Source organism: Patella vulgata, chromosome 1 (assembly GCF_932274485.2).
Source record: "Patella vulgata chromosome 1, xgPatVulg1.2, whole genome shotgun sequence".
Classification (NCBI taxonomy): Eukaryota; Metazoa; Mollusca; class Gastropoda; family Patellidae; genus Patella; species Patella vulgata.
In genome coordinates this window covers 10,546,862-10,653,994 of record NC_065879.2, presented here as the reverse complement: position 1 = coordinate 10,653,994, position 107,133 = coordinate 10,546,862, and the positions used below count along the sequence as shown (strand labels likewise).

Below are 107,133 nucleotides of genomic sequence, written 5' to 3'. Positions count from 1 at the left end.
AAGCTCACTACAAATATATATTTTCAAAAAGTCAATTCTGTTCGCCCACAACATAATGACAGTGGGAGTATTATGTGGCGGACAGCATAGGTCGATACAATTTCAATTCAGTATATCTTTGTAAATGAAATGAAATGAAATGGGGTTTAACGTCCTACTGTTCTGCTCCTAAACTGGGCTAATGAAGACGGGCATACGCCATACAGTGTGCTATGAGGGAAATTTTGCCTCGGTTTTTCGTCCCATCCGAACGACTAGACAGCTGTCCTTGCCAGGCCCTCACGTCCTGCATCACTGACAAGGGGAAATCATGTACGCCATGCAGTGTGCCGTGGTGTTGTTAATTTTGCTCTAACAGCGACATTACGGCCAGCTATTATTTCGATTTCCAACGCCGGAAAATCTGGATGAACTTTCTTGGCCAATGCAGGGATCGAACACTCGACCTCCAGGCTAGCGAGCCAGCGTCTTACCCACTTGGCCATGTTATCCCCCTCTTTGTTAATACTAAACGGAAATGGATATTCCTGTTAGAGATTCATCTTTCACAATATTGTAGTTTGCAAGGGATTCATATTGCACTAACATGACGTAATGAGACTATATATAAAATGTTACATAATATACGTCAGCACCAACCGGGTTACATTACTCCCAATATTTATTGATTAACTTTACACAATTAGCAAAAAAAAATATCACACTCGATTAGTAGAAACAATTAAAATGTGTATTTAAATCTCCTTCAGACTCTCGCTATAATATGAAAATATGTGTCAACCATGGACACATTTGTCGAAGGTGACGAATTGGATGATTAGAAGTGCCGCATTTCATCCCTAATTATAATGCAATGCAATAAGCTAACTAATTATTCTTATAACTTTTGATAACTTTTTTTTTATCAAATGTTATCTTCTTTCAATGCAGAAGTAGGGGGCGATTGGTTAGTACGTGCACGCTGTATCATAAGGTCTGTCATTGAGTCAACAGGCGTGGTTTCGATTCCCGCTTGTACATGACAAGGAGTAAGGTCGCCTGTCCAACCTCGTGGGTTTCCTCCAGGTCCTCCGGTTTCCTCCCACTGCTAAAAGACCCCTACGCGCAAGCGAATTATTGAAATAAAATTAAACCATATGTTAGTCTCAATTACGTATAAACGTAATGACCAGTGAAGTAATACAAGGCGGTGGTGTATACCTACTATTTTAAAACTATGTCTTTATCCCATGTAATATTTGTTGTGCGTTATAGTATTAGTCCACGCTTGACATCCCACCTTTAACAATAGTTTATTTTATTCCACGCTAGCTACATCTATATTTGTTGTGCGTTATATGTCTTTATCCCATGTAATATTTGTTGTGCGTTATAGTATTAGTCCACGCTTGACATCCCACCTTTAACAATAGTTTATTTTATTCCACGCTAGCTACATCTATATTTGTTGTGCGTTATAGTTTTAGTCCACGCTTGACATCCCACCTTTAACAATAGTTTATTTTATTCCACGCTAGCTACATCTATATTTTTTGTGCCTTAGTTTTATTCCACGCTTGGCATCCCATCTTTCTAGTTTGTTTAGTCCACGATCGGCGTCCGATCTTTTACAATTTTTTTTAATGAACGTCAGGCATTCCATCTTTTACAATATTTTCTTTTAGCTTTGGCAGTGTTTTATTATTTACGATTTCTACCTTAAAATACGAGGATATTACAGCCACCATAGTTCGCATTATAACATCAAAAACTTCAAGAACTGTTAAAACACTTGCACCAAGAAAAAAGCCCATGAAACCTCCCATACTACTCACTACTTCGTCCAAAGTTAATTCGGGAACGTGACTAATGTAGGTTACCATCAAACTATTGAATTTTATGGTTATCCTCATTAAATTGCGTCGAGCATCTTCTAAACTTGAAGCGAAGTTTCCAGCAATCAAAAATTCCACTAAAGATTCAGCTGGAAAGAAGCTGGCCGACAAATCCTGATCGTACACCACATCTGAACAAGGCCGAGGACAATCACACAACTCTGTTGCGTTACCAGAATATGAGGTATCAAAGTAGAATTTTCCTACGAAAGGCGTCACACAGAGTCGTCGCTGTGTTACGGTGCAGTATTTATCTGATGCATTCTGTACTTCGTACTCTGTAATGCACCCACACGTTTCCAAAACCATATCAGTGAGACACTCCAGTAGACACCCTCGATAAGAATAACGGGGAAAGTATTTCAAATTCTTCTTGAAGCTGGAATGTGATGTTGTTACGCAATCCGCAGATTGGTATGAATTATAAGGATGTGGCAAGTACGTGTAATCCTGGACGGTTAACGACACTTCATAAGCTTGGCCTGGTGACAGAACACTGCATGGAGTTCTCACATCAAATGGTTCGTCCGATGGATGGATGCACAACAACATACCAGCAGTATGAGATTCAAAGGCGTAGAGATCTTGATTTATATTCACATACATTTGTAATTGATCGTCAACATTAGACATCCTCCGGTTTACATCTTTCTGTATCCATTGTCCATTATATGTGAAGCATGCATACATAGACCACCTGTAATTCATTTGGAAATAATTGCTAGGATTGGCGTAATACTCTGCTCCATGAGTGACATACAAGAACATGTCACTAGCATTGAAGATTACACTTTCAAGATCTCCCGGTGTCACGACGATGCTGTTCCATTTCGGACCAGAGAAATAACTGGCGTTGGTTACACTAAGTGCATTTTGTCCGTACAAAAATTGATACAAATCGCTGGACTTATTCATTTTGATTTTATTAAAGGAATGGGAATTGCACAAGGTGATCGCTGGAAACTCCAAATTATCGTAAAATTTGATATTAGTTTTAGTTCGGTAATTATATTGTTTGTAAGTCGTATATAAATAATGTAAATTCATAACCAGTAAAGCAAAAAACACAATCACTGACAAAAACCAAAAAACTCGACTCACCACATGTTTATTTCCATGTGTTAAATAATGACACCCATGGAGTGATGTATCACTTAAAAATCCTTTCCAGATCCGTTTGACTTTGGTTCCAGCGTTGTTCATGTTGGAAACTACCATTACCGTCTGTAACCAGGTTCAGATCGACTACTGAGTATACATATATCAGTTATCAATTATATGGGTTTGTTTTAGACGGTTTAACTGCCTTCCTTTCCATTAACAGATCAAAAAAAACTTTGTTTAATAATTGTTTAAAACACACGGAATGTAATACCACGCTGTTTACAATATGATATAGATGACAATCGTTTAAATGAAATCGATGTTTTCATATCGTTGTTAAGGTGATGAATGCACGATGCCTCACCAATCATAGTGTTAAAAATAAATTATGAAGCTACAATAGAAGTATTTGACTAAATGAATATACTATAGACTAAAGAGAAAATTATAATAAAATACATTAATTTTAAATATAATATCATTCATTACATCCTTACATTCATTTAATCATGGGGATCACATGGCTAAGTGGGTAAGGCGCTGGCTCGCTAGCCTGGAGGTCGGGTGTTCGATCCCTGCATTGGCCGAGAAAGTTCATCTCGATTTCCCGGCGTGGTTTCCCTTGTCAGTGATGAAGGACGGAGGGCCTGACAAGGACAGCTGTCTAGTCCTTCGGATGAGACGAAAAACCGAGGTCCCGTGTATACATTGGAGTGCACGTAAAAGATCCCTTGGCAGTTGGAATTCGATATAAGAGTAGGCCGTAGCGCCGCTGCCCGGGCAAAATTTCCCTCATAGCACACTGTATGGCGTATGCCCGTCTTCAATTAGCCCAGGTTAGGTGCAGAAGAGTAGGACGTTAAACCCCATTTCATTTCATTTCATTTCATTTAATCATCGGAAATCGGTTATACAAACGGTTAAAGGGACATTCCCACTCCCTGCACAGGCACTTTAGGTGTATGAGATATTAGATTTATTTAATGTTCCTCCTCGTGTTACTTTAATCACTCCCAATAGCAGTGTAGAAGTCGAAGAAAAAGTTAACGCAACTTATACATGTTCAAATCATTCATTTAATAACAGCCATATTAATATTGTTAAATCGTCTAAAATAGGTACTTATATTTGTCGAACTTCAACAAACAGTGTTGACCATGCATAGTCTATTGTTAATATAACTGATTCTTTTAATTCGTTCTCTGATAACAGCCTTCAGTCTACCACACTGTTATCGGCAATTAGTGATGAGGGTAATGAAACAGATGTTGATACTTATAACATGAGAGATTCCTTTTCCAATCCATTCATCACTAAACGTCATGGATTCAAACTTTGTCATCTAAATATCAACAGATTTTACAGTGAATTTGATGAAATAAATGATTTTATTCTTGGTGAATCTAATAAGATTGATATTTTAGGTCTAACTGAAACAATTTTACACTCAAAGATGAATGACGCATATATAAATATTTCTAATTTTGAAATAATTCGGAACAAAAAATGCATAAAATTTGGATTAGGATTAATTATGTATGTAAAGTCTAACATCATAATTAAAAAACGGCTAGATCTATAGATTGGTGAAATTGGAACAATATGGGTCGAAATTACACCAAAATATAGAAAATCATTATGCTTTGGTTACCGACCATTTTCAATTATTTTTGAACATATATTACGGTGATAAAGTCGAACGTTTAAATACGCTACTTCAGTTCTAAATCGGATGGTTCTTATGCTATAGAATTCAGTCGGAGTGCCCTCCTGCAGTGCTATGGCCTTTGCGACCATATTGTATCTTTAACTTATTATTGGGCAGAATCTCAAGTCATGACGTTAATAAACACAAACCAGCTATTTAAGATTTAGATATCATTGGGTTCCTAGACCATATGATTACGGTTTTCTGAATCTAGCCAGACTGGTTAGACTTTTACAGGAGTTGGGGTTGAGAGAAAGACGTTAAGTATGCTAATGTAATCCAGTGCCGGATTAACCTTGTCGGGGGGGTGGCATACCAACTGTGCGGGGGCCCCATTGTTGTTTGTTCAAATTGTTCGTACTGACCGCGGATCGTACTAGTATATACTCCACCCCCTTGAGTGCCTGGGGTGTTTTCCTCCGGGAATTTGTTTTTAAAATTAGGATTAATTTCAGTGCATTTAGGCAGCGATTTCATTGACGTTTAGAATTCGTTGACAATTTGAGTATTTTAAACAGACTCTTTCTCTTATGATGTTTTCATTTATTTGTCCCACTTGCCCCCCCCCCCTAAATCCGGTACTGATGTAATCTTTTATGCATTGTAACCATAGGTATCCAGCTTGACGTAAAACTGTAGAGCTGAACTGTTGCATTGTTATTCCTAATGACAAGATATTCATCTTATCAGCTGAGATAGTAAGAACAAAATAAGTGAAATGAAATGAAATGGGGTTTAACGTCCTACTGTTCTGCTCCTAACCTGGGCTAATGAAGACGGGCATACGCCATACAGTGTGCTATGAGGGAAATTTTACCCGGGCAGCGGCACTACGGCCTACTCTTCTATCGAATTCCAACTGTCAAGGGATCTTTTACGTGCATTCCAATGTATACACGGGACCTCGGTTTTTCGTCTCATCCGAAGGACTAGACAGCTGTCCTTGTCAGGCCCTCCGTCCTTCATCACTGACAAGGGGGAACCACGCCGGAAAATCTGGATGAACTTTCTCGGCCAATGCAGGGATCGCACACCCGACCTCCGGGCCAGCGAGCCAGCGTCTTACCCACTTAGCCACGTGATCCCCGTAATTACTTATATATCTTTTCTTTAGTCTATAGGGGGGTTGTTGGATGGCTGAATGGTTAGCGTGCGCCGGCTGTATCATAAAGTCTGTCATTGAGTCGACTGGCGTGGTTTCGAATCCCCGGTTGTACTTAAAATAAAGACACTCGCACGTGCTTTGCAATGAATTACAACACAGGGGTCCAAAAGTTTAACTAGTATAAATAATGCACGCTTGGCATATTGCCCGTACCATTATTTGAAATATGACACGCCAACATCAAAGGATGACGTCACATCTGTACTTTAAAGATAAAGATAACACATTAAAATCAGAAAGAAAATAAACAAGGATAATTAGTATGTCCAATAGTGCTTTGTTAGCCTAAAGTATGTACAAATATTGAATATAAACCATTAAAATCAGAAAGAAAATAAGCAAGGATAATTATTATGTCCAATAGTGCTTTGTTAGACTAATGTATATACAAATATTGCACATACCGTATCAAGTACACAAAAAGGTGTACCGGGCAATGAAACATAGTGTTTGATGTTTATACAGAAAATTGAATAACCTATACATAGATGTAGGTGCTCTTTAAAACAGTAATTATAAAAGAACGCCTTGTCTCGTCATATAAGCGGTGCATTCGTTTTGCCAAATTGCCAAAACCGCCAAATGCCAAAAATGTGTTATTTATTGTGTTACGTCGTATGTGACAACACATAAGTATAAATATTCTATATTTAATGTTATAACGTATGAAAGTGATGCATAAAAATATGAACAACACATATGTATACATATTAAAATATTAACACTGTACTATATTTAGTACTATAACGTGATATACAAAAATATGGACAACACATAAGTATAAATATTAAGATATTATCACTATTCTATATTTAGTGTTATAACGTGATATATAAAAATATGGATAACACATATGTATAAATAGTTAAATATTAACACTATAACGTGATATATATAAAAATATGGATAACACATATGTATAAATATTTAAATATTAACACTATAACGTGATATATAAAAATATGGACAACACATACGTATAAATATTAAAATATTATCGCTATTCTATATTTACAATCTGATTAAAATACAGATCTATATTTCGTTTCGTTTTTTATACTTTCGATGGCCTACACTACATGAAGATCTGACAAGTTATAGCGATAGGTCACGTCACGTGATCCCCCTCTTCGTAAATACTAAACGGAATTGAACCATTTTCGGACTAACATGCCTATTAGAGATTCATCTTTCACAATATTGTTGTTTGCAAGGGATTCATATTGCACTAACATGACGTAATAAGACTTTAAATAAAATGTTACATAATACATGTCAGTACCAACCGGGTTACATTATTCCCAACATTTATTGATTAAATTTACACAATTAACAATCAAATATTACACTCGATTAGTAGAAACAATTAAAATGTGTATTTAAATCTTCTTCGGACTTTCGCTATAATATGAAAATAGGTGACCAAACAGGGATGGTCAACCATGGAAGCATTTGTCGAAGGTGACGAATTGGGTGATTAGAAGTTCCGCATTTTATCCCTAATTATAATGCAATGCAATAAGCTAACTAATTATTCTTAGCAATTTCATTATTTCTTGCACATCTTTTTTTTATCAAATGTTATCTACTTTCAATGGAGGGGTGGGGGCGATTGGTTAGTACGTGCGTGCTGTATCATAAGGTCTGTTATTGAGTCAACTGGCGTGGTTTCGATTCCCCGGTTGTACGTGGCAAGGAGTAAGGTCGCCTATCCAACCTCATGGGTTTTGTCCGGGTCCTCCGGTTTCCTCCCACTGCTAAAAGACCCCTACGCGCAAGCGAATTATTTAAATAAAATTAAACCATATGTTAGTCTCAATTAAGTATAAACGTAATTACCAGTGAAGTAATACAAGACGACAGTGTATACCTACTATTTTAAAACTATTTCTTTATCCCACGTCATATTTGTTGTGAGTTATAGTTTTAGTCCACGCTTGACATCCCACCTTTAACAATAGTTTATTTTATTCCACGCTAGCTACATCTATATTATTTGTGCCTTTGTTTTATTCCACGCTTGGCATCCTATCTTTCTAGTTTTTTTTAGTCCACGATCGGCGTCCCATCTTTTACAATGTTTTTTTCAATCAACGTTAGGCATTCCATTATTTACAATATTTTCTTTTAGCTTTGGCATCGTTTTGTTATTTACTATTTCTACCTTGAAGTACGAGGCTATTATGGTCGCCATAGTTCGCATTATAACATCAAAAACTTCAAGAACTGTTAAAACACTTGCACCAAGAAAAAATCCCATAAAACCTCCCATACTACTCACTACTTCGTCCAAAGTTAATTCGGGCACGTGACTAATGTAGGTTACCATCAAACTATTGAATTTTATGGTAATCCTCATTAAATTACTTCGAGCATCTTCTAAACTCGAAGTGAAATTTCCAGCAATTAAATATTCCACTAAAGATTCTGCTGGGAAGAAACTGGCCGACAAATCCTGATCGTACACCACATCTGAACAAGGCCGAGGACAATCACACAACTCTGTTGCGTTACCAGAATATGAGGTATCAAAGTAGAATTTTCCTACGAAAGGCGTGACACAGTCTCGTCGCTGTGTTACGGTGCAGTATTTATCTGATGCATTCTGTACTTCGTACTCTGTAATGCACCCACACCTTTCCAAAACCATATCAGTGAGACACTCCAGTAGACACCCTCGATAAGAATAACGGGGAAAGTATTTCAAATTCTTCTTGAAGCTGGAATGTGATGTTGTTACGCAATCAGCAGATTGGTATGAATTATAAGGATGTGGCAAGTACGTGTACTCCTGGACGCTTAACGACACTTCATAAGCATGTCCTGGTGACAGAACACTGCATGGAGTTCTCACATCAAAAGGTTCGTCCGGTGGATGGATGCACAAATACATTCCGGCCGTAAGAGATTCAAAGGCGTAGAGATCTTGATTTATATCCACGTACATAACTAATTGATCGTCAACATTAGACATCCTCCGATTTACATCTTTCTGTATCCATTGTCCATTATATGTAAAGCATGCAAACATAGGCCACATGTACTTCATTTCGAAATAATAACTAGGATTGGCGTAATACTCTAGTCCATGAGTGACATACAAGAACATGTCACTAGCATTGAAGAATGAACTTTCAAGATCTTCTGGTGTCACGACGATGTTGTTCCATTTCGGATCAGAGAAATAACTGGCGTTGGTTACACTAAGAGTATTTTGTCCGTACAAAAACTGATACAAATCGCTGGACTTATTCATTTTGATTTTATTAAAGGAATGAGTGTTACATAATGTGATCGCTGGAAATTCCAAATTATCATTAAATTTGATATTAGTTTTAGTTCGGTAATTATATTGTTTGTAAGTCGTATATAAATAATGTAAATTCATAACCAGTAAAGCAAAAAACGCAATCACTGACAAAAACCAAAAAACTCGACTCACCACATGTTTATTTCCATGTGTTAAATAATGACATCCATGGAGTGATGTATCACTTAAAAATCCTTTCCAGATCCGTTTGACTTTGGTTCCAGCGTTGTTCATGTCGGAAACTACCATTACCGTCTATAACCAGGTCAGGATCGACTACTGAGATAAAAATATCAGTTATCAATTATATGGGTTTGTTTTAGACAGTTTAGCTTCCTTTCGTTCCATTAACAGATCAAATAAAATTTGTTTAACAATTGTTTAAATCACACGGAACGTAATACCACGCTAAACTATCTGCTTACAATATGGTGTAAATGACAATCGTTTAAATGAAATCGATGTTTTCATATCGTTGTTAAGGCGATTAACATACGATGCGTCATCAATCATTGTTTTAAAAATATATTATAAAACGACAATAAATATTTGACGTGCCAACTTGATTTTAACTAAATAAATATATAGACTAAAGAGAAGATATATAAGTAATTACGGGGATCACGTGGCTAAGTGGGTAAGACGCTAGCTCGCTGGCCCGGAGGTCGGGTGTGCGATCCCTGCATTGGCCGAGAAAGTTCATCCAGATTTTCCGGCGTGGTTCCCCCTTGTCAGTGATGAAGGACGGAGGGCCTGACAAGGACAGCTGTCTAGTCCTTCGGATGAGACGAACAAACCGAGGTCCCGTGTATACATTGGAATGCACGTAAAAGACCCCTTGACAGTTGGAATTCTATAGAAGAGTAGGCCGTAGTGCCGCTGTCCGGGCAAAATTTCCCTCATAGCACACTGTATGGCGTATGCCCAGTTCTTCATTAGCCCAGTTCGGACCAAAACAGTAGTACGTTAAACCCCATTTCATGTTATTTCATTTCTAAAGAGAGGATATAAAAGTAATTACATTTGAATAATGTCAATCACTATACCCTTGCAGTCATCTAATCATCGGATATAGGAACGGTTATAAGGAGGGGAGTGGGGTGGATATCCAAATGATTAGTACCCGTGAGCAGTACCATAAGGAGGGGCATTGAGTCAACTGGCGTGGTGTCGATTCCCCGATTGTACGTGACAAGAAATAGGGTCGCCTGTCCAAGCTCAAGTTTTACTCGGATCTTTGTCTCCACCTATACTTCCCATTGAATTCTAACTACAAAGGGCTCGGGTCGGTACACGACAATACGTGCATCGCAATATCAGAACGATATGTAATCTTGTAAGCAACAGTTGTTACTCTAGCCAATCCAAAACAAAACTGTATTTCAATATTAATGAATATATTGTTCTCTATTCTTTGTTAAAGAGCAGAACAGTCGAACGTTAAATCTCATTTCGTTTCTTAGTTTTTAAGATTGCATCGATTGCTATATAGCCACGCTTTTCACTCATGACCAATTAATTTCCTGTCAATACCAACAGATATGGGGCTTATTATTTGTTATCAGATTTATCATAGTTGAAATCCAATACACTTTGTTTAAATTGCTATTCAATGTATATCTATCTAAAAGTTGTTCAACATCAATTATTTGTTCAAACAGCGGTATTCATTAATGAAATCTGGATGAAGTTGATATAATGATACTGATGTCGCATGGGGAGTTATATCACTATTGTCAATTACTATTAAAGTATATTTTATACATTAGATATCAATTCTTTAACATAAATGTCAAGTCATTGACTAGCTTCGGTCACCCAGAACCCTCTCGTCTTCAACGTACGGAGGGTCTGGGATCGTTGTCCATATTTTGATGAAACGTTCCACTGCCCATGCGTAACCGAGAGTTTGGTTTTTTATGTGGTTGACTATTCAGTATTATTGAAATGCAATGAAATGAAACGGGGTTTAACGTTCTGCTGTTCTGCTCCTAAACTTGGCTAATGAAGACGGGCGTACGCAATACAGTGTGCTATGAGGGAAATTTTGCCCGGGCAGCGGCGCTACGGCCTACTCTTATATCGAATTCCAACTGCCAAGGGATCTTTTACGTGCACGCCAATATGTACACGGGACCTCGGTTTTTCGTCCCATCCAAACGACTAGACAGCTGTCCTTGTCAGGCCCTCCGTCCTGCATCACTGACAAGGGGAAACCACGTTGGAAAATCTGGATGAACTTTCTCAGCCAATCAAAACAGTGGATAATCGAGACTATGCTGTTTATATTAATGATTTTAGTAATGATGACCCAGACTATGCGAAAATTTCACCCGCTTCGTTCTCGGCTCATAGTGGATCAATTTGATTGAAATTTTCAGCAAATTACCTTTACACTATCTAGTTTTTAACTATTAACTGCCATCTCTTTATCTTATCTCCCATAATGTATCTTTAATTCTACAATATTGCGACTGTGACTTTGGAGATGAAATGAAATGAAATGAGGCTTAAGGCCCTACTTTTCTGCACTGACTGGGATAGTGACTTTGGACAAACTAGGTAAATTTGTGAAAATTAATTTTGTTGATTTATGGGCTTCTAACTTTGGACAAACATTGTAAATTTGTTAAAGTTAATTTTGTATTGTTATATTTGATATGTGTGATCTGTGACTGAGTACAATAGTTTATGAAAATAAAGTACATTTTTTTATATTGGATAGTGAACACAGCTAGTTGATCGTTTGTGAATGCAAACTCCGTCTGTCTTGGATACAGGTGGATGCAGATCACCATTAAATTTCGCCATTTCGGTACCATTGTATATTTTTTGAATGGTGGCATTATCCCCCCTTTCGCATGCCCATTTGTGTTGATATTTTGATCTAGAATGGACGAATAGGGTTTTAATTAACATTTTCTGCCAGGTTTTGGTTAATATTCATGATTTTCAGGCGGAAGGATCACAGTGTTATCAGGTTGGTTACGGCAATATGTACAGCGAATAGTTACATGTTTTTATTATACTACTTCAAGTTTGTATATCTGAAAGTGTCATTGCCATTTGTATCTCTGACTGTAATGAATAACATTGAGCTCAACAAAAATTTGGAGAAAGTTTGGACCGGACAGAATAACACTGATTTCAATTTGGGAAATTAATGGTGGTCTGTATCCAAGTAAAGCTCGATTATCCCTCTTTAACGGAAAACTCTCGAAATCATAGGGGATACTCGATTGAACGTTCCGGAATTTAATCCCCAAAAGCGACAATCGAGTGAAAAGGGGGCTTTCGGGCTAGAACACATGCATCCGACTGAATAAGAAAATATCTCAACCAACCATGACAGTTGAAACATATTCGTTGTGTTTAATTACGTCACGATTCTACTCACACCACCTTAACTGTCGGGACTGACAGAACTGTGACAGGACTGAATTCCGCATCACTCGATTGCGATTCCGTCAATTCGGAACGTTCTGGCTGACAATCAAGCATCCCCATAGACATTTGTAATTGCAGACACCATCATATCGGTACTCATTTACAGCTGGGTAGACTGGCATATGGGGATGAAGTAACTTATACAGGGACACAATAACTTGATATACAGCTCGGGCCTCGAACCTGCCATCACCAATTCACCCCCTTCCCCCAAAACCGTTGCACAAATCTGTCTCTAAATGTAATTTCCCGTGGTCCTGAACAAGTGTTTTTAAAACATTTGATTTATTTATACTACATGCAGAGTACATGAAATGAAAAGCCTAACAAGGCGAAAACATTTCAAGAAAATGGTATTCCCGAAATGCTTGAAACCATTGGTAATTAGCCCATTGCACCGACAACCCAGCAGTCGACTGGTCCAAACAGAACAAATTCGTGCACGAACAAGTGAATTCATTGAGATATGGATATATCGATAGCCTGATAACGCGAAGACAACAGCATCTTATTGTTATTGTCGGACTGGTTGGGCTTAAAGACTTATGGTTGTAAACCTGAAAGCGGCAGAAGCTGAATAGAAGGGGCACAAAACACTTAACTTTCGCAGAAGAAATGAAATGAAATGAAATTGGGATTAACGTCCTTCTGTTCTGCTCCTAAACTGGGCTAATGAAGACGGGCATACGCCATACAGTGTGCTATGAGGGAAATTTTTGCCCTGGCTGCGGCACTACTCTTATATCGAATTCCAACTGCCAAGGGATCTTTTACGTGCACGCCAATATGTACACAGGACCTCCGTTTTTCGTCCCACCCGAACGACTATACAGCTGTCCTTGTTATGCCCTCCATCCTGCATCACTGACAAGGTGAAACTACGCCGGAAAATCTGGATGAACTTTCTCGGCCAATGCAGGGATCGAACACCCGACCTCAAGGGTAGCGAGCCAGCGTCTTACCCACTTAGCCACGTGATCCCCAACTCGAAGAAGAGACAAAAGAGACCATGACACCATGGGGCTAGTATATTTCTTTTTACGTTACGTTTGATTGAAATTGATCTCGGAGGGAGATACTGTGCAGTCGGAATTCCGTCATAGCAAACATCATGACACACACCCGTCTACCTTATCACGGTTACTTCGTATCTGTGTAGACCAGGTTATAAAGGACTTAGCCTAATCGGCAGATTGCAACAATCTGATTAAAATACAGATCTATATTTAGTTTCGTTTTTTATACTTTCGATGGCCTACACTACATGAAGATCTGGCCGGTTGTATTGGAAGGTCGCGTGAGGGGTCGTACTAGCGGCTTTTGACCCTATGACGTCATACATTAATTAATCAATCAACGTTGACGTTTCTAGTGGTTTACCCACAGACCGTTTCATTTGGCTAATCCCTCACTTCAACCAGAACGCCAGTAATATAACAACTCTTTCAGATCCTAGTGTAGTAAAGACAAGTAAAACAACATTTTGAACTATAGAAACGAAACGAAATAGGAACTGTGTTTTAATCAGATTGAGATTGCAACTAATTGTAAGCAAGTTTCCCTCATTCCATCGAGGTCAGAATCACTAGATAAATGTACCAAATGATACAATATTACCAGAATAAAATAAATCTCCTGTGTCAATATTTTAATATTAATTATTAATACAAAGAAATTCCGGTTTTCCGTGGATTCGTTATCAGTTCAGTCTAATTATTATTGACTTCTATCATGAAACGTGTTTCACATTTATATTGATTTTCAGTTGAGATTTCTCGTCACTCTTATGTTGCCGGCAATACATCATAGTCAATAATCTATGTCCGGAGTTAAAGGATTCGAGAACATGCCGCGGATTAATATTTAAAGCGGTATTAACTCTTTGGAAATCTTCACCGATCGCTAAAATAATTTTCAGTCTGCTGCGATTTAACTAGATTAGATTTCATGAAAATCGAGACTACACTCTTCTGCAATAGACGTAAGCTCCACTCGGAATGAAGTAATTTGACTGAAATGTTCCACATATTCATTATCTATTATAGCGAAAACTGTCAGCTCTTTATTTAAATTTGTAGTTAGCTGTAATTTAACTTGATTAGATTTCATAGCAATTCGAAGTCAAACCTGGTCCGCCTATTGCTGACTCATGGACGGTTTATATGAGTCTTACAGACTATTTCGAGGTTCACGAAGTTGTGCGAACAAGCAAGGCAAATCACTCACTCTCAATAGGCCAGTGCTTAAATTTTCGATAAATATATTATATATAGTTATTTTATGTATATTATATGAAATATTTGCCCCCTAGCCTCACTCTGTGGCCCACCTGGAGCTTAGTGGTGATCACTGGATGCCATATTGATTGCACTATATGTCAAATCGGAATCAGACCGCTAGTCTGACGAAACCCCCTAATCTCCACAACAATGAAAAGATTCTATAATAGTGCCTTGGTTCAAAATTTAGTTGATACGGACACGGATGAAACCTGCGATTAGTTCAGAGGTAATCATGCACCCACACAATACATTTTCTTTCGGACTTTCAGCTGTATTTATGGTAATGGCGTTCAGGTCATAAATACCAACGACAATCTGTATAATATTAGCTCTAGTATCTAAACTTACGCGTCCAATAATCAAAGTTCTAAAGTCTGGCCAATTAACACATTCTCGATATGTCAGCCAATCGTAAAAGGGACGACATTGCCACTGAAAATTAACAAATTCAATAAATTTCTGAAATTGAAGTTCAATTTAAAAGGCTTCTTTTTCAGCTGATGTGGGTTCTCAGCTGACAAAATGCCACCTCTCGATCTATCCCCGTCTCCCATTTTAATACCATTACACATCACATAATACATTTAAACTATTTAACAAGGCAGGAGGGTAATGGAGTTTCAGTTACCTAATATTAACAAGTACTTAACAATTCTTTAATGGATCTGGCGTGTAAATAAAAGTCTAATTAATGATATGTATAATATTTGAGGTGAAACGAACGATCTGCATTAGGCAGATTTAACGTTTGAATAATGCATTTTGTAAACAAACGATACAGGATTGAGACCATTCGTATCCAGTAGACTTTTGGATTAAAGATTATTATTCTTGGGCCTAGTGACGAACTAACATGTCATTTTTTACGATGTTTTCACACATGCAAGTTAAAGACAACACAGGATTGTTAAACTATTGAACAAAGAACGCATCTTAAATTACACCGTTTCAATATATATTATAAATAATTTGCTTGTAAAATGTCAACCTGATGCTACAGTTATAAACCCTTGCGACAACCCTCGTAGAATGCACAGACGGATTTGGTGTTGTGGGCGTGTCTTTAGTTGCATAGCAACCAATCTTGTCAAATTATTTTGCGGTTATTTCAAGCACAGTTCTAACCATGCAATTAGGCCACTCAATCGAAGCTTTTATGAGATTTTTAGTATTATATCATTATTATAAGAATGTCAAACATATCCGGATGTATATATTACTAATGCTGTTTAGATAAATAATTGACATGGCGCAGCTTTTATATATACCATAAATACCAATTAAATAAATATAATATTTGATGACATAACACCTAAATATGTTGATATCAGATATACAAGTTAGATTGTATAACATTTAAATGTGTTGATATAAGTTTAATTATTCGTGGATGACGAGAATTGCGATGTTGAAATCTATGTAATCTAAAATGAGTATACTACATTGATCCAAAAGTCTTTTATTTCATCCCTCCTAAATAAATATAATATGACACGCATTAAATACTTGCACAATTATCTTTCTAAAACATCGCACATTCAAGTTACCACTCCGCAAAACCTAAAAGAGAGAGGGGGGGGTAACGTCCACTTGACACAGACTAGGTCATTTCGGGACTAACACATGGTTCAATTTTATTTCAATAATTCGCTTGTGCGTAGGGGTATTTAGCAGTGGGAGGAAACCCGAGGAACCGGAGAAAACCCACGAGGTTGGACAGGTGACCCTACTCCTTGAATCGAAACCACGCCAGTTGACTCAATGACAGACCTTATGATACAGGCGCACGTGATAACCATTCGGCCATCCAACCCCCCACACACCGCATAACCTAAGAAGGAAATGCACATTATCTAACTTAGTCAAGGAAGTGATATAATGAAGCTATAGCCATCCCCTAATAATTAGAGCGCTTAGTCTAACCAGACAATGATCATCATAAGGCAACCACCCTAACCTTATTATATTTTGAAATTCCATTTTATATTAAAATAGAAAACAGATTTTGTATCTTGACCCCAGTTTTAAATCCAGTTGTCGAATGTCTCGTTGTATTTTATAAAATTTAAAGGGACATTATTCTAGAGCTAAATCTGACTATTACAGGTCTTTCTTTAGGCCTTAAATTTTATATAAATTAACATGCCAAGACAATAATCAAGTCTCCATGCCATCAGGTCCTATAGATTTCCAACAGATTTAAATACAAATTGTGGTTAATGATTTAATTCACAATTGGATAATCGAGACTTTGTTTATTATCGTAACAACGGTAGCAATGACAATCTTGACTACATTATTCTGCAATCGACAATAATCCCGCCCAGAATGGGGTAATTTTACTGAAATTTTCAAAATATTCCCTTTCAGTCTCTATATTTTTTTAACTACTATCCCGAGAACTGACAGCTCTTTATCTAAATCTTACATAATTCATCTTTAAGCTAGTTTTAAAATATCCCATTAATGCTCTTATCACAAAATCAATTTCCTTTAAACGATTTTATTCGATCCACGATTGTAGACCCTATACCATGCATGAAGTTCTTGTATTCTTGCACCACCTTTGTTTGATTTATTTAATGAAACGAACGGTTATAATTCCAAAAACAAACGCAGATCACTTAACTAGCGGATATCAAGATTCATCTTATCAGTACGCGATCCAGACCTGAATCACCTCATTACATACATTAACGGTAGTTTCTAACACGAACAACACCGGATCCAAAGTTAAACTGTCTAAAACAAACCCAGATCACTTAAATAGTGGATATCAAGATTCATCTAGTCAGTACGCGATCCAGACCCGATCTACATACGGTAACGGTAGTTTCCAACATGAACAATACCGGAGCCAAAGTTAAACTGTCTAAAACAAACCCATATAATTGATAACTGATATTTTTATACTCAGTAGTCGATCCTGACCTGGTTATAGACGGTAATGGTAGTTTCCAACATGAACAACGCTGGAACCAAAGTCAAACGGATCTGGAAAGGATTTTTAAGTGATACATCACTCCATGGGTGTCATTATTTAACACATATAAATAAACATGTGGTGAGTCGAGTTTTTTGGTTTTTGTCGGTGATTGCGTTTATTGCCTTACTGGTTATGAATTTACATACTTTATATAAGACGTACAAACAATATAATTACCGAACTAAAACTAATATCAAATTTGTCGAGAATTTGGAATTTCCAGCGATCACCATGTGCAATTCCCATTCGTTTAATAAAATAAAAATGAATACGACAAGCGACCTCTATTATTATTTGTATGTTCAAAAAACAATTGATCTAGGAAACCGTAGTTATTTCTCGGATTCAAAATGGAATACGACAATAGTCACACCGTCTGATCTGGAGAAAGTAGTCTTAAATGCCCGGGACACGTTCGCTTATGGCCATCATGGACGAGGAGGTATGATTAATGAAAGTCATTTTCAAATGAATTACAGACAGCCTTTGGAAACATGTTTTACTTATAATGGCCAATGGAAACAGAAAGATTTAACCTCAAGAATGTCTAATGAGGACGATAAATTGGTTCTGTATGTGGACATAAATCAAGATCACTACGCTTTTACGTCTCTTACCGCCGGAATGTCGTTGTGTATTCATTCGCCGGATGAACCTTTCGACACAAAAACGCCATGCACCTCTCTTTCACCAGGTCATGCATACGAAGTGAAATTATCTATAGAGGAATACACGTACTTGCCGGACCCTTATAATTCTTACCAGGCTATGGACTGCACGACTGCCCCTCAATCCAGTCTCAAGAAAATTTTGAAATATTTTTACCGTTATTCTTACCGTGGATGTCTCTTGGAGTGTCTGACCGATACCATGTTAAAAGAATGTGGATGCATCACCGAGTATGCAATTCAAAATGCATCAAGTAAATATTGCAGTGTGGCACAGCGAGAAGGTTGTGTATTGTCTGTGAGAAGGAAATTCTATACGGATACATCATATGCCAGTAATAAATCAGAGTTGTGTGACTGTCCTCGGCCTTGTTCAAATGTGGTGTACGATCAGGATTTGTCGGCCAGTTTCTTCCCAGCCGATTCTTTCCTGGATGTGTTAAAAGCTAATAACTTCTCGAAGAGTTTAGAAGATGCTCGTAGTAATTTAATGATGATAACCATATCTTTTAAAAGTTTGATGGTGACTCACATTAGTCACGAGCCCGAGATCACTTTAGAGGATTTAGTAAGTATAATAGGGGGTCTTATGGGGTTTTATGTTGGTGCGAGTGTTTTGACGGTTCTCGAAGTTGTTGATGTCATAATAAGAAGCACGTCAACAATAATAGCTTCGTACTTTAGTGTAGAAATCGTAAACAACAAAGTAAAGCCGGGGTTAAACAAGGCTGTTGTAAAAGATGGAATGCCGAACAATGGCTAAACCAAATTATTGTAAAAGATGAAATGCCGAACAATGGCCAAAACAAGCTATTCTAAAAGATGATATGCCGAACATTGACAAAATAAGAACCAATTCAAATGGAGGTATGTATTGGCTCCCTTCATTGTGTGTCATCTTCTATTGCACGCCGCGTTTATTCGAAATAAAACTGAACGGACTACGTTTTTACTTCATGTATGAATATTTTATTTCAACATGGCGATGTGTGACACGTGTGGATATTGTAAAAAGGGTGGTGGCGCCACAGGGGCTCAGTACACATAATTTTCGTATATATACGTTTTTGTATTTAACTATCCATTTATTATTTTTGATATTTTGTATTTATCTATTCATCAATTTATTATTTTCGATATAATTTATGTTTATTTATCTATTTATTATTTTCGATATTTATGTCTATCTATTTATTATTTTCGATATTTGTGTTTATTCATCTATTTATTATTTTTGATATTTGTGTTTATTTATCTATTTATTATTTTCGATATTTTCTGTTTATCTATTTATTATTTTCGATATTTGTGTTTAGCTGTCTATTTATTATTTTTTATATTTGTGTTTATTTATCTATTTATTATTTTCGATATTTGTGTTTATTCATCTATTTATTATTTTCGATATAATTTGTGTTTATCTATCATTTATTATTTTTGATATTTGTGTTTATTTATCTATTTATTATTTTCGATATTTTCTGTTTATCTATTTATTATTTTTGATATTTGTGTTTATTCATCTATTTATTATTTTTGATATTTGTGTTTATTTATCTATTTATTATTTTCGATATAATTTGTGTTTATCTATCATTTATTATTTGTGATATTTGTGTTTATTTATCTATTTATTATTTTCGATATTTTCTGTTTATCTATTTATTATTTTTGATATTTGTGTTTATTTATCTATTTATTATTTTCGATATTTTCTGTTTATCTATTTATTATTTTTGATATTTGTGTTTATTTATCTATTTATTATTTTTGATATTTGTGTTTATTTATCTATTTATTATTTTCGATATTTTCTGTTTATCTATTTATTATTTTTGATATTTGTGTTTATTCATCTATTTATTATTTTTGATATTTGTGTTTATTTATCTATTTATTATTTTCGATATTTTCTGTTTATCTATTTATTATTTTTGATATTTGTGTTTATTTATTTATTTATTATTTTCGATATTTGTGTTTATCTATCATTTATTATTTTTGATATTTGTGTTTATTTATCTATATATTATTTTCGATATTTTCTGTTTATCTATTTATTATTTTTGATATTTGTGTTTATTTATCTATTTATTATTTTCGATATTTTCTGTTTATCTATTTATTATTTTTGATATTTGTGTTTATTTATCTATTTATTATTTTTGATATTTGTGTTTATTTATCTATTTATTATTTTCGATATTTGTGTTTATATTTATCTATTTATTAGTTTTAATATCTTATGTATCCAACTATATTATTTCTGATACTTTACTGTGCAAGTCATTTTTTTTTATTCTTCAAACTACATACGTGACAGCAATAATAAATTGTATGATATTGATCCATTCTAAATATTTTGCTCTATGAAGCAATTTGCTATAGGGAGCAATTTGTTATATAAAGCAATTTGCTATAGGAAGCAATTTGCTATAGGAAGCAATTTGCTATATAAAGCAATTTTGAGGCACCTAGTTGTTTTAATGGAAATGTAGATGAATGCAGATGCAGAATTTAACAGGAAATTTGCTGAAACCCAACAATGTATATAATCAAACACAAGGATTTTAATTAATAACTAATATCCAAAATCGATATTTCACCATAATCTTGACATTTTCTGGATTGTTCTGTTGTGCCGTGTTGTATTATGTGTAATGCAAAAAATAAAGTATATGATTATTTTAAAAGTAAACAGTTTGTGTTCATTATTTCACCAATTTATCCAATTATTTTAGCGAGACAACGAGTGGATAGTGATTAAAAATTGGGTCGGTCCATTCTTCTGTCAAAACTCTTTTAAAGATGCATTATGTAAGATTTAGATAAAGAGCTGGTGGTCCTTGCTACAATAGCTCAAAAATAGATAATGCAAAATGAATATAATCAAACTAATTGATTCTGAGCTAAGTTATCATCGTTTGGATTCTTTACAAGATGTGGCATAGATTGTTTATTATAGTAACAACGGTACTTGTTATTCGAGACAGATAATCGAGACTTTGTTTATTATAGTAACAACGGTACTTGTTATTCGAGACAGATAATCGAGACTTTGTTTATTATAGTATCAACGGTACATGTTATTCGAGACAGCCTTGCTTCGCCATCTTTAAATTAAATCATCAACTGGCGAACAGTGTTTTAATCTGTTTAAATTTCCGCCATTGGATGGTCAATTCGGGTTCGATTCCCGAAATGAACACCATATACCATTTGTCACAACTCATCAAACACCTTTAGATACAATGTGAAATGTATAGTTGTCTGCATTATCAAAAGAGTATGAAATAAAATGAAATGGGGCTTAACGTCCTACTGTTCTGTTCCGACCGGGCTAATGAAGAGTGTGCTAAGCGCCACGGTCTACTCTTATATCGAATTCCAACTGCCAAGGGATCTTTTACGTGTTCGCCAATGTATAGTCGTGTCCTCGGTGGCATATTTTACGTGCCCGCCAATGTGTACACGAAACCTCGGTTTTTTGTCCCACCCGAACGACTATATCAGAAAAGTATCACGTTAAACCCAAATTTCATTTCTAACTTCCAATATGCTGATAACACATGAATAATCTCACAATATCCTCTACAGTGAATTACTAATAGGAAAGAATTCAATCTGATTAAAACACATATCCGATTTCGTTTCGTTTTTTATAGTTCAAAATTTCGTTTTACTTGTCTTTACTACACTAGGATCTTGAAGAGTTGTTATCATTGACGCGTTTCCGGATGATGTGAAGGATTAGCCAATGAAACGGTCTGTTAAGACGAGCTTTTGGCGTGTGGTGCAGGGAAGTGTGGGTAATCCACTAGAAACATCAATACTGATTGGTTAATCACATGTCTGACGTCATAGGGTCAAAAGCCGCTCGTATGCCCTATGACGCGACCTCCCAAAACAACTGGCCAGATCTTCATATAATGTAGGCCATCGAAAGTATAAAAAAAAACAAAACGAAATGTAGATCTGTATTTTAATCAGATTGGAAAGAATTCTTACCACAATCAAAATGAGATGAACAGCATACCCTGGTTCGTGCAAGACACGCCATAACTTGTAGTCGTAAGTCAATAAGTCGTTATAACGTTCGATTTAAAGGACAATATTGGTGTCAGTCATTATCACATATATGTGATAGAACTGGTTAAACACGTTCCAAATATAATTTTAACACAGAGATCATTGCTACGATACATGAGTAATACAGGTGTTATGAATCGGAAGTGACGAACGCCAAAGGAAAACGCGAACCATACCTCAATATTACTGACTGAAGTGACGAGTGATAACAGATATACGGCCGAATTTCTGCTCACTAATAATTCCTTAGAGGGATAACTCGTGTTTTCCTTTGTCGTTCGTCACTTCCGATTCATGACACCTGTATTACTCATCTATCGTAGCAATGATCTCTGTGTTAAAATTATATTTGGAATGTGTTTAACCAGTTCTATCACATATGTGATAATGACTGACACCAATATTGTCCTTTAAGAACAAAAAGGCAAACGGTAACATAACCAATAACTGTCCTATTAATCCATATGCATTGCCCCGATGGTTTTTCAGTTGAGAAGACAGAAATCATCTTTTGCAAAATTCAAATTTTAATATAATTTCAACATTACAAATCGATATGGTTGTATCAACAATGTTAGGCATATATTTATTTGTCTTAAACAATGTAATGAGTTCTTAAGTTTCCACATATGACTTGTTATAACAATGTTATTAATTTGTCTTAAACAACATAATATATTCTTAGTTTCCAGATATGTTGAATTTGGGTACTGCAATATTCCTTCCGCCATCAACCAGAACATTTTCTCCAGTTATAAAAGAAGCTTCATCTGAAGCTAGAAACTTGACACATTTAGCTATGTCATCTGGTTCTCCAGCTCGGCCTAATGCTGTTAGATAACTCTGGGCTTTGATGTACTGAAAGGAAAATATTACACTGTTCAAACTTATCTTCAATTAAACATTTTAGCCATTGTGATCGGGGATAATTGGTAGCTACGCAACCGGTCTTTTAGCTAAATCTCGTGCAAAATTCAGCTCTTCCTGTTTTAATACTTTCTTTAACTGCCGATCTGATGAAAATAGATCTTTATTTCGTTTCGTTTTTGTTATACTTTCGATGACCTAACTACACGAAGATCTGGCCAGTTGTACTGGGAGGTCGCGTCAGGGGCTCATACGAGTGGCTTTTCACACTATGACGTCAGAAATTGATTAATTAATCAGCTTTGACGTTTCTAGTGGTTAAGCCACAATTCCTTGCGGAGTACGCTAAGAACTCGCCGTAACAGTTTCATTGGCTAATTCCTCACATCAACTAGAACGCCTGTTATATAACAACTCTTTCAGATCCAAGTATTGTGAAGACAAGTAAAACGAAATTTTGAACTATAAAAACGAAACGAAATAGGATCTGTGTTTTAATCAAATTGAGCAACTACGCGCCGGACTCTTATGGGCAGTTCCGTCTTCATTGTGAGCAGAAAAGACGAACGTTAAAGCCCATTTCATTTCATTTCTTATGGGTAGTGGAAGGGCACCCGCGGGCAATTCGCCTTGTTAATAAGACGATCTCCCTCTGTGTCGTCTCCGACTGTGAATCTAATTCACGACCGCAATTAGAACAGCGTATTCATCCATTCAAGGGACGACCCCAACAAGGACTGAAAAGTGCTCTTTATAGTAGTCTTCAAGATTAAAACAAAAAACTTGGTTATATGCCATGTTCGTAGATAGAAATTACGTATCTTCGAGCGTTGGTTTATGATCTTAATAGACGGCGGCAAGAAATTAATGGGAAATTAGATGCCACAACTTCCGTTAGGTACTCGTCGATGATTACGAATTTAGGAAAAAAAACTTTGCTACTTACATCCTCTAATTGTTCCTTTGGCATCCCTGCTCTAAGTTGAAGTTCTGATCTAGTAAATCCAGGACTGTAAAGTTAAAGTATATGAAACTTAAAATATAACTGTGAACAAATGAAATGAAATGGGGTTTAACGTCCTACTATTCTGCCCCGACCGGGCTAATGAAGACTGGCATACGCCATGCAGTGTTCTATGAGGGACTATGGCCTACTCTTATATCGAATTACAACTGCGAAGAGAACGTTTACGTACACACCAATGTATACACCGGACCTCAGTGTTTCGTCCCAAATTCGGAACGACTAGACAGCTGTCTTTGCCAGGCTATCCGTCCTGCACCACTGACAAGGGGAAACGAGAGAGAGAGAGAGAGAGAGAGAGAGAGAGAGAGAGAGAGAGAGAAATGGGGTTTAACGTCCACTCGACACAAACTTGGTCATTTCGGGACTAACATATGGTTTAATTTTATTTCAATAATTCGCTTGCGCGTAGGGGTCTTTAGCAGTGGGAGGAAACCGGAGGACCCGGAGAAAACCCACGAGGTTGGACAGGCGACCCTACTCCTTGTCACGTACAACCGGGGATTCGAAACCAGAGAGAGAGAGAGAGAGAGAGAGAGAGAGAGAGAGAGAGTCTATGTCAGTTCGGGACTAACATATGGTTCAGTTCGGGACTAACATATGGAGTTAAATTTTATTTCAATAATTCAATAGTTCGGTTGCGCGTAAGGGTTTTTAGCAGTGGGAGGAAACCGGAGCACCAGGAGAAAACCCACAAGGTTGGACAGGTAACCCTACTCCTTGCCACGTACAACAGGAGAATCGAAACCACGCCAGTTACAAGCTGCCGTAAAAGATTAATAGATGTGTATACGTACCTCACCGAATTAACACGTACTCGATGGGGTCCAAGTTCTGTAATCAGATTTTAAAAAAATTTGTAACAATTTTTTTTTTTAAATAGAAAGTATAATTCTTTTTCTTAAATTCTTTAAATTCCAATGGCCTTTAAAAAATGGTTTATATGTAATACAAAGTAGGTTGTCAAACCTTCAACAGGAAGTATTTATTATTATGCAGGATTGGGTGAGAGACCTTGGACAAACATATACTTCATATAGAGAGGAGTATGTAAATAGACCTACTTCAGCTAACTAACTCTGTCAACATCAATCTCACTTATTAGATCAACAAGATTCAAAATAGCATTTACTACAGCAGATAACCGTAACAATCGTTCAAATCTGGATACAAGCACTACAATTTGCATGGGGGTCATTTATTAAGAAAATGACGTTAGCCATTTTAATTTTCAAAATGGCGGTTATTTTCCAAAATGGTTGCCATTTTGGGCTATTCCTTCACAGAATTTAACCAAAGACTGATCAAAACCAGGGAAGTAGCTCTTCTATTACTTCGACAGTATATACATACCTGCTGCTAATAATTTTGTGAAATGGTCAATGGACGATTTACCCATACAATAAGCTGTAGCTTGGGGTATCTGCAGAATGAAATAAGATTAGACAGATATTTTGTGATTAGGTTGTCTTTTGGGATCGTTGGTACTATTTCATTCATCTTTGTATTAATTTGTATTTTGTACAGCGAATCAGTGAAATGGGATTTCATCGTTCTATGGGCTAATGGGGGGTTTAGTTGGATGGCTGAATGGTTAGCGTGTGCTCGCTGTATCATAAAGTCTGTCATTGAGTCAACCAGCGTGGTTTCGATTCCTAGGTTGTACGTGACAAGAAGCAGGGTCTCCTGTCCAACCTCGTGGGTTTTCTCCGGGTCCTCCGGTTTCCTCCCACTGCTAAAGACCCCTACATGTTAGTCCCGAAATGACCTAATTTGTATCGAGTGGACGTTAAACCCCATTTCTCTCTCTCTCTGGCTAATGCAAACGGGCAATATGTCATGTAGTGTTCTATGAGGGAAAATTTGCTCTGGCAGCGGTGATTCATCGAAAGGTTCTTTTACGTGCACCTTACTCACAGAATTCAGAAAGCCGTCTGGCCCTGTTCCGAAAATAGTAAGCATAGCATGCTTGTGCACGACATACAACATACACCGAATTTCAATTTTATGCTGATCAAGTAAAATTTGCATAGTGATGCTTAAAGTATATGTAACAATGAAATATATATAGTTTACCCCTTTCTGTCCCAAAGCACTGGAAATGTTGATAATTGTACCTATAATACAAAATGTACATCATAAATAATATTATGTTATTTATTTATTTCTTTTTTAACTGAAACGTGTTATATGGTGTTCTGGAGGTCACGTTGGTCGAGAAAGTTCATCGGTATTATCACCCCCTTCTTGTCAGTGGCGCAGGGCAGAGGGCTTGGCAAGGGACAACGTATAGTTTTTCGCATGGGACGCAAAACCGAGGTCCCGTGTACATATTCCTTTGCAGTTGGAATTCGATATAGGAGTAGGCCGTAGTGCCGCTGTCCTGTCAAAATGTCCCTCCTAGAACCCTGTATAAGGTTAGTTCTCTCATGGCCACAATGCTTCTATCATAAAGTCTGTCATTGAGTCAACTGGCGTGGTTTCGAATCCCCGGTGGTACGTGACAAGGATTAGGGTCGCCTGTCCAACTTCGTGGGTTTTCTCCGGGTCCTCCGGTTTCCTCCCACTGCTAAAGACCCCTACGCGCAAGCGAATTATGGAAATAAAATTGAACCATGTGTTAGTCCAGAAATGACCTAGTTTTTGTCGAGTGGACGTTAAACCCCATCTCTCTCTCTCTCTCTCTCTCTCTCTCTCCACAATGCTTCACACCAAATTTAAAAAGAATCAGTAAAACCCCATAGCCTCGATCGCGTTCACATGTCAATGCCCTGCAACGGAGCAACGGACGGAAGGGCAGACAAGAGTGTCTAAATTGGGGGCACATAAATTGAGTTACCTTTTGTTTTTATGAGATGTGGTATAGCCAGCTGAGCTAATTGAAACGGTGCCCTGACATTGATCGCCATGATTTCATCAAATTTGGGCATCTGAGTTTCTTGCGTAGTTTTATAATAATTTATTCCTGCATTGTTTACCTTAAGACAAAATATATTAAAATTGTGAAAACCAGGGGATGTAATATGGACAGCAAGAATCGAATGAATACTCAATGTACTCAAGTGAATTCTAGACACTGTATTTCGTAAAAAGGCAACGCTATAGAATTTCTTAAAAACTCGGTGCAAATTGTTTTTCAAAAATAACAAATTCGATGTAAATTATTTATGGTTTTTCATTAATTTATGTCGATTTCAAGCCACCATCATTAATCAACTGTAACTATCCACTTAAGGGCAGTATTTATATATCTACCATTTTTGTTTAAATATTCTAAATTGCTGTTTCAAGCATATATTTATTAAAAGTAATGACGTTTCTTTTATTGGTCTTGTGTAATCTTGTCTGTTTACGGTCTATTAAATCTTTTTTTTAAAAATTCGACAAAGGCAATAAACTGTATTTTTTTTAAAAAAGAAATAAGAAAACATTTATTTATTTCTTACCAACACATCTAATCCATTAAATTTTTTGGCAGTGCCATCTATCAAGTTTTTCAAATCTTCATCTTTTTTAATATCGGCTGTTATGGTGTGAATCTGAAAATATTTTGAAATATACGACCATCAATAAGTGGTTAACTACACTTTATGTAATTGGGGGTTTGAATGGCCGAATGGTTAGCACGTTGTATCATGAGGTCTGTCATTGAGTCAACTGGCGTGGTTTCGATTCTCCGGTTGTACATGACAAGGAGTAGGGTCGTCTGTTCAACCACCTTTGGTTTTCTCCGGGTCCTCCGGTTTCCTCCCACTGCTAAAGACCCCTAGGCGCAAGCGAATTATTGAAATAAAACTGAACCATATGTTAGTCCCGAAATGACCTAGTTTGTGTCGATTGGACGTTAAACCCCATTTCTCTCACTCTCTCTCTTTGTGTAATCTTTTTTTTTTATCAAATCAACTATTGTACCCGAATGTTTCTGCATTTACCTTTTCAGCTGAAAGTCCCGCGTTTTGACATTTTTCTGCTATTTTGTTCAAGTTTTCTTTATTACGTCCGGTTAAAACTAATTTAGGCTGTAGAGGGGCGAGATGAACAGCGATCCCTGCACCAATACCAGCACTGGAACCTAAAACAGAAATATGAATAGTTCATTACCGTCCCCTTATCTGATGACATCTCTTTATTACCGGTAATCAATTTTATTTACTGCACGCTGCACCACGATATCATTATTTGATGTTCTTTTTCAACCAATGAAATCGGTACTTTTGAAGTTTAACACAACACGCCATTTTCTCAATTTCAGACACAAATTATTATAATAGGTGGGATACTCGGCTTCGCCCGGAGCCCAATACATTTATGGAGACATGCTGGTTAATCTGGTACGACAGGGGTTGATGGGCGAGCATGCGCACAGACATCTTTGATTTTATTTATATAGAATAGAAATATCTCGCGTAACCGCCTTCCGAATGCCACCAGCGTCGAAATCATGCAATCCACGGAGTTGAACTGCAGCACCCTTTTGGAAATCACTGTTCATGATAATCTAGAATAGTCTACCATGCCTAGAGATATGTCCATCAATGTTCAGAACTTTTGATTCGACGTTTTTACAACACAAATGCCCCATTTTCTACTCATCCCATGGAATTTACTCCTCCCTGAAGCAAGTATACGCCGAAAAAAAACGAACATGCACGATACCATATATACGCGTATAGCGTGCCCCTATACGCGTATAGTCCGATGTAAACCGCTAAGCAAATTTCTGTTGTTCGAACACAAGTATTCGCGTATACCTCTAAACGTATACCGAATACCTTATACCCCTATGAAATAGCAGCCTTAACGTATCCGCTTTAGTCCCTGCATTAGTCGAGATAGTTCAATGGGAATTTCCCACGTGGTTTCCCCCTTGTCAGTGTGGCAGGAAGCAGGGCCTGACAAGGACAGATGTTTGGTCGTTCGGTTGGGACGAAAAATCGAGGTCCCGTGTATACATTAACATGCACGTACAAGATCGCTTGGCAGTTGGAATTCAATATAAGAGTACGCCGCGCCACTGCCCGGGCAAATTCCCTCATAGCACACTGTATGGCGTATGTCCGTCTTCATTAGCCCAGTTCGGAGCAGAACAGTGGGACGTTAAACCCCTTTTCATGTCAGCCGCCAACCCTGAACAGACAGACAAACCAACGACAGTCACAAGTATTAGTATAGATGAGGTACATGTAGACTGGATGAAGATAGTATACGTTTACATTCAAGGTCCTCTCTCTCTCTCTGAAGAGTAGGTTTAGCCAAGGGGACAGAGAGTAGGTTAAGGTGTTTATTATATCTTATATATACACAGTAAACACAATAAGGATATGATATGTCCACGTTCTATGAAGCAGTAGCCTGTAGGAATGGCCAAGTATGTTACAGTCATACTCACGTGTAAGAGGAAGTATGTGTCAGTGTTGTGCTGATAAATAAAAGTTACTTACCGGTTATAAGGATAACTTTGTTAGCTAACGAAGCCATAAGCACAGCATCAGACAACACACCCTTGTTTATTAGTCCGTGTGCAATCTCCCCGTAAAGTGCAATATAATATTTTAAAATACAGATGTGACGTCACCCTTTGATGTTGGCGTACCATTATTTCAAATAATCGTACGGGCAACTTGCCAATAGTACTTTATTCATACCAGTGAGATATTGGACTAGTGTGACGTAAAAGCTCGTGCGGAGTGTCAGTATTTTAAGATGTTTAATGGTCTCGAGCTTACGACATTGCGTAATATATTGTAAAAACATTCGGGCCTACGGCCCTCATGTTGTTACAATATATTACTTAATGTCTCGCTCTCGACCAATAAACAATACATAAATAGGGCAACACATGAAGTATGGAAGCCCGATCAGGTTATGACAAAAGACTAAAGGTAATAAATGAAATGAAATATGAGAGAGGGAGAGAGAGAGAGGGGGGGGGGGGGGGGGTTAACGTGCACTCGACACAAACTAGGTCATTTCGGGACTAACACATCGTTAAATTTTATTTTAAAAAATTCGTTTGTGCGTAGGGGTCTTTAGCAGTGGGAGGAAACCGGAGGACCCGGAGAAAAATCACGAGGTTGGAATCGAATCCCCCCCAGTTGACTCAATGACAAACCGTACGATACAGCGCGCATGTGCTAACCATTCGGCCATCCACTCCCCCCCCCCCCCTGAACTGAAATGGGGTTTAGCATCCTACTCTTCTGCCCCAACTGTAAAGGTAATAAATGTGCATATGTCATATTTCGAAGGATAGGTGGTGGGGACAGTCCATGCGCGGGCGACTATTGGTAAAGAGGGGGGTTGGGGGTCCTCCCCCGAAATTTTTTGAAAACTAGACGCTCTAAAACGCACTCTGTGGATATTTTCAGCATCATTTTCTGGCAAACAATTCTAATCCCTGAGGCAGCAAATGATACGAAATCTAATCTAAAGATAAATCTTCAAGCCACCGTTTACGATTTATTCTCTCATGTACACTACAAAAACTAGAAATATTTACACTAATGAGATTCCATCTCCGCCTCCATTCCCAGTAGTGGACACACAAATGTACAGGCCTACAAATCTTTTAATTTATATAAACTTAAACAAGCCACACACACAGCTAAACATATTGATATTCAATCTCAATTGAAATAAATGTAACATTTTACTGTATTATTCATTGGTGATTCAAAATCCGATGGCAAAGGCGAATTTTCCCACGTTAACATTCAAAAATGGCGACCACATTGAAATAATAACTTTTCGCCTTTTTTTAAAGTTAAATCTAGCTGTTTATATTGGTCCCATAGCTATTTTAATGATTCACATAGTACCAGTTGTATTATATTATCTATTTTGAATGTGACAGTGGTGATGTTAGAAATTACGTGTTTGGAATTTTATAATTTGCGTGATTTATCATCCAGTATACCATATAAAAACAAAATCTCAGTTATTTAATACCCAGCGTATCAGATATACACACCTACATGATATACATATTATTATAATCCCTAAGGAATATTTTAATTATTTACTGTTATAATATGAATTATCACATATTCCCTGTTAAATAAAAATCGGTCACCGGGTGCAGCTGTACAACTTCAAGGACCCTGGCCTCAAGTGCCTGGGACCAACTCTACACATTCTGAAATGTCAATAAAAGCTCTGGAATGATTTCAATTTCAAAAACTAAACAGTAAGCAAAACATCGGAAATAAGTGGTGGGGACAGTCCCGGGACACAGTATATCATGTCTCCACCACTAAAAATATTGGTGGGGACGCGTCCCGGTGTCCCCACCGGGATCTGCACCCATGGTACACGCTGTTCCTTCGCGGGCCAAAATCATGAATTATATGTTGGGTACTGACCATCTTACTGAAGACTCACTTATTTCGAGAATGCTATGAGAATTGGACTTTCTGTTCACTGTGTATATAACTATTGCCTCATTGCACTTTTAGCATGCTTTTGGGTGGATTTGGCGCTCTACAAATGTACAGTATTATTATTATTATTAATGTAAGTTTCGTGTATCAACCATACATGTAGATTAGAGGTGGGTGGGGGCAACATGGGTTAGTCAGAACCTGCCTGTCACTATCCCAGCGGTCCTGATTTGTCATGAGAGGATGAATTCTATTGACAATCAGCGTTCCGCAAGCTTTCGTTCCAGAGTTATGCCCTTTTACCCAAAAACTCTGTAAATGCGAAAAAGCCCACAGTATTTGACAGATCCTTTTTAGATTTGGTGTGATACATTAGGTTCATGCGATGACGAGCCCATCAATATTGAGCTTACTGCAACCTTTCGTTCCGGAGCTACCCGCCCCCGCCCCCTTTGCCGAAATCCTTGGCGTTACTCGACTGAACGTTGCAGAAGTGAAAAGGGTATTTGGGGCTACAGCGCATGCGCCGACTGAATGAGAAAATTTATTAATTAAACTCTGACAGCTGAAACATATTCTCCGTTTTTAATTACGTCACGATTCTACTCACACCACCTCCATTGTCGTGCCTAGCAGAACTGTGACAGGACTGTATTCTGCGTCACTCGATTGCAATTCTGTCAATTCGGGAAGGCAGTCGAGCACCCCTCCTCTGAACGTCCTACTGTTTTGCTCCGAACTGGGCTAATGCAGACGGGCATACGCCATACAGTGTGCTATGAGGGAAATTTTGCCCGGACAGCGGCACTACGGCCTACTCTTATATCGAATTCCAACTGTCAAGGCATCTTTTACATGCACGCCATTGTGTACACGGGACCTTGGTTTTCGTCCCATCCGAACGACTAAACAGCTGTTCTTGTCACCCCCTCCGTCCTGCATCACTGACAGGGGAGAAATACGCGGAAAATCTAGATGAACTTTCTCGGCCAATGCAGGGATCGAACACCCGACCTCCAGGCTAGCGAGCCAGCGTCTTACCCGGATTTACTTCAAATTTGGAGTGTAGCATTGAGGTCATGAAAGGACGACACTATTGATAACAAAAGGACGTAACTATGGATGTCGTTACTGCCCCCCCTCATGAAATGAAATGAAATGGGGTTTAACGTCCTGCTGTTCTGCTCCTATACTGGGCTAATGAAGACGGGAATACGCCATACATTGTGCTATGAGGGAAATTTTGCCCGGGCAGCGCCACTATCGCCTACTCTTATATCGAATTCCAACTGCCAAGGGATCTTTTACGTGCATTCCAATGTTTACACGGGACCTCGGTTTTTCGTCTCATCCGAGGGACTAGACAGCTGTCCTTGTCAGGCCCTCCGTCCTGCATCACTGACAAGGGGAAACCACGCCGGAAAATAGGGATGAACTTTCTCGGCTAATGCAGGGATCGAACACGTAGAATTCATGACGACCATATGAAAACTTGGGCTATAAAACAACCAATATATTTTAATTTATAATTTGAAATATCAGTAACCATTTATTGCCATCAACATGAATATTTTGAAATATCATCAGTAACCTTTTAATCCTTTTAATACGAAGTTGTTCATTGGTGGTGTTTGGAGGGGGGGGGGGCTAAAGCATTTCTTCCGCCATTAGCAATAGCTATTGTGAACATTATAATCATAATGTTATTATAGAAATCAAGTTTATATATCGTACTAATCATATGTTTTTATTGGAAATATCAGTAAGGTTTTCAACCAAGGTTGTTTATTGGGGAGCTAAAACATGTCTTCCACCATCAGCATGGATATTTTCTCCAGTAACGAAACCTGACTCATCTGATATCAGGAACTTGATAATCTTGGCTACTTGTTCCGGTGTTCCAGGGCCACCTAATGGTTGTAGGCGATCTTGTTCCTGCAAATACTTAAACAAAAAAAAGGTAAGATTAAGATAGAGATAAAGGTTTATTCCCACGATGGCGCAGTTATTGACCGTAACGGATTAAAGGAAGTCGTTTTCGACGCCTTCGTGGGAATCCAGCTTTCAGGGATTAAAATGGATTAATAATGTAACAATGGAGTTATAGATTGTTATGATAAAAATTTATATTTTCATAATCCCCAATGTGACTAAATAACTAACATTTTAACATATTTGGAATATGACTTTAAGAAATAAAAACAAATTAATTTAATTTCACCAAATAAGGCACAATGTCTAAATACTCGACTAAAGTTAATTCCTCTTTTTTGTGTCTTCTTTTTAATTCCTGGAACTGGCTTTGGATTTGGGCAAATTTATGAATCTTGGTGATTTAAGATTCATATTGAATACTTGGATGATATGATGATTTTCATCATTAGTTGTCAATTTTGAGTCAACATAGTTATTCATAAAATCTTTAACCCCGTTAATTGGGTCCTAATAACAACATGTCTCTCTTCAAACGAAAGCCGACAAGTCCATATCTGCGCCTTCGTGGGAAGGATTAACACTCTGTAACGGCGCCGTCGTGGGAATACACCGAGATAAACACTTTCACTATCAAGTAAACTCAGTCAATTTTGAATAGTTCTAATTACGGGATTCTGTTTTCAGTATTTAAAGTCTAATGGCAAAATAATATAAGATAATATTATCTAAAGGGGCATTAGATAATGGATTGACATTTCTCGCTATAACAGTTTAAAAAAAGATAATGAAAACAGAGTATGCTGAAAATTTCAATCATTAGCGATTCAAATTTAGGCCAGCCTCGGTCGTCATTACTAACGTTGGTACGATAATAAACAAAGTCTCGATTATCCAAAGTACGTTGGTTTCGAATCCCTGGTTGTACGTGACAAGGAGTAGGGTCGCCTGTCCAACCTCGTGACTTTTCTCCGGGTCCTCCGGTTTCCTACAACTGCTAAAGACTCCTACGCGCAAGCGAATTATTGAAATAAAATTAAACCATATGTTAGTCCCTAAATGACCTAGTTTGTGTCGAGTGGACGTTAAACCCCATCTCTCTCTCTCTCTCTCTCTCTCTCTCTCTCTCTCTCTCTCCCAAATTACGTTAAATTATCCATCACAAAATGTTTTCAAATCCACTAAATATAGCATGCCTGTTTAAACAAGAATATAAGTTTGATATTATTTAAAGACACAGTATGGGAGATTAAATAAAGAGCTGACAGTTCTCACTATAATAGTTAAAAACTAGATAAGGTAAAGGCAATTTGCTGAAAATTTCATTCAAATTGATCCACTTTGAAATTTTCGCCTAGCCTCGATCATCATTACTAAACAGCATAGTCTCGATTATCCATTTAATCGTTAAATCGTGAAGGAAAGTTATGCAGTAAATCGGCTCATAATCATCATTACTAAAGTCGGTTGATAAAAAAACCAAGTCTCGATTATCCATTTTTTGATTTAATCATCATTGAGCGTTGAGCAGCACATCGGGTTGCATTCCAGTAAATATCGCAGGCTAGCATAACCATCTAGAGTTGATTATGGTCTGGATAGGTTAATTAATGTCTAATTAATAATTTAGATAACATTTCAGGCCTAAAGAAAGACCTGCAATAGACAGATTTAGCTCTTGCATAATGTGTTTTTAAACAAGAATACCGACAGGTGGTATTATTAAAACCATAAAACGATGTGATATTATATAAACAAGAATACGACATGTTATTATATAAAAAAGAATACAGGGTGATATTTTTTTAATAAAGAATAGAAGATTATTTAATTTAAACGGGTATACGAGGTGACATTATTTAAACAACAATACTGAGTGGGTGATATTATTTAAACAGGAATATCGGGTGGGTGATATTATTTAAACAAGAATACCGGGTGGGTAATATTATTTAAACAGGAATACCGGGTGGGTAATATTGTTTAAACAGGAAGGCCGGGTGGGTGATATTATTTAAACAAGAATACCGGGTGGGTAATATTATCTAAACAAGAATACCGAATGGATGATTTGTTTAACCAGGAATACCGGGTGGGTGATATTATTTAAACAAGAATACTGAGTGGGTGATATTGTTTAAACAAGAATACCGGGTCGGTTAATATATTAAAAAAGATAAAGAGTAATATTATTTAACCAAGGATACGAGGTGATATTATTTAAACAAGAATATTATTTAAATATTACTTAAACAAGACTATTATTTTAATATTATTTAAACAGGAATATTATTTAAATAAGAAAATTTTAAACAAAAACATTGTTTAAACAAAAACATTGTTTAAATATTATTTAAACAAGGATATTTTATGGATTGATATCTTACCGTTACGTATCTCTCATCACTCATACCAGCTCTCTTCTGGAAATCTGTTATAATAACGCCTGGACTAAAACGATGACCAATATTTTATTACTGTATAAAGACATCAACTATGAATCGTACTGATTATATTGTCAAAACATGGAGAGAGTGTCCAAACTGATCTTAAACCTTCACCTCTTTGTATTAAAGTTTAATTGCGTCTTTTTAAGGGTAGTCAATTGATGCACTGTTAATAATTATATGCGGTTTCAAAATGGTCTGTCTGAAATACTTCCGTTCATTGATATAGAGCCTATAGTTGTAAGTAGAAGGTAGATGGCAGAGACATTTTGGGGAATTTGGTACAAGTTATAGGTCGCGTAAAAAAGTAACTGCGGTTCTTTATTTCCCCGCTACTTGTGTCTCTACTGGCCATTATAGGCTAGTTTGAAGGATCACGTTATAGCCGAGATATGGATCACAAATTAATGTCACGTATAATTAATTACCATAATCAGATAGTGTAGTATTCCTATCACAATATATCAATTGGTGATTGATTTATTATTTATCAGATATCAAATATTACCTGACTATATTAACTCGTACTTTATCTTTAGCTAGTTCTGTAAAATAAAATAAAACAGATCTTTATCTTTAGTTAGTTCTATAAAATAAAATATATTCTTCCTTTATCTTTAGCTAGTTCTATTAAATAAAATTTATCTTTAGCTAGTTCTATAAAATAAAATATATTGTTGCTTTATCCTTAACTAGTTCTATAAAATAAAATAGATTGTCTCTTTATCTTTAGCTAGTTCTATTGAATGAAATAAATTGTTCTACAAAATAAAATCAAAAACATAGTGTTTCTTTAATACGTCATTATTACCCATGGCTAAAATTCTAGAAAAATGGTCGAGTGCTGCTTTGCTCATACAATAGGCCGTGGCTCCCTGAAACTAAATTATAAACCTGCGTGATGAGACATCAACATAGTTTGGGTGGACTTTTTGCGTCTACAAATCAAAGCCACGACAAATCGGACTCTCCGAAATAAAGGGCACATGGTGTATGGGGAAAATAAAATAACGATAGTCCCAAAACCTTCTCGGGGAGCATTGAAACCAAAATGTTTGAGAATCCGAGATAAGAAAAAAGATTAATAGGGATCACCGTAGTTTTCAAACGTAAGTACTTAAACTGGAGGTCGAGGAATTGCTCCTGCTGTTGGCCGAGAGAGTTCATCGGGATTTTCCGGCGTGCGGAACGGAGGGCTTGACAAGGACAGCTGTCTAGTCGTTCGGATGGGGCGAAAAATCAAGATCCGGTGTACACATTGGCGTGTACGTCAAAGATCCCTTGGCAGTTTGAAGTCGATGTTAGAGTAGACTGTACCGCGGCTGTCTGAGCAAAATTTCTCGCATAGCCAACTGTAGGCATATGCCCGTCCTCATTAGCCCAGTTCGAACAGAACAGAAGGACGTTAAACCACATTTCATTTCATTTCATTTCTTAAACTATTTTAAGTTTCTGCATACTAACCGCTCTCTGGCCTGATATGCTTGATATATTTATAATACTGCCTGAAAAAAAGGGGTAATACGAAATCGTGAAAAACATTTTAATCACACAATTCGTCACAATTTAAACCCAATTTTTTGACATCTTAGAGTCAAATGATTTTATGAAACGCAACTTATCTGCCCTGTTAAGTTGATTTGCCGACATTTTAGTTTACGAAAATATATGGCTGTATATATTCTGACATTTCGCGAACAATCCAGAACAGTGGTTCTTTCCTTAATAATCAATCTGCATAAATGAAACCAAGCTTCTAGATTGTAGTTCGAGTGACAGGGCCCTAACCACATAGAAGATTTTGGTGCCTCCAATAGTATACAATTCAAAACATAAACAATATTAAATACAATTCAAAACATAAACAATATTAAATACAATTCAAAACATAAACAATATTAAATACAATTCAAAATATAAACAATAATAAACAATCCGTCAAGGACTTAGAAGATTTTGGTTTCCCCATTATAGTATACAATTCACAATATAAACAATATTAAACCATAAACAATCCGTCAAGCACGCGGTTAGAGTATTTTTGAGATTTATACACGTCATAATATATTGAGACAAAGAGGGTAGCAGTAAGAAACGACAGAAAACAATAAAATAAAACTCATTAAGAGTTCCTAATTAATGTTCAAATTAAATATTTTGCTTAATGGTTAATCCAGTCCTGACGAGTGATAATTCTGTTGAGCATAAATGGAACCAAGCTGTGCGAGGGTTAAGTTGTGCAGGTACCAAGGGATGAAGAAAGATGTTTACCTTGAGTTTTAATTAAATAAGGAACTGCGAGTTGGGTCAGGTAAAATGGAGCTCGTACGTTAACTGCCATTGTATTATCGAATACAGCTAATGATGTGTCCATTGTTTTAACATAGGTTCCACCTCCAGCATTATTAACCTGTTAGTCAAAATTATTGTTAACGTTATGGAGCAGAATTCACGACACAATTCTAACTCTTAACCCAGTAATCCGTATGCTATTCTGGTGGTCGGGTGTTCGACCTCTTCATTGGCCGGGAAAGTTCATCCAGATTTTCCGACGTGCCCCCCCCCCCTTGTCAGTGATGCAGTACGGAGGGCCTGACAAGGACAGCTGTCTAGTCGTTCGGATGGCACAAAAAAACGAGGTCCCGTGTATAGTACACATTGGCGAGCACATAAAAGATCCCTTGACAGTTGGAATTCGATATAAGAGTAGGCCGTAGTGCCGCTATCCGGGCATAATTTCCCTCATAGCACACGGTATGGCGTATACCCGTCTTCATTAGCCCGTGTATAGTAGAACAGTAGGACGTTAAACCCCATTCCATTTCATTTCCATTTCCGTATGCTATTATGATTACTTCAATGTAACTTCTTAAATTAGTGCTTTGAGTTAGGGGACCGTGGTGACTCAGTGAGTAAGACGTTGGCACGACGAAGGGCCCGACAAGGTACAACGTATAGTCGTTCGGGTGGGATGAAAACCCGAGGTCCCGTCTAGACATTGGCGTGCACGTAAAAAGTAGGCCGTAGTGCCGCTGTCCAGGCAAAATCCCCCCCCCCAATAGCACACTGTATGGCGTTTTTATTAGCCCACTCGTTGCAGAACATAAACCTATAAAGTCTTATTTTTAATATAAAGTCTTCGTTTAGGCTTTTGAAGTAATACCATTAAAAACCATGTCAACAGTTACGCCATGATTTGTGTACAGTTTAAAGATGCATTATAGGAGATTAGATAAAGAGCTGACAGTGCTCACTATAATAGTTAAAAACTAGATAACGTAAAGGGAATTTTCTGAAAATGTCGGTCAAATTGATCAGCTGTGAACCGAGAATTTAGCGATTGAATTTTGGGCCTAGCCTCGATCATCATTACTAAAGTCGATACGATAAAATACATAGTCTCGATTATCCAATTCTTGATTTAATCATGAATGTGCGTAGACAAGCCGATCGGATCCTAATCCAGTAAATATCGCAGGTTATGGTCTGGATAAGTTAATTTATGTCTAATTAATAATTTAGATAACATTTCAGGCCTAAACAAAGACCTGCAATAAGCAGATTTAGCTCTTGCATAATGTATGTTTAAACACGTCTGATGACTGAATCTTATGAATATACATTTAACAATTGCATGTTAATTTTTAACGTATGGAGATTTCAACTTACCAAGGAATCCAACTTCCCAAAATATTCAACTGTTTTATCTAATATATTCTTTATATCGCCATCTTTCTCCATATCGCCTACTATGATAAATATCTACAAAACACTTATAAATATAGGTTGCCTGGAAACAAAAACATTCGCCAACAACAGCTAAGTCGCCCGACAGTCTACAAGGGTTGTAGCATATTTATTAGTTTGTAAGTAATGGAAGCATTTAAAAGACACTATAAAACTGATCAAGAAAAACTACCCATTGAGTTCTTCCAGATACTAGTATCATTTCTTATACAAAACATGTACCGGTAAAGATGATAAATTTAGCTGTACGATCGAGTTTACGATAGCAAGTTTCATGGCGATCTTACGTGAATTAGATGGTTTTAGAAGAGCATCGCCGAAAGACCAAAAAGAAAATTATTAGCCTACTAAGTGTATGCAACCAGTTCCTCGTTCAAAATCCTCTTTGATACGCATACACCAAAAATGAAATAACAGCCAACGCGCGACCTCGTTTTTGCCTGAAAAGCGACGCAAGTCGTCGACCCTTTTGGACACGAAGGCGACTGGAATAGACCACCATAGTAAATAGAATATTACCAAACCCTAACTTACGTCTTTTTCAGGTAATCCGAGTTCCTGACATTTTTTGCTGACCTCTTGCAATCTTTCCAATTTTCTACCAGTGAGGGACAGGCGACATTTTGCTCTAGCTAAATATAACGCTGTACCTTCACCTATACCCGAACTGGCACCTTATAAAGTAAGCACATCAAATTCATTTAAAATCAAATGTACCAATTATAAAGTAAGCAAACACATTTAAAATGAAATGTACCAATTATAAAGTAAGCAGAACAAATTCATTTAAAATCTAATGTATCAATTTGCATTTAGTTATTATTATGAAAGATTCAATTGGGATTTCTACAGTCACAGTAATCAGTCGTAATGTCGGGACATGTTAATTGGCATGGAAGCCACGCTGGATAAGACGCTGGCTCGCTTACCTGGAGGTCGCGTATTCGATACCGGCATTGGCCGAGAAAGTTCATCGGGATTTTCCGACGTGGTTTCCCCTTGTTGGTGGCGCAGGATGGAGGGCCTGACAAGGACAGCTGTCTAGTCGTTCGGATGGGACGAAAAACCGACGTCTCGTGTACACATTGGCGTGCACGTAAAAGATCCCTTGGGAGATGGAATTCGATATCAGAGTAGGCCGTAGTGTCGTTGCCCGGGCAAATTGTCCTCATAGGTCACTGTATGGCGTATGCCGGTCTCCATTATCCCAGTCGGAGCAAACAGTAGGACGTTAAACATCAACAAAATTTCATTTAATTTTGTTGATTGGCATTATGGTTGACGCCCTAATTAACAGATTATATGGTACAAACATTGGAACGCCAGGGTGGTCAGTTAGGTTGGAATTGCTTTTCTCTAGGGGTGGAAAATGGTGTTGATATTACAGAAGAGTTTTGCGATCGCTTTCACCCCAGGGGCTACTTTGTTTTGTAGGCCTGTTATCTGCGCTTGATTATTACTTTACGGTTATAGGCTTCCATACATGTTGGACACACGCGTCGGTGCAATGTCACACTTGTTGATAATAACAATTTGTCTTGTTTGTGATAATAGACACAATTTATTCTAAAATATTTGAAGCAAGCAGGAAATGTCATGAATATAGACCACACTTACCTGTTATAAGGACAACTTTACCGGCTACACTACCTAACTCAGCCATATTTGTGTTATCAACGAAAAGAACTTGACCTAGAATTTAATGGGAGACAACTCCTTATTTGTTTAAATGGATGCAGCCCACTATATCATCTAGCGTTGACTTCTTGCCTATTTGCCTGGCCCAACATTTATACAAAGTTTTCGTTTGTATAAGCCGCAGAAAACATCACTGCAACCAACGAATACAAACTCTATATACCCCCACCCGGAAAGTTGAAACGATGTATTCGTTATTCCGAGTTAGACGTTCATATCGAAAAAATGGAAGAAGTTTTTATCAAATGGACATATTATTTAGCCTATTTAAACGTGCTGAACTCATTTTTGTTTGGGAGCCGCGGTTGTTCGGTGAGTAAGGTATTGGTTTAATAAGCAGGAGTCTCGGGTTAGCTCCCGGTGTTGGATGAAGTTTCTCCGATTGCAGGATGGATAGCCTGGCAAGGTACAGCGTCTAGTCGTTCGAATGCAACTAAAAACCTTGATTCAGAGGGGGGGGGAACTAATGGTTAACGCATGCGCGCTGGATCATAAAGTCTGTCATGAAGTCGAGTGGCATGGTTTCGTTTCCACGCTTGTATGTGACAAGGAGTAGGGTCGCCTGTCCATCCTCGTGGATTTTCCCCGGGTGCTACAGTTTCCTTCCTCTGCTAAAGCCCCCTGTGCACAAGCGTATTATTTAAATTAAATTGAACCATATGTTGACCCCGAAATAACCTAGTTTTGGACTGAACGTTAACTCTCTCTCTCTCTCTCAGGGGGGTTGGATGGCCGAATGGTTAGCACGTGCGTGCTGTATCATAAGGCCTGTCATTGAGTCAACTGGCGTGGTATCGAATCCCCGGTTGTACGTGACAAGGAGTAGGGTCGCCTGTCCAACCTCGTGGGTTTTCTCCGGGTCCTCCGGTTTCTTCCCACTGCTAAGGACCCCTACGCTCAAGCGAATTATTGAAATAAAATTGAACCATATGTAAATGACCTAGTTTGTGTCGAGTGGACTTAAACCCCATCTCTCTCTCTCTTTCTCTCTCTCTCTCTCTCTCTCTCTCTCTCTCTCTCTCTCTCACCCTCCCTCTCTTCAGTAGTAATATTCCCTGATTGATAAGTCAAACATAAATGGCTGAAGTCTTTATCAGATTTAATTGTTGTAGATCAGTGCCATATATGTCTCTACAAAATATTAACAATTATTCCAAAATAATTTACATACATACTTTATACAAATATTTCATCATTTTCACATAAATAGTAAAACACTCTACATAAAATAATTACAATCTAATATTCTCGTCAATATGTAAGTTTTTACAATAGAACCATCTACCAAGGGAGGTAAGTCTATTTAAAAGTCTCTAACTCAATTTGATTAAATGTAGTAAACACTTTACATAAAAATAATTACAATCTAATATTTAAACTATCTATTCTCGTCAATATGTAAGTTTTAACAAGAGAACCATCTTCCAAGGGAGGTAAGTCTATTTAAAGGAGTTAAGTCTCTAACTCAATTTGATCAAAAGAGAATACAAACACAGTAATAACAGATTTTAGCACAATAACGATTGCCTTTAATTGTTTTAAATAACAGTAGAGCTAAAAAAATCAATATATTATATTTTCTTTAATATTCGAAATTAAAAACACGAATTAAAATTCAGTATTGATCAATTTCTATCAATATTGATGTTGTTATCGTGCTGTGAAACTATAGGATCCTATTATCCAATATTTAAGACACAATTAACATTTTATAATCAGTACACGAGTCGTGCATTCTATGGCTTCGTGTGCCATTTGTAAATGAACAAATAAAAACATATCCTACAACACAATGTGAAGGTAATTAGTAAAGGCTGATTCACAAACGACAAAATAATAATTTAAAAAACGTGTAGAATGTAGTAAGCAGGCGTAAACGACTGCCGTTCAATTTGAACTGTTCACGTATTTCACCGAACGTAATTGATTAGAAATTACAATATTTCTTTCAAAAATTGAATATAAATCTCTTTACATACATTCATATTACATTAATATGTGCTTTTATAACCATTTATGTCTATTTCAAGGTTTAAAAAAATAGAGCTACACACCCTTTAAAGTTGCTATACCTAAAATGGCGCCTATCAAATTTACCCATTTTGTCTCGATAATCCCAACCACCCCGGGATCTTGTTTGAGCATATACTCTTATTGTGCCTTGTTGATAAATCAATATCATGAAATACTTAACTGGAAGATGGTATGGACGAATATCTCAAATAATAAAAGCAAATACACTTAAAGAAGGTGAAATAATTAAACATTACACAAATCAATCAATAACCAATAACAACAGTATAACAACCTTTATATATACAGAAAAAAAAACTCTAAAAATATTAAGTAGAAACGGTTTATTATAAATGTAAACAGGTGCTTGGAAACAGTATACAAGCACTCTCTATATCAATCTGATCACAATACTATGTAAATTGCGTTTCGTTTTATTTTTGATATCAGCACGTCATAATAAAATAAACGAAACGAAATTGTTATATATATAATCTTTAATTAAATTATGTCTTCTACGTTATGAAGTTTGTTGAGACAATACTCTTCGAAACGTTGACCAAATACAATAGTAGCTATTGTCGACAAGTATGTGTTATAGTGTATTGTAACGCTTTATGAAAACCACAATAATACGACTGTCGTTTGATGCTTATCAGAAATTGGAACTATCTTCCATACATAACTATATTCAAAATACAACAATAACCACAGTCTAAAAGGGGCACTGTTCATTACCCTACGAACCCTTTCTTAGTATCGAACATATAAATTTACAAGATACATACAGGAATAGAAATATAAATTCATTAACAAAGCATCAGAATCGTATCAAAAATAAACCCTAAATGATCCATGGTCTGCGTTTTATAAATGGGCCATTTTCTTGCACATGTAAATAGACCGAAAGACTACATGTTTTTCATTCACTATATGTAATGTCGAAACGTCGCATTTTTAATTACGTGAAATATTAAAAGATAAAAAACATACTCTCAGTATAATCACGTAAAAATAACATTTTTTAAATATCAGCTGTTTTATATTCTAGCCATACTATTATTAACATCCATTTTGAAGACAATCACAAAAATACTTCTTATTATCTGTTTAATATTAAACGTCAGTATATATGTAAAGATACATTATGTAAGAGTTGGATAAAGAACTGGCCGTTCTTACTATAACAGTTGATAATGAAAAATGAATATATTGATAATTTCGGTAAAATTACTTCATTCTGTGCGAAGTTATGAGTGGTTGATTTTTTTCAAAATATAGTCTCGATTGTCAAGTAACATATATTGCTACGATAACAAACATCGCGATTATCCATTTTAACGTTAAATTATTAAATAGCGATTGGGTTTTAACCCATTCAATATAGCATTGCCATCTGATGGCCTAGAAGATTGCATGTGAATGTGAATAAAATGTCTAAATATTATTAATATATATAACATTTGAAGCCAAAAAAGGCCAGAAATAGGCAGATTTAAATCTTACATAATGTATCTTTAACATAGGTATAATATTTAACACAGTATCTAGAAAATAAATATATTCTTATATTTACGTCACTGGGTTACTCCCCTTTGAACTTGAAGAATAGATACACTATACAACTTAAAACATAAAAGAAATTCTGCTGTGAACCCTTTAGGTTTAAATAATTATTGGAAGCCACAATTAATGAATACAGTATGGAATTCATTGTTAATCGGAATTCATTTACATTATCCAAAGAGTAACGACGACAATGATTATGAGCTACAATACACCGCACACACTACATGTACACGATCTTTTTTTTTTCACGTGATATTTCCGCTGTTGTGGTAGACCAGTGATTCTCAACCAGTGTGCCGCGGCACACAGGTGTGCCATGAGATCTTCCTAAGTGTGCCGCGAAATTTTGAACGGCACACTAAGAAAATGTGAAAAAAAAACCACGTGATCCCAAATGAGTATTCACTGGTGTCTACTGATAATTTCATAGCTGTGTTTTTCTTTATTTAGTTTGTGTCATTCTATGTGTCTATGACTAGTCTGTGTCTACGGTTGTATTCCGTCGGACTTACCATGTTTTTATTTTGTAAAATTCAAATAGTTTTCATATATTTTTAGCCAGGTGTGCCGCTATTGTTTCATGCGTTCCAAGGTGTGCCGTTGGCTAAAAAAAAAGGTTGAGAACCACTGTGGTAGACAATCGAAACACTGAATAATGCGTGACGATGAATTTAGAATTTGACGATAAAAAATAAAGCCTAATCATATAATCTGTGCAATCCGACAAAAATCGTTTAGTGTGGGGTTGCCTTTATTGCAATAAGCGGAAGTTTAGCATGTAATATAAATATCAGCTTAATTGCATGTAAAAAGAAAATACTGATTAATACGTGACGGAGAAATTAGGATTTGAAGCCCAATCAAACAATCTAAGCAATCCGACAAAAATCGATTAGTGTGGGATTGGCTTTATTGACATTAGCGGAAGATTTAGTATATACAATAAAACTAAGCATAGCAGAACTTTTTAGCAAAAAATATTCACATTTTGAAAGTATCAACACATGCGCATTTGGAACAAAACAATAATCGGAAATATATCTTGCTCTTTCGCACACAGAAAATTTATATATAACACACCAGGCATATACCCAAAACGTCTATTATAACCATTATGGTTAACGTATATGACGCTTCTAACGTCAATGGCATTATAACACGTCAGGCATATTGAAAACGTCACACGGTTAACGTATGTGACGCTTATAACGTCAATAGCTTTATAACACGTTAGACATATACTGAAAACGTCAAATATGGTTAACGTATGTGATGCTTATAACGTCAATGGCTTTATAACACGTCATACATCTGAAAACGTCACATATATGACGCTTATAACGTCAATGGCTTTATATCTCTGTTTGACAGGTTTTTTTTATAACGCTTTTTGTTCATATCACACATCTTTGTAAGGGTACCGCGTATATGCGGTCATTTGTTTTATAAATTACCACTACCAATCTAGCTTGTCCCTTTGGAATGTAAACCTCTTACTATTTTTAGAATAAAACTGTGAGAACCATCTTTTATGCCTGGCTGTGAGGCTGTCTTCAGAGGATTTCACTAATAAAGGTTTACTTTCATAACGTTTGTTATTCCATATCATAATGTCCCTCTCAACCTACAAATATAAAGATATTAAATAATAAGTGGCTATCTAACGAAAGAGAGAGAGAAAAAAAAAGTTGCCAGGCAACGAAACACATGTCCTTGTTAACTATAGTCCAAGTATTAATTACAACACAGTAACAACTGATCACGGGCAATAACCCATGAAGTAATTATCTGAACTAAAAAAAAAAATTCGATAGTCTTCTAGTTCTTCTTAGCGATAAAATAAACATAAGGTGTACTACAAGGGTTTTTTTTTCGGATCATTAATAGAAACGCTGTGTATAAAAGTCAAGTCAATCGGGTGATAACTTTGGCCCGCTAGAGCACCCCAAAACAATTGTGAACGGCCGACCAACCGACAGTAAGGGGTGACTACAAACACTTCCACATTTCACCTAGATGCGGGATAAAGGTATAAATCCATACCAGTAGTTGTTAGTATGGCCCTAGTTTCCCGAATGCATGAAAATCAGGAACCTTATTTCTCAGAAATATGTTTGGATTAATCATATTCTGTGACGCGACGTGCTAAATGAGCGAGTTATTTCTTATCTTGTCTGTATTGATCTTGCAAATGGAAGTATGAACTCTGATTATCAAGGAAATTTGAATTACATCTTGTTCTGAGATGCAATCTGATTAAAACACAGATCCTATTTCGTTTCGGTTTTTTTTATAGTTCATAATTTCGTTTTACTTGTCTTTACTACACTTGGATCTGAAAGAGTTGTTATATAACCCGCGTTCTCGTTGATGTGAGGGATTAGCCAATGAAACGGTCTGTTGCGACGAGTTCTTGGTGTGCAGAAATCTCCACTAGAAACATCAACGCAGATTGGTTAATCAAATGTCTGACGCCATAGGGTCAAAAGCCGATCGTATGACCCCTGACATGACCTCCAATTACAACCAATCAGATCTTCATGTAATAGAGACCATCGAAAGTACAAAGAAAACGAAACTTAATCAGATTCTATTTTTGCACCCAAATGACAATTGGCCTGACTCCACCCGAGGCAAATAAAAGTGTGGTCTACCGTAAAAAGAAAACCATCTACATACCTGTACGGCTTCTCCCCATAAGAAAAACTTTCCAATAAATGTCGGTATAGTCCAATGAACATAGACATTATGTACGAGTTTCTGTAGAAGTGGTTCAACAGGTGTTAAACTCTGTATATATACACCTTTACAGAATGAACTGGTGAACTCCATATATACAATACCTGGACCTATCTGTAATATACAATAAATACTATATTATACTCATATATACAATAAACACTACATTATACGCATATATACAATAAATACTACAGTATACTCGTATATACAATAAATACTATACTATTCAAAAAAAGTAGGGGATATTTGATTTTTAAGTGTTATTAAAGTCACCTAATGAAACTGACGAAGAAACAAATGACAAAATGAAATGAAGTTCACATTCATCGATTTATTCCAAATGATCGTTAGACTAAGTAAGGCACAGACTGACCATTATAAGGGTAAAATGATACCCGGGGTCAAACAGCAAAGTTACCACAGCATCACAACCAAGTCAGTAACGGGTAAATCCTCCTCTGTTTGCCAAACAAGCATTGATCCGACGTGGCATACTCCTAACGAGACGCCTAAGGTCATTTTGGTCCAGATTGTCCCATTCCTGTTGCAACGCAGCAGCAAGTTCTTGGACATTGGCAGGACGTTGTTGACGTTGACGTAACCTCTGTCCAAGCATGTCCCAGACATGCTCGATGGGGGAGAGGTCGGGACTCAGTGCTGGCCAAGGTAATGTGGTGATGTTCTGTTGTTGGAGGTAACCTGTAACGATCCTGGCCCTGTGACATCTTGCGTTGTCATCCTGGAAGATGAAACGGCGGCCATGACGTCGTGCGAACGGCACAACATGGACTGTCAAGATGTTGTCCCGGTAGTACTGGCCTGTAACACGCCCTGCAACAACATGTAAAGCCGTTCTTCCAGCAACAGTGATGCCTCCCCACACCATAACAGAACCACCCCCAAATCGATCATGTCTGATGACGTTAACGTCTTGGAAGCGCTCGTTTCGACGACGCCACACCCTCCTACGTCTGTCCAAAAAATCAACAGTGAACCTTGACTCATCTGAAAACATCACATTGCTCCAGCGTCGATTATCCCAGTGTTGACGATCCCTACACCAACGACGTCTTGCCTGAATGTGATGATCTCTCAAACAAGGGATCACGCGAGGACGTCGGGCACGAAGGTGACCCCTATGCAGTCGATTCCGAATCGTCTGGCCACTCACTCTCACACCAGTGTCTGTTTGAAGACGAGCGCTGATCTGATTTGCTGTGATGACACGATTTCTCAAGGCCAAGGTACGGATAAATCGATCCTGGGCTTGAGTTGTCGCCCTTGGTCGACCTGAGCGTGGTCTGTCCTGTACAGATTGTGTATCACGGTATCTGGACCATAGCCTGCTTATGACAGACTGAGAAACATTCATCGTCCGCGCCACAACCGCCTGTGTTGTGCCGATCTGTAGCATGCCAAGGGCATGTAACCTTTCATTTTGGGTAAGCCGACGCATATCAAAATTTGTTTTCTGATCACTAAAACAATTAAACTGATGTTTCCACCCTGGAATTCAATGCCACAATGACTGTAACATTCAAAGTCAGAGTCGTGCAAATCTTGGGTTGGACCCCCATGATGATCCCAAGCATCACCTGCATTCCATGCGGTAGCTATTGGTGCGTTTGGGCGTCACATGTAACTGGAAATGTTTCTTCTGTTAGGTTCTATAGTGACTTTTTTCGTAGTCATTTGCATATTTTAGTATTATGCCCCCAAAATCAAATATCCCCTACTTTTTTTGAATAGTATACATTACACTGCATCAAACGTTATATCCAGAGTTGAAAGAGATCCAAGTAGTCATTTCTCAACTAGCCGGAGCTAGAAACTCAATATACAATACCTGGATCTATCTGTAAAATAAAATACTACACTACATTTATCCTTTGTATCTGAAACGGGGCCGATTGTTGCTCGTCAAGGCCGATTGCTGTCTGAAAATTTTTATTTTTTAAATTAAAATAATTAGTCCTTTTGTGACTAAAACTTTATTACATTAATCCCGAAGTGTGCCGATTGTTGATTGCAGTCTGAATTTTATTGTTTTAAAGATAATAATTAGTAACTTTGTAACTTAAATATCTCGATTTTGTTCCTTAGCGTAAGAGACTTTGTAATGTCGGTGAAAGCTCGCGTTTTAAATTTTATGAAATGGGACATAACTCTTACAGTATTATCCACAGTGAATTTTTTCACAACGTGGGGTATTTTAGGTTCACATATACGGTGACCAATGTGTTTTTCTTAATTTATAAGAGCAGACAGTTTTAATAAAAATCTATAATTACGTATTTATAAGAACCTGTGATATTATAATTTTAAAAAATCGACACGTGTGACGTCACGGACGAGACGGCTGCATCCACATCTGTTATGAAAGTAACGCGTTAATTAGAGCCTCAGAGATAACTAAACGCTGTCTACACCAAGTGATACAGACAAATTTCATATAAATTATGGTTTTAATTAAAATACATCAGCTGTGAAATAACCTTATCCAAATTAAAACGAAAGAAAACCAGTAGTTGGGACGTTTAGTGAGACGTACTGCTATCTCATTAAAATTTGATTAAAATTTCGTTTCGCTATTTTTTCTGCTTTGTATACTACATTGTAATCTACCCTGCTTTCCATGAAACCCGTGTATAGCCAGGGATAGTTTTATGTATAATGAATATTGCAACCCGAAATCCATCAGGATGAAATTAAAATGCACTTGATTTTGTTATGAACTATATTTGCCACAAAACTAAGTCCGTATACAAAGAATTTAATTTGCCAATAAGGACGTATGATCTGATATAGTACAAGAAAAAGGATAGGTTTCCAGGCAATTAAACGTTCAACAAAGCGGCAACGTCTTCCGCGGCAGTCCATAATATTTGTTCATTGTGACCTTTTAGCGAATAAACCTTTTAGCGAAAAAACATAGTTCTTATAAAAGATTGTTCTAAGTAAACACTAGTCATATTCTAGATGTAAGTATAGGAAATCGGTAAAAAATCAACGGGTTTCCTCGTCACGAATTCTCAAAGTAATCAAGAGCAATAACTCTGAAAGTAGTTATCTTTGAAAATAAAGTTTTACAAGGGCCATATACATACGACCACACTTCAATGTAGGCATGTACAAACGAAAAGTAATCCTGACTTCTATCAGATTGGAATTGCGGGACTTTTCATTTTAACCAAAAATAGTTTTAATCCAGACGTCAAATTACAAAAGACATCTATTAAACCATTTTGTATACGATGATTTTTAAAGCTTACATACTACTGCCAGTTTAAGGTGACCCTGTCCTAACATGTTGAACAACTTTTGATAAATTGTAGCACTATCACGTACAACCCAAACAATCCAGTTAGGTTTTGATGAAAGAATTTGGGCTGTTTCGAAAAAGACGTCGACTTTGGTTCAAGTTGACGCAAAACAAAAACAATTTGGATTACACTGAGGCATGCCCTTGGCCTTCATTTCGATTATGTGGTATCTTGATATCGGGGGCTTGGATGTCCGAATGGTTAGCATGTGTGCGCTGTATCATAAGGTCTGTCATTGAGTCAACTCGCGGGGTTTCGATTCCCCGGTTGTGCGTAACGAGGAGTAGGCTCGCCTGTCCAGCCTCGTGGGTTTTCTCCGGGTCCTCCGGTTTCCTCCTACTGCTATAGTTAAACCATATGTTAGTCTTGGTACGACCTAGTTTGTGTCGAGTGGACGTTAAACCCCATCCCTCTCTCTCTCTCTCTCTCTCTCTCTCTCTCTCTTTCTCTCTCTCTCGATATCTCACTCGATATCGACCAATAACACTAAAGATATTGTTGCTAAGCTATTTGAAGTTGACGCCAAACAACAACACTTGGTTATACACTGGCATGGCTCAGCATTCCATATATGGGCCTTCGTTTCGATTATGAGCTAAGAAGAAGGGCAAAGAAGGACCTTTCTGCTCTGAGAATATGTTTCATTTAAAATCGACCAATAACACTTCGGGATACACTGCGTCATACCATTTATGGACTTTCGTTTCGATCATGAGAGAAAAGCTAAAAACGAAAGGGACTGTTATGTTCTCAAACATATCTCCGGGTCAAAACGTCGAACTTGAACTCGACCAATATACTAAAGAAATTGTTACTAAAACTTCTTAAAGATAACAGTCGACTCACCTGTCTGGCCGTAACATTCATTCCTATTATGGAGAAGAGATTTCCAAAACATTGAATACTGTGACCTAGTCGCATGACTCCAATATGTTCATTTGGTGCCGATTGAGGTTCCCATTCGGCTTGCCACTCATGATGTCCGAAGCCCCAAACTTTACTCCACATGTACCGTAAATCGACACCGGCCCCTAACAAGGGTCCATGAACGTGCGCTAAGTGAACGACATCGGCGCCATTTTGTGGGATTTCCTGAAAGTAACAAAGAGGTAATAAGTGAGTGTTTATTTTCCAGGTTTTGCAGTTTCACTCACGACCATTCTACACACACACAGATACACCTAATTCATTCTTCGAGAATAAATCTCTGTCCTGAACGGCCGCCATATCCAATACCTAGTATATTGTTCTGTAATGAGGTTCTACTGCGTTTCGAGTCTGGCATACACACAAAGGCTAAATAAACCTATTCAATTTCATTAAATGGAAGCAGAATAAATACTTCTCAATATTCTCGAAGCATACTTAGTGTTTTCGAAAATAGTTGATTTAGGACTTAAAAAATGTCCGTCAACTAGCGTAGTGTCTGTTCTCAAGCGTGGCTAACTGTAGACGAAATGAAATGAAATGAAATGGGGTTTAACGTCCTACTGTTCTGCTCCTATGCTGGGCTAATGAAGACGGACATACGCCATACAGTGTGCTATGGGGGAAATTTTGCCCGGGCAGCGGCACTATCGCCTACCCTTATATCAAATTCCAACTGCCAAGGGATCTAATGTATACACGGGACCTCGCTTTTTCGTCTCATCCGAAGGACTAGACAGCTGTCCTTGTCAGGCCCTCCGTCCTGCATCACTGACAAGGGGGACTAACTGTAGACAGAAAGCCTAAGTTTACTATACCCTCGCTGCCTTGTACAACTGGAAGAAGCACACACAGGGATGGACAGAGAAGGGACATGCGAGTATGGTAGACTCGGGGGCCACTAAGGAGTTATTGTTCTCAGGAGGTTAGGGTTATGGAGTATACGAAAAAGTCTGATACCTAAATATAGTTATTTCTTGATATATTTTATGCTTGATGGTTTGTAGTCTCTGGGGGTTTGGCACTCAGGTAAAAAGCACCATTATGCAGTCTGTAAGTCAAAAAATATGCCCCCCCCCCCCGCACCCGGACACCCGCTAAAGTGGGGATCCCGTAGTCCGTCTCTGTGCACCCACAAAGGCATATAATGCTAAATCCATTGTTGGTCGTATTTTGGGGGGGTGGGTGACCGAATGGTTAGCACGTGCGCACTGTATCATAAGGCCGGTCATTGAGTCAACTGGCGGGGTTTCGAATCCCCGGTTATACGTGACAAGGAGTAGGGTTGCCTGTCCAACCTCGTGGGTTTCCTCCGGGTCCTCCAGTTTCCCCCCGCTGCTAAAGACCCCTACGCGCAAGCGAATTATTGAAATAAAAAATTAAACCATATGTTAGTCCCGAAATGACTTAGTTGTGTCGAGTGGACGTTAAACCCCATTTCTCTATCTCTCTCTTTATCGTGATCTTTTCCCAGTATTCACTTCATTATAAAAGTATTATATATTTGTCTAGACGGTGATGGTAGTTGATTCATCTTATTTACATTAATTGTTCATATTATACACGACTATATATAAACGTATTTAATACACTGCAACATTCTTTGAATATTTCTAAATCTGTTAATTGTAAGGCGAGACAAATAAAGATGTTTTATTTACACCACTTCAAAGCAGGCTTAGGCCCATAATAATCTAATTATACCGCTTGAAAGACTGTCATTCAACGCCCAATTCAAAAGACTTGAAGAAGAACGATTTCTTAATTGATATTATCAAGGTTATGACTGTTATGTTATTGCACATCGTAAATAAACATAATCCATCACCTAGGGGACTTTACCTGTCCGGGGTGTCTTGAATTACAGATACATCATGTAAGAGCTAAATCTATGTATTGCAGGTCTTTATTTTGGATTCAAATGTTATATAAATTATTATTTAGACATTTATTACCATCCCAAGCCTATAATCAACTCTCTAGACCATCGGATGGCAGAGATCTAAATGGATTAGATCACCCACTTCAGAATCAAGTAATGTGAATGAAATTTTCAATATATTCATTTTCGTTATCTATTTTTGAACTATTATAGCAAGAACAACCAGCTCTTTATCTACATCTAACATAATGTGTCTTTATACAACCATTCGCGTTGATATCTTATCTTGTCTGCGGGGGGGGGGACGACTGAATGGTTAGCGTGTGCGCGCTGTCTCATAAAGTATGTCATTGAGTCAACTGGCGGGGTTTCGATTCCCCGGTTGTACGTAACAAGGAGTAGGGTGGCATGTCCAACCTGGTTGGATTTCTCTGGGTCCTCCGGTTTTCCCCCACTGCTAAAACCCCTACGCGCAAGCGAATTATTGAAATAAAATTGCACCATATGTTAGTCCCGAAATGACCTAGTTTGTGTCTAGTGGTCGTTAAACCTCTCTCTCTCTCTCTCTTTCTCTCTCTCTCTCACCCTCTCTCTCTCTCTCTTGTTTGTCAACATTGACTGAACAGCGCATTAATTTGTTCATTAGGCGAAACGACCGCACATGGTTGATGAATAAAATAGAAAATGAATAAAATAGAAAAAGAAACTGCAACAGTTGTGGTTTTGCTTTAAGAATGTTAATCTTGTTATTGAGTCATTCTTCAAAAATGAGACATATCTTATTTAATAGACGACACCTGAATTACATCAACAATCACTACAGTTTGAGCTAAAGTAGCTAAGTCTCTAACTCAATATCATCCATCGACATTGAAAACACGAATTATTTGTCAATTTAAATCAACATTTTTCGACAGATTGCCAAACGTTGGCCAGATGAGCTGGAAACTTTCCAAGATAGATATAATAGACCAATTTAATTCTAAATTGAACCTTTTGTAATGTATACCATGCATTGAATATTTAAAAATATGTTTACAAATAGCGGGGTTGGATGGCCGAATTGTTAGCGCGTGTGCGCTTTATCATAAGGTCTGTCATTGAGTCAACTGGCATGGTTTCGATTCGCCAGTCGTACGTGACAAAGAGTAGGATCGCCTGTCCAACCTCGTGGGTTTTCTCCACCCCCCCCCCCCCCCACACATTGCTAAAGACCCCTACGCGCAAGCTAATTATTGAAATAAATTGAACCATATGTTAGTCCCGAACTGACCCCTCTTGTGAGTGAACAGGTGTAAGGTCGCCTGTCCAAACCTGTGGGTTTTCTCCCCCCCCCCTTCTGCTACTCTCTCTCTCTCCCTCTCCCTCTCTCTCTCTTTACAAATAACAATAAATTACGTCATCGTTTACGTGCAAGCCAATGTATACACGGGACCTCGGTTTTTCGTGCCATCCGAACGACTAGACAGCTGTCCTTGTCAGGTCCTCCGTCCTGCACCACTAACAAGGGGGGTACCACGCCGGAAAATCCCGAGGAACTTTCTCGGCCAACACAGGAGGCTACTCGGAGACATCCCAGTTGTCGAGTCGGCGCCTTCCCCACTGAGCCACCGCGGCTTCATTATTCCATGAGATTAGCAATTTGATGATTTTCTAATTTTAAGATAAATAATCAATCTGATTAAAACAATATTTCGTTTCGTTTTTTTGTAGTTCAAAATTTCGTTTTACTTGTCTTTACTACACTAGAATCTGGAAGAGTTGTTATATTACCGGCGTTCTGGTTGAAGTGAGGGATTAGCCAATGAAACGGTCTGTTACGGTTAGTTCTTGGCGTGCAATGCACGGAATTGTGGGTAAAACACAAGAAACGTCACCGCTCTTTGATTTATTAATTTCTGACGTCATAGGTCAAAAGACGCTCGTACGACCCCTGACGCAACCTTCGAGTACACAACTGGTCAGATCTTCATGTAGTGTTGGTCATCAAAGGTATAAAAAACGGAACGAAATATAAAACTGTATTATAATCAGATTGGATAGATATACATCTAATAAGTTTGGGGATTTGTTTTTTTATTATTATTTATTTTACCTTACCTCTATATGAGAATTAACAAGATGTTCGGTTCTTCCTCTATACGTCCAGGTGCCGTTAGCTATGTCTTCAAGTTCCGGTGGTAGCCACGTTGGATCAATGCCTTCAGCGTGGTGCCATAAATATATCCACCCATTTAGTTCCAGAATTGGCCACGATTTGACTTTAGCTATTTCCGGAACTGCAAATAAAGAGTAAACATCCTTTATTAAATATAGAATATTATATAACGAAATGGCGGCTTATTCTTATGTGAAATATTCTGTAAGCTCCCTTAGGCTGTCATTCTGTCTGATCGGAGACTTTCTGTGCGTGTAGGCCAAGCTATTAAAGTATGCCCACAAAACACTTTGTTGTCTTGTGCTTTATCCCTGTACCTATAATGATTGCAGTATCAATGCGCATGTTAAAGAGTACATAAAAAGACACATAAAAGTCGTATCTACCTGAAGCCAGTGTGTTTTATACACTTTGCACAAATTCCATGGCAATCTCATTAAAATTATTCCATGTATATGACAGTTTATGTAACATACAATTTCTAGCTAAGTCTCTAACTCAATATCATCCAAAGTCTTCGACATCGAAAATACGAATTATTTATCAATTTAAATAAACATTGATGTTGTAGTCTTACTGGGAAAAGATGAGCTTCTTATATCCAATATTTAAGACAAAATAAATATTTTACCATTGGTACACGAATTATACCATAATGCGTTTCAGAGCCATTTGTTACAAGGGACTCAAAGAACGAGGCTAGACATATTCCACAAGTCATGTCAAACGGTGACGGCATATTCTTATCTGGAGAGCATGCGCAATAAATACTATAGGTGTAGACTGGAATAACCAGACCCTAGAGATTGCCATTCGATTGAGACTTATGGCGTATTTCGCCGAACATAACTGATTTACAGTAAAAACAGAAACGATTGAATGTAAATCAGTTTATATACATCCATATTACATTATTATATTCGTTGCGACCTATTTGTGATAATTCTTAGGTCCGGAAATTACCGGATTTAGACGCGACCCCACAAATACATAGTTTTTATCAATATGTTTAGCTTTAAAGTTCGGTTTAACCCGTGTACACTTCGTCGTTACTTCCACTATGACTGGGAATTTATAGGTCATGTGACACACGTAAACATAAATTCATTTTTATTCATCAATGAAATTGAAGGCCTTTGCCGACTGTTCACTGTAGCAGACAACTCCGTCTTCATTAGCCCAGGTTAGGAGCAGAACAGTAGGACGTTAAACCCCATTTCATTTCATTTTCAGCAGACAACTGTTCATTAAAGTACTCCCAGTATTAACAAATAATATTCGATTTTATAAATTAAATGAATGACTATTTTGTGACGCGATGGACGAGAGTGTGCCGTGTATGGAAAGTCGGTGAGATATTTATATTGTTTTACTATTGATAGATTTAGAATTATCCAGATCAAATGAACGTCCTACTTTTTTGCACCGACTCATCTAGATCAAATGAACTAAACATTAATTTTTCCGTGTTAGAATTTCAGTCCGGAGAGAACTAACGCTATACAGTCAGTAACCGCTGGGCTTTTTGTAATTCTAGACGTTGAAGGCTATTTAGGGTTTCCTTTTACTGTTCATATTTCCTTCTCCACTTTGACATTATTTACAACTAAACTGGTAGTAATTTTACAGTATGGATCTTGTAAATAAGGAGAGCTTTAGTCCACAATAGAGTACTGGGGAAAGGACCATAACTAATATTAAACATACATCGTGCAAGACCTAAATCTCTCTATTGCAGGTCTTTTCTTTAAAGATACATTATGGGAGATATTTATAGAGAGTTGGCCATTCTTGCTATAACAGTTCAAAAGTAGATGATGAAAGAAGAATATATTGAAAAATTCAGTCAAATTACTTTATTCTGAACATAGTTATCATCGTTGTAATATTTGCCTAGAAATGGTAGCGAAATGTGTCTTCACCTTCGCCGAACGTTTGATTGACAGGCGTTAACTCCACCTACATATCTCGATTATCAAGTAAAGTTTTCAATGGCATACGGAAACGCTTTACAGCGGCCTCGCTAAGTACACTCTATCATTTAGCCTCGATCTAACTGACGTATTTTCATCAGGTTACCCCTTATCTGATTTAATCAATTAGTGAAATCCTATTTAAATCCGAGCTGTAGCCGTGCCATCCGTGGGTCTACAGAGTTGATTTTGGTCTTGTTGTTTAAATAAAGATCTAATTTATAATTTCTATAACATCTGAAGCCTAAATTAAGACTTGCAATAATCAGATTTAGCTCTTGCATAATGCATGTTTAGGCCTGAAGTGTTATATAAATTATTAATTAGACATTAATTAACTTATCCAGACCATAATCAACCCTCAATATCATCGCTAGCCTGCGATATTTACTGAATTTGAATCCGGTCTGCTGCTCAACGCTCATTGATGATTAAATCAAACAATGGATAATCGAGACTATGTTTTTATCGTACCGACTTTAGTAATGATGATCGAGGCTAGGCTTAAAATTCAATCGCTAATACTCGGTTCAGAGTGGACCAATTTGACTGAAATTTTCAGCAAATTGCCGTTACATTATCTAGTTTTTAACTATTATAGTGAGAACTGCCAGCTCTTTATCAAATCTCACATAATGTATCTTTAACATGTTTAATTGAATATTCACAATAAAACCCCACAGAATCGCGCTGTGTTTAGTTAGTTATGTGTTCCAGTGCATATTCCAGACGGTTCATTTCTCCAAGTATTTTGAAAATTTTATCGGAGGGGCACCCCAAATGTCACCTCCGTTCTTGCTAGAAAACCCTAGAGCAGTGGTTCTCAACCTTTTTTGCCAACGGCACAACTTGGAACACATGAAAAAATTGGCGGCACACTTGGCTAAATATATATGAAAAATATTTGAATTTTGCAAAATAAAAACATGGCAAGTCAGACGACATACAACTGTAGACAGAGACTAGTCATAGACACATAGAATGACTCAAAATAAATAAAGAAAAACCGATTGAGAACTTATCAGTAGACACCAGTGAATACTCAATTGGGATCACGTGGTTTTTCGCATTTTCTTGGTGTTCCGTTAAAAATTTCGCGGCACACTGGTTGAGAATCACTGCCCTAGAGTAAAATAACCTATATAATAAACATTACAATCACAGACTAGAGATAATAATAATAATAATAGTATCTATAGCAACATCTTATAAATCTATCTGACAAGTCCTGTTGTAAATCAGTGGTGGAACTATATCTTGGTACTAAGGAATGGCAGTAAATCTCTATAAGGTTCGGTGCAGAGTAATAAACAGTCGGATATCATTCTAGTATCATTGCGCCAATGTTTACTGATATCGTGTAAATGGTGCTCATTGTTTCACAGTCATGGAGAGTTATTTGGATTAAGCGATTCTTGACATTTCTTCCTATCTTATTCGCGATCATACAATCCTTACACCGGGACTGTGCAACGCAATGGACGTTTACGTCTATAGCCCACGAATCCATCCACTCTATCACTCAGGATATGTACGTTTATTTTTTGTGATGTCTGCATGTCGTGCCTTATCCGTAGATTTGTTTTGTGTAATTGTTTGTGCGTGGTGCAGTCCCCCTGCACTTGCTTTTACAATGCAACTTCGTTTAAAACACCCTAAATACAGTATAACTTAAATTCCTGATTTTATAGAGATATTAACACTCACCAAGAAAAGAATATAAACCAATTTTAAATAAAATCATATTCAAAATAACCCTTAACCCCTTTTTACCAAAATTCGAAGAATGTTTGGGTTTACCGAAATTACAAGTACTTCAATTTTTTTGGCTAAGCACTAAAATCTATCTAATATTATCCAATCAAATTACTAAAATTTGGATTTTATCTTAGCTAAAATTTCGTGAAACAGGCCCCTGGTTTCTAATAGAGGGGGGGGGTAACGTCCATTCGACACAAACTAGGTCATTTCGGGACTAACATATGGTTCAATTTCATTTCAATAATTTGCTTGCACGTAGAGGTCTTTAGTAGTGGAAGGAAACCGGAGCACCCGGAGAAAACCCACGAGGTTAGACAGGTGACCCTTCTCCTTGGCACCTTATGATACAGCGCGCACGTGTTAACCATTCGGCCATCCAATCTCCCTTTTTTCTAATAGAGTACGATAGAGTAATTTGCTTCAGCGTTCGTTGAACTCTTTGAAAACCACAAAAACTGTTGTATTTTTTTTAATTAATAGTTAAAAATGTTCGTTGATCGACAAATTTGTCTTAAAATTTACATACAATCTAAATTGAACATGTCGGATCAAATCGTACTAGCCTTTCGTAAATTTATTCTTTTGTTGGTAACGGGAACATTTGCATACTACAAGCTTATTATCTAATGAAATGAAATGGGGTTTAACGTCCTCCTGCTCAGCTCCAACTGGGCTAATGAGACCTCGGTTTTTCATATCATCCGAATGACTATACGTTGTCCCTTGCCAGGCTCTCCGTCTTACATCACTGACAAGGGAGAACCATGACGGGAAATCTGGATGAACTTTCTAGGCCAACCCCGGGATCGTACAGGGACCTCGAGGGTAGCGAGCGAACGTCCAACCCACTGGGCCACCGTTGCTCCCCTAATTATCTAAAGGCAACAAGGCATAAAGTAATTGTCAGAAATAATTCAACTTTGATAGATTTGTTTCTAGCGCTAACATATACACCAGTTACTATGGACTTCATCTTATGAACACAAACAATGTATGTACATTTCAAGCCATTCAGGTGAGAACAATAAACTCTGAAAGGTTCTCGAGATTGGCCAAAGTGATCTATGGTCATAACTCCTCGGGCAATTATAGGAAATCGTTCATAATCAATAAACTTCTTCGTTTCATGTGTAAATAAACACTTTGTACAAATTTCAACTTAACCGTGTGATGATCACATTAGCCTAATTTAATAATAATAATATAATAATAATATAATGAATTTATAAAGCGCCTACATTCCAGTAAAAATTACTGCTCCGCGGCGCTATTACATTTTGTTAAATAAATAAAAGAAAAAATGAATTATACATATAATCACGGAAATTTAAGAAATATGAAGTTATTAAAATGAAAGCGCAAGCATTATATAAAACTTAGCTAAAAATTTCAGTTATTAAAAGTCATCACATTCGGCACATAAAACTTTGTTAACAAATTCAAATTTTTAAAAGTCATCACAGACACTCCATAAAATTTTGCTTAAAAATTCAATTTTAAAAATCATCACGATCACTACATGAAACTTTGCTTAAAAAGTTCTGTTTTTAACAATTTTTTAAAAGTTACGAGAGATTGCGAGTTTTTTATGTGTTCGGGTAGAGAATTCCATAACATTGGTGCAGCGTAAGCAAAAGATCTCTGACCGTAGGACGATTTGGTTTTTGGTAGTACCAGTAAATTAATTGAACGATCCTAACAGAAAACGAAATGGAATAATATGAAATGGGTTTAACGTCCTGCTAGTCTAGGTGAAGATGGGATGGTCTAGGGGTCTAGAGTGTCGTGCTTCGAGTTCTACCTGGTCGTTTACCTCTGGCATGCAATCGTGGTTTCGATCCCTGATGTGAGCGTACGCGAAATGAAATAAAATGGGATTTAACGTCCTACTGTTCTGCTTCGAACTGGGCTAATGACGACGGGCATACGCCCGGACAGCGGCACTACGGTCTACTCTTATCCGAACAACTATGAAAACGAAATATAATTAGGATATTTACTTTTTTGACAGTAAGGAATGTGGGTACATTTCCCATCTTCTCCTCGAAATCGCCAGGCATGAAATGGACATTCTATACCATCACCAATAACTCTTCCACCAGCAGCGAAGTTAGCTCCCATATGTGGACAATAGGCATCAAGAGCATGAACCTCGCCCTTTTCATCACGAAATACAGCTAAATTTAAACCTGGAATAGAAAGAGAATCATGGATGATTAGCAAAAACCACAACGAGAAGTCCTTCGCGGTGTATGAGGACACGCGGTGACTCAGTGAGAAAGGTGCTGCCGCATCAAGAAGGAAGTCTGGGGTTCGACCGTAAAAGTTACCCGGCGTTTTTATCCTTGTCAGTGGTGCAGTATGGATGGTCTGGCAAGGACTGGTGTCTAGCAGCTCGAATGGGACGAATAGCGAGGTATCGAGTGGGAAGAAACCAGAAGACCCGGAGAAAACCCACGAGGATAAACAGGCAACTCTACTCCTTGTCACGCACAGGCCGTGAATCGAAACCACGTCATTTGACTCAATGGTAGGACAGTGAAGGCCATAAACTTGACGATAATACACAAAACACAATGCTATGGAATTCGGTCAGTGTATTGGTAAAGACACAAAGAATCCAAGGAGAAACGCCGCTTAATAATAAACATAAATTGTATTTAATTGACTTGTATCCCGGGAATTATCATCAAGTTTATATATAAACTATAAGTATGTTTATATCAAATAAAGGGTTATAGTCCATACAATTGTACTTTGCGTCAGATATAATCAATATATTTCTGACACGCTTAGCTAAATAATAAGGCCAGGTCAATTTTTCGTCATACGTCACGAGATGTAAACAGGGTTAGCACTTATCTCAACCCGAACCCTAACCCTGGGCTTTGCCCCAATGCTTACTCTAACCCTAACCTGCAATCTCGCCAACAATTACGTGCCCTAACCTTATTTACATCTCAGCGAGCTTGACGAAAATTGAGCTGAAATTAACAAATAGATTTAGCCATCTGACGCGAAAACTTAATTACAAGAATGACCCCCTTTAAGAATTTATACACCATTAATTTTTCGGACGCCATCTTGGATTTAACCATGACCCTTGACCCAATTTTCAGTCCGATTTCGGTAAACTTTTGGTAATATGACCAGGCCCTAAGTTCACAAGGCATTCTCGGACTTAAGAATTTACTCACAATTTTTCGCCTTATTTTAACTAAAATATATCCCTTTATAAAACTTTTGTTGTTTTAGTGTATCAAATACACGAATAAGAAGCCAAGTGCGAAGTTTCGTGTTTCTTGATCAAAGATATTTTTCATAAACACTGATTGAAAGTTGGGTAAATTCTTAACTTAAGTCTACGCGGAGATCTAGTACAAGGGGAAACCACGTCGGAAAATCCCCATGAACTTTCTCGGCTAATGCCACTCAAACAATTTACCGCTAATGGATATATACGGATGTTTAATAATGGATACCAACAAGTTGTCATTCCCCGTTGGTTGTTTCCGGGGGGGGGGGGGGCGGGGTTGGATGGTTAGCACGTGCGCGCTGTATCATAAGGCCTGTCATTGAGTCAACTGGCGTGGTTTCGAATCCCCGGTTGTACGTGATAAGGAGTAGGGTTTTCTCCGGGTCCCTTGTCTGCGATATCACCTCGGTGGAAGCGGACGTTAAATAAAACTAACTCACACACACTCCGGGTCCTCCGGATTCCTCCCATTACTAAAAACCCCTACGCGCAAGCGATTTATTGAAATATAAATTAAACCATATGTTAGTCCCGAAATGACCTAGTTTGTGTCGAGTGGACGTTAAACCCCATCTCTCTCTCTCTCTCTCCGTTGATTGGTTCCGATTTTTAGTCAATGGGCAGACATAATTAAATGACAAATATGTTTAGGTCACTGGTGTTTGTGTTCGTGACATATTTAATTGACAAGTGGATAAACTTGTTTTCCCGGTCAATTGACATAAAGCATTAATAAACTTGCTTTAGATACTTCTCCTTGCTGTCACCTACAAAACCAGAAAATATCAACAATTGAGTCGTTTTGTCACCCAGCTGATGCCAAAAAAAATTGTTTGTTTTAAATTGAAAAAATAAACTTACTGGGAGACTAAAATCAAGAGCCTCAAAGTCCTGTTTTAATATTCAGTATAAAATATAATGAGTCGTATACGAAAGGGTGGCATATTAATGACCAAGATTGAAATGAAACCAGAACATAATCAATTGATATTTTGTTTCAAGAGTCGAAGGAAAGGATTAGTAACAGCCAGTGTTTTGCAGAGTTTCACCGCTGCAGGGTGCAGGACCAGGGCCCTTATTCACGAAAGCTTAAACTAAGTTACAACCGAAATTTTAAGAAATACTGCAACTTCATTGGATATATGCAAATTGATTTTACTGGTCAGCCAATCGAATTGCAGTATTTCTTAAAATTTCGTGAATAAGGGCCCAGACAGATTATCGACGACAATGTGTGAAAGACAATGTGCCAGCAAATTATCGCTGTTCCCAAAATAGATTAATTAATTTAGACGTCTTATACATTAATCAAACAACTTTTATTGTAAAACATTCAGCAATCAATATTTCTCTGTGATCAATTGCCTGTAGAAAATCGGTTTAATGTTCTATAATTTGTGAGTTGACCGTAATCAACAATGTAACAACGTCACGGTCGATTACTTTTAATAGTTTATAATTGATTGATATACACAATAATTTGATTGAACATGAAAACATCATATGGAATTAACAATAATATTATTTATCACTCAATAACACATTCTACAGGGGGTTGGGGTGAGGTGGGGTGGTTAGATGGCCGAATTGTTAGTGCACGTGCGTTGTATCATAAGGTCTGTTATTGAGTCGACTGACGTGGTTTTGATTCCCCGGTTGTATGTTACAAGGAGTAGGGTCGCCTGTCCAACCTCGTTGGTTTTCTCCGGGTCCTCCGGTTCCCTTCCACTGCTAAAGACCCCCCCCCCCCCATGCAACCGAATTATTGAAATACAATTGAACCATTTATGTTTGTCCTGAAATGACCTAGTTTGTGCCGAGTGGACGTTAAACCCCCTCACTCTCTCTGATTTTTCACTTTATCGACTTGTGTTGATATTTTTTGATATCAAAAAAGACTCGTGGGAGATTTTCTTTAAGTCTCTAAGTTTTATTGTATGAAGAATATGAGTGACAAAAGAAGTGCCATTCCGTACTTAGAACAAACAAGTACGATAGTACAAATTATACAATATGGAACAGGAATCGAGTATGACGTCATCGCCGCCATATTGGAATTGAATTATATCAAAAATCAAGTACCACCAAGAAGGTTGTAATGAGTACGATTGTACAATATGGAACAGGATGACGAGCGACTTGTGGGCTAAGATTGATAGAACTAACTGAATTAATAAAATAATCTTTTAATAACCTACACCGATACTTGCAGGGGGGTTGGGTGGCTGAATGGTTAGCGTGCGCGCGCTGTATCATAAAGCCTGTCATTGAGTCAACTGGCGTGGTTTCGAATTCCCGGTTGTACGTGGCAAGGAGTAGGGTCGCCTGTCCAACCTCGTGGGTTTTCTCCGGGTCCTCCGGTTTCCTCCCACTGCTAAAGACCCCTACGCGCAAGCGAATTATTGGAATAAAATTAAACCATATGTTAGTCCCGAAATGACCTAGTTTGTGACGAGTGGACGTTAAACCCCATTTCTCTCTCCCTTTCTCCGGTACGTGCAGACCCTAGCCTTTGTCATGTCATTATAAATAAGTGTTTATTATCTGTTTCCTAGCATTTCTGTCTTAATTACTGAGTAATATTCTGGAAGATAATGCTGATTCGGACTTTTGTAAATACTGTACCAAGATTTCATTGTTAGAATTTCTCTACAGAAAATCACAAGGCCGATTGATAGGACCTGGGAAACGAGGCGGAAATAGTTTAGGAATCCCGAATGTGGATTTCAAAAATAGGGTCGGTAGGATAACCGCAAACAAATGTATTTTTTGTGGCCTTATCAACCACATTACAAACATGTTTTTAAACATTACAAAGAATTTATTCTTTATTTATGTTTGCACACCGTTGGCAACATTTTAAAAATTGGCAGGGGGTTCAATAGATTCTCCTTATCTGTATTGATTTGTTCAATCATCATAATTCAAATGGCGTTTCTTTTGTCCACTGATCTATAGAGGTAATATCGACACCAGGGTCGCCTTCCTACCTTTCATAGAGAAATAAACGAGCGTGTCTATCACCTCGTCATCAATTATTGTTTTATACTAAGGCCAAGCTAACTTGATTTTATGTTTTTCGGGGACACCATTAAAAAAAAACTCCCTTCTTATCTTTTCAGGGAAAAGACATATTTAAAAAAACTAAAAGTTAAAAGCAAGTCTAGTTTCTTGTGATTTCACTTGCTATTAGACTGTACAACGCAGAGGACGCTTACAGCTGCCCCCTTCCCACTCAACCTCCCCCCGATCCATTCCCTTGATTTGGGGATCACGTGGCTTAGTGAGTAAGACGCTGGCTCGCTAGCCTGAAGGTTGGGTGTTCGATCCCTGCATTGGCCGAGAAAGTTCATCTAGATTTTCCGGCGTGGTTTCCCCTTGTCAGTGATGCAGGACGGAGGGCCTGACACGGACAGCTGTCTAGTCGTTCGGATGGGACGTAAACCCGAGGTCCCGTGTACATATTGGCGTGCACGTAAAAGATCCCTTGGCAGTTGGAATTCGATATAAGAGTAGGCCGTAGCGCCGTTGCCCGGGCAAAATTTCCCTCATAGCACACTGTATGGCGTATGCCCGTCTTCATTAGCCCAGTTTAGAATCAGAACAGTAGGACATTAAACCCCATAACATTCCACTTCAGGGCTCTGAAGAACAGAAAATTAAATTTGTGTGTCCTAAGGGTGGAGTTAATTTACATATAACTAACAGGTGTTATAGCAGACGGTTACCTAGAAACAAGCTAATGAATTCATTCATATATCATTTATGTTGATTTAATCAGCTCCTTGGGGCCTTTTTTTTTCTATGAGGACTGAAAATACTTCAATTCAGGGGCGGATCCAGAGGGGGGCGGATCCAGAGGGGGGGGGGGGGGGTCGACCCCCCCCCCTCCCCATGCTCAGCCTCATAAATTTTTTTGTAAATCAACACTTTTTTATGAGAAAGGTTTCTCGGCCGTGTGTATCGTCAGATTTGGGACAGGATGGGCACTCAAAGCACGAGATAATAACATGGACATTATGTGATATCATAATTAATGCTTTGCATCCATGAAATTGAATCTCACAATGTCATCGTATTAATTCATAATAAAAATTGACGTCAAACGAGGTGTTGAATTTCTCTGTTTAAAAAGCTCAATGTGTATGTATATACGCCAAAATGACGATAGAGACCATGCGGGAGGGGGGGGGGTACATTGTCTTAGGAACATGCCCCCCCCCCCCCCCTGCAAAAATTCCTGGATCCGCCCCTGCAATTTGGCGAACCTTTTGTTTAGACATGCTTATGGCGTATTTCTTATTCAAAATATGGCTTTTCGTGACAGGGCGTTTACGTTGTCCAAATTTTTAAACGTAATCAGTCACAGTGGCTCGTCGATTATGACGCCGTCTTATTAACTAGGGCCCTGTTTCTCGAAATCTTAACTAAAGATAAAATCCAAATTTTAGTAGATACTTCAATTTTGATTGGCTAAGCACTAAAATCAATCTAATATTATCCAATCAAATTACTAAAATTTGGATTTTATCTTAGTTAAAATTTCGTGAAACAGGCCCCAGGCCGTTACCGGCATTGACAAGGAGACCTCCAGGTTAGCTAGCCGACGTATTACGCAGTGAGACACCGCGGTTCCAGTCTCATTTGTATTAGACATTAATGTATCTTGATCATGTTTATGTTTGTTTATATCACAGTAAAATCTAACAACAACTTTAACACGTCATTGAGTCAAGCTGCGTGGTTGTGATTCCCCACTTGTACGTGACAAGGAGTAGGGTCGCCTGTTGAACGTCGTGGGTTTTCTCAGGGTCATCCTGCATCCCCCCCAACACTGTTAAAGGCCTCTAAGCGCAAATGAAATTGAATCACATGTTAGTCCCGAAATGACCTAGTTTGTGTCGAGGGTACGTTAATCTCTCTCTCTCTCTCTCTCTCTCTCTCAACTGACTTGACTTTAGCCAATGCACAGATGCCGTAATATTGATAATAATGGTTTTAGTCAACTACAGTGGTTCAAAATCGACTTTAAAGATATTTAAGATCTCGTGGATAAGGGCACAGATTTATCTGTAATAAAACCCAAGGTGGAAGCGGGCATTAAGCACTAACGACGACGACACCATAATTTGTCGGCAATATCACCTTAATGGTGGGAGCAGGCTAAAGCCCCAGAAGAAAAAGTGCACCCTCAGTGAAAGCGGACGTTAAACCCTACAACAAACGAAACCAAAATGGCTGGAATATCACCATAGCTTGTCGGTAATATCACCTTAAAGTCGGAAGCCGACGTAAAGTCCTTGAAGAAGAAGATGTTCACCCTCGGTTGAAATGGACGTTAAAACCTCCAGACGAAACAAAATGGCTGAAATATCAGCCTTGGTGGTAGCGAACGTCAAGTACCACGAACGAACGAATAAACGAACGAACGAACGATGGCACAAATCTAAAAGATCATTGTTAAAATAAATCAGAGCACATTTCCGGTAATCAGCACTTTATGAGACTATTAAACATAACAATTTATCTATAATAAACAAAGGTTCTATTGTTATTTTTTTTTTATTATTACTTACACTTTTATGATTGATTATAGATCAACCGGTGTTATTGTGATTAATAATAACAATTCGTTACTATCAATTTTCTATAGAATAAACATCTTTTTAAAATCTATCTTATTGCATTTTAGAGTTTTACGTGAGACTTCGTCTATTTGTATATCATTTCCAAAAATGGAATGTGATAAGTCATAGCAGAAATATTTAATTTAAAGCAGCTATTCATGCCTCGGTTTTTGCACATAAGCCACCGTCTACAGCGTAAGTTCAAAATGGATTGGAATACTCGCTGACGGTTGACGTAAATCTAATGTACTAATGATTGTGCGGGCGTTTATAGTACTAACTCAATATGTTGAGGGTCAATGTGGGTAGAATGGGAAGGGCGTGATTGATTATGTTGAGATAACAGATATCACCGACTTGGGACGTATTACCAGCCGCAAACAAGGATATTAGATTACAAGCCAACAGCGAGGCTTATGTCCCCCGTCGAAATCCAAAAGTATCGAGCAATCAAACTGATTATCAACTATACTCTTAAGTTTCATCACTCTCTATCAGATAGAATCAAAGTTATCTTGTACCAAACTATCGACCAATGAAATTGCTTAGCTCTGATTATTAGCTTTAGTGGGAAATGTCAATCATTGAACACAGCTAAGACATTCACCTAATGAACATCTATATCGAGTTTATACATTCTACATCAATTAAAAGCAGAGTTGTTGTGTTCCAAAGTCTTGACCAATCAAACTGTTTATCGCTCCTTAGCCTAAGCAGGAAAATTATCATCATCTAACTTAGTCAAGGTAATGATATAATGAATCTATACTCAGAGTTTAATCGTTCTCACTTAATTATAACCAAAGTTATCGTGCCCCAAAGCATCGACCAATCAAATTGCTTATCTCTGCTTACCCTATGCAGAACATGTTTATCCCGGAACTCCTTCAAGGCATTGACCTAATAAACACCAACACCAAGGGCGAACATTCTAACTCAATACGAAGGAAAGTTGTCGAGCTCCAAAGTCTCGACCAATCAAATTGCTTACCGCTCTGCTTACCCGGGACAGAAAATGCTCATTATCGAACTTAGTCAAGGTAATGATGAAACTATACACTAAATTTGACCAATTTCACTTTATTAGAACTAAAGATATCGTGTCCTAAATCATAAACTAATCATATTAATTGCTTATCTCTGCTTACCCTAAGCAGAAAATGTTCATCTTCGAACTCCATCAAGGCATTGACATAATAAACACTACATCAAATTTGAATATTCTAGCTCAATTAGTAGAGTTATTAGAGACTTTTATCAAGCGCAATAGAGACTTTTGGCAAGCGGAATTTTTCCCATCCGTATCACGTATACGTATGGTATATGTGATACGTTACGTCAATATAGTTTTAGAGTTTTGGCAGATTTTCGCGTCGCGTACGTATGCATCGCTGAGCTGAGCTGGGTTTTATTACAGCATGATAGCAGATATCTACCAAGATCACCATTAGTACTAGTCAAGCACTTAACCTACATTTTCCCGGTTTGAGTGAAGTTGCTCGACAGTCGCTGAGCTATTAAAAAAAAAACAAATTAATGCCAAATCTTATTAAATCTTCGACTTCAACTCGACAGCAATTTTTCGTATCGCTAATGTATCATTTCAGAAAGTTTATACACGTTTACCATAGAATAAAATCATTTACAGATTTGCAAAGTCCCACCTCAATAAATTTAGCAAGTAGATCAACCAGCATGCAGACAGACAAGAAAAGTATGAAAATTCCGAGAAAAACCCATCAAAAATAATGATTAAATCCCAGTCTTTATCATTGTTAAAATCACATCTAATATACAACTTCGTGTTCTATGATACACATAGATTCATAAAAACGCCACGATACAACAATTCAGCGTCTACAAGTAGCACAAAAGACGGTAAAAAGACAACGATGTTATACGGACCTTTTCCGTATAAAAGCTGTTCGATACGTGCTTCCGTATCCGTGTGCCGTATCACGTATGAGAAATAGACACGCATTGATGACGTCACACACAAAATCGTTACGGATACGCAATACGGACCAATAATTCACGTTTGCCAAAAGTCTCTAATTTTCCCATCAAAAATAATGATGAAATTCCAGTCGTTATCATGGTTAAAATCACATCAAATATACACCTTCGTGTTCTGGGATAGCCTACACATAGATTCATAAAAACGCTATGACACAACATTTCAGCGTCTAAAAGTAGCAAAAAGACGGTACAAAGACGGCAATGTTATAGGGACCTTTTCCGTATGAAAGCTGACGTATCCGTGTGCCGTATCACGTATGGGAAATACACACACATTGATGACGTCACACGCGAAATCCATACGGGTACGCGATACGGACCAGAAATTTACGCTTGCCAAAAGTCTCTATTATGTCCTAAAACGTGCGTGTGACTGACTGACGGAAAGACAGACAGACCCATTTTAATAGTCCCCTGCTTTCCTTGAAAGGCAGGGGACAATAAGAAAAGAGTTTTAAGCAGTTTATAGCTGTTGACAATAATTATATAACAAACACGGAAGTAATAACATAGTTAATGCTTGAGATGACTTACAACCAATAACGGATATCGCTGACACGGCATGTATTTCCAACCATAAACAAGGATATTAGATAACAAGAAAATCTATTTTTATTTTATTAGATTTGTAGCGGTTGACAATAGATATATAACAAACAAGGAAATAAGAACGGTATCACTGCGGGAGATGACTTACAACCAATGACATAGCTAAGATTCAACCATCGTGGCAGGGGGGTAGGATGGCCCAATGGTTAGCACGTGCACACTGTATCATAAGGTCTGTCATTGAGTCAACTGGCGTGGTTTCGATTCCCCGGTTGTACTAGACAAGGAGTAGGGTCGCCTGTCTAACCTCGTGGGTTTTCCTCGGGTCCTGCGGTTTCCTCCCACTGCTAAAGACCCTTACGAGCAAGCGAATTATTGAAATAAAATTGAACCAATTGTTAGTCCCGAAATGACATAGTTTGTTGTGTCGAGTGGACGTTAAACCCCATTCCTCTCTCTCTTTCACCATCGTGGCATAAATCCCTTTAATTTCCGGCATGACTTTATAACGACTATGCTGAGCGAAGCGACGTAAGCACTAATTTTATATAAACGAGTATCCGGGAGTAGTGTCGGTCCAATACCGATACAGAAGGGCTGTTCTGTATGTCAAATGGTACGGGCAAACACGTGGAACTGACAATATAAGACCCGTTAGTAAAAGCGGAGTGAGGCCTAAATATATTTCCAATGTCTTTTGAAGTAATCATGACATTATAATCATTAGCAGGATGGGTAGAGCAGTAAGTAATAATAAAGGTGACGTCTAAAATTCACGGTTCAGGCAGACTAACTGACCCGGAAGTTGCAGTCTAAACTTCACGGTACAGAATGTCCAACTGACATGGACACTTGCGTCTAAATTCACGCTTCAGGAAATCCAACTGGCTGGACAGCTGCAATCTAAAATTCACAGTTATGCAAACTAACTGGCTTTCTAAATTTAACTCCGCTTAAGACCAGACACTAAGCTAGCTGACCGACGATTTTAGTCGAAAATATTAAATATATTTTGAGAAGTATATATTCTGCTTTCATATAATAAAATTGAAAAAAGTTCAATAGTATTTTTGTGTATCACAGATGTGAACCGTGGTAGGACCGCACAATTGTTGGATATGGCGGTCATTTAGGGCGGAGATCTATTCTCGAAGTCAAGTTGATAATTCTCTTTTGCAGTTCATGTAGGTTAGATTTCCGTCAGCCACCAGTACGTATTCCAATCATTGGATACATGATTGTTAATGTGAATACTTGGCGATATTGTTTGATATTTAGATTGTTTGGTAGACAATGGCATTCAACTCAAGGCCTTTCATAATAGATATATCAATCAAAGAATAAACTACATAAACTGTCAGCGTCAACACAATGATAACAGTCGAACAATCCTCTATTCCCTTTCTACACTCATATATTATTTAACATCAAGCGTTGTCGGTTTTATTTCTGCTGCTACAACAATAAGAAGACAATTGTTTGTTGGGTTTGTTTTTTTTTGCAAATCATATTTTCATCTGTGATTTCAATAATATTTAACATCAATTATTTAGTTAGGATTTCTCTTTGGGGTCATAGAACCAAAACGAAACGAATAGAAAGAGAGAGAGAGGGAGGGAGAGAGAGAGATGGGGTTAAATGTCTACTCGACACAAACTAAGACATTTCGGGACAAACATATGGTTCAATTTTATTTCAATAATTCGCTTGCGCGTAGGGATCTTTAGCAGTGGGAGGAAACCGGAGAAAACCCACAAGGTTGAACAGGCGGCCCTTCTCCTTGCCAAGTACAACCGGGGAATCGAAACCACGCCAGTTGACTCAATGACAGACCTTATGATACAGCGCGCACATACTAACCATTCGGCCATCCAACCCCAGAAAAACGAATAGAAGAGTTTAATGTATTCAAATTACTTGATCTAAAAATCAGGATTTTTTTTAACAATATTTATATCAATTGGCTAGGAATTTGAATATTTCATGTGTCAATGTGTGTGTGTGAGTTAGTTGTATTTTGCGTCCGTTTCCACCGAGGTGATATCGCAGATAATTCATGTGTCAGAATCAAGGTATCTTTTAATTGGCTGAAAGAGAGGCAATGTTAGGTCTATAGAACATAAATTTCTTTAAGATCCCGTTAGACTGCCGTATAAAACTTAAAACGAAAGTAATCTAAAAAAAAAGCGAAACATTGTCTATATTTTAGCTTCTTTCTTGATCTTTGAAAAATCTTCGGAAGACGCCTTTGGTCGAGACCACGCCACTGACTCCATGACACCATGACATACCTTATGATCTAAAAGCGCACGCGCAACAACGCCTATCCCCTTCCGACACTCTCCCCTTCTTTCAGAAGATATGAACAACTTACTATTCCTGGGCCAAGTTCCTTATCGTCCCACGCTTTGCCTCACATAGTTTTATCAAGGCAATTAAACAATAAAATAAGCTAATTGACATTTACGTCTGTAGTAATCTGATCATAGTAAATCAATACAAACCATTAGATATTCCCGGATATTTACGTCCATCAAAATTAATAAAAACTATTATTTATTCCCAGATGTAAATTACTCCATTCCATAAGACAATACTATTATGATTATGTAAAATGTTTAAGCTTTTTCACAGAGAGAGAGAGATAGAGAGAGTATATATAGAGGATGGGGTTAAACGTCCACTCGACACAAACTAGGTCATATCGGGACTAACATATGGTTCAATCTTATTCCAATAATTCTCTTGCGCGTAGAGGTCATTAGCAGTGGGAGGAAACCGGAGGACCCGGAGAAAATCCACGAGGTTTGACAGGCGACCCTACTCATTGTCACGTACAACCGGGGAATCAAGTTTTATCAGAGATAAGCTTGTGTTTAATGGTTTTAGATCACATCTCATGTAAATATTTCGGTCGAGAGAGAGAGAACTGGACTATAGATGATTAGGAAACCGGATAACAGGCCAACCTATTGCTCGTCACGTACAAGTGGGGAATTGCCACCACGCCACTTGACCCAATGACAGACCTTTTGACCTAACGCATCCAAACCACAACTTTTGTATTTCTATTCGGAGCCATGGGGGCTAAGTGGGTAAGACGCTGGCTCGCTAGACTGTAGGTCACGTGTTCTATCCCTGCATTGGCCGAGAAAGTTCATCGGGATTCTCCGACGGAGGGCCTGACAAGGACAGCTGTCTAGTCGTTCGGATGGGACGAACAACCGAGGTACCGTGTACACATTGGCGTGCTCGTAAAAGATCCCTTGGCAGTTGGAATTCGATATAAAAGTAAGCCACGGTGCCGCTGCCCGGGCAAAATTTTCCCTCATAGCACACTGTATGGCGTATGACCGTCTTCATTAGCCCAATCAGATTTCATTTCTTTTCACTATTGGTATTCGGTATTTTTGTTATATTGTTTCATTAACTACTGGAGGTAAATAAGCGAGTTAATTTGAATGAGTTAAAATACGACACGAGATTGAATGTATGGATAGTTAAACCAAGGTGGGACGACACGTGATTGAATGTATCATTAAACCAAGGTAGGGGGAGACGTGATTGAATGTATGGATAACTAAACCAAGGTGGGGACCGTCATGGCTCAGTGATTAAACATACATTATGCAAAAGCTAAATCTGTCCATCGCAGGTCTTTCTTTAGGCCTTAAATGTTATTTAAATTATTAATTAGACATTTATTAACTTATTCAGACCATAATCAACTCTCGATGTCAAATCGCTAGTCTGCGATGTTTTTGCGATGTTTTTTGGATTAGGTTCCGATTTGCTGTTCGACTTCCATTCATAATTTAATCATGAAATGGATAATCGAGACTATGTTTTTATCGTAACGACACCACTTGACTCAATTATGACCTAAGACCCCCCTCACGACCCCCGCCCCCACCCCCGCGCCCGCGCATCATTTCTTCCCTGTAAGAAAAAAGAAGCGTGACATCTGTAAATTACTTAGTCAGGGTGAGAAAGAAATTATCTAATTTGAGTCATTGTTTTAAATTGACGTCCAGTAAACACAATGTCATTCTTGTTTTTAACTTGAGGATATGTAACGTAATGTGCATTATTTTGGTTCACTATCCTGTTTTCAACTTGAGGATATATAATGTAATGTGCATTATTGTGGTTTACTATCCTGTTTATATTCATCTATTTATTCGTTCTTGTCACGTGACTCACATTCTTGCGGTTTACGTTCCTTTACATTTAATCTTTCATTTATTCGTTCATTTAATCTTTCATTTATCCGTTCATTTATTATTTCATTTATCTATTCATTTATTATTTCATTTATCTATTCATTTATTATTTCATTTATCCGTTCATTTATTATTTCATTTATCTATTCATTTATTATTTCATTTATCTATTCATTTATTATTTCATTTATCCGTTCATTTATTATTTCATTTATCTATTCATTTATTATTTCATTTATCTATTCATTTATTATTTCATTTACCTAAACCTTTATTATTTCTCCAGTTATCCATTTCTTTATCATTTCATTTTATCTTTTATTTAATATTTCACTTCTCCATTCGTTTATCCAATAAGTTATCCATTTATTTATTATTTCAGTTATCTATTTATCCGCTCTTTTATGTCTGTTTTGTGTTTATTTGTCCATTCAATTATACTTTCATTCTTTAAGTCATCCCTTCTTTTATTAATTCATTCAATTTTATCGATTTATACATATATTATCCAGTTACTCTTTCTATTATGACCCTTTTTTTTTTAAAAAAAAGTACAAAAACAAAAACAATTCCAGTCTTCTTTCATGCCTTTCCATGCATTCACTCCTTCCTTCCTTCCGGTTTCCTCCCACTGCTAAAGACCCCTACACGAAAGCGAATTATTGAAATAAAATCTAACCATGTGTTAGTCTCGAAATGACCTAGTTTGTGTCGAGTGGACGCTAAACTAACTCTCTCTCTCTCTCCCTCTCCCTCTCCCCCCCCCCTTCCTACAGTCCCAGTCTTCTTTCACGCCTTTTCATGCATTCACTCCGTCCTTCCTATATATGATTTAATAATACCCTGCTCATTAATTATCGAGTATGTGAAGTGTTACTATTAACTAGGTTACCTTTATAGATACTGATAATAAAGGATTGGTCGAGAAGTACCTTTCAATCAATATGTTACTTAGTTCTTGAGAACGGGTTAAAGGGGTTTTCAGCACATTGAATCCCCACTGGACAAAATTAAGGTTTTAGTTGTTACACGGTTGGAGAAATCGTATTAATCATTATAAGGGGTGTCTCGAAACTGGGATTGATTTGTTAGTAGAAACAGCTAGTCACTTTTCTCTCAAAATTTTCAAACACGCTTCTGGGGCCTGTTTCACGAAATTTTAACTAACATAAAATACAAATTTTAGTAATTTGATTGGATAATATTAGATTGATTTTAGTGCTTAGCCAATCAAAATTAAAGTATCTACTAAAATTTTGATTTTATCTTTAGTTAAAATTTCGTGAAACAGGCCCTTGGTGGAGCGGGGGTTGAAACTTGCCGAAAGACTGATCTCCCCTTTAGTTTATTTTATGTTATCAGTAAGTTAGGTTAAACAGTTAATACTAGTAGGCGTTTTAAAACCACAAACCACTTCCGACAATTAAGTAGTTAAATCTTCAAAAATGTCGATCATGTCCGGAGAAAGGCGCGGGGGTCATATATATGTATCAATATAAACTACAAAAAAATTATAATAACACAACTTTATGGATTTATTACTTCTTGGTTTATTACATACAACGTTTCAATACTCTTACAGGTATCAATATGAGGGACAGTGAAGTTATAGAGAATCAGAGAGAGGGAGGGACAGAGAGAGGGGGGGGGGGGGGTAACGTCCACGCGACACAAACTAGATCATTTCTGGACTAACATATGGTTCAATTTTATTTCAATAATTCGCTTGCGCATAGGCGTCTTTAGCAGTGATAGGAAATCGGAGGACCCTTAGAAAACCCACGGGGTTGGACAGGCGACCCTACTCATTGTCACGTACAACCGGGAAATCGAAACCACGCCAGTTGACTCAATGACAGACCGTATGATTCAGCGCGCACGTGCTAACCATTCGGCCATCCACCCCCACCCCCTCATTTCATTTATATAAGCTTTGTTTGTTATACGTCATCCTATTAACCTGTATGTACCAAAATGATAATCTTTTCGTGAATAAAATACTGCACAAGTCATACCATTACGGATGTTTAATTATAAATATCATGAATTTGTTAACATATTTTAAGACTTCATTCTATTGGTCAGTATATTTTTAGATTTTAATCTATTTCGAGTATATATGTAAAATGTTGTAAAGTTGATTACATTTGACTATTTCCTTTAGACTCTCGTATTTCGTCATCGTTACTATGCCAACAAGATGATGTATGTTTCTAAATATCGTGAAATATGCCTAACAACAGCATGTCCCATATAACTGTCACCTTTTAAAAACATTTAAAAAAAAACATTTAAAAATGTACATGTATATAACAGCAATTAAAGGGCTAAATCTGTTAAGGCCAGGTCAATGTTTGTCAAGGTCTCTGAGGTGTAAATAAGGCTAGGGCACGTGATTTTTGGCGAGATTGCAGGTTAGGGTAAGGATTGGGGCTAGGTCCAGGGTTGGGATTAGCGCTAGCCCAGACTACATCTCGTGACCTATGACTAAAAATTGAGTTGACCTTATCATTTACCATTAACCCAATTAAAGGGTGGGACCATCTCATTTAAAAAGTCCGTTGGTCAATTAAATAAAAGATATAGATTCTAAAAGACGATTGACTTTAATTGAAATACTATTCTTTCTTTAAGACACGACAATTTAATTCTTAACTCTTCGTTAAGTGACTTGCTTTGTTCCAGGTACGTGCCAAGTAGGATAAAAGCCTTAGTTTCGTATGTTTAAATGTATACACACCATTTCGTATTTGACGCTAATATTGACAGGTTGAGAAGCAATTCAACAGAAGTGAACGCAAGATAAACAGACCACCCTTCCGCTAAATGGTCTTCTGCGAGACGGCAACATTGAAGAGCTGTAAGCGCCAGATTTATACGAAACCTATTTACGGTAGTCATTCGAAAACAAACCCAGCTCTGTTTACCGTGCACGAGCTGTCGAAATTTTTGACACAACTGTAACTAAGTATGCAAACAGCGGACTCGGGGGACATAGATTGAATAGCTTATAATGATAAACAGAGAGAGCACTTTGTTGTAAAAGAGGTCAATAACATGACTGTCTTCGTGTTTCAAATCAAAATGTCCGCTCCCTGTGACACCTGTCATGATGTGAAACGTTGCCGGAAGTTCTTTAGCCAACAGGTGCTGGCAAACTTTCTCGTTTGTGGATAGAACTGTCATTTATATTGCGTATTTCAAACAGGTGCATTTTACGAAATCCCGCTCTAATGATGACGGTTTTAAAAAGTCAAGTAATAAATAAATGTGTCTATCACTCACGTAGTACGATATTTCCTGGTGAATTTTATGACAATCTGAACACAATGAACGTCTGTCTAATCCGAAACGTCTAACTAATAGATTCATCCACAATTTCACCAGCATTATGTTCCATTACAAATATCACCTAGGTGGTTTGTAAATTGGGGGTGGGGATGGAGGGGAGGGGAGGGGGCTCTAATGCGTCCGTTTTTGATCATAAAGTATGCCACTGAGTCAAATGAAATGGGGTTTAACGTCCTACTGTTCTGCTCCTATAATGGGCTAATGAAGACGGACATACGCCATACTATCGCCTACTCTTTATCGAATTCGAACTGTCAAGGGATCTTTTACGCGCATTCCAATGTATACACGGGACCTCGGGTTTTCGTCTTGTCCGAGGGACTAGACAGCTGTCCTTGTCAGACCCTCCGTTCTGCACCACTGACCACTGAGTCAAGTGGGATAGTTTCGATCCCATGCGTGTACGTGACAAGGGATGTAGTGTGGTGGAGAGGATGGGTCGAGTGAACTAGCGCATGCGCTTTACATCGTAAGGTCTGTCATTGGGTCATATAATGCTCATTAATATAAGGGAAAATATGTTGCCAAGCGACGAAAGATACGGCCAGCAGCTAAACTACTCGTACACATACGGCCTGCTCTAATATCGAATTCCAACTGCCAAGGGATCTTTTACGTGCACGCCAATGTATACACGGGACCTCGGTTTTTCGTGTTATCCGAATGATTAGATAGCTGTCCTTGCCAGGCCCTCCGTCCTGCACCACTGACAAGGGGGAAACCACGTCGGAAAATCTCAATGAACTTTTCTCGGCCAAACTAATCACCATGTAAATATGTACCTATATACATAATTTGTCATTGTCGGCGATATAGCTTAGGTGAAAGAGGGCGCTAAATAAAACTATCGTGCACTAGCAGTAAACTAATGTGGGAGCGGATCGATGGTAGGCCAAGATGATCGACATGGTTCATCAGAAACATTGGTCCAAAACCCTTCGTCCAACCCAAATTGGCACGATGCTCACTGGTCTTTGTAGCAGCATCTGACGTACGACCAACAGGCTTGGACTGGGTTTAGATGTATTAAAATTCAAAATAATTTGCCTCGTTATATTCAGATAGTATACGTCGACGGCTTTACACTTGACTGCGACAGAGCTATGTATTGCGCAGTAACCTTTTCCATGAGGAAATGACCCAACACAATAAAAATAAAACACCCTTCTTATTAAATTACCTTTGTAATTTTTCACACTTGATAATTCTGAAGATGGGTTCTTCATGCGAATACTTGAAATTCGTTCGGATTTCATCATTTATCAAAACTTTTATTTAAATGAAATGAAATGGGGTTTAACGTCCTACTACTTTTATTTAAAGAGGCACTGTCACCCGATGGTCTAGAGAGTTCATTACAAGCTTGTGGTGTGAATAAATGTTTAAATAATAATTTATATAACTTTAGAAGCCAGAAAAACGACTGCAATAGGCAGATTTAGCTCAGGCATATGCCTCGTTAATTGGATCTAGTCTGTCATCGCCCCCACCTCCTCCATTGACTTTCATTAATTATAAAGAATTTTCTTCAAAAACAAAATTAATAGAATATAATAACCAGACTAAAAGCCAGATCAAAATACAAAATAGGAAGGAACCCGACACTCGGTCGCCAAAAGATTTTTATACTCGACATTTCGATCCATCAGAACGTTTTATCAGAGCAGCCTTCCCGAGAGCACAATGCCGTGCAGGGTAGGCTATACAGAGGGGCGACGGTCGCAGGCATCCATTTTAGTTAGGTGGCACCGTGGCATCCAATAAAAGAGTGGAATTAAACTAAATTAAAGTTTAACGAAATCTGAAACTAACGCTATTAATATTGCTGTACAATCTGTCCTACTTAATTTGAATAAAATGTTTATTGCAACAGTTTTGACGTATTTAATTTGTCACACGGGAGTAACGAAATGAAATGAAATGAAATGGAGTTTAACGTCCTAATGTTTTGCTGCGAAATGGGCTATACGCCATACAGTGTGCTATTAGGGAAATTTTGCCCGGACAACGGCACTACGGCCTGCTCTTATATCAAATTCCAACTGTCAATGGATCCCAAGCCAATGTGTACACGGGACCTTGGTTTTTCGTCCCATCCCAACGACTAGACAGCTGTACCTGTCAGGCCCTCCGTCCTGCATCCCTAACAAGGGGGGAACCACGCCGGAAAATCTGGATGAACTTTCTCGGCCAATGCAGGGATCGAACACCCGACCTCCAGGCTAGCGAGCCAGCGTCTTACCCACTTACCCATCGTGACCCCCACACGGGAGTAAACAATGAAGGAGTTGTTCCCCGACATCAACAAAACTCTGAATGTCGCCGCGTACTGTTAACAATGTCCACAGGTAACTTTGCTTTAATTATCCTTACATATAATCGCGTGTCATACGAGCGTATATTAACTCATTCAATTAACTCATTTATTTTCAAGTAGTTTATTGAATCAAGAAAGACCGAAAAGGAAATATCATTACCCAGCAATCGATCACAGGAAATGACTATTATGTTATCGATATACAAAACCAAGACATTAAACATACATTATGTACGATTTAGATAAAGAGCTAGCCATTCATGCTATAATAGTTCGAAAATAGATATTGTAAAATGAAAAATTTGAAAAATTTCATTCAAATTACTCTATTGCGAGCGAAGATTTAGATAAAAAGGTAGCCATTCTTGCTATAATAGTTCGAAAATAGATAATGTAAAATGAATAATTTAAAAATTTCATTCAAATTACTCTATTGCGAGCGAAGATATTAGCCTTTGAAGGTTTGACAAGACGTGTGCAATAATTTCAACCACCGTACTGGTTGTTCGACGTACAACCGAGGAATCGAAACCACGCCAGTTGATTCAATGACAGACCTTATGATACAACGCGAACGCGCTAACCATTCGCCCATCCCCCTTCCGGCCCCCTAAAGATGGAGGAAAGAGAGCGAAGTGTGTAATTGAGATTCAACATCAAACTATAGCCAATTCATTTCGGGACTAATTGAGATTCAACATCAAACTATAGCCAATTCATTTCGGGACTAACATATGATAATTTTTTAGTGGTGGAATGCAACAGAAGACAACCCACGAAGTTCAGCAGGCGACCTTACTCCTTTCGACATACACGCCGTGGATCGATACCACTTGACTCACCGAAAGACGACTCGGCCACCCAACTGCCAAGGGTTCTTTCACGTGCACACCAACGTGTCCACTGGATGTCGGTTTTTGGTCCCATCCGAACTACTAGGCGGTGTTTTAGCCAGGCCCTCCGTCCTGCGCCACGAACAAGTGGTTACGACGCCTTAAAACTCCAAAGAGCGTTCTCCGCCAACACCGGGAGCGAACCTGAGACCTCCCGATTTAGTGAACCAGCGCCTTCACCCACTGAGCCACCGTGTATTACGTGTTGAATTACAAGCCTATTGTCACATATATATATATATATTAATAGATAAGGGGAGCCACGGTAGCTAGGTGGTTAAGACGCTGGCTCGCTAGCCTGGAGGTCGGGTGTTCGATCCCTGCATTGGCCGAGAAAGTTCATCCTGATTTTCCGACGTGGTTTCTCCTTGTCAGTGGTGCAGAACGGAGGGCCTGACAAGGACAGCTGTCTAGTCCTTCGGATGAGACGAAAAACCGAGGTCCCGTGTATACATTAGAATGCACGTAAAAGATCCCTTGGCAGTTGGAATTCGATATAAAAGTAGGCGATACTGCCACTGCCCGGGCAAAATTTCCCTCATAGCACACTGTATGGCGTATGCCCGTCTTCATTAGCCCAGTATAGGAGCAGAACAGTAGGACGTTAAACCCCATTTAATTTAATTTAATTAATAGATAAAGGTTAAATACAAGTATAATACTCTAATTACATCTCTATATACACGAGGCCATTAACACAAATATATACTTGTTATGTGTGACTCGAATCCTCGGTTGTACGTGACAAGGAGTTGGATCGCCTGTCCAACCTCGTGGGTTTTCTCCGGGTCCTACGGTTTCCTCCCACTGCTAAAGACCCCTACGCGCAAGCGAATTATTGAAATAAAATTGGACCATATGTTAGTCCCGAAATGACCTAGTTTGTGTTGAGTGGACGTTAAACTCTCTCTCTCTCTCTCTCTCTCTCTCTCTCTCTCTCTATTATGTGTGACATAATATTGAACACGCTGTTACATGAATTAAGGCATGTAGAAATGGCGAGTGATTTTTAAGGTGACACGGGGACAATGATATCGGTGTCAGAAGTGGTGATGTTACCACACAAGCTTCAACATGAAACAAGTGGTGGACATTATCATGGTAGATGTCAACAAGGTCTCTTAAGACATCCTCTTGAAATTAAAGGGCGAGGGCGTACCTTTTATAATGGCTACTGTTGGCTGTGATAGTCTGTATATATATCATCAAGGGGGGTGGACAGCTGGAATAGATTGGAGAGAGAGAGGAGGGAGAGAGAGAGGGAGAGAGAGAGGGGGGGTAACGTCCCCACTCGACATAAATTAGGTCATTTCTGGACTAACATACGACCGAGGACTCGAAACCACGCCAGTTGACCATTCGGCTGCGAACCCCTCAGAATAGATTGGAGTGGCACACAGTTTGGAATTGGGGCGATTTTAATGATATTGATGCTTGAAATGAAAAAAAAAACAGATCCGAGGTCCAGTCAGCCCCTGCCTCCTACCCCCACCTCTCCCCAGCAATAGGAAGTATTTGTATAAACCCTACCATGGATATAAATCATTAGCCGTTCTACCTGAAATATCGTGTCAGACGTTAATTAAGTTCGTTTGTTGGTGGAACGCGTTCCTTATACACATGTGTTATGATGTGCGTGTAAGTCGCTCCATACATGTAGCCTACATGCCGTCTACCATAACTATCTAGTGCGCAGGTCAGTGTGTACCTTCCGTTACCTGATTAAAACCTGGTACTTATTTATGTCTTTACTCCAGCAAAATAACAACACCATGGTAACCTCTCGCCATTTTATCAATAAAATCTTTCCGATCAATCAATAGTTAAATCTATTTGTTAAGGCCAGCTCAATTTTTGTCGAGGTCGCTGAGATGTAAATAAGGTTAGGACCCGTGATTGAAGGTTAGGGTTAGTGTAAGCATTGCCAGGGCTAGGTCCTGGGCAAGGGTTAGGGTTGGAATTAGCGCTAGCCCTGTTTACATCTCGTGAACTATGACAAAAAATTGAGCTGGCCTTATCATTTAGCACTAACCATCAATCAATCGATAGGAAGAGTGAATTAGGTCAGTATTCATACAAACACTTATAAAGGTTGCTCTACTTGATTCTAAAATCACAAGTGGCACCTGACACGTTCACAATCAATTATAAGCTACTTCATTCGGAACTACTCAAGATATACCTGTATCAGACCAATCTATCAAAGCAGTTCTCCAATTCATATTTTTATTCCAGGGGGCTTGGGATCTATGTACCTGCTTGGGATCTATGTGCCTGACTTGTTATACGGACCCCTGGTTGTTTATGTTTTGCAAACAATAGACTTGGTTACAAAGTCAATTTGGAACACATGCACGTTAGTATCAAAAGCATTAGTGACATTAGTTCAATAGATGTGCTATTTATAATAAACTTTAAAAAAAACTCTTTGCACTTTTGTACAATGCATTATACATGCTAATAACAAAAATATAATGTTATTTTGACTTTGCGTGAGTACTTATTTTAAAAGAACGATTCATGAATTATGTAAGTGTGGGGTCTAAACAATCTAGGCCCTACCCAAGGACGATAGAATTTTCTCGAACGAATGTTGTTGATTGTTTTCATGTGTACGGTCCAATATGTACGTTGCATGTCTGGACAAGAAATAATTACACGTGAATCAAATGTTGGTCGAATAATATCACGAGAAAGTTCTTCCAAGACACTACGATAAAAAAAATTGCGATTCGACTTTTATCGCCAAAGTGAAGTTGAGAATTTTAAAAATTGCTGAAAAGGCGCCACTTTTGAAAAATGTACATTCTTACAACATTATTTTGACCTACTTTTATAAGCAAACTAGCGGATAACCTGGCGCTGTTCGTGTTGTGTCCGTTACGTCCGAAAACGGAAGCGGTAGGCCAACGCCATCTAACCTATGTTACTTTTCGGTCCAAGCTATACCCCTACACACAAAATTCAAGTCTCGAACAAACAGACGACAATCACAAATATAAGTGCGGGTTTAACGTCCACTCGACACAAACTAGGTTATTTTGGGACTAACATATTGCTCAATTGTATTTCAATAACTCGCTATTAGGTGTATTTAGCAGTGAGAAGAAATCGGAGGACCAGGAGAAAACCCACGAGGTTTGACAGGAGGCCCTACCCTTTGCCAAGTACAACCGGGGAATCGAAGCCACGCTAGTTGACTTAATGACAGACCTTATGATACAACGCGCACGCGCTAACCATTCGGCCATCCAACCCCCCACAAATACTAGTATAGATAAGCTCGCTTCAGACATGGAGCCACGGTGGTTCTGTGAGTAACGCTTCGTCGTGCAGACTCAGTAACCCGAAGATCTAGGGTTCCATCCCAATGCTGATCGAGAAAGTTCCTCAGCGTTATAATCTTTGAATGGCATTTAGCGATTGAACATAATATAACACAACACAGTTCTATGGATAACAATCACTATATTCTATACACACGACGTTTCGACAAGAATTCACTGGTCAGTATAGCGTTCTTAATGAGATGTAGGGACAACCAAGTGTTAACTTATGGTTTCCCTTATCATTGTTCAATGTACGTATATATAACACTGTCACAATTTTTTCCTCATTTTTAAAATGTATGCTTGAAAACGACCAGTGAATTCTTGTCGAAACGTGTTCCTCAGCGTTGTTCCCTTTGTCCGTGGCGCAGGGCGCAGGACCTGACAAGTAACGGCGCTTAGTCATTCGGATTGGACGAAAACCGAGATCTCGTGTACGCGTTGGCATGCACGTAAAAGAACCCTTAACAGTTTGAATTTGATTAAGAGTACGTCGTAGCGCTGTCGTCAAGCGAACCTTTCCTCGTGGCACACCGCGTGACTTAATCCCATTTCCATTAGCCCAGTTGGTGTAGAAAAGTTGGACGTTAAACCCTGTTTCATTTCATTTCCGTTCAGATGCCCGTGGCTGAGGTATACTTCGTCATCTGTGAGGAATCAAGTCATTCAAATAGTTCATGGAATGTTTTTCGTTTCCTGTTTTTCTTCTACAAACTACATATATTGAATATCAGATGTGTATGTTAAAGATACATTATGTAAGATTTAGATAAAGAGCTAGCCATTCTTGCTATAATAGTTCGAAAATAGATAATGTAAAATGAATAATTTGAAAATTTCATTCAAATTACTTTATCGCGAGCGAAGATATTAGCCTTTGAAGGTTTGACAAGACGTGTGAAATAACTTCAACAACCGTACTGGTTGTTCGAAGCTAAGTCTCGCTCGTCCATTTTTAGCTTAAATCAAAATATGGCTGTACTGTTCTAATCTATTTAATATCGGAGAAGTCCGATGCCATCGAGAGTTGATTATGGCTTGGATAAGTTAATTAATGTCTAATTAATAATTTATATAACATTTCTGGCCTAAAGAAAGACCTGCAATAGGTAGAATTAGCTCTTGCATAATGTATGTTTAATGGAGTTCTGCCTCTATTTATGTACCGATTAAGTTACTGGTTAACTTGCTTTACGAATTTAAAGAGATAAATCGTCCTATTGCAGGTCTTTATTTTGACTTCAAATGTTAAATAAAACACTAATTAGACATGCAAACCCAACGTATACTTTTGATTTGCAACGGATTGTAACACGATTGCCAGTTCATATTTTAATTAACAAATTGATAATCGAGACTTTGTTTATTATCGTAACAACGGTAGCAACGACAATCGAGATTCCATTGCTCTTCAATCGACTATAACTCCGCTCATAATAAAGTAATTTGAATGAAATTTTCAATATATTCATTTTGCATTATCTATGTTAGGGAGAAGGGTTTAATATAGGCTATGCCTGTTCCCCAATCCCTATTCAGATAGAAATCTGAATAAAAATATTGCTTATAAAAAAAAAAAAAATTATCTATGTTTTTTAACTATTATAGCAAGAACGGACAGCTCTTTATCTAATCTTACAGGTGTTCGATCCCTGCATTGGCCGAGAAAGTTCATCCAGATTTTCCGGCGTGGTTCTCCCTTGTCAGTGATGCAGGACGGAGGGGCTGACAAGGAAAGCTGTCTAGTCGTTCGGATGGGACGAAAAACCGAGGTCCCGTGTACACATTGGCGTGCACGTAAAAGATCCCTTGGCAGTTGGAATTCGATATAAGAGTAGGCCGTAGTGCCGCTGTCCGGGCAAAATTTCCCTCATAGCACACTGTATGGCGTATGCCCGTCTTCATTAGCCCAGGTTAGGAGCAGAACAGTAGGACGTTAAACTCCATTTCATTTCATTTCATTTCATTTCTAATCTTACATAATGTATTTTTAAAGTTACAATTTCATATTTTCTAAGAAAGTCAAAAAATAATTATTTATATGTCTTTTGCTCAATAGGTTGTCAACTCACTATTATACGATCATAGGTATCATTCTCACACTTAAAACTCATTTACACCGGAAATAATAACACAATTACCTCCCTTGTTTTCTATTCTCCACCATGGAGTAGCTATCCTCAAACGTTTGAATTTGAAGAGGAAAATGATATTTTTGCCAATTTCTCAACTGGCAATAGTGAATTATAGGATTAATAGGATTATTCTGTAACAAGGTATGACTGTTTATAGATACCATCTATTTTAAGGCTTTATTTTAATAAATTTTAAAAATATAACGTAAAAATATGAAATTGCAACTTTAAGTTAATGGTTGACATGCTTTAAGAATTTAATGAAATTACGACATCGATATTCCGTCTCTCACACAAACTTTCTATATTAATGGAGATGCTGTATTTAGAATATTCTACTCCTCTGCTTTCTTTTGATGATGTGAAAATAACAGGTTTGTATTAAGATTGGGATAATGGCATGTCGAATAATGAGGAACTGGGTTCAATGCTACTCGTGTGATTTGATGTAATCTGATTAAAATACTGATCTATATTTCGTTTCGTTTTTTTTTATACTTTCGATGGCCTACACTGCACGAAGATCTGACCAGTTGTACTGGGAGGTCGCGTCAGGGGCCATACGAGCGGCTTTTGGCCCTATGATGTCAGACATTGATTAATCAATCAGCGTTGACGTTACTAGGGGTTTACCCAAGAACTCGCCGTAATAATAGACCGTTTCATTGGCTAATTCCTCACATCGACTAGAACGTCTGTTATATAGCAACTCTTCCAGACCCTAGTGTTGTGAAGATAAGTAAAACGAAATTTCGAACTTTAAAAAAACGAAACGAAATAGGATTTGTGTTTTAATCAGATTGGATTTGATGAGGTAACAATACATTAAAAGCTGTTTTTAACAAAGCGAACTGTCAAAACGAGAAGTCCGTGGGGCTACTAGGATATACACCCATAGACCGGTTAGTGCTAAATGATAAGGTCAGCTCAATTTTTCGTCATAGCCTAACCCTAACCCCAATGCTTACCCTAACCCTAATCTACAATCTCGCCAACAACCACGTGCCCTAACCTTACTTACATCTCAACGACCTGGACAAAAATTGAGCTAGCCTTAACGAATAGATTTAGCCATGCACCCATAGACCACAGGCGGAGTCACCATCTCAGTGGTTTAAATATAAAAATACATTTGTTAGCTATGTGATAGTTAGACAGCTCAACCTCAGGGGTGGACGTGGGGTGAATGGTCTAACGCATATCTTTTAGATCACTAGGTCTGTCATTGAGTTAAGTGGAGGGGTTTTGATTCCCAGCTTGTGTATGAGGAGTAAGGTCGCCTGTCCAAACCCATGGGTTTTCTCTTTCCCCCCCACCCATTTGCTACCCCCCCCCCTCTCCCTCTCTCTCTGCATCGGCAAATCCTATAGACGTGAATACTCAGAGACCAACATAAATACTGCAAATATAAATGACCACAATCGACCTGACTGCTGGACAAGCAGTGGGTAAACGACAATAAAATACATAGATCTACAACCACCGTTTAATGTGGGCGTATAAAAACCTATTTCAGTATAGTGGGGGTATAGGCTTTAATTAGCCTCAATTACTACTTTACAACATGAAATTGTAGAAAATTAACCCTTGTGTCGCCAGAATGTTATTATAGTCATTCATCAGCAGTACAATAAACAATAATTGTTTGTGGTAGGTTCCCACTATCACGATTCGTGCTACGATAGAAATCGTGGTTGTAATCGTGGAGATTCTATCATGTCTTTTCCTATATTGAGATCAGTCGCAGCAATCGTGTTGATCGTGTCGAAACGTATCCGAACGTATTTGCACGTAGCAGATCGTGATTCAATCGGGACATTCCTATCGTAAGAAATGAAATGAAATGAAATGGGATTCAACGTCCTACTGTTTTGCTCCGAACTGGGCTAATGAAGACGGGCATGCGCCATACAGTGTGCTGTAAGGGAAATTTTGCCCGGGCAGCGGCACTATCGCCTACTGCCAGGGCATCTTTTACGTGCATTCCAATATATACACGGGACCTCGGTTTTCGTCTCATCCGAAGGACTAGACAGCTGTCCTTGTCAGGCCCTCCGTTCTGCATCACTGACAAGGGGAAACCACGCCGGAAATTTAGCAAGTGACGATAAAGCATATAATAAATTATAAAAAGAGTTGAGACCGCAGAAAGAATATGTAGACAGACGATGAATCGTAACAGAACATTGACTTAAAGATACATTAATTAAAAGTTTAAAAAAGAGTTGGTCATTCTTGCTATAATAATTCAAAATAGATGATAAAAATAAGAAAATGTTGAAAATTTCATTCAAATTACTTCATTCTCAGCAAAGTTATCATTGTTTGTAGTTTTGACAAGATGTGTGCACAGTGGTAACCAGGACACTGGTATAATCGGGACTTAGCCTCACTTTCCCATTTATAAATTAAATTTTTAAATGGCGAACCGAATTAATCTAGTTAAAATCTCGAGTATCCGATGCCATCGAGAGTTGATTAGGGTCTTGTTTTGTTAATAAATGTCTAATTAATAGTTTATATGACATTTCAGGCCTAAAGAAAGACCTGCAACAGGCTGATTTAGCTCTTGCATAATGTATGTTTAACAGTTCACACGAATATGTTCTTATAAACACAAACAGAGAGAGAGAGAGAGAGAGAGAGGGGGGGGGGGTATTTCCATTCGAAACAAACAGGGTCATTTCTGTTCAATTTCATTTTTAAAAAACTGGATTGCGCGTAGGGGTCTTTAGCCGTTCTTATGACCTACAGCGCACGCGTTTGACCACTCGACTACCCCCCCCTCCCCAACCCCAACGAATATGGCGGGCCGAGGTGGCGTTCGGATAGGACGAAAAAAAAAGGTCCCATGTATACATTGGCGTTGGCGTAAAAGAACCCTTGGCAGTTGGAATTCGATATAAGAGTAGGCTGTAGTACCGATGTCCGAGCAAAGTTTCCCTTATAGCCCAGGGGGTGCAATCTGGACAGTAAGCTGAAGTTTGATAACACTCACATGTGATGTTTACTCACACAAGTAACAAGTTGTTTTTGTATTACGAAGTAGTCATGAGTTTTTGTCTTATCATGTGTATCATAAACACGAGGCTGATATGTAATATCCCTTCACAATTATCTGTTAAGTTCACATATAGTACTTATCTGATTTATTTAGGCGACGTTTCGAAGAGTATTCTCTCAACGTTTTCAATTAAGTACAGTAACAAATGTGTAGGGCAATTATATATAGACAAGCAGTAACAACAAATTGGAAACCATGCATGACAACAACATGATCAAAGGCATGACAACAACATGATCAAAGGCATGAAAACAACCTGATCAGAGGCAAGGCGCATTCAAAGGATTAGTGAGAGCACTGATAATTGGTATAATTAACCAAATGAAATGAAATGAAATGAAATGAAATGGGGTTTAACGTCCTACTGTTTTGCTCCGAACTGGGCTAATGAAGCTAAATCTGACTATTGCTGGTCTTTATTTAGACATTTATTAACATGACAAGTCTATAATCAACTCTCTCGATCCCCCAGTGGTGGAGATTAAAACGGATTGGGACTCGATCGCCATTTAATGATTTAACTTAAAAATGGTGAATCGAGGCTTAGTCTCGATTAACAAATACGGTTGCTACAATAACAAACAATCTATACCACATCTGTCAAACCTTTAAACCGTCACAACTTCGCCCCGAATTAAGTAATTTGTGTGAAATTTTGGATATATTCATTTTACATTATCAATTCTTGACTTATTATAGCAGGAGCGATCAGCTCTTTATCTAAATATTACATAATGCATCTTTGCAAGCACTTTATCGACTACGTATCGGTCTATTGAAACGTTCTTGAATTCCCTTCTATATAATAACTACTGTTTCAACAACATAAAACTAGGAATTATCACGAACTAAATCTTCATCATCCTAGGTCAGTGCTTATGTGAAGACTTAAAGTAGCTAAGTCCGTAACTCAATATCATCCAAAATCTTCGACATTGAAAACACGATTTTTTTTTGCAATTTAAATCTGCATTGGTGTTGTGGTCTTACCTGGAAAAAATGGGCTTCTGATATCCAATATTTAAGACAAAATAAACATTTTACCATTGGTACACGAATCGTGTACCATAATGCATTTTAGCGCCATTTGTAACAAGGTGCTCAAAGAATGAGGCTAGACATATTCCACAAGTCATGTCAAACGGTGATGCCATATTCTTATTTGGAGAGCATGCGCAATATATACTATCGGTGTTGACTGGAATAACCAGACGCTAGAAACTGTCTTTCGGCTGAGACTTCTGGCGTATTTCGCCGAACATAACTGATGACAATTCACAGAAAACGGAAACGATTGATTGTAAAACAGTTTATATAAATTCATATTACCTTATTAAATGTGTTGCGACCCATTTGTGCCAATTTCTAGGCCCAAAATATTAGCGATTTAGCTCCTTTAACCTCTCCCCAAAATTCTTAAACCTAACCTACAATCTGGCCAACAATCACGTGCCCTAACCTTAATTACATTGAGCTGGCCTTAACAAATAGAGTTAGTCGATCTCCCATAGCACACTGTATAAGATAAAGAGCGGGTCGTTCTTGCTATAATAGTTCAAAAACAGATAATGATAAATGAATATATTGAAAATTTCAGTCAAATTACATTAGTCTGTGCGAATTTGTGAGTGATTAAAGTTTGGACCAAATGTAACGTAAATTGTTTATTATCGTTGCAACTCGGTACTTGACAAGCGTTAAACTCGGAAATGACCGAGTGGATTATGTTTAAATAATAATATATATAACATTTGAAGCCAGAAATCTGGAGTAGGCAGATTTAGTTCTTAGATAATGCATCTTTATCCAGGTTGATACAGATGGTACGACGTTAAACCCCATTTAATTATCACAAGGCGTGATTACCCTAGACCAATAACAGGTGAATCTGATGATCAACTAGAACATTAATTATAATATTATCACTGAATCACGTGAAAATAATTCTTTTTAAAAATACACTTATAGCGTTATCGGTTTATGGTCAACTGTAGGTTACGTGTACCTCGTTTAGTGCTAAATGATAAGGCCAGCTCAATTTTTCGTCATTGGTCACTAATGTAAATAGGGCTAGCACTAATCCCAACCCCAACCGTAACTCTGGACCTAGCTCCAATGCTTACCCTAACCGTAACATGCAATCTCGCCAACAATCACGTGCCCTAGCCTTATTTACACCTAAGCTACGCTACCTTGACAAAAAAAACCCATCAAACTATTTCAATTGGGACTCAATCAGACCACAATGTCTGACATGACCTTTAATATGACGAACGCCATATTTGGAGTGTCACCACCTGTTTTTGATGACTCTTAATTTCACACCCACTCGTTGACTATTAACCTAACATTACGCAAGTTTACATTGCTTGATCAATGGCGAGTCTTACTATTATTCCCGCGGGCCATTTTAGCTGTCGCGTGTAACTCGCTAATTACGGAAGACATACATACCAACAGTTTTTAAGGCTTGCTTACAAGGCTACTAAAAGACCAAGGACCGTATTCTTAAAAGGTTAATGTCATTAAAAAAGAGAAAATCGTTTTTTGTTTTGTTTTAAATAGAATTATTGATGTATTGAAATTTCGATAAAAGTTAGGGAGACATTTTATGTTTGTTAGACTAAAGACAATTATGTTCGAAGATAAGAATACTTACATATTTACATACGAACATTTATATATTTTATCATAACTAATACGTATATAGGCCCACATGTAAATGTGTTTCGTTAATAATCCGCCATTTTACTTGCTTTACTTTCATTTTTCATGTTAAAATATTCTATTTACATATTAATATTAGTATATCACGGCTTTAATGTTTTTCAACCCAATCCTAAACTATAGTCCTTCGGAGGGGTCCAAAACCAAAGGCAGCCAGTTAGATATCCTTTGGCAGTTGAAAATTATAATAAGAGTACTCCGTAGCACTGCTATTCGGACACAATTGTCCACACATTCTGCACACTCTACTTTGTCTACTCTACTTTGAGAATCGATCTCTGTCCTAAATGGCCGCCATATCCAACAATTAGCATACTGTTGTGTAATGCAGTACTAGATCTCCGCGTTGGCCTAGAATGTTCATCGGGATTTTCCGGTGTGGTTCCCCCTTGAAAGTGGTGCAGAACAAGGACAACTGTCTAGTCGTTCGGATGGGACGCAAACCCGAGGTCCCATGTACGACGCAGACCCGAGATCCCATGTACATATTGACGTACACGTAAAAGATCTCTAGGCAGTTGGAATTCGATATAAGAATAAGCCGTAGCGGGGCTGTCCGGGCAAAATTCACTTCATATCACATAGCATGTTAGCTCAGTTAGATCAGAACAGTAGGACGTTAAACCCCATTTTATTTCATTATTTATTTTTTCATTTCATTTTAAGAAAGTGGATCTCTTTGATTTAAAGGAGCTAAAACGCTAATATTTGGGACCTAGAAATTGTCACAAATGGATCGCAACGCATATAATAATGTAATTTTAATTTATATAAACTGATTTACATTCAACCATTTCTGTTTTTACTCTAATTTCTAATCAGTTATGTTCGGCGAAATACGCCAGGAGTCTCAATCGAATGGCAATCTCTGGCGTCTGGTTATTCCAGTCTACATTGTATTTATTGAGCATGCTCTCCACAGAATATGGCGTCACCGTTTGAAATGACTTGCGGAATATGCCTAGCCTCTTTCTTCGAATCCCTTCTTGAATATGAAACTGAAACGCATTATCGTGTACCAATAGTAACATGTTTATTTTGTCTTTAATATTGGATATCAGAAGCCCATCTTTCCCGGTAAGATCACAACATCAATGTTGATTTAAATTGACAAATAATTTGTGCTGACAAATAATTTGGATGATATTGAGTTTGGGACTTGGCTACTTTAGCTCAAACTGTAGTGATTGTTGATGTAATTCAGGTGTCGTCTATTAAATAAGATATGTCTCATTTTTGAAGAATGACTCAATAACAAGATTAACATTCTACTTAAAGCCAAACCACAACTGTTGCAGTTTCTTTTTCTATTTTATTCATGTCCTACTTTATTCAACCATGTGCGGACGTTTCGCCTAATGAACAAATTAATGCGCAGTTCAGTCAATGTTGACAAACAAGCAATTATAAAATAAGCGAATTAAACTTCGTAGGTAACATGGAAGACTAACCACCCTGAACACCGCATACTGATAGTGATCTTTTTGATATACTGAATCAACAACGATAAAGAAATCCCTACTCGAGAACCAGACTGTTGTTAAGACGACAAAATAGTCCCAACAAGTATAGATATAGACAGAATTGGTAACGTCCACTCGACACAAACTAGTTCATTTCACGTGGTTCAATTTTATTTCAAAGGGGCCGTCAGCAACGTTCTTACTTTATGTAATGTCGAACTTGAGATTAATTGATTAAAAATATTGATTTTGTTGTTGACATTCAGCAATTACCTAAAACTGTAGGTTTGATTTTCAATATTGTTCAGTAAATATTGTACACAGGCGACTGATTTTCTTTAATTTAGGCATTTTATTTATTAAAGATACATTATGGGAGATGAGATAAAGAGCTGACAGTTCTCACTATAATATAATAGTTAGAAAAGGCAATTTGATCCACTATGAACAGAGATTTTAGCGATTGAATTTTCTGTCTAGCCTCGATCATCATTAGTAAAGTCAGTACAAAAGAAAAACATAGTTTCGATTATCCATTTCTTGATTAAATTATGAATGGACGTCGAACAGGAAATCGGAACCTAATCCAATAAACATCGCAGGCAAGCGATGCCACCGAGAGTTGATTATGGTCTTGTTTTGTTAATAAATGTCTAATAAATAGTTTTTATAACATTTCAGACCTAAAGAAAGACCTTCAATATGCAGATTTAGCTTTTGCATAATGTATGTTTAATAAGCCATTTTATTTATTAAGCCATTTTTAAGTACTGTCCGTTTTAATTGACAAAGAAACGAACTCTCTTGAACACGTTGGTGTGCACGTAAAAGAACCCTTGACAGTTGGAATTCGAAATAAGAGTAGGTCATAGCACAATTTCCTCATAGCACACTGTGTGGCATATGCCCGTCTTCATTAGCCCAGTTGGAGCAGAACAGTAGGACGTTAAACCCCATTTCATTTCATTTACTGATTTCTTATTGTGTTATGAAATGTTTGTTGATTGTTACGTTGTATTGAATCACACCGTGGGTGGCCTTGTATTCATATACCTTTCAGCGCACCTGTTTTTCTTAATTTACTTACAGAATTATAGAGTGAACTACCAAGCTATCTTCAAGTGGGTCTATTACCCCCCCCCCCCTCCCTTCAACGCACCTGTTTTTCTTAATCTACTTATAGAGTAATAGCGTTAACTACCAAGCTATCTTCAAGTGGGTCTATTACACCCCCCCCCCCCCTTATTATTTGAAGACAAGGTCCAAAAAAAAATATCGCTTATGGTGCAATATTATGATCTGTGTTGTTATAATGATATCCTATTTGTTAATCGTAATCCTATCTTGCACAATATCTTTAATCATTTTCACAATCTAGACCGCAGTTATTTTAAAGATACTTTATGTAAGATTTAGATAAAGAGCTGACCGTTCTTGCTATATATCAAAATAGTTAATGCAAAATGAATATATTCAAATTTCATTCAAATTACTTTATTCTAGACCAAGTTATCGCTGTTTGTAGTTTTGGCAAGATGTGTGTTAATTGTGTATTATCGTAACCATATTACTGGTATATTCGAGGCTTAGCCTCACTTCCCCATATTTAAATTAAATCATTAAATGGCCGAGCCGTTCTAATCTACTTAAAATCTCGATTATCCGATGGCATCAAGAGTTGATTTTGTCTTGTCATGTTGATAAATGTCATTTTAATAATTTATATAACATTTAAGGCCTAAAAAAATGACCTGAAAAAGATAGATTTAGCTCTTACTTTATGTATGTTTAATCGAATCTTCTAGAATGAAAGAAATGGAATGCAGCGTCCTATTTTATGAACCTAAACTGGGTTAATGGAGCCGAGAATCTACTAGAAACTAAAAACCAATATAATAATTAATTCATTAATATTCCAATAAAATAAACATATTAATACGGAGAATGAAATAGGGTTTAAAGTCTTATCATTCTGAGACTAACATATCATAAATTGCCTAGTTATGTATGTACTGCAAGGTGGTGGGTTGGGAAGCGGGCAACTCCGTTTTCGTATACTCTTCTTTGGATTCTAACTGACAGGGGATCTTTTACGTGCACGCCAATGTTTCCCCAAACGACTAGCTACACTTTAATTGTTAGTCGGAGAGAGAGAGAGAGAGAGAAATGGGGTTTAACGTCCACTCGACACATAACTAGGCCATTTCGGGACTAACACATATGGTTCAATTTTATTTCAATAATTCGCTTGCGCGTAGGGGTCTTTAGCAGTGGGAGGAAACCGGAGGACCCGGAGAAAACACATGAGGTTGGACTGGCGACCCTACTCCTTGTCACGTATAACCAGGGAATCGAAACCCCGCCAGTTGACTCAATGACAGACCGTATGATACAGCGCGCGCGTGCTAACCATTCGGCCATCCAACCCCCCCTGATGGATAAAGACCCGAGAAGCCTAGTTAAACGTGGTCGCTCAGTAATAAAGAGTAATTGATGGATAATGACTAGAGAAGCCTAGTCGAAAAGTTGTCATTAATAAAATAGGTTATCAACTCACTATTATACGATCATAGGCATTATTTCCCACACTTAAAAATCATTGACACAGGAAATAATACACAATTACCTCCCTTGTTTTCCTATTCCCCCATGGAATAGCTATCTTCGAACGTTTGAATTTGAAGTTGAAAATGATATTTTTGCCAATTTCTCAACTGGCAATAGTGAATTATAGGATTAATAGGATTGTTCTTTGACAAGGTAGGACTGTTTATAGATACTATCTATTTTAGGGCTTTATTTTAATACATTTTAAAAATATAATATATGAAACTGTAACTTTAATACACTTAATGTCCTTATACCGTCTTCATTGGCCCAGTCGTGACAGAACAGTAGAAAGTTAAACTCCATTTCATTTCTTTAGACCAGTCGAGGCAGAACAGTAGGACGTTAAACCCCATTTCATTTCATTCCATTTATATCCTCATGTGTGAAATACTTGACAATTGCTTATTTGAGAATTATCGAGTAATTTTGACATTCTCATATTTTTCCTTATTCGTGTATATGTTTTTCCTTCTCCTGTCTGTTTGTATTCCGGCAGATGTATTCAATATGAAGGGTTATCCTCTTCAACAATTGCCTTAACTTCGTGATCAAATTTAAAAGATGAGTGTTGAAAATGGGCGTTTTCTTTGGTCGAGTATTTAGATAACGTGCAAACAAAAGCACAACGATTTATATAATAGTTCTTAAAGGGCCAATAACACTCTTGCTGACTTGACAGCTCCAGAAAATAAAAAATAGCCTTATTCTAAGTACTAGATGTGTTAGTGTCCTACCTGTTGTGTTAATTATCCATTACATCCTATTTTACTTGTCCAGAGGGTTCAAAAATATTTTAAAATCCAAGTCACATTTGAAAAGCTTTACGTCAGGCTTTTCAAATCATTTAGTTGAATTTTTCCAATTTTTTAAATTAGGTGTGTTAAGATGAAATTTGTATCATCAATTAATTGGAATATTTAAAATAGTACAATTTGTTGACCAGAATAAAGATTGGGACATATTATTCAGTTACAACAAGAGTGGTATTGAGCCTTTAAATGAAGATTTTATAGCGCGTATCTTTGTAAATATGATTTCTATTTAAAAATTCATCAGGTTCCGAGCAAAGAGCCTTTAAGCGGAAGCAAACTTCCCTTCAGCGAAAACACAGGCGTCATATTATAAAAGTTATTAGATAATTTCTATTGAAGTATCTATGAGATAGAGAGTCTTATCTGAACGGGACTTGTAATAAAATCATGCACGGTTTGCTACACCCATTCATATCAAATTCAATACACGCAATTTGGGTGTAATTGGGAAAACTACGATGAGACTCAATAGAGGTATTTAACGTGTAATTGGGCAAGATGTTTTAAGAGTAGATGGCCACGTGTTTTCTGACATTTGCAAACGTGTATATGTTATCTATGAATCAACTTGGTGCATTGATATCTATTAAAGTTTCTATCCAGATGCGCTTAAAGAGAAAATGAAATGAAATGGGGTTTAACGTCCTGCTGTTCTACTCCTATACTGGGCTAAAAAAGACGGGCATACGCCATACAGTGTGCTATGAGGGAAATTTTGCCCGGGCAGCGGCACTATCGCCTACTCTTATATCGAATTCCAACTGCCAAGGGATCTTTTACGTGCATTCCAATGTATACACGGGACCTCGGTTTTTCGTATCATCCGAAGGACTAAACAGTTGTCCTTGTCAGGCCCTCTGTGCTGCATCACTGACAAGGGGGAACCACGCTGGATAATCGGGATGAACTTTCTCGGCCAATGCAGGGATCGAACACCCGTTACTCAACAAATTACTAATAATGCAGACGACTATCCGTCTTTTGCTTCGAAAATATATTTACATGGAATCAACCGATTTTCTCAAGCTGAATGATGGTCAAGCTGGAAAACTTTACGACTCGGATGGTGTGACAGAAAACCGGCGATAAATAGTGGGTCATGGAGGAATCGGTTAAACATCTTGTTTTGAAATCGAGCCACTGACTGGAGCTCGTATCAATCGCCTTGAAGGTCACTGTTGTTCTTGTAACTAGGTGTAATTGTGGCTAACTTATACACAAACAAATCTTGGGTATATGTAGGTAAGGGTGGACACACTCCGCTACTGTCCAAAACTGTTATCAATAAAGTGTTAATTATTTATTATTCCCGTTGCTAGAGACATCAAGACAAAGGTCCCCAGCAATATTTCAATTAACCGACTCCTCGTACACCCCTACCTAAATAGTCAATATAAATATTACAGTTCTCAGAAATTGAATTCAATAGCACATTCGTTTAATATAGTTTTCACTGAGTTAATAATAGTGTTGTCAACACGCGGCCGTCATTTTTATAACGTGTTTATCTTAATAAGCGGACAAAAGAAGCGGAATGTTTTCTATGCCCCAAATAGTAAACATAGTAAGGTCATTATACAATGAATAAGGAAACGCCAAGGCTTAATAAAGAGTATATTAGCCAGATATCTCCTTGAATTAGACAGTTAAGCGACTCATATTAAATCGGATTTAGAGTCTTGATTGCCACAAAATGTCATGGTTTTATAATTAAACATACAGTATGCAAGAGCTAAATCTGTCTATTGCAGCTCTTTCTTTAGGACTGAAATGTTATCTAAATTATTAATTAGACATTAATTAACCTATCCAGATCATAATCAACTCTAGATGGCATCGCTAGCCTGCGATCTTTAGTGGATTATGAGCCGATTTACTGCACAACTTTCCTTCAGAATTTAACGATTAAATGGATAATCGAGACTATGCTGTTTATCGTACTGACTTTAGTAATGATGATCGTGGCTAGGCGGAAATTTCAATCGCTTCGTTTTCGGATCATAGTGGATCAATTTGAATGAAATTTTCAGCAAATTGCCTTTACATTATCAAGTTTTTAACTATTATAGTGAGAACTGCCAACTCGTTATCGAATCTCCCATAATGTATGTTTAAGAGACTTCCTCCCAGATGTTATGTTATAATTGTATGACCAACTTTTGTTTAAACTGTGTATGCTGTCCTTGATGGGTGCAATGATACAATAAAATCTTATCTTATCTTTACATGAGGAGGGGCTAGGGCGTGCGCTTTAGACCATTTTCTTTAATGCTTCAGGGTTCTTTTGGAGAAATTTAGATGTCGACCATGTATGAAGGAAAATGAAGTTTATTTCTTTTATTGGTCACAATGAGGTTGGTTGATTTTCAAAACGAAGCGTTCCGAATTGACGTAACTAAGGCCTGCCACAGTTCTTCCAATCCGGAAACAAGTACGGTGTGAGAAAAATCGTAATCAAATGTTGCAGCTACGGTGATGGGTCCAGTTCTGTCGAGTGACACCTTTTGGGGGTAAGAGTTGAGATCATTCTATTCACGAATATTCAATCGAGTATCCCCCAAGAGTAATATCCCCTTGGATTCGATCCAATTTAAATCATAATTTAATGGATGATACAAATGTTAATTTTAGAAAGGAATTCCAATGATGTAATAATCTATGACAAAGCATTCTTAAAATCACCCGCTAAAGTGACCGATAGCAAATTAAAATTTTAGAAAGGAATTCCAATGATGTAATAATCTATGACAAAGCATTCTTAAAATCACCCGCTAAAGTGACCGATAGCAAATTAAAATTAAAATTTAAACATCAAGTAGTGCGAGACAGACCGGTCCCCAGCCAACAACGTCTTTACACCTTTTTTTTTATATCTCTAGAATTAGGGGCGGGGCCGAATGTTGATGGTTGTAAAATACTTAAGCTTGTCTTATAAAGAGATAATACTATTGACTCACCTAACAAGTCGATACTTTTCACTTCTCCTCTTTTTAATCTGAAAGATTCAATTAGGCCAAACCAGCCATTAGGGTAAACGGGGGGTATATCACCAACCATGCGTCTTTTCATTACATTGTTAGCTATTTCTTTCTTGGATAAATCACCTTCCGTTAAATACCCCACATCACATAATTTCCTAATTCGATTCAAAGGTGTGAAAAATACAATATATATCCCGTAGCAGATCAAAGCCGCCGCCAGCAGGTACACATAGGTGGTCCAGGAATACCAATCGGGCATCGTCGTGAAAATTGCTAAAGTTCTATTCATAATTGTCGTAACGGCCTTTAGCCAAAGTCCTCCCACCTCAATTAAAGGTAATGTCAATAATCTGTCCGTCACTGTGGCCGAAACGGCTAAAACACACAATAACAGAACACCAACTCCGACTCCGATCAAAACTTTCGATAAACGTATAACAGTCGAACTCATCATCATTGTATGGTTGTATCCCACCGTTCACTCAATGTTAAATTGAATGATAAACGAATAGTAATAATAATAATAAAAAAATGAAATAGTATTAAAATAAATTGCTTTCCCACGATCTTTGAATCCGTTATGAAAATATTACTTCGTGTATACGGAGTCCACTCACATCCTACTATATACACCGGTTAATATGTAATAACACCGACAGATAAGGCGCATGTTAGCCAATATAATTCGATTTCTGATTACTAATACCATTACTTAACTATCACATGGTTACACTTATATATAGGATATAGGCCTAATAAACAATGACATGCCGGTTGCGTATCACTCACACACACACGAGCTATAATACTATATGTTGACTTCTGAATCGCTAGTATGTTCTGTATTAAACCCTAACGATACACTGCGCTACACGACTGATAGTACCAAGGACGCCATTCAGACCAAAGTCACGTGACATTGTAATTGGCTGGAGGGGTCTGAAAGGGATCCCGGAGAACGTGAGATAATTATAGCAGCACACCACATATTGGTCGACTTATAGTTGTGACGTGAGCAGAATGCGTGTTGTTTGTGATGAGCTCAACAACGGTGAATGAATTTTAGTACAAATTACATACTACCCATGTTTAGTCTCGTTACTCTAGATACGCATATAAACAAATGTGTAGGCCAACTCCTACGACTGTTACATTCAAATAAAAACTAGACAGTGTAATCAAACACAATTTATCATTCTGAATCATTAATTGCAATCCAAAAATAAATCAGCTTGTATCTAATAAATTTAGAATCATTAGATTGATAAAATAAAAGCAGCCTGCGTAATAATAGCCTAGCATTTATTCTACGTAAAGCGCATTACGCAAACGAGACGCACAAAAAAAAATGAAATTAACATTATCATTGTACTTGGTTTATAGGTTAAACCATCAAAGGTTTTATACGAAACTTCCATTTGAAAGTAAAAGATTTTATGAATTCAAAGCTAATAGCTTCAATAATAAAGTCAAAACATTTAAGTTGAAGCATATGGTCACAACTAAAAATGCCAGACATTGAACAAGATATAATTTTTGGGGCAAATGGGGCTGGAAGTATGCCACAGTCGATTGAAGAATATGAGAGAGAGAGGGGGGGGGGGGAGAGGTAGGGTTTAACGTCCACTCGACACAAACTAGGTCATTTCGGGACTAACATGTGGTTCAATAAAATTTCAATAATTCGCTTGCGCGTAAGGGTCTTTAGCAGTGGGAGGAAACCGGAGAACCCAGAGAAAACCCACGTACGAGGTTGGACAGGTGACCCTTCTCCTTGTCACGTACAACCGTGGAATCGAAACCACGCCAATTGACTCAATGACATAGCTTATGATCCAGAGCGCACATGCTAACCTCCCCTATGAACAAAATAATATTTATTGTCATAAATTCAAGCGGTGTACGTGTGACAATGATACTGTTTTCATGTAAAACGGTTTAGAAATAAAAATGGTTTTGTTATTATTGTTGTATAGACTTCAACTTCAATTCAGAATAATTCCTTCAGTGTATGATATAGTTCCGGGATTCCTGTTTCACGAAATTTAAACTAAAGATAAAAACCAAATTTTAGTAGATACTTCAATTTTGATTGGCCATCCAATCAAATTACTAAAATTTTAATTTTATCTTAGTTAAAATTTCGTGAAACAGGTCCCAGAAATATCCTTAACGTATTAAAGGGGATTTATGGGAGATTAGATAAAGAGATGACAGTCCTCACTGTAATAGTTCACAAATAGATAGCGTGAATATAATATAGCTGAACATTTCAGTCAAATTGCTTGACTAAAATCGGTACGATAAAAAAAAAACCCAACAAAGTCTCGATTATCCAATTTTACGTTTAATTATTTTTCAAAAAATGCATTCCAATATCGCAGACTAGCGTTGCCATCAAGAGTCGATTATCGTCTTGTTTTGTTAATAAATGTCTAATTAATAGTATATATAACATTTCAGGCCTAAAGAAAGACCTGCAATAGGCAGGTTTAGCTCTTGCATAATGTATGTTTAAAAATAAGATGAAATGAAATGGGGTTTAACGTCCTACTTTTCTGCACGGTAATTATTGCACGGATAGCAGCGCTACGGCACATTTTCATTACGATTTTTTTTTACATGCACGTCAGTGTGTACACTGGGTCTCACTTTATCGTCCCATCCGAACGATTAGACAACAAACTCTGGTAATGAAGAATTTGGGGTCGAACCCTGGTCATACATGTCTGCGAGCCAGCGTATTACCCACTGAGTAGATAGCGAGGGAGGGGAGGGGATGGTGGTCGTTGGCTGCGTATTGGGTCCAATGGAAAGGGCGCGCGCAGGCACCATTGGGTGCGCCGATTTTTTTCCAAGAGAGGCAGCTGCCCCGCTTGCCCCCTCCCCCGTCCCCGCTAGCTACGGACCTGCCACCGCGGCTCCCTGGGTGCGAATCTTGGTATTATAAATTGAAGAAGATGCCAATAGTTTTAGCCTAGCCTGCATGCGGCGCACCCCACGCTACATCTTTTTTAAATATCGAAATCATTGTGGGGGTTTTCTTAGCTGAAGAATGTATTGGTGGTACACGTGTGCTGTTGACGTATTTCTCCATTATCTATGTTGATTAACGACTGACGACAACCGGATGGTATTTAAACACTGTAAATGTTTTTATCATATCATTATCACGAGTGAATTTAATAATATTAATTTTGGCGACTGGATATTCTGCCCGAATGACTTATGGTGGGAGTAAAACAAACTAAAAATGTGCTATAAAATCATGAGCTAAATGAAATGCACAGTATTATACTTGTCAACATTAGGAAGTGAAATGAAATGAAATGGGGTTTAACGTCCTACTATTCTGCTCCGAACTGGGCTAATGAAGACGGGCATACGCCATACAGTGTGCTATGAAGGGAAAATTTGACAAAGACAGCGGCGCTACGGCCTACTCTTATATAGAATTCCAACTGTCAAGGGATCTTTTACGTGCACGCCAATGCGTACACGGGACCTCGGTTTTTCGTCCCATCCGAACGACTATGCGTTGTCCCTTGCCAGACAAGGAGGAACCACGCCAGAAAATCCCGATGAACTTTCTCGGACAACACTGGGGTCGAACACAGGACTTCGAGGTTAGCGAGCCAACGTCTTACTCAGGCGTGGGCCTAGGAGAACGGTTGGAATATTTCAAGCCCAGTTCCCATTTTTCGGTGATAGTGCAGTTGTTGCGATGGGACAAAAATTCGAAATCCACCCCTGTACACACTGATGTGCACGTACGCGAACCCTCATAGCACACTATGATGAATGTCCGTTTTCCTTAGCCCATGTCATTTCATTTCGTTAAACCATGTTCCAATTCTTTTCTCCGTCTTCATAATCCCGGTTGGTGCAGAAATGTGGGACGTTAAACCCCATTGCATTTCTATTATTTTCGTTGGAACTTGACACCCAGTTTTTAAAGTGCATTCTTTCATAAATGCGCAGATGTGTGGAGTTTATTTACGATATCCGGCACGGTTAGTGCTAAATGATAAGGCCAGCTCAATTTTTCGTCAAGGTTCGCGAGATGTAAACAGGGCTAGAGCTAATCCAAACCCTAACCCTGGATCTACAACCTAGCCCCAATGCTTACCCTAGCCCTAACCTACAATCTCGCCAACAATCACGTGCCCTAACCTTATTTACATGTCAGCGACCTTGACAAAAATTGAGCTGGCCTTAACAAATAGATTTAGCCTATCCGGCACATATTTTACTTTTAAATATTTCCGCATCATAAATAATACAAGTAGTGTCAGTATATTTACATTGTGATTTATGTTGATTGATGACATGTTTCATGAATAAATATTATTTTTATTTATTTCACTATTGTTAATATTCATCAATATTTCTATCGGGGAAGGTGGGGGCTTGCGTTGGGGTCGGGGTCGCGTGAACTAAGCGTTCACTTTAGATCATAAGGACTGCCAAGTTTGTGCGTGACACGGAGTTGGGTCGCCTGTCCAACCCCGTGGTGGGTTATTTATTATTCATCTACATTTCTATCGGGATGTGCGAGGGTTTGGTTGGTGGGGGCTTGGCCTGGAGTCGGGATCGAGTGGTCTAAACGTTCACTTAAGAAGTTCTGTCAATGAGTCCAGTAGTGTGGTTTCGATCCAAAGCTTGTGTGCGACAAGGGGTAGGGTCGCCTGTCCAACCTCGTAGGGGGTCCGCTGGTAGGGGGGTCTGCTGGGGTTTTCCCCCCAGAAAATTTTTGAAATTTGACAACCCACCTAAATTATTTTTTTTTGCTTGTGCCTGTTTCCTGTATGTACTCTTCTTCTGTAGGATGCTGCCTTTCTCTGACTCCACTTTATGATTTTGCTGTAGTCGGCAAAATTTTTAATCAAAGACCATTTCACCTTAAAGTGACAGACATTTGCACGTCAGCATAATATATTTTACTAATCGTTGTGTATGTATGATTTTTCGCGTGCGCACTCTCAATTTTTTTAGGTGATTCCGCGTGAAAATTAGAGCTCTCAGGGGGGCCCGCTTATACGGGTGGACTTATTGTTTAATGGGGGCCTGGGAGGACACCGTCCTCCTAAACTCCCTGCCAGCACGCCCCTGTGTCTCGAAGATATTTTTAGCGAGTTTAGTATCTGACAGAAAAGGAGGGAAACCAATTCGACCCAGTCTAGCACAATCCCTGTTGTTTCCATTGTGGAGTTTGAACATTTAGCTCGGTTTCTCGCCCAAAAAATGGGATTACGCCTGTGTTGTTTATATGTGTCAAACTCATCGATTATTTTGGGGGGGTTTTCTTTATTAAATGTGTTCTGTCTCTCTGAAAACAATATTTAGTTCAGCTACTGCCACAAGACGGGAAGTGTAGGCGTAGACTGTAACTGTAGAGTATGTCACAATAAACGGCTATACTTTATAATAACATATATACTTGTTCTACTGAATGTCAGACCCTGACATATTATATAATGGTCTATATTCAAATTGAAAGAAATTAATAGCAATGGAGTACACGAGTACTGTCACATGTAGGCTACCCACGAATAATAGAATTCATTCATTCATTCATTCATTCACTCACCTTGTAGTACACGTGTACTGTCACGTGTACCCCCCCCCCCCAATAATAGAATTCATTCATTCATTCATTCATTCACTCACCCTGTAGTACACGTGTACTGTCACGTGTACCC

The 107,133-nt window shown here is 37.8% G+C and overlaps 3 protein-coding genes and 1 long non-coding RNA gene across 4 annotated transcripts; all 4 read right to left on the bottom strand.

Annotated features, from left to right (window-relative positions):
- Window positions 1–6,031: 6,031 nt before the first annotated feature.
- On the bottom strand, window positions 6,032–9,298 carry LOC130014427 (uncharacterized). The gene is made up of 4 exons (XM_056103532.1): window positions 9,294–9,298; window positions 8,482–8,571; window positions 8,061–8,139; window positions 6,032–6,055 (listed from the first exon to the last, which is right to left on the bottom strand). Exons 1-4 carry the CDS (start codon window positions 9,296–9,298, stop codon window positions 6,032–6,034), a joined length of 198 nt encoding a protein of 65 aa, XP_055959507.1.
- Window positions 9,299–23,182: 13,884 nt separating this feature from the next.
- LOC130010415 (uncharacterized) lies at window positions 23,183–30,333 on the bottom strand. Its single transcript, XR_007677647.2, has 9 exons — window positions 29,966–30,333; window positions 28,457–28,596; window positions 27,971–28,063; window positions 27,364–27,502; window positions 26,601–26,641; window positions 25,878–25,947; window positions 25,322–25,358; window positions 24,447–24,510; window positions 23,183–23,491 (listed from the first exon to the last, which is right to left on the bottom strand). It is a non-coding gene; the product is annotated as an uncharacterized LOC130010415 (long non-coding RNA).
- Window positions 30,334–33,539: 3,206 nt separating this feature from the next.
- Window positions 33,540–41,740, bottom strand: LOC126814695 (3-oxoacyl-[acyl-carrier-protein] reductase FabG). Its single transcript, XM_050540035.2, has 9 exons — window positions 41,647–41,740; window positions 40,564–40,703; window positions 39,952–40,044; window positions 38,554–38,692; window positions 37,747–37,787; window positions 37,094–37,163; window positions 36,791–36,827; window positions 36,223–36,286; window positions 33,540–33,847 (listed from the first exon to the last, which is right to left on the bottom strand). The coding sequence occupies exons 1-9, from the start codon at window positions 41,690–41,692 to the stop codon at window positions 33,689–33,691; spliced, it is 789 nt and encodes a 262-aa protein (XP_050395992.2). The 5' UTR covers window positions 41,693–41,740; the 3' UTR covers window positions 33,540–33,688.
- A 1,069-nt stretch (window positions 41,741–42,809) lies between these two features.
- LOC126814563 (cholesterol 7-desaturase nvd) lies at window positions 42,810–102,467 on the bottom strand. The gene is made up of 6 exons (XM_050539814.2): window positions 101,408–102,467; window positions 62,076–62,264; window positions 56,284–56,462; window positions 52,221–52,466; window positions 47,989–48,162; window positions 42,810–46,933 (listed from the first exon to the last, which is right to left on the bottom strand). The coding sequence occupies exons 1-6, from the start codon at window positions 101,886–101,888 to the stop codon at window positions 46,766–46,768; spliced, it is 1,437 nt and encodes a 478-aa protein (XP_050395771.1). The 5' UTR covers window positions 101,889–102,467; the 3' UTR covers window positions 42,810–46,765.
- Between the last annotated feature and the right edge of the window lie 4,666 nt (window positions 102,468–107,133).

Coding starts and splice junctions, on each gene's coding strand:
- LOC130014427 (XM_056103532.1), bottom strand. Junction 8,140..8,481: donor ATGGTTTTGGAAAGGTGTGG/GTGCATTACAGA, acceptor ATTAACTTTGGA/CGAAGTAGTGAGTAGTATGG. Junction 6,056..8,060: donor CAGTTCTTGAAGTTTTTGAT/GTTATAATGCGA, acceptor TTATCTTTAAAG/TACAGATGTGACGTCATCCT.
- LOC126814695 (XM_050540035.2), bottom strand. CDS start 41,692: ATGGCTGAGTTAGGTAGTGTAGCCGGTAAAGTTGTCCTTATAACAG. Junction 37,788..38,553: donor TTATTTAATTAAAACTCAAG/GTAAACATCTTT, acceptor CCTTTTTTTCAG/GCAGTATTATAAATATATCA. Junction 37,164..37,746: donor GCATATCAGGCCAGAGAGCG/GTTAGTATGCAG, acceptor TTTATAATTTAG/TTTCAGGGAGCCACGGCCTA.
- LOC126814563 (XM_050539814.2), bottom strand. CDS start 101,888: ATGATGATGAGTTCGACTGTTATACGTTTATCGAAAGTTTTGATCGGA. Junction 62,265..101,407: donor GAAAAGTATCGACTTGTTAG/GTGAGTCAATAG, acceptor TTTCTATTCCAG/GTTTAAATTTAGCTGTATTT. Junction 48,163..52,220: donor TGAATGTTACGGCCAGACAG/GTGAGTCGACTG, acceptor TGTATATTACAG/ATAGGTCCAGGTATTGTATA.